General features: G+C 45.4%; 3 protein-coding genes, 1 long non-coding RNA gene and 2 other non-coding genes across 7 annotated transcripts; 5 read left to right on the top strand and 1 right to left on the bottom strand.

Moving 5' to 3' along the window:
- The first annotated feature begins 33,186 nt into the window (after positions 1 to 33,186).
- On the top strand, positions 33,187 to 38,014 carry LOC120678513 (carbon catabolite repressor protein 4 homolog 4-like). Its single transcript, XM_039959746.1, has 10 exons — positions 33,187 to 33,430; positions 33,516 to 33,601; positions 33,707 to 33,756; positions 34,439 to 34,488; positions 35,098 to 35,167; positions 35,969 to 36,090; positions 36,397 to 36,506; positions 36,807 to 36,957; positions 37,107 to 37,254; positions 37,575 to 38,014. The coding sequence occupies exons 1-10, from the start codon at positions 33,315 to 33,317 to the stop codon at positions 37,863 to 37,865; spliced, it is 1,194 nt and encodes a 397-aa protein (XP_039815680.1). The 5' UTR covers positions 33,187 to 33,314; the 3' UTR covers positions 37,866 to 38,014.
- A 767-nt stretch (positions 38,015 to 38,781) lies between these two features.
- On the bottom strand, positions 38,782 to 42,109 carry LOC120678512 (probable folate-biopterin transporter 7). Its single transcript, XM_039959745.1, has 2 exons — positions 41,553 to 42,109; positions 38,782 to 40,211 (listed from the first exon to the last, which is right to left on the bottom strand). The coding sequence occupies exons 1-2, from the start codon at positions 41,827 to 41,829 to the stop codon at positions 39,169 to 39,171; spliced, it is 1,320 nt and encodes a 439-aa protein (XP_039815679.1). The 5' UTR covers positions 41,830 to 42,109; the 3' UTR covers positions 38,782 to 39,168.
- A 9,398-nt stretch (positions 42,110 to 51,507) lies between these two features.
- On the top strand, positions 51,508 to 139,127 carry LOC120679964 (sm-like protein LSM5). 2 transcript variants are annotated; one of them, XM_039961618.1, is made up of 4 exons: positions 51,508 to 51,773; positions 51,925 to 52,048; positions 53,114 to 53,186; positions 53,282 to 53,635. In XM_039961618.1, the coding sequence occupies exons 1-4, from the start codon at positions 51,737 to 51,739 to the stop codon at positions 53,312 to 53,314; spliced, it is 267 nt and encodes an 88-aa protein (XP_039817552.1). In that variant the 5' UTR covers positions 51,508 to 51,736; the 3' UTR covers positions 53,315 to 53,635. The 2 variants fall into 2 exon arrangements, with proteins under 2 accessions (XP_039817552.1, XP_039817551.1); XM_039961617.1 differs by lacking the exons at positions 53,114 to 53,186; positions 53,282 to 53,635 and adding an exon at positions 138,733 to 139,127 and having other exon boundaries at positions 51,583 to 51,773.
- Positions 59,414 to 60,796, top strand: LOC120679965. Its single transcript, XR_005677402.1, has 2 exons — positions 59,414 to 60,236; positions 60,318 to 60,796. It is a non-coding gene; the product is annotated as an uncharacterized LOC120679965 (long non-coding RNA).
- LOC120680322 lies at positions 122,770 to 122,876 on the top strand. The gene has a single exon (XR_005677593.1). It is a non-coding gene; the product is annotated as a small nucleolar RNA R71 (small nucleolar RNA).
- LOC120680310 lies at positions 132,793 to 132,899 on the top strand. Its single transcript, XR_005677582.1, has one exon. It is a non-coding gene; the product is annotated as a small nucleolar RNA R71 (small nucleolar RNA).
- Positions 139,128 to 144,179: the final 5,052 nt, after the last annotated feature.

Raw genomic sequence — 144,179 nt, 5'->3', positions numbered from 1 at the left:
TCGACTCGGGTCGCACGAGCTTGAGGATGAGGATGGAAGGGGAGGACGGGACGGGGCAGGAAGGTTTGAGGTCGTCCGCGAGGTGAAGAGCGGCGCACAGACGCGATGGCCGACGCGTGGAAGCTCGCCGCCGGCCACAGTCGCCGGTATGGCGTCGGGGCGTCACAGTGGAGAGCACAGTGGAGTTACTGTTTCTTCGCTTAAATGATTTTGCCCGAGTTTGACCAGTTGAAACTCAAATTTTCATATGGGAACATGAAATTTGGCCAAAACAAAAGTTGTAGAGGAAAAGAAGATCTACAACTTTCGTTTTGGGCGAAAGTTGATTTGGAGCTCGGAACAAGGACAAAAACGAGATCGAACACAGCTAAGTAGCTGTTTACTACGCGAACGTGATTAGCGTTAACGACGAATTTGAGTCCACGATTAGCGAGTTAACTCACGATTAGCGAGACGATTAACACAGGGGTGTTACAGCCTTCCCCCCTTAAAAGAATCTCGTCCCGAGATTCAAGCATGAGAGAATTCAAACAGGCGGAAAGGGTTCGAAGATGTAGTACCTGGATGAGCGTTTAAAAACTCCGGATACTTGGATTTCAGAAATTCCTCCTTCTCCCAAGTCGCTTCATCTTCGGAGTGATTACTCCATTGAACTTTGTAGAATCGGTTGGTTGTGCGACGAGTAACTCGATCCTTGCGATCGATAATCTTGATAGGATGCTCAGAATAAGTGAGATCAGATTCTAATTGAATCGAGTCACTTGCCACAGCTTCAGTCGGAACTCTAAGGCACATTCTGAGTTGCGATACATGGAAGATGTTATGAACTGCAGAAAGATTCGCTGGAAGATTCAACCGATAAGCCACAGGACCGCATCGTTCCACAATTGAATATGGACCGATGTAGCGGGGAGCTAGCTTTCCCTTTATTCCAAACCTTTGCACGCCTTTCCAAGGTGATACTTTGAGATAGACGTGGTCACCGACCTTAAAGACGAGTGGATCTCTTCTTTTATCTGCATAGCTCTTCTGTCGAGATTGCGCAATCTTTAAGTTGGCTTGGATAAGGCGAACTTGTTCTTCAGCCTCTTGAACCATGTCGGGCCCAAAGATTGTTCTTTCCCCAGTTTCAGACCAATTGAGAGGTGTACGGCATCGACGACCATACAACGCTTCAAATGGTGCCATTTTGATGCTCTCTTGATAACTATTGTTATAAGAGAATTCAGCTAACGGCAAGCATTGATCCCATTTCTGTGGATAGGTCAAGACGCAAGCACGGAGCATATCTTCCAAAATTTGATTTATCCTCTCGGTTTGGCCGTCAGTTTGAGGGTGATATGCAGAGCTGCGAATAAGATGCGTTCCCAAGCAAGCATGTAATTGCTCCCAAAAACGAGCAACGAACTGAGTTCCTCGATCGGAAATGATAGTCTTTGGCACACCATGTAAACATAGTATACGATCCATGTACAATTCCGCATATTGCTTGGTCAAGTACGTCGTCTTAACTGGGAGGAAATGTGCCGATTTAGTTAGCCTGTCGACCACAACCCAAATAGAGTCATAACCCTTTTGAGTTCGAGGTAAGCCGACGATGAAATCCATACTTATATCTTCCCATTTCCATTCTGGAATATTCAAGGGCTGGAGAGTTCCAGCTGGTCTGAGATGACTAGCCTTAACTCTTCTACAGATATCACACTCGGATACATACTTGGCAATTTCCCTTTTCATCCGAGTCCACCAAAATCGTTGCTTCAGGTCTTGGTACATCTTGTTGCTACCCGGATGAATTGATAGTCGTGAAGTATGGGCTTCATTAAGGATCTGTTTTCTAAGCTCAAAATTCTTAGGCACCACTAGTCGGTGCTTGAACCATAACACATTCTCAGCATCCTGGTGGAAGCAATTCACTTTAGGGTCTCCTTCTAATAGTCTTCTCTGAATTTCCTTCACCCCCTTATCTTGCTTTTGTGCCGCTATGATGAGATCACGAAGAGTAGGAGTAAGCTCTAAATGAGCCAATGTGCCATGTGGTACAATACTTAAATTCAGCTTTTCCATTTCAAAGCAAAGAGATTCGCTTAATGGTATAGCTGAGATGCAATGACAGTGAGCTTTGCGACTTAGCGCATCGGCAACTACATTCGCCTTGCCAGGATGATAATGCACTTCGAGTTCATAATCTTTAATCAACTCAAGCCATCTTCTTTGACGCATGTTCAAATCAGCTTGAGTGAAAAGATATTTGAGACTCTTGTGATCGGTATAGATGTTGCACAATGAACCTAAGAGATAGTGTCGCCAGATCTTCAGTGAATGGACCACAGCTGCTAATTCAAGATCATGTGTGGGATAATTTTCTTCATGCCTCTTGAGTGATCGAGAAGCATAAGCAATCACTCTGTTTTCTTGCATCAGGACACAGCCGAGTCCTGTGCCTGAGGCATCACAGTACACATCAAATGGTTTTGTAGTGTCTGGTTGGGCCAAGATTGGAGCAGAAGTGAGAAGTGTTTTCAATTTCTGGAAAGCTTCCTCACATTGATTACTCCAATAGAACTTGACACCCTTTTTCAGAAGTTCAGTCATCGGCTTCGCAATTCTGGAGAATTCTGGGATAAACCGTCGATAATACCCAGCTAAACCCAAGAAACTGCGGAGTTCAGGAACTGAAGTGGGAGCTTCCCAATCGAGTACATCCTGTACTTTACTGGGATCCACAGAGATGCCCTCCGCAGATATGACATGACCGAGGAATGGCACTTCCTTCAGCCAGAAGTCACACTTACTGAATTTGGCATAAAGCTGGTGCTCTCTCAGACGCTGAAGTACTATGTGAAGATGATGAGCATGTTCTTCCTCATTCTTGGAGTAGATCAAGATATCATCAATGAAGACCACGACGAACTTGTCTAACTCCGGCATGAATACCGAATTCATGAGGTACATGAAATAAGTGGGAGCATTGGTTAATCCGAAAGACATCACCAAACACTCATATAAACCATAACGAGTAGAGAAAGCTGTTTTTGGTATATCCACCGGTCTGATTTTGATTTGATGATAACCAGATCGTAGATCTATTTTTGAGAATACCTTAGCTCCAGCTAATTGATCAAAAAGAATATCAATACGAGGAAGTGGATATTTGTTTTTGATGGTGACTGCATTCAGCGGTCGATAATCCACACATAGCCTCAGTCCGTGATCTTTCTTCTTTACGAACAGAGCCGGACAACCCCAAGGTGAGGTGCTCGGTCGGATATAGCCTTTATCCAGCAACTCTTGTAACTGGATTTTTAATTCAGCTAACTCACTGTGAGTCATTCTATATGGCCTTCGAGATATGGGGGCTGTGCCAGGCTGTAACTCAATGACAAACTCAATATCCCGATCGGGAGGCATGACTGGCAAGTCCTCAGGAAACACATCGGGGTATTCACAAACCACCGGAATTACTTCTAGAATTTTTCCCTCCAGATGGTATATGACAGTGGCTGGAATTGCATGCTGGGAAAGATGAATGTCCATAGAACCATACATGGAAGAGTTGAACTGAAGAATACGAGAAGAGGTATTGATGATAACGCCATGCTTCTTCATCCAATTCATTCCAAGTATGATATCTATCCCTTGACTTGGAAGAACAATGGGAGTGAGTGGAAAATTTTTCCCACCCAAGGTAAGGGAAACATTTCGAACTACTTGGCCAGCATTTAACCGGGTGCCAGGTGTCTGAATAATGTAGGGTCTCTCTAGGCATGTTACTTGTAAGTGAAGTCGTGCCACACATGCTTCACTAATAAAATTATGAGATGCTCCAGAATCAAATAGCACAGTAACAGGGCAGTGATTAACGGAGAACGTACCCGCCATCACTTGGGTGCCCTCCGGGACTTCCTCCAGAGTGGTGTAGTTCACACGACCAGTCTTGGCAGGTACAACCTTCTTTTTCTGATCTTTCTGGCTGGAACCTTGACTCAGTGCTGGAGTCTTGTAGATGTTCTGCCGAGGTGGCAGACGGCAGTCTCGTGCAAAGTGCCCCAGGTTACCACAATTGTAACAAGGGTAGTTGTTGGGGCGTGGAGCTTGTAGCATTAGCGGCCTCTGCTGCTGTGTTGGGAAACGAGGTACCCACGGTTGCTGTTGCTGGGGTGGCCTAGCGACCCAACGGCCCTGCTGTGGAGGACGGTTTGAAGCCTGCTGATTCCCTGTCTGAACCAGCTTGTACCTCTGGGGTGCATTGCTGGAGGATCCAGCAGGTGCTTTTCTCTTCTTATCAGCTTTGTGTGCCAGTGTGGCATCTTCCTGCGTGATGGCCTTATTAACCAGATCAGTAAAGTTGTTGCAAGTAGTGAGAGCCAGTTTGTCCTGGAGCTTTGTACTAAGTCCCCTTCTGAAGCAATCTTGTTTCTTCTCATCAGTATCCACATGAAAACCACCATACTGGGATAGCTGGTTAAAGGTCTGAGCATATTGGAGTACGGTGTTGTTCCCTTGCTTCAGGGCTAGGAACTCTGCCATCTTTCTCCTCATCAAGCTTGTAGGGATGTGGTGGGCTTTAAAAGCTGCCACAAACTCATCCCAGGTGAGACGTGTACCAGCGGGAAGTAGAGCCTTGTGATTGACCCACCATATTTTCGCAGGTCCTCGCAGCTGTTGCGCTGCAAAGGCGGCTTTGTCCATCTCTGTGCAATTGAGGATGCTGAACTTATCCTCAATGGTGCGAATCCAGGCATCAGCCTCAAGGGGATCATCGGCCTTATGGAACAGAGGTGGCTGGGTGGCCAGAAATCCGACATAGTCAGTTTCTGCTGGTGCTAGCGGGGGAGCATGTCGACATCTGCCGGCATTGACCTGGGCTTGCACCAGTTGCCTTATCAACTCCGTCTGCTCGTTGCGGTCGGCGATAAGAGCTGCAACAGCTTGAGCCAAAGAGGGAGGTTGCTGGGGCAGTGCCTCGTGATTGTCATTGTCATGATTATCACCCATCTGCAAAATAATCATTCCCCTGGTTAGCCATTTCGCTATCAGGACTAATTCATGCAATATAAAGAATGTGCATATATACTATGAACACACAGCATGAATCCTTCCCCTCACGATATGGTTCACCGAGGGAAGATAAACTAGCTTGCTTTGGTTGAAAATGTATCAATACAACAAGTTTTCGTCCAGAGTAGCTCTAACATATGCAAAACTGAACCTCGCTCAACAATGTTTCAGATTCGAAGACGATCAAAACACAACTCAAATCTGAAAATTCACACACTGACAGAAAAGATCATTACGGAAGTAAAATTTACAATAAGAAGCCACGCTGCTTCAGCTGGAACAAGATTCAGTACAACCCAAGCCGTGCTACGGCAACAAACTAACATGGGAGAAGGGTTCACAAACGACCCTACAACACACCACTACGGGGTCTTACACGACCCGGCTACACACCACACTAGGAGGGTTATCCTACATGACTCGAACTACTGAGCCACAAAAGAATTCTCAACCCAAGGTTAGCCTAAAGCTCTATGTTGGTCATCCTACCCAACTATCCTACAGTAAGGCTACACTGCAAGGGGAGAATCAACACTATCCATCCACGTCCTCACGGAGTCCCAGGTCCCGACTCGACTCCAGACACTCCCTCGATCTCCTCAGGGTCCTCTTCCTCTTCTTCTTCTTCTGGCTCCTCCTCTGCTGCATCAGCCTCCATCTCTGCTGCTGCCTGCACCTGAGCCTGGGCGTCCTCAATCCACTCCTGGGCCTGCTGAAGCTGCCCCTCAAGGTGCTGCACCATCTGAGTCCTGTTCTCTAACTCCTCCTGCAACTCCTGAATCCTGATCTTCCTTGCTCTAGACTTGGCCTTCAGGGTCTTGATCTTGTCCTGGGTACCAATCATGTGCTGCTCATGGAGGTGAGCCTCTCGAGCCTTGCTCCTGCATATCGCATTCTCCTCACGAAGCTGCTCATACATGTTGCTCAAAGCTAAGGAGTAGCTGAACGAGAGTGCTGTCCTGACGCTGTAGTCGGGCATCATGATGTTCAGGTTGCGGTTAACCCGATCTGCATAGGCCTGAGTGGTCTCATCCTTCAGAGGAAACACACTATAAGGAGTATCTATCACCTCTGCATTATGCTTCTCTGAGAACTCCTCAATAGCCTTCCTAGCTGCAATCTCCCAGGAGTCTGCCAGCTTCCTACCATAGACAGTGAGCTGCCACGAGTCCCAATCCAAGCGAGCGGGGCAAGCAGGAATCTTCACAATCATCTGATAGCGCTCGGTGCCCAGCAAGCTAGACTCGTGTCCGGAGTACTGTGGGGGCTCAGTGTAGTCAAACGCCCTGAGCATCTGCCACAGCAGACGAGGAAAGTGGCCGGTGTGGAGGGCACTGGAGTGCGCCCAACCCTCAGCGTCCACGATCACGTGCGTGAAGCTAGCCATCTGTAAGAACACATAGCGCTGACGTAAGTGACAGTTTTCAAAAGAAACAGGTTTAAACTTGGCAACGCAACACAAATAAATTTTTAAGAACACATAGTAAAAACATGGTGATCCAAATAAATTTCTGTGAAGCGCAACCGAAGGTAACAAAAACAAAAAAAATAAACAACAACTCAGGAATGCAGGATGCATGCCACGTTCTAGCGTTTCTCACCCAAACAAGTACCAAAATATGGTATACGAGAGCAATCGGTGGCATAATTACGTTCTCTCCCTATATATAGACTAGTCGTTCCTACGATCAAGGATGTTATAACGCGCTTATGTGGTTAGTTTCCTGCAGAAGAACACAGAGACAGATATAATATCCATTTCTGGACCCTTCGTGCCAGCACACACGAACGGCCCCCATGTGTCCTACGCCACACGGGTAACGCATATGCAGTTTCCCACATATTCACACATACATTACCATCCACTATAGAGATGGCACCCAGACGTTCGACGCTGAATGGGCAGCGCTGCATACGTCATAACAACGTATTCACTTCCCGTACACTCGCCTTACGGGACATCCAAGGGTAGACGTGTCCCAAGGGTCACGGTCATGGCCAACCGCATGACAGGTTTACATCTCGTAACATTGCTTTACGAAATGGCCGTGATCACAATCACACGACATGAAATCCGCACTCCATATCAGGCGGCAGATAGCGACAGGCTCGTTTGAATCGAGCCTTATCACCTCCTCGTATGCTCAACATACGGGACCCGCGCACGTATGAAACACGTGGGCTATTCTAAGGACTACCAGAATGCTTACCTTGCTTACCTCAGCGTAGGTGCGTCGTTACCGAAATAAGGTTTAACAAAAAGTAAAAGCTGGAAGTGCTGGAATAAAATAGATACTTAGTTGCCACCTAACTTATAAAACATAATTAGGGCATACAAACTATCTATTCTATTCCTTAGCGCATCTAGCGTCAATTTTTTCGAAAAACCCAAAATCGTTGCAAGGTAATCACCCCAGTGCAATTTAGAGCTCTGATGCCAGCTGTAGCAGCACCGTCCAAATTAAACCGGCTTAAATGCACTAACCATCATCTTAATACTTAATCCAGTTACTGTGCACTTAAAACGGTGTAACCTGACAGGCTGTCGGGTAAAATCCCGATTAAACTACTGTACTCCAGGATCACAATTGCACTTAGACCCGTACGAAGACGAGCACAGGTGTTACCAGCATACAGAAATCTTCAAAATAATTTACAACACCTGTTTTACATAAAAGTCTTAAATACAAACAACAGAGTTCAAACGCACAGCGGAAGTTTAAAACTGAGTCGAAATACAATACGATAGCTACGACGACGATAAAAGGTGAGCTCCACATCCTGCCCACCGATGTGACGCCAACCTGCCCAATCTTCACGGGGAAGACGGGGCCCACTCGACGGTCCAACCTGGAGGAAGCGGCTGTCCAATCCAGGACGCACAGATCTCCTCGAAGTCCGCCGGGACACAACCTGCTCAGAGGGGTTACAACAACAACCCTGAGTATACTAATACTCAGCAAGACTTACCCGACTCTGGGTATACTTAGCCCATTACCTAGACATGCAAAGCTTTTTGGCTCTGGAGTTCTTTTGCTGAAAAGCTGCTAGAGGTGAATCCTTACTTTCAATATTTTAGCTCCATTTAGTATACCAAGTATTACTAAGTTCGCCTATTCATCTAAAACACACATGGTGGAACAGATTATCTTTTAGTAACTTCCAAACCAGCCTTTTTCATTCCGTTTTCAATTCAACTTCTTACTACGATGTGACAAAGAGATCAAGGCTCTCATAACCGCGAGTCACGGCGAATCGATCCGATTTAACCTTGCAAGGTGGACCTAACTCACACGACACATGCAAGCCCCGTCGGGCCACTCGCGTCAACTGTTTCCACATTACCACGGCATCTGAACTACGCCTGCTAAAACCCAGGTGATGGGCCCCTCGCAGTGAACTCCCGGAGAACCCGGAGGCGGCATCCTATCCAACACCCGCCAACTCCCACGCCCAGCGTAGCATGGCGGAATTCAAATCACCGCTGTAAGGTGGTACACAGCTTACCGGTTTCAACTACCTCCTACTCCCGGTATGTGGTTAGTACTGTTCAATCCTCGATCAGCACTGCCAACAACGGAACGGTCCTCAATCGACACAGGCGGAGCTAACTTTCCATCCATTCCATACCAAAACCAACTCATTTCCGCCCGGTCTCCATTTCTCTTTACTCCACAATTCATTTCAAGCCAAAGCTAAGGGATCAAGATCCTAAACTCGCGAGTGACAGCAATCACTCGACTTCTACCGAAATCCTATTTAGCAAAGCATTTCTATCGACACCTGCATACTAGTATAGGCCCACGGTACCTAGGGCACATGCATACTATGGTTCCATTCAACTCCTAGAACATAAATGCACAATACTTAAATAAACGATGAATACTTTAAATTATGGTTATGCTCCGGGGCTTGCCTTGCAGGTCAGCGGGGTTAACTAGGCCTCCGGGGGTGTGCTCAACGGCGTCCTCCTGCCGCGCTCCTGCTCGTGGCTCCTGGACCGGCTCAGCAACTAGCTCGTGGACAGCGTCGGTCGTGGCGTCTACACGAATAAAATATGTCATGCAACAGATAGGACACAGAGCAATGCATGAGCACATAATGCAATGAAATGATTAACTCAAATTAGCCTGAAGTGTTTCCTTTTAAAAACAACTACTGACTTTGCTTAGAGCAGCAAGGATTAAAACCGGAGTTTGCTTTGCTGAGGTACACATACATGAAAATAACAACTAACAACACTTATATAAAGAAAAGAGTAAGGCTAGGGCACAATCTAAGCAAAACCCTCAATTGCGCATAAGCTCTAGCAACAAAAATTTGCGAGCTTAACTTGAAAGCAGGAAGCATGCCACCCAAATTTTTCTAACATTTATTGATATAGAAACACATTTCTTTTAGCCCTAGAAAAGGAAAACAAACACTAACAGATGCACAACCAAGCACATAGGCTAAGCATCTGCAACTTTTACAGTGGACTGCACATGCAAGAACTAAGCCACTGCAAAATTTTCATAATTTTTTGAGTCATAGAACAAGTGGTACAAAATAAATTAGGTTAAACACAAATTGAATTTTTCATCAGAGCAAAAGTGACAATTGCTCTGCACAGCTATTTTTCTTCTAAACATCCCAGCTTTAGAAATCTAACAAAATTTACTTTGCATTTTTAGGAATTTTCTACGAATTTCTATCAATTAAGAACACTTCAGCTGAAAATAGAAATGGAAAACATGAAAAGGGGGGGGGGGGGCTGACAGCCGGGCCCCACTTGCCAGGGAGCCCAGCCCGCCCCCTCCACCTCCTCTGTTTCGCCCGTGCCCCAACCGTGGCCGGCGAGGCGGCCTGGCACCGCGGCGGCGGCGGCGTGCTCGCCGGGCGCGGCTTGCCGGCGGCGCGGCGCGACCCGCCCGCGGCCCAAGCGGCCAGGCGAGGCCAGAGCCCGCGGCGGCGCGCTAGGGCACGCGCGCAGCGTGGCTCGCGGCGGCGCAGGGGCTGGGCGGCGGCGGCGCGCGGCCGTTCCGGCGGCGGCGGCTTGCGGCGGCCGCGGGGTGGGGCGGCGTGAGCCTCAGGGGGGCTAGGCGGCCCTAGGGCGCGCGGCAGCGGCGAAGGGCAGCGCCCAGGAAGAGCCGGCGGCGTGCGCGGGCAGTGGCGGCGCGTTCCGCGGCGGCGTGGCTCCGATTCGACGCCGGCGGCGCCGATTCGGGTGGGGAATAGGTCGGGGAGTAGGAGGAGGCCGCGATTGAGCTCACCGTGAGTCGATTTAGGGCGGAGGATGGCCGGAAGGTGGTCGTCGACGAGAGGGGCGAAGCTCGGGGCGGAGCTTCAATGGTGATGGTGGTCTGGTGTGCGATTTCGGCCGGGTAGGGGCTCGGCCGCGCTCGTGGGTGGTCGGGGTGGGTGGACGGCGAGGCTGTGCAGCTCGGGGTGCGACGAATCGAGGCGGGGCGGCGAGCCGTGGCCGACGCGACGAACGGCGGCGACTCTGCTCGACTCGGGTCGCACGAGCTTGAGGATGAGGATGGAAGGGGAGGACGGGACGGGGCAGGAAGGTTCGAGGTCGTCCGCGAGGTGAAGAGCGGCGCACAGACGCGATGGCCGACGCGTGGAAGCTCGCCGCCGGCCACAGTCGCCGGTATGGCGTCGGGGCGTCACAGTGGAGAGCACAGTGGAGTTACTGTTTCTTCGCTTAAATGATTTTGCCCGAGTTTGACCAGTTGAAACTCAAATTTTCATATGGGAACATGAAATTTGGCCAAAACAAAAGTTGTAGAGGAAAAGAAGATCTACAACTTTCGTTTTGGGCGAAAGTTGATTTGGAGCTCGGAACAAGGACAAAAACGAGATCGAACACAGCTAAGTAGCTGTTTACTACGCGAACGTGATTAGCGTTAACGACGAATTTGAGTCCACGATTAGCGAGTTAACTCACGATTAGCGAGACGATTAACACAGGGGTGTTACAGCATCCGTTCTTGGTGATCGGTTCTTACTCAAGTGAAGGCCTTAGCTTGTTACTCTTGGTGATTGGCATCACCTAGGTGAACTTGGTGATCGAGGTGTTTCTCGCGGAGCTTGTCAAGGATTGTGGGAGCCCGGAGAAGAAGTTTGTACGTGGCTTGATCTCCACCACGCCGGGATGGTGAACGGAGACTCTTAGTGAGCGCCCTCGTCTCGGTGACTTGGGAGGTAACAAGACTCTTTGTGAGTGTCACAACATGGATTAGGGGTGTGTGCCAACACATCGATACCACGGAAAAAAAAATCTGGTCGTCTCTTGTCCACTCTCTTTATTCAAGCATTTTCTTTCATTCAATTTATTCATGTGCTTGACTTAGAGATCATAACTTAGGTCTACCTTACTAGGCTTTACTTCTCGTTACCTCTTTCTTAGCTTGTGTAGGTAGCTTAGTTATCCGGTTGGTGAATTGGTGCCTTACTAGCATTGCATAGGTTAAGGTTGCTTTATTGTGTTTTAGAAATTGAAAAAGGCCCAATTCACCCTCCCTCTTGGTCCATCGATCCTTACAATTGGTATCAGAGCCTCGTTGCTCATTTGGATCATTAGGCTTCACCGCCTAGAGCTATGGCCAAGATGGGTGGTTCGCCGCCTCACTTCGAGAGCAAGAACTTTGCCTATTGGAAAGTTCGCATGGCCGCATACCTTGATGCGATTGCCCCCGAAGTGTGGTTGACAACTAAGACCGGGTTCACCGGAACTCCCACCACCGAACAATTAAAATGGAATGCAAAGGCTAGAAATACAATTTTCGAAGCCATTAGTGAGGAAGTCTTTGCTAGAGTAAATGGCATGGACTTAGCAAGTGATATATGAAAAGAGCTAATTGAAATCCATGAAGGTTCCACAAAAGTCCGCGAACAAAAATATCACTTGTTTAGAGCTAAGTATGATTCCTTTAAAATGTTAGCTCATGAAAATTGCAATGATATGTACTCTCGCTTGAATGTCATTGTCAAGGACATTAATGCACTTGAAATATCCAAAATTGACAGTGCCTCCATCAATCGCAAGATTCTCATGCTCCTCCCGAAGCCCAAGTATAACATCATCAATGCTATGCTTCAAAAGGAGAATCTTGACACAATGGAAGTGGGAGAACTTGTGGGCGAAATTCGCGCTCATGAAATGAGTATCCTTGGTATGTCCGAAGAGCCAACTTCAAGCAAATCAATTGCTATAAAGACCAAGGCAAACAAATCCCGCAAGCTCAAGATGATCAAGCAAGATTCAAGCTCAAACAATGAAGAAGATGATTATCATGAAAGCTCATCCGATGTTGAAGATGATGCAGAACTTGCTCTCATGATGAGAAAGTTCACACGCTTGAATGACAAGATCAACAAGAAGGGTTTCAACTTTGACTCTAAAAAGGGAATGTTCCGGCCAATGGATGTCAAGAACAAAATTTGCTACAATTGTGGAGAAAAAGGTCACATCCATCCAAATTGCGCCAAGCCGGATAAAAGAAACAAGGATAACAAGAGCAAGCATCGCCATGATTCAAGCGATGATGAAGAAGAAGAAAGGAAGAACAAAAACAAAAAATTTGGGAAGAAGAAGAGCCATGACAAGAAGACCAAGCTCTTCCCAAAGAAAAAAGGCCAACACCAAGAGAAGCTTCTTGGTGGAAAAGTAAGAGTGGGTGACCGATGTCTCATCAAGCGAAGATTCAAGTGATGAAGAAGACATAGTCACCATCGCCCTCACAAATGAAGAACCATCGCTACCTCCACCTCCAATGTGCCTCATGGCCAAAGGTAACTCTAAGGTATGTGAGAGTGAAGATGATAGTGATGATGAGCTTGACCCTAATGAGTTTGCTAACCTCATTAATGAGTATACATCCGTCATCAAGAGGGAAAAGGGCAAAGTCAAAGTTCTTGAGAGCACTCGTGCCAAGTTAGAGCTTGCCCACTCCGATTTGCTTGGCAAGTACAATGACTTGCTCAAAAAGCACAATGAGTCACTTGTACTTGCTAAGCAAGTTGAAAAGAGCCACAAAAAGCTTAAACAAGAGCATTGGGAGTTGGCTCACAAGTATCAAGAACTTGAATTTGCCTATGAAGCAATTGACCCAAGTCTTGAGAACTTTGCTCATGAAACTATTGAGAAGGTCAATGCTTCTACTTCATGTGATGACCTACTCATTAATGCAAATGATACTAATGCTTTGCCTGAGCTTGTACCTTCTAGGGAAAAGGGATTGATGGATCAAGTGGCAAGCCTCAAGAGTAGTGTGGAGAAGCTCTCAAGAGGAGAATACATCCACAAGGAGATTCTCTTCAACAATGCCCGTGACTATGGCAAGAGAGGTCTTGGTTCATTTCCGGAGCCAAACATAGCTACTACTCCTTCTCCGGTGATTAAGATTAGCTTCATCAAGGAAGTTGGTTCATATTGCCAACATTGCCAAGTCACCGGGCACCACACTAGGGAGTGCACTTTACCATCACGTCCTCTTCCTAATTTACCCAAGAATTACTCATCAATGTTTCAAAATAACCATTTTCTCTTGAGTAAAGTGAAGGGCAAGGTGAAGGCCAAATTCATTGGCAAACTCACTAAGTAGTCAATGAAGAAGCTCCACAAGCAACTTTGGGTCCCAAAAGCTCTTGTCACACATATGCAAGGCCCAAAGCTTGTTTGGGTTCCTAAAACTCAAAAGTGAATTCTCATGTGTGTAGGTGAACTACAAAGCCGGTGGAAAATATTGGGTACTTGATAGCGGTTGCTCTCAACACATGACCGGCAATGATAGCATGTTCACCTCTCTTGAAGACCCCGGCGATCATGAACATGTCACCTATGGTGATAACTCAAGGGGGAAAGTTTTAGGTTTGGGTAGAATAGCAATTTCTAAAGATTTATCTATTTCTAATGTTTTGTTTGTAGAAGCACTTAGTTTTAATCTCATTTCTATTGCTCAATTGTGTGATCTTGGACTAACGTGTACCTTTGACAAGAATGGTGTTGTAGTAACTCTTGAAGAAGACAAGTCAATGGTATTCACGGGGTTTAGGCATGGCAACATCTATTTAGTGGACTTCTCTTCAAAGCAAACAAGCACCATGACATACCTCTTCACCAAGTCGTCTCTTGGGTGGCTTTGGCATAGAAGAATTGCTCATATTGGCATGAGCAACCTCAAGAAAGCCCACAAGAGAGGGATGATCACCGGCTTGAAGGACGTTACTTTTGACAAGAACAAGTTATGCAAAGCATGTCAAGCCGGAAAGCAAGTTGCAACACATCATCCCATCAAGACGATGTTGTCTACCTCCAAGCCGCTCGAGCTACTTCACATGGATCTCTTTGGTCCAACTACATACAAGAGCATTGGTGGTAACCTCTATTGCCTAATAATTGTCGATGATTTTTCACGTTACACTTGGGTTATGTTTCTAGGCGATAAGGGTAAAACTCCGGAACTCTTCAAGGCATTTGCAAGAAGAGCTCAAAGGGAGTACAACTCCCCAATTGTGAAGATCCGGAGTGACAACGGCACCGAGTTCAAAAATATGAAGATTGAAGAATGGTGCGATGAAGAGGGCATCAAGCATGAGTTTTCCGCCACCTACATGCCTCAACAAAATGGAGTGGTGGAAAGAAAGAACAAGACACTCATCACCCTAGCAAGAGCAATGTTGGATGATTATGGCACATCCGAGAAGTTTTCGGCGGAAGCAATCAACACGGCATGTCATGCATCCAACCGAGTGTATCCCCACCGACTCCTCAAGAAAACTCCATATGAGCTCATCACCGGGAAGAAACCAAATATATCCTACTTTCGAGTCTTTGGTTGCAAATGCTTCATTTACAAGAAGAAAAGGCTCTGTAAGTTTGAGAGTAGATGTGATGAAGGTTTCTTTCTTGGTTATGCATCAAACTCCAAAGCATATAGAGTATTCAATCAAACCTCCGGGTTAGTTGAAGAAACATGTGATGTGGAGTTTGATGAATCTAATGGCTCCCAAGAGGAGGTTGTTGGCTATGACAATGTAGGTGATGATGAGATTGATGAAGCTTTGAAGAAGATGTCCATTGGGGATATCAAGCCAGAAGAGATGCATGAAGGCAATGATCAAGGGGGAGGACCTTCCTCATCTACACCAAGCACCTCCACGGCGCCCCAAGTGGATGAAGATCAAGAAAAAGATGATCCACTACCTCAAGAAGATGTGCCAACACCAACACCCCAAGCCCAAGAACAAGAAGAGCAAAGTGTTCCACCACAAGCACAAGTCACACAAGATCCACCCCAACAAGCATCCACGCAAATACCGCTAGCGAAGCATGGTCACATCTCCAAGGATCATCCAATTGGTCAAATCATTGGTAGTCCTTCCAAGGGAGTAAGAACTCGCTCTAAGCATGCTTCATTTTGCGAACATCACTCATTTGTTTTTTGTATTGAACCCACTAGCATAGAGGAAGCGCTTGAGGACTCGGATTGGGTGATGGCCATGTAAGAAGAATTGAACAACTTCACCCGCAATGAAGTTTGGGTCCTCGAAGCTCCTCCGAAAGACAAGAATATCATTGGCACTAAGTGGGTCTTCCGGAACAAGCAAGATGAACATGGGGTGGTGATACGCAACAAAGCAAGACTTATGGCAAATGGGTTTTCTCAAGTCGAAGGTTTGGATTTTGGTGAAACTTTTGCTCCGGTCGCAAGACTTGAAGCTATCCGCATCCTTCTTGCTTACTCTTCACATCATAACATTAAGTTGTACCAAATGGATGTGAAAAGTGCTTTCTTAAATGGCGTTATTAACGAACTTGTTTATGTTGAGCAACCTCCCGGGTTTGAAGATCCGAGGAATCCTAATCATATTTATAGGTTGCACAAGGCACTCTATGGGCTCAAACAAGCTCCAAGGGATTGGTATGAGAGGCTTCGTGACTTCCTAATCATGCAAGGCTTCAAGATCGGGAGGGTGGACACCACCTTGTTCACAAAAGACGTCAACGGGGATCTTTTCATTTGTCAAATTTATGTTGACGTTATTATCTTTGGCTCAACTAATGATTTACTAAGCCATGAGTTTGCTACCATGATGTCTAGGGAATTCGAGATGTCCATGATTGGCGAATTGACCTTCTTCCTTGGTTTTGAAGTCAAACAAATAAAGGAAGGGACATTCATCCATCAAGAAAAGTATACTAAAGATATCTTGAAGAAGTTCAAGATGGATGAGTGCAAGCCAATCAAGACACCCATGGCAACTAATGGGCATCTCGACTTGGATGTGGACGGTAAACCGATTGATCAATCCCTCCATCGTTCAATGATAGGGTCTTTGCTTTACCTTACCGCATCTAGGCCCGATATAATGTTTAGTGTGTGCTTGTGTGCCCGCTTTCAAGCAAATCCAAAGGAATCACACCTTTCGGCTGTGAATAGGATCCTTCGGTATCTCAAGCACACCCCTAGCATAGGCTTGTGGTACCCCAAAGGCACTAGCTTAGATCTCTTGGGATACTCAGATTCGGATTTTGCCGGAAGCCGTGTGGATCGCAAGAGTACCTCCGGGGGTTGCCACTTGCTTGGGTGTTCTCTAGTTTCTTGGTCAAGTAAGAAGCAAAATTCCATGGCTTTGTCCACCGCGGAAGCGGAATATATAGCGGCCGGTGCATGTTGTGCTCAAATCCTATATATGAAGCAAATCTTTTTGGACTTTGGTGTGAAACTAGATAGGATACCACTCCTTTTGTGACAATGAAAGTACCGTAAAAATTGCCAAGAATCCGGTTCAACACTCTCGCACAAAGCACATTGATATTCGCCATCATTTCTTGCGTGATCACGATGCCAAAGGAGACATATCTCTTCAAGGTGTGAGATCCGAGGAGCAATTGGCGGATATCTTCACAAAAACATTAGATGAGAGTACTTTTGTTAGGCTAAGGAATGAGCTTAATGTGTTAGATGCGGCAAACGTCATGTAAGTTGCCATGTCATATAGAAAAATGCATACATATAGGACACTTGTCTAACCATGGTAAGATAGTGATGAGCAAGGGTTTAGCTAGAGGTGGTGGTCCACTTGTTTTCCTCTAGGCTTGTAGAAAGGCTCATCATGAAGAAGCTTCCCGTGGGTTCAAACTTGACAAGTAGAATTTAAATTCTTGCTATGCATTTCTTGTCATATAGATGTGCACTTAATGTTTACCTTACTTTCGCATGTGGTTGTAGCTTGCATTATCATTGCATGCGTAAGGGTCACAAAGGAGATCACATGATGAAAATGAGACTTGTTTAATATACAAGATCTTAATTCATGAAAAGTGAAAAGAGCAAAGTGTTAGGTGTGTTATTGCCTAGTGAGTCATGTTATAATGAGTTTGAAGCTCTCTATCTTCAATATTCCTATGACATGGCTCATCCATTTTATTTGGCGCTTTGTCTCGCTTTGCGGCTTCTCCAAGTGTTTAAAAAGAAAATTATTTAAGCTAGTGTGCTATCCTATTTATTTTGAGGGGTAAAGTCGCCTATGCAAGTCCATTAACTTGAGTTTATTTGAATCTTATAAGTTTATTGGACTTAGCATAGAAGTGTGAGCTGAGTGAGGGTTTTTGGCTACACCGGTTAAACCGACGCTCAATGGATCTTTACCCATCGGTTTAACCGGCGTTATTAAGTTGTGTGTTAGCTCAGTCAGTTTCAGGCGTTCAACCGGCGTATACAAAAGTGACAGCATCGGATCAACCGGTGAACGTAACACAGTTTTGACCTGTCAATCAACCGGTGTTAGCAGCAATCAACCGGCGAGTTCAAATAGCATATCGTCGGTTCAACCGGCGTTCAGATGCAGATCTGGTGGAGTCTCGGGTAAACTAAACCGACGCAATCAACCGGCGTTCAAACCCTAAGCGTCGGATCGACTGGTGTTAAGGAAAAACGCGGGCCCACCTGTCATATATGTGTCTCGCTCGGGCCGCCTTGCACTCTTTCCTCTGTTTCGCCCGGCTCTTCCCGACTCACGCCGCCGCCGCTCCGCACCCGTCTCCGCGCCGCCACCTCTCGCCGTCGCCGCTCCGCCACAACCGCCGCACGCTACAAGCTGCACGCGCCTCGCATCACCGCGCGTTCTTCACGCCGCCGCTCATCCACGCTCGCGCCGCCCGCTTGAGCCGCCCTCCTACGCCGCCCGCGCACGCGTCTCCTCTGCCTGCGCCGCCCATACACGCGCGCCGCCGTGCACCTCAGCATCGCCGCCTCTACTACTCCACGCCACCGTGCGCCACCCTCGCACACCTACGTAGCAGCACAGCCCGTGCCTCCACGCCATCCACACCACCTCCGCAGCCACACCCAATCAGCGCTCACCAGGTGTTCGAGGATTTGACTGATAGAGATGGGTCGCGAAAAGAGGAAGGGGAAGGAAGTCGTTGTCGAGAAGTCTGTCCGCAAGCGGACTCGCGCAGAGAGAGAGGCCGAGAGGGCCGAGATGGTGGCCAAGGCCGCCGAGGAGCAGGCGTCAGGCCGTGCTCGCCCGTTCGCGATCAGGGATCCGCCAGCCAGGGGCAGGGCCAGAGGTCAAGGTATGGGCAGAGTCAGAGGTGCCAGGGCCACCAGAGCCACGACTGAGGCAGCAGCAGCAGAGTCAGATCGTTCACTTTCAGCTGCAGAGTCAGATGCAGATACAGAGGCAGAGCAGTCTGAGCAGTCGCAGGGGCAGGGTACACAGGAGTCACCAACTCTACGACGTTCTGGCCGCACTCGGCAGACGTCCCCAGTAGCAGAGACTTCGCCAGCGACCGAGCGTCGCACTGGACCGAGGACGCGAGGAGGTCACCAGCCACAAGAGCCTCGCAGGTCCGCAGCAGCAGCAGCTCGTAGAGCCGAGGCCCTAGAGGCCGAGCGCGCAGTGTTCCGTATGGACACTGTTGTGCGTCTGGAGCTAGGTGTGCTGCTCCAGAACTTGACCAAGGCCAACGCGGCGAAGGTCAAGAGGCTCAGGTGGAGTGTTCAGGAGGAGCACTGGTTCCCCGTGACCCGTGACAGCAGGGTCGACCGTAGGTTCTGGACGCTTCTTCAGGCCAGTTTCTACAAGACCTACCAGAGGCGGGGCCACAGGATCTTCCCGCACAGAGTGCTTGACTGGGTGTCACTGAGGACAGCCGCAGGGGGAGCAGATGTCAGAGAGCACTTCGCTCACTTCAGGGGCCTGCCCAGGTTACTCCAGATTGAGCAGAACAGATATATCGAGGACTGGGTCAGAGTCTTCTATGCCACGGCATGGATTGCTCCCGAGCGTCGAGTAGTACACTTTGTTTTTGGAGGCCAGGTCTTTGGTCTGTCGAGAGCGACTATAGTAGGGATTCTCGGAGTTGACTTAGTTGACATCTCCCTGCACGAGATGGTTTACGGAGATGCAGATCCACCGCGCAGAGCCATGATTGGCGGGATTGCACCTTCTCACGAGGCGATCTCTCAGTGCTTCCGCCAGCCATTCCCAGCTTCGTACGCCAGAGTCCCCAGCCTGCTGACCCCAGAGGCATACGCTATTCACATGGCACTCCGGAGGACTTTGCTACCGAGGAGTGGCTACCCAGAGGGGTTTACAGGATTGCAGCAGCTCCTGCTTCTACACATCCTCACTCACGAGCCGTTTGATATAGTTGATTTCATCTTGGCTGAGATCAAGGATGTTATCACTGACAGGATGGGTTTTGTGCGTCAGTTTCCATATGCTCACTGGATCAGCTATATCTGTTCTATGATCGTGCCAGCTGAGTCACCCGTCAGCAGTGTGTACCGTCAGGACGAGGCTCCCCGGTTCCCAGTCTACCGTCCGACAGCACCACAGGATCGGAGGAGAGGCAGACAGGCCGATAGAGCTACCATGGCACAGTTGTCACCAGTGGCACAGGCCCAAGTGGCACAGGAGGATGAGGCACTGCTAGCCGCCGAGGCACAGCTTCCCGGAGGAGAGGATGAGATACACTGGTCTGAGCTTGAGTCAGACTCCTCAGAGGACGTAGAGTACTTCCCTGCAGCAGCCCCAGCTAGTCACGACCACGAGGCAGGGGGGGTCTAGAGAGCCAGCTCCAGAGTCACCAGCACCTGCTACAGTCTCTGAGTCCCAGGTGTCTCAGCCGTCCGAGCTCACCGCACTTCTACAGCAGCTCGTGACTCAGCAGAGAGAGGACCGGCTCGCACAGGAGGAGGCCAGGAGAGCCCATGAGGCTCAGCTTGCTGCTATACAGAGGGAGGCCGCCCGAGAGCGGGCTGCGACCGAGGAGCGTTTTGTCGGGCTTATCGACAGAGTTTCACAGAGGACAGACGCTCAATTTCAGCAGATGCAGCAGGGGATGATGGCGATGTTCGGGATGATCTCACAGCTTTACTCTCACACCGGACTCACCCCGCAGCAGCCAGGACAGCCAGGCCTTCAGGGTGTTGGAGCACCACAGCTTACAGTCACTCCAGCTCCAGCCCCTACTGCAGCTCCAGCTACTACAGCGACACCGGAGACCACGTTCTCGATGTCAGCACTTCCTGGGTCTGCCGGTCGTCCGCTGTTCTCACCACTGCCAGCGACTACACTCTTCCAGGACTCACTGTCGACAGTCGCTCTCCCCGTCATTCCACAGACCCTACTTTCAGGGGGAGGTGGAGAGGGGTCCTCACTTCAGCAGTCGACACAGCCGGCAGCTTCAGCACTCACTACGTCAGATGTTGACACTTCTTCTGCTGAGCCGGTTACCACATCTACGGATCCTCTCCCAGGCAGTGCTAGCACGAGAGCCTCTACCACAGCTACACCTCCAGTCACTTCAGATCCAGTAGGCAGTTCTGACCAGCAGCTCCCGTCTATCACCGAGGGTACACCGTCCGACGACGACGACGACGACGACCCGGACCGCTTCCTTGCCGTGCCACGACAGCCGGATCAGTAGCTCGCCTTTTTGGTGCTTTGTTGCCAAAGGGGGAGAGAGTCAGGAGGAGTTGGAGTCAGGGGGAGGGTAGAGTTAGAGAGAGCTCGTAATTATCAGGACATTGTTTCTTTGTATCACATTTGGTGTTAGTTCATGGATATGTACTTTTGTCGCTTGAGTATGCCGTGCTTTGAGACATATCTATGGATTTCGTTTGAGCCGTTGAGCTCTTTGGTCCTTCTTCGAGTTTGCTTGTGTTTATCTTGTTTTATCTTTCTCGCTCTCTCGTTATTTATGTTTGTGTTGTCATCAATCACCAAAATGGGGGAGATTGTAAGCATCTAGGCCCTCAAGGTATGTTTCGGTGATTAATGACAACCATTATTGTGACTAATGAGTTTGTGCAGCTTAATAGATCATTATCGCTCAGTTGGTCATATGTCAAAAGAGGCCCCTCAATTTCGTTATCCAAAAAGGCGATCTCGGTATTCAACTTATATATATGTCAAGACTAAGGATCTTTCTAGTCCTAAGTGTCATAAGGTTGAGAAGGACACTTAGGTTAGTATAGATTTTATAGTTTTGTAGTGATCGCACTATTAAGAGGGGTTAAGGCTAAGTAACTTGAGCATGGACATGGTCATTTGAAAATGGATGCACACTATGGTCACTCAGGTTTCTAGAAGTTCAAATAAGTGGTTCTCAACTTATATCTCAAGAATATTTGGATTTCATTCAAGACTCAAATCAGAAAAGGCAAAATCAGAAAAAGTCTTTAACACCGGTTTAACCGACGCTCTCAATTTTCTATACGTCGGTTAAACGAAGTCAGCAGAGTCTGGACAAGTCAATACACCGGTTAAACCGACGTGTTTGAATTTAATGTCGGTGCTTTAGTCCAGAGTTGGTTTTTCCAGGGTATTTCAAGTTCTATACACCGGTTAAACCGACGATGTTTGAAATGGGATGTCGGTGCAATTGACCAGTGAGATGGTTTTTCCAAGGATTTCAGAAGTTGTACTCACCGGTTAAACCGACGATAGGTTTGAGTTAACGTCGGTGCAGTTGTCCAGAGACTTGGTTTTTCAGTTGATCAGTGGACAACTACACTCACCGGTTAAACCGATGATACGTCAGTTAATCTGCCCAAGTTGTAACGGCTAGTTTTCAGAAGGGGCAGTTTACATTCATCGGTTAAACCGACGATGACTATTGGAGGTAAGTCGGATTAACCGGCGCTATGCAGTTTTCTGGCAGCTTTTCTCCAACGGCTCTATTCGTGTGAGCTGCCTATATATACCCCTCCAATGGGTCATTTTGCCACTCTTGACACCAGGCAACATCCATACACTCATACTATAGTCAAGAGCCACCTTGAGCTTCATCTTCCACATATTTGTTCATTCAATCAATCAAGAAGCAAGATTAAGGACTTGAGTAGAGACAAGCTTGTGTGCATCCGTTCTTGGTGATCGGTTCTTACTCAAATGAAGGCCTTAGCTTGTTACTCTTGGTGATTGGCATCGGCATCACCTAGGCGATCTTGGTGATCGAGGTGTTTCTCGCGGAGCTTGTCAAGGATTGTGGGAGCCCGGAGAAGAAGTTTGTACGTGGCTTGATCTCCACCACGCCGGGATGGTGAACGGAGACTCTTAGTGAGCGCCCTCGTCTCGGTGACTTGGGAGGTGACAAGACTCTTTGTGAGTGTCACAACGTGGATTAGGGGTGTGTGCCAACACATCGATACCACGGGAAAAAAATCTGGTCGTCTCTTGTCCACTCTCTTTATTCAAGCATTTTCTTTCATGCAATTTATTCATGTGCTTGACTTAGAGATCATAACTTAGGTCTACCTTGCTAGGCTTTACTTCTCGTTACCTCTTTCTTAGCTTGTGTAGGTAGCTTAGTTATCCGGTTGGTGAATTGGTGCCTTACTAGCATTGCATAGGTTAAGGTTGCTTTATTGTGTTTTAGAAATTGAAAAAGGCCCAATTCACCCCCCCTCTTGGTCCATCGATCCTTACAACTTTTCTATCCACTGACCTGCTAGTATCTTGCAAATAATCTATCAGAGGCTTCCTCCAATCCTCTAATTCGGCCTCCACAGTTTGAGCAACTATGGCCGAGTTAGAATCTTCAGGTGAACCGGCGGTCAGACCAGCCGTCGGGGCAGTTAGACCGGCTGTGTCGGTCAGACCGGTTGTACCAGGCGGTCGGACCGCCTATTCCAGAGCAGACACCTCGGCTTCGCAAAACATCGGCTTCTTTTCTCGAAAGTTCTTTTTTTCGAACATCATAGTCTGATGCTTGCTGTGCCAAAGCATTAGCTCTAGGATTCTCTACTCTTGGTACATGATATATCACAAATTCATCAAAGCTAGTTATAATGTCTAGACACTTATCAAGATAAGCATTCAAAATCTCATCTAAACATTGGCATACCTTGGATACTTGCTGTACCACCAGTAGAGAATCACCATAAGCTTCAACATGTTTTACTCCCATATCATGCAAAATTTCCAACCCAAATTACAAAGCCTCATATTCGGTTTGGTTATTTGTACATTTATGATTCAATCGGTTAAGAGCTTCAAAAACAGCACCATTTGGTGATATAATGATAATACCAACACCACAACCACTTTTGCAAACCGATCCATCAAAATGTAATCTCCATGGAGTAAAAGTAATATAGCCGACATTTAAATCAAGTTGCTTATCAATTCTATGTTCAACAATAAAATTAGCTACAATTTGACCTTTCATAGCTTTTAAAGGCTCACAAACTAGATCATATTCAATAAGAGCATAAGCCCACTTGCCGATTCTACCACTTAAAATTGGCCTATGCAACATGTATTTAATTATGTCAGCTTGACAAGCAACTATGCAAATACTTGATAATAAATAATGCCTCAACTTGGTACAATCATGATATAATGACAAACACAACTTCTCAATAAAAGTGTACCTTGTTTCGGCGTCCAATAACCTTCTACTTGCATATGCAACAATATACTCCTTTCCTTTGGCTTCTTGAGTCAAAACAGCTCCAATAACACTTTCTTCGGCTGCTATATATAATTTAAAAGGAACTCCTCTCTTAGGTGCCCGAAGAACCGGAGGTGAAGACAAATAATGCCTAACCTCATCAAAAGCCTCTTGCTGTTTTGCCCCCAAGTGAATTTAGCATCATCTTTCAATCGAAGCAAAGGAGTAAAAGCATTTACCTTCCCAGACAAGTTACAAATGAACCTCCTCAAATAATTCACCTTGCCCAGGAATTTTTGCAACTCTTTCTTACAAGTAGGAGCTTCCAACTTTTCAATAGAATCTACTTTCTTGGGATCTATCTCTATGCCTGTTTCATGCACAATAAAGCCCAAAAACTTTTCAGCCGATACACCAAAAGCACATTTGAGTGGATTCATTTTCAAACCATACCGGCGCATTCTTTCAAATGCAAGTCTTAAATCAGCTATATGAGAATTCTTTCCAGCCGATTTGACCACAATATCATCAATATAAACCTCTAGAACTATTCCAAGTAAATCATGAAAGATTAAGTTCATAGCTCTTTGATAAGTAGCACCGACATTCTTTAAACCAAAAGTCATGACTACCCACTCAAATAAACCAACAAAGCCTGGACATATAAAAGCTGTTTTCGAAATATCCTCTTTGACCATGAATATTTGATTGTAACCAGCATTACCATCAAGAAAGCTAATCATTCTATGTCCAGAAGCAGCATCGATAAGCATATTGGCTATAGGCATAGGATATTCATCTTTAGGAGTAGCTCGATTAAGATTTCTAAAATCAATGCAAACTCTAATCTTGCCCGTCCTTTTCTTTTCCACGGTCACAATATTAGAAATCCAATCAGCATATCGACAAGGCCTAATAAACTTAGCCTCTAGTAACCGATTTATTTCTTCTTTAACTCAGTCATAAATAACAGGATTAAAATGCCTAGCAGGTTGTTTTTAAGGTTTAAAACCCGATTTTATAGGTAACCGATGCTCAACTAGCTCTCGGCTTAAACCAGACATTTTATGATAATTCCATGCAAAACAGTCGACATACTCCTTTAATAACTTTATTAATTCAGCCTTAAAAGCAGGATCTAAATTCTTGTTTACAAACGTCGGCCTATGTACAGAACCATCACCAATATCTACCTCCTCAAGAGGATCAGCCGACGTAAAACCACATCCTAGCTTGCTTATATCATGAAAGTCTTCAATGGCTTCACACATATCGTTCTCATGCGACCGATAGTGTTCAAGTCTCTGTTGCAACCACTCTAGATTTTTATCCATTAAATCACATGAGATGGTTTACCCGATTCTCAATCGGCTTTATGACAGCAGGAACAAAGCCATTCTTGGTACAACTGATGAACTCATACTCAGAAAGATCTAAGCCTGATAAGCATTTGACATCATCATGAATACCAACAAAAGAATTATCGGCTAGAGCAACACAAGCCGACGCATCACCATGCACAATCTCTACGTCATCATCTACCCATTGAATTAAAAATTGATGTAAGGTAGAAGGAATGCATTGATTTGCATGTATCCAATCACGACCTAGAATTAAGTTAAAGTTACCTTGGGTCTCAGCAATGAAGAAAGCGGTGGCCAACGTCTTGCTTCCAATGGTGAGCTCCATAGAAACGACACATTTGGCTCCAATAGGCTCGCCTCCTCCCACACCACTGACTGTCATGTTGGTCTTGATCAACTCCGCATCTGAACCACCAAGCTTCTTGAACAAAGAATAGGGCATTAGATTTACAATTGCCCCTCCATCAACCAACATCCTAGAAATTGGCCTCCCATTGATATGTCCCTTCAAATACAAAGCCTTCAAGTGATTCTCTTCAGCTTTGGGCTTCTGAAACACAGCCTCCTTGGGACCAAAATCTAGATGAGCAATATCCTCCTCAGGAAGCACATCACCATCCATAGACATATGCAAGACATTCACATCAAGGTTCATGTGCTCTGGCAAAGAACTATAATCAACAAGTTGTTCTTCATCCTCAGTACTGGGAACCGAAGGCAACTCATCGTCACAAGCCATAAGATCAGAAGAAACATCCTCGGGCAGCTCCTCTGTGATAGCCGGTCTAACCGACTGTACAGGTGGTCTGATCGCCTGTTCTGTCGGTCTGTAGAACCGGCGGTCTGGACCGCCTGTGCAGCCGGTCGGACCGCCTGAGAGATATCCGGTTGGGCATCTTCCTTTGGCCTCCATTCTTTCCTCTGAGGGATCATAGGCCTGTTCTGGTTGAAGAACTCATCTCTTTGCTTCTCCAACTCTTGTTCTCTTCTCTCCCGAAAGCGAAGCCTCTGAAGTTTCCTCCTATGTGTGCGAGTCAAACCTGTGGGACACCACTTGGGAAGAAAATGATGAGATTGGCTAGAACTAGCCTCATGATCATTAGCATCTTTTCCTTCCGTCACAAGTTCCTTGACCGGATTGTCTAAAACAATCGGTCTCTTTCCACCATCTTTGACAGGTACATCCATAGTGCCGACTTGAATAATATCAAGCCCAGTAGTTTTCTTTGAGTCCACCTCCATATCCTGCACATCCTCCTTCTTCTTAGGTCGATATACCTTCTTTGGAGGAAGTGGCCTTTGTCTCTGAGACAGGCGGTCTAGACCGACATTGATAGGCAGTCTGACCGCCTGGGCCCAATGCCCATGACCAGATCGGCGAGGTGCCAAACGGTCGTGAACGGGACGCGAGATTCTATCCAGCACATGTCTTCTAGGGCCTTCCCACCCAGGATGAAAAGAAGGCTGCTCCACTGAATGATATGGCACCCACATCACACCATTATTATCCCCCACATCGGACTTAGCTTTGCATCAGGAGGAGTCCAAGATGTGGCAGCAGGTCTTGCCATACTAGACGATTCACCTCTATGCCTCACTGCAGCTCTTGGAGGAGATAAGGGCCTTTCCTGTCGAGGAGATGATCTCATTCTTTTTTTAGCGGCCGATCATTTGGAACGGCCTTTTGTTTGGTGCACTTGTCAAAAAGCATATCAAATGTGACCTTAGGCTTGATCTGAGACCCCTGATCTTTAGCCACATTAAGCTTCCAAGTACCAATCTCAGGTCGCTTCGGTTTCAGCATCTTTGGGCAACCAAGGGGCAGGCCGGTCTGACCGCCTAGCCCAGCCGGTCTGACCGCCTATAGTGGGACAGACCCAGACGGCTGCGGCTCAGGTGCAATGACCGACTTTTGCCCCCCTTGTCTAGAGGACCTAACTGTGACTTTGAATGATTCTTTTCCATCAGGAGTTTTCTCATAAGTCACTTCACGAACCGACTCTTTCCCAGTCACGGTAGGTCTTTCATCTCCTACCACCACATTCTTTCCCTTGGTAGATTCGGCTTGATGCGGCCGAACCAAGACCTTGGGCTGTTGCAACTCCATTGTATTGACTGGGAAAGGAGTCTTATCAATTTGCATCTCATGAAAAGCCAAACGGCCTTCTCCTATGGCCGATTGAACCTATCGACGGAATACATTGCAATCATTAATAGCATGCGAAAAAGAATTATGAAATTTGCAATAAGCACATTTCTTTAACTCTTCCACCGGAGGTATAACATGAGAAACTTTAATGTATCCAAGCCTATGCAATTCATCAAATATGCGATCACATTTAGATACATCAAAAGTAAATTTCATTTCTTCTTGCCGACTCTTATGGGGCGGCTTAAGAGATGCACAAGAATAAGGTTTAATCTTAGAAGGCCATGTAAATTCAGCAACATAAACATCATTATCATCGTCGGTCGAGACATCAGAATCATAATCAATAGCATGAATATTAGACCGACGAGATTTAAAAGTTTCATTCTCTTTATTTGCACGGCTCTCTACAACTAAAGCTCTTACTTGAACTTGAGATATAGTAAAATAATCATTACCATCTATTTTTTCTCTAATGTAAGATCTCAAGCCTCTAAAGCATAAATCAGCAAGATCAGACTCTGAAAGTGACAGATTAAAGCAATGGTTTTTAATTTCTTTAAATCTTTTAACATAGGCACAAACAGTTTCATCTCTACCTTGTCTAACCAATGTTAAATCTGTCAACTTAAGCTGAAAAGTCCCACTATAAAAGTGATCATGAAATTTACGCTCAAGTTGCTCCCAAGAAGTAATAGAACTAGGAGCTAATGAAGAAAACCAAGCAAAAGCAGTTCCAGTGAGAGACAAAGAAAACAAACGTACTCTCAAAGCATTATATTGCCCTGCTTCGCCTAACTGAGCTATATACTGGCTAATGTGCTCCCAAGTGCTACGCTCATCATCACCACTAAATTTAACAAAATCAGGAACACGCCAACCAACAGGGTAAGGAATAGTATCAAAGTTGTCATTATAAGGTTTTTGGTATAACCTAGAAGCACCTAGATCAATCCCAAACTTATTTCTCATAGCCCCAGACAACTCTTCTTTAAATCTAGCAAGATCGGCCCAACTAGGTCCTGCATGAGGGGCCGTTGAATGCACCAAATTCATAGAATTCAGATGAGGTGCATTCCTTGCTTGTAACAATCTATGGGCATCAAACACATCATCAAGAATAAGATTAGGTGATCGTGTTGCATTCATACTCGTGCTATACAAAGCGCCAGCTGAAGACATAATTCCAGCACGGCCAGGATAAGTCGAATTTGGAATCATCTCTAAAGGAGGCGGTTGATTGGGTATAATTGACAATGTGTTTATTTGCGGAGGAACAGAGGCGGTCAGACCGGCCGTACAGGCGGTCAGACCGGCTGTGGCGGTCAGACCGGCCGTCGAGGCGGTCTGACCGGCCGTGGCAGTGGTAGCTGGACCAGCTAATGCCGAACCTCCTACATTAACCGTATTCGGTTTGGGCGTTTGGAACAGCGACGGTGACTGGCTAGCATAAAAATTTGGAGGCATGCCATACAAAACACCACCATTATTCTCGGTAAAGACAGGATTTGAACTCATCCCTAAGAATTTTTCCCTAAACATATTCTGCAATTCCTTTATTTTCGAAGCATTCTCCGTAACAAGGAAATCACAGCTTTTAACTAAAGGCTCAGAAGTAGAGGTTTGAGGTGGGGGAACTTGTGATGTAGTTGCACTTACATCGGTTATTACCTCAACCTTGTCGTTGCTCATCCTGAATGACGGCATCACAAAGTCTTGAACGCGCGAGACCGTGTTCCCACGGCCTTTCCTGAAGCCCTTCAAGAATTGTTCCTTGAGATGCTCTTCCGCCACCAGGTATCTCTGACGCTCCTCTTCGCCGATATCTTCCATCTCAGCCGCGATGATGTTGGCATCACTAACTTCAAAGTTCTTGGTTGCCATCGGGCTAGGGTTGAGTGGAACGGTTATAAAAACTAGATCTTCTTCCCCAACAGAGTCGCCAAAATGTGTTGACGCCTTTCTGGGTCAACACACGAGTGCGCTAGATCATGCGGTCGTCGAAATCTCCTCGCCAGAGCTCCTGGACGCAACCGGTCAGACTGCCTGGGAGGGCCGGTCAGACCACCTGTAGCAGAGGCGCCGCGAAAGCCTACGATCACCACCCTGGGAGGGACCTCATCAAGGATGGTGAACCTAGGGTTGTTCTAAGGTCGGCAAGGCCACTCAGAACATCCTAAAACGCCGTAGAGACGAAGAAGGAAGAAGGGGGGTTGGAAAAGCTAGGGTTTGAGAAAAAGTAAAAGGCAATTTGATTGTACGATTGGGTAGCGGTCCTCAATCGGCCACGGCCCTTTATATTTATAGGGTGTGGAGGTCTTGCCCCGCAAGGAAATTCTTTTACAGATCTTAAATCTCGAGAAAACCCTAATTCTACTTGGACTCGGGGACAGCCGGTCAGACCGCATGTCACAGGCGGTTAGACCGGCCGTCCAAGCCAGATCGGATCTTTGCCATTTTTTGCCATCAACACCATTCTTAAGAGGTGTCAAGGCTCGAATTAGTGTTTGGGTAGAGACCATCAAATTCAACATTAATGCTCATGACATGTTGTTCAGATTCCAACCTCAGCAATATGGGCCCGGCATTGTCGAACAAAGTCATCTTCTGACGAAGTGACAAAGGAAACGTCAAGCAAGAAAGGCTAGAGAACATGTTCTGCCAGTAAAGGAGGTAACCATCTATCAGGATGAACTATGGAAAGAGAAGTGGGGGACTCCAATAATCCAATGCTCAATATTGAATCTCCCGATTAAAGAAGCTCTTTGTGATTTAGGGGCAAGTGTCAACGTAATGCCCCTAACAATCTATAAAAAGCTAGAATGGTTCTTGCATTTGTCTGCAACGCCAGTACAAGCGCATTTGGCAGACTCAACTCTTCGCCCAACCAGTATAGATGGCCATTCGGGCCGCCCGGCCCGGCCCGCGCCCGGGACCGCCTTGGCCCGTTTTTTTTCGGGCCGTGCCTAGCCCGGCCTGATTGCTTCGCGGGCCGTGCCGTGCCTACCCACGGGCCCCCCTGGCGGCCCAGGCACGAGCCCACGGGCCACTTTCGTGCCGGGCCGGCCCGAAAGGCCCGGTGCAGGCACCGTGCTCGTGCCTGCCGCCACCCGCCACGCCGCGGCCGCCGCCCATCCATGCCCGCCGATGCTGCACCCACCGGCCATGCTCGTCGCCCCCGACGCCCCGCAGGCCGAGCTTGGTGGCCCCGCCTGCCGCCGGGATCTCGTGGAGCCGCCCGCCTCGCGAGATCTGGTGAGGAGCCGCCTGCCGCTCAGATCTGTGGAGGAGAGGAGTTTGGGGAGCGCCACCGGTGGTGGAGAGGAGTTGGGGGGAGCGGCGCCGGTCACAGGAAGGGGCAGAGCCGCAGAGGGAGGGGACGCCGGGGCGGAGGGAGGGAGCCGGTCAGGCGGTCACCAGTGCGAGGGAGGGATGCGGCGGCTCAGTCAAGTGGAGCGGCTAAGCGCGTCGGAGTCGGAGGTGGAGGAGAGGAGAGGGAGCGGCGCTGGTGGTAGAGATCTGGAGGAGGGGAGGGGTAGCCGGAAGCGGCACCGGCGGACGGCGGTGGAGGAGACGCAGAGGGAGTTGGGGGAGGAGGTGAGCGGGCGCTGCCGTGCTGGTGGAAAAATGAGGAGGAGAGGAGGGGGCGGAGGGAGGGAGGAGCCTGGCAGGCTGCGGGGCCATGGTAAACGGGCCGCATCGGGCCTGTCTGCTATTCTCGTCCCGTGCCTGCCCACGGGCTGGGGTGGCGGCCCAAGCCCGGGCACGGTTCACGGGCCGGGCTAGCCCGGGCACGGTGGGAAACGGGCCGTGCCGTGCTTGGGCCAGGCCAAATTGGCTGTGCTTGGGCCGGGTCAACGGGTCAACGGGTCAACGGGCCGCATGGCCATCTATACCAATCAGTACAAGACTCCTCTCAAGAGCACTTCTTGGGTTCGTGTACTCCCACGGGTCAACATACTCCAGTCTCCCAGCAAAGAAAAATATCATTAGACATATATGAAAAGTAGCAACAAAAATATAGGATGACAGAAAGAGAAACCATCTACCTTAATACACAGTTTGAGTTGCAACGGATATATATGCCAGTAGAAAAAATGAAATCATCCATAAACAGTAGCAGGTGCAAGAAAAATAATGCAACCACACTATTATAGACTGATTTTTTTTCTTGAGTTAATTGGATACACACCATTACAACTTTTGCGTTTCAGGGCCACGCCACTACTTCTCGCCTAACAGGAGGGAAGCCATTATAATTTCGTAACTATTTGAGATATGTTATTTTCTACGTCTTTGATGTCGTTGGACCCACCTGCAGGGGTATGTATACTGTTTATATTTCCATATTGACGGCACTACCCTTGCCACATCTTCTTCTCTATCTCACTGACAAACGGGCCCCACGTGTCATCAGCTTCCTCTATCCCTTCTGCTCCTCTGCCGTGGAGACCTCCCTCGCCGCGCCTCCTGCTCTCCGCCGTCCGGCCCCCGCTTGCCACGCCTCCTGCTCTCCGCCGTCGGCCCCCGCTCGCAGTGCCTCCTGCTGCTCCCCCACAGCCGTATTGTGGCGTTGTGCGCCATGTTGGCGTCGGCGCTGTCCCCGGCGAGGGCGAGCCAGGGCTCCGCTTCGGCTCCCTCCACGCGGCGCGTGGCGACGACCGCCTTGAGGGCCGCGAACGCGTCCTCTTAGGTGACGGGGAGGCGGTGCTCGAGCGCGTGGCTGTAGCTGACGGACACGACGACAGCGGGGACCGCCGCGGCGACGGAGGCTGCGTAGATGTGGTAGAGCGGGGAGGCGGCGGTGTGGACTATGAACGCGCCGTTCGGGAGGTAGAGGCGGCGAATCCCGGTGCCGTCGAACTCGATGTGGCTGCTTTTTACATGCGCATCACGTCCGGCATCTCGAACTCGAGCTCGAAATCTGGGTCATGGCAGCGTGGGGGCTTGAGGATGCGGCTATGGATTGGGAGCCGGAGGAGCAGAGCGGCGAGCACGGCGACGAGGAGAGCCAGGCAGAGCACGCGTCGCGTTAGATCGGGGCATCGGGCCAGTGGGCAGTGGTGTCGCTGGATCAATGAGGAAGAAGGGGCAGAGGAAGGGGATGACACATTGGGCCCACATGTCAGCGAGATGGAGGAGGAGATATGGGAAGGGCATTTTGGTCCGTACGGAAATACGAGTTGTATACATACCCTGCAGGTGGGTCCAACGGCATCAAAGACGTAGCCTCCCTCCTATTGGGCGAGAAGTAGTGGCGTGGCCTAGAAACGCAAAAGTTGTAATGGCGTGTATTCAATTAACCCTTTTTTCTTTGTATAAAATTGTGTTTAACATTACCTTTAGATGGATATAGATCTTTGCATCATCTATCCATCTTTATTTTGTTTGATTTTTTATAAAATGTATTTATGGTCTTTTTTTTGGTGGGAGTATGAGAATTGAGATCAACTAAAGTGCCAGCACACTAAAGGTCGACTCCTATAAAGTCGTAGAACGAGACAACAAATTGAGTTGAAATTCATATTCAGCGTTCATTAAAAGTAGCGTTCGAATTCACATCCGAAAATGCGGAGCACTACGAATCGGATTTAAGGGATTCATCATTCATGCATGCCTTTCAATCCGTTTCAATAAAACTCTCTCTTTCGCAACAAAAAAAAAAACTTCCTATTCCTTCCGTAGTATGACCTGAACACAAGACCTAAGGCTTGCGGAGGACTGACAGGTGGGACCACTTATCAGCTCAGATTCAAACATTGTCGTCGGAGACGGGCGGAGCCGTCTCATCGGCGGCGGCGGAAACAAGCCCGGGAACCTACCGACCAGGTCACCACCGATGCTAAAACCCCAGACGGCGTGGACAGCTTCCCTCCCTCTCTTCCTCCTCCGTCGCTGCTCGAGATCGGCGCCCAACCCCTTTCCTCCCGGCGGCCGCCGGCTTCCCTGTCTCCCGTGAGAGCACTCCCGTCCCTAACCCAGCTCCTTACTTCCTCTCTCGCCTCCTTCGTCCTAACGACTTGGTGGATCCGCGAATCAGGGTTTGCAAGCGGCGGATGAGCACGCAGGCGCAGCCCAGGTTCGCCCCCCTCCCCACGGAGCAATCTGAATCCCAAACCGATGCCGGTCAGTACTCGTCAGCCTGAAATCCAAAACTAAGCTAATGCTCTGCAACAGTGAAACTTCAGTGCGATCGTTGATGTTAACATTCGTTTCGGGTTTTGGTTCCAGGGGTTGCAGGGTATCAGTTCCGGCTGGTCTCCTACAACATTTTGGCCCAGGTGTGTTTGCTTTCTGAAGTTGCTTAGCTTTTGGGCATAGATGGATGCTAGCGCGTTGCCAACCGCACCTAATAATTTGCTCCGCGTTGCAGGCAGGGTTTTATTTCCCAACCGGTTTTCGGTAACCGCCGGGCTCCGGTTCCGGTTTACCGGACCGGTTTGACCGGTTACCGGTGGAAACCGGTTGAATTCAAATCCAAATTCAAATAAATTCAAATTTTCCCGTGCAACCGGTTCCGACCGGTTTACCGGCCGGTTTTACCGGTTTACCGGTCGGTTTGACCGGTTTGAATTCAAAAGCTCCCGTGCAAACGGTTTACCGGCCGGTTTTACCGGTTTACCGACCGGTTTGACCGGTTTACCGGCCGGTTTGACCGGTTTGATCAGTGGGCCTTCATGGGCCGGCCCATTTTTTTTCTTTTTCTTTTTTGATTTAACTTTAAATTCCCACAAACTATACTAAATGAATGAATTTTTGAGAAAATTTGACACCATTAGATTCATCACACCTTGAAGTATTTTTAGGAATTTTTTGGGAATTTTTCATTTTTTGAATTCAAATTTAAAATTTGAATTTTGGCCGGTTGGGTACCGGCCGGAACCGGAACCGGACCGGACCGGTTTGACCGGTAACCGGTCAAACCGGACCGGTTCCCACCGGTTAGGTTAACCATGGTTGCAGGTTTATGTTAAGAGTGCGTTTTTCCCTCATTCTCCATCTGCGTGCCTCAAGTAAGCTCTTGATTGACTAGCTGTTTACTGTCCTATTGGATTTTCCATACAACCGTGGCACTTATGATTCCATAGACCATAATACTGCTGTATAGTCATGGTACCTGACAAAGGGAGAAATGGCAAAAAATTCTGATCGAACTATTTCTATGTGGCTTACTTTGAACTTGGCTTTGTAAGTGGAAAAAATGGTGCTGAAGTATATAAATTTAGTACCATAAATGGTCCCCAGCAGACCTCAATCAAACTTGACAGTTTGTTAAGCAATACGGCATTTGGAATTTGCTCGTAAAGTAAACATTGCATTTTAATTCTCACAACAGATATAGAGTAGACAGTAACATATCTGGCTGCCCATGGGTTATCTGCCCTTCATAATTTTTGTTGTTTAGTGGTTTCACTAACAAGCTTCACACTATGATATGTATCCTTACCAGTTCCTTTATCGACATAAAAATTCTTCTTATATTTATGGATATGCATTCGTAATTTGCCTATCTTGAAGGCGTGGGCTTGGGTTGAGGGGAGGGGAAGGATACACTTGGGCATCATACCATGTTTTGTTCCCTGGCCCCGAACTTATATTTCTCTATCATGCTTGCAAAACAGGTGGAAATCTCGATCCAAAGCTGTTCTAACAGAACTCAAGAGTTTCGATGCTGACCTCATGTGCATACAGGTGGGCGCTTACTTGTTGACTTTTAACTAATAATAACACTTATTTCTGTTGTGTCACTGTGTGACCATATAAAGTACTGTCAGTTTTGTGCTCAAATTTTATTCTTATTAAGTATCTTATAAGATTTTATATCACTCAAAATTTTTGTAGTGAATGAATAGGAAGAGAACCCAACAAATTACACTGATTTCCATAGCTGACCACATATAGGGGAAGTGGGCACATCCTATGTTGTGTGTGCCATCTTATCCCAACGCCCAAGAAAGGCGAAATCCACCTCTTCTCTTCCTTTACTTCACTGACTCCTCTCTGTATTCCTGTCTTTATCCTCTGCCCACAGCCTCTCCTTGTGTTTCCTTGGCACCCAGGGACAATAACAGGTAGCATAATTTACTTCATTCGCTTATTGTGTGATTCAGTACATGTGGTTATGCTGGTAATGAGGCAAGAAGTTTCAAGACAGAGTCTTAACAGTGGTGATTTTTTTTCCATATATTTTGAGGGAATTCCACCCTCTCCTCACTGGTAGATGGCATGTGCGACATGGCCCAGAGGGGTTTGCGATGTAATTTTAAGTTGCTATATGTCTTGAATTTACATTGCTCCCCCAAACTGACTCTGATTTTGTCCCATAGATTCCAATTCTATTTCATTTAGCTTATTGTGTTCCCATTTCTGCACAAATAAAATTTTGGTATGGTGGCGTCTATACTGTTAATGGTGATTCTCTATTTTGTGGAACAATTATCGTCCTGTTCATGCTTGTAAGCAAGACAATTTAATGATTAACATGACTCACAGGAGTTGGATGAGTATGATACCTTCTACAAGAAAAACATGGAAAGTTCTGGATATTCAAGTATTTACATTCAGCGATCTGGAGACAAACGGGACGGGTGTGGTATATTTTATAAACCAAAAAGGTACTGATATTCTCTTGATTGGTATGCATATCATAACAGTTTACTGATGTCAGGAAGAAGTATGTTTGACTTCACTCATCAAAATATGTGTTCTCTTGCATCCAATTTTCTACTGCCAATTTCACATGAAAGCTGACATCATTAGCTCCAGTCTTCAATTTGGGAATACATATATTGTCACTAAATGAACACCTAGGAGGTTGGACATGGAAAAAGTTGGTCTTCTAATAGTTTGCAATTTTGTGTGCATTGCTAAAGTATTTTTTTGCTTCATCCCTTTTTGTTGACTCTCTATTGCCTTTGCAGTGCAGAACTGGTGCAGAAAGAAGGAATACATTACAATGATTTAGTGGAAAAATATGTTCCTAGTGATCACGTAAATAGTGCTTCGCCAAATAATTCTTCACCAGAAGAAGGTAATGGGAGTCTTATCTGTGTATAATAATCTCCTGTGAGTCAGAGTGGGCTGCTCTGTCAGTGGGATATCAATCTTTAAGGTTAAAAATGGGCTAAACTTATTACTTACAAGTTATATAAAAAGGGGATTTCATTTAAAAAATTTGTAGAAGGGGTTGTTCTTTTGTTTTGTCCATAAATCTATCATTGGAGATGCATTACTTATCAGTTTCTAGTAAACCTCATGTTGTAGCTAGTCACTTCCCAGGATTGATGCGTGATCTTAATTTTCCATGATATTTTTTCCTTCTCTTTTTCAGACACGAATTCAAAGCAACATAATAACAAGCGTGGAGATCCAAATGATCCACGCGTGAGACTGAAGCGTGACTGTGTTGGTTTACTTGCAGCTTTCAAGCTTAGTGACCCTTGTGATCACATTTTAATTGTGTCAAATACACATATTTATTGGCAAGTGAAGCAACCAAAAATTTCTACTCTTTGGAATATGCTTTCATAATTCACTGTACCTTTTTGTTGTTTTTTTTTATCTTAGTTGTATTGGCTGACAGCTGTTTCCAGCAAATGTATAAATTTCTGGTTGATGCATAATTCTGTAGGGACCCAGAATGGATTGATGTAAAGTTGGCTCAGGCAAAATATCTTCTTTCGAGAGTCTCTCAGTTTGAGCAACTCATCTCAAATAAATTTAACTGTAAACCTTCAGTGATCATTGCTGGTGATTTCAATTCGACCCCAGGTGACAAGGTATACCTTGCATTTATTTCATTGCTTTCTGTGTTTGACCGACTTAAGAAAGCATCATGTGGTGCTTTTGCTATTCTAGTTATAGATGTGATTTTGGGAGCTTTTTTTTTAATCCTGTCATTGAGTCTAAATATTTTTTCAAGACATGTCTTATATGAATGGACATAGTTGTAGAAATCCATGATCCACTGAATGTCATTAGAAACTTTATGCATAACAGCCATATTTTACTCCAGTAATGTGTGTGAAATATTTGGTTTTATGTTGAACATAATCTGTTAAACAGTCTCAGCTTATTTGATTAAGTACTACATTTTCAGGTATACAATTACCTTGTATCAGCCAATTTAGAATCTACAGGGGAAGCTCCTATCAAGTTACGCAGCCTTTATGCTGCGAATGGTGGGGAGCCAGAATTCACAAACTACACTCCTGGTTTTACTGGAACACTGGACTACATATTCTTGTCAGATGGTAGTTCAATAAAACCTACTAGCCTGCTTCGTTTGCCGCGAGGGGATTCTAAGGAAGTGCAAGGAGGCCTGCCCAACTTTCAACATCCTAGTGATCATCTACCAATTGGTGCTGATTTTCTTGTAGTTAGCAGCTAGTACAAAGGCTCGTTGCTTTTCCAACCACAATAACAAATGCCCTTTGCGGTGCTTTCGCAGTTCAGGTTTCAGTTTTTCTTTTCTTGTGGAGCGACAGCCAATAGTGACTAATAATACCAATTATTAATTTTCTGGTATTTATATTTTAATATGCGTGCATTTATAACCATGAATCAAAAGGGTTCAAATAACAAGACTGTAACAAAATATAAAAATATGTTATACACAAATGTAAATTCTATTATGCTTATCTGCATATTCTGCTCCAACTACTGGAGTCTTACCACAGCTCAACAAATTAGCATAGTTGAATAAATCTGTATGCAAAAAAACTCATAAAAATATGAAAAAAAACTCATAAAAATATGAAGCTTCCATCATGCTGAAATCTGAATGCACATGTTTTGGAAAACCTGAATAACGCCAGTTCAAGGTTTTACTATGAAAGATGATATTATTTCCAGGACTGGATTCTCATCTTGTTAGAGTTGAATTCCATGTAGCTCAGGCGTAGTTGAGCGCTGAGCATGCCTGTTCGATTTTTATTACTTCAGGCAAGCATCCATGCTGCCTTGTCAACTCCCTACAACCGTTTGTTGAAATCTTATCATTTCGTGCTTACAAAAGAACAGGGATGACTGATTCTGAATAATGAATACGTAGGTGATGCTATGACAAGTGACCTGTAGGAGGAAAGTCCAAGATTTCACAAGCCAGCCCATCTCATAACATTTTGCAACGGCTACAGAACACTATCAGTTTTTTTTCCCTTTTCAAGAAATAACACAACAAGCAGATGAGGTCATTGCAGCTCTGGCTTTTTTCCCCTTCACATAGCCACGATGGACAGCACACATGTCTGTGATGTTTTCTTCTTCAGGGACCAGGGCACATATATTAGACATTAACAGTGCACTGATACCAATCATCAACAAGTATGGCCACTAGATACAATTTGGGAGAGGTACAAGCATTGGTAATGACGCAACATATGCAAATTGAACTGTCCATGTAGAATACATGTAATATGCAAACCAAGGTACATTTAACAACGTATGAAAACTAGTTACAAAATTAATACTTGATATGTAGAAGAATAGTAGCACACTTGTATGTACATATCTGCTCTTTTCTACACGATAGTTCTGGGGAAGCTTCAGAGGCTTTAGCATCTGATGAGCCTAATCTTTCCTATTTTCTTCCTGCCGGCTATGATCACTTAATTGAATTGAACTGGCACCGAAAACGTTAGGGTAAAGCCCAACAGTCACCATTACACCATCTCCAGGTAATATTGTGTATTCTATTCTTCCTTCTTCTCCTTTTCTCTTCTCTCTTTGACCAATGATGAGCAACACAATGGCAACATTGTGCATGCAGCCTCAATCAACAAGCAAGCAGGCAGTGCTGAAAAATCATCTCCAGATACTCCCATGAAGGCAGCAAGAGCAACTCCAAGATAGCCACTGACAATAGTGGCAAGTGCAAGTGCAGACATAACAAAGGCCATCACTGATCCCTCACATCCAGCAGGGCAAAGTTTTGCAATATGAACACTAAAGGGCAGCACCTTGAAAAACATAAGACCCTCGAACAACCCAGAGAAGACAATTGTGTATATGGAGTCTGGTATTCCGATTTTCCTGTATATTCCCTGAACGAACAACACATCTGACAACATTATGAGGGCTGTGGCAAACTGCAGAACTGACAGGACCTTACGGGCAGATATTGTTTTGAAGTACTTGTTGTATGACATGCTCCAAGCCAAGAGAGCCACTTGCCCAAACACCTTTGACAAACCAATAACTGATGAGTCTAGTCTTAACACTTCAGTCTGATAGAAGAACATGGTCCCAAGTAGAAAAGGTATGACGGTGTACGATAATGTAAACCATATGATTGACCAAAACATTTCAGGCATACACAGGGCACATGACAGCTCTTTGACTTGCTTACGGATGCTGGTGAGTGCTGATAGGTTGGTAGCTGCCTTTGGGAGTTTGAGAGAGCTCTCAGGTATAGCTACAGTTGTGAAGAACTGGAGCACGAGAAGGATTGCAAAAAACAGAAACATGATTCTGGGAGAAAAATAACTGAGAGCAATGCCACCAAGGAGGTTTCCCAAAGCACCAGCAGAAGAGCCAAACATCCAAGCAAAGGATTGAAGTTGACCTGACCCTGAGGAAGAGGTCCCTTGCTTCCCAGCCTCTGCTACTATGGCATCATTGGCAACCTCACATATGGAAGCACCAAAGTTGCTCAAGAGGAGAAAAATGGTAAGGACTGGAAGGGAAATAGCTGGCCAAAGGGCAATCGCTAACCATGAAATTGCCTGCAAAAGAGCTGCAACCAAAACAATGAAAAGGCAGGTTAGCCTGATAATCTTTGCTCCAGTGAGAAACAGTAGCAGTGCAGAAAAGAGTATGCACTTTTGGAGTTTGGAGTCAGCTGCTAGCAATTTTATAGTTTTAAAGTTACAGAAATGTCCTTAGAAGCCTGATAGCTAGCGTCCGCTGTGCCTATTACTTTCGAATTTTTGGCCTGTCAAGATCCCCATTGGCCTCATACCATTTGGTTGAACTAATGATGCCGATTCATCCATCAAGTGATTTAGAAAGACAAAGCATAAAATAGCCCAAAGAATCTCTTGCTATGCGGCTTCAGTCTTTTGGATTCACTTGGCTTCTTCTATGGGGTATCTCTCAAGTTATGTATTTGTGTTACTTAACTGATGTAATTGACACATGAAGGCATGAAGCTAAGTAGGCTAAACTGAATTGAAATACGAAGACCGAAGTGTATGACAGAGTATGTTACCTAATTGTTCAGATAGTGTTTGTAAATCAAAACCTAAACTAAAGTTATGATCTGTGCATCTACAGCTTTATATTTTGGGACCATTAGAACAAGATGCTTCACCATCTTTGAAGAATTTCATCATGATACTTGTCGTGCAAGAAGACACTTTGAGGTGGACATTGCACAACAAGGGCTGCATCAAAAGTTGACAGCACACTCATGCAGTCATGTGCAATCTAGTTGGATTAGGAACTTTTCTTGCTTTGGTGATTTGTGAATGTGTGACGTTAACAAGAGAGCAAATTTGGTGGAGCGCTGGAAAAGTTATTGCTTTTTGAAGGCAAATCGGAAAAAGAAGAAGTAAAGACGAATGGTAATTAGAATAAAAAAAAGGGAAAGGTGAATGGGGACAAAAGGAATGGGTGAGAAGAATCAAGAGGGCAGGCGGTGCGTGAGCATATTCTTTGCGGGGACGTCATTTACCATGGGACAAACATGTGCAAACAGCATGAGAGAGGTGGTTATTCTGCCACTACGATGACAGCGCAAAAGCAAAGAGATGCTACTGCATATTCATATTCTTCCCTGATCACTAGTTCCTTCTATTGACAAAGTGGCACAGGCAGTTTAAGAGCTAGATCGAAGAGATAGATTTATGTTATAGTATAAAAAAATAAGTAAAATTCCATCTTGGTGGGATTGACCAAGGAAAAAGGGTCTAGATACATACAATTCCCAAATTCCGAGACAAGGATCGGGAGCAATTTGTTACATAAGTTCCGGAAAGTTAGAAGAATGAGAATTGGTAGCGAAAGAGGTAGGTTTGGGATCTGGGCAGGAAATGCAAGAGCAGATTAGTAAAAGCGAACGGAGGAGAGGGCGTACCGCCGATTGCGACGTAGGGCAGGCGCCGGTGCCCGCGTATGGGGACGGCATCGGAGAGGAGGCCGAGGAGCGGCTTGGCTACCATGGGCAGGTTGGCTGAGGCCTGAAGGATCTGCAGCGAGGAGGCGGCGACGCCCATGCCGTCCTTGAGGAAGAAGTTGACGCCGAGCCACGGGAACAGCCGGAACCCCTGCACCCAGAACCCGACCCCGATCACCATCCGTCGCCTCGCCTCCGCCGCGGCAGCCTCCACCGCCACCTTCTCCTCCTTCTCCATGACGGCGGCCTCCTCTTCCTCCCCTAACCGTCGGAATTCAAATCCAAATCTCAGTCGCTCGCTTTGGGGGCTCTGATCCTCCCCGATTCAAGAGGAGGAGAGAGTGTGAGCTGGTGGGTTCTCGCACCCACGCGTACGATGACACGTACAAAGGGGGAGAGATTTGATTAATTTCAACCGGAATTTGTTATTGGCGCAGCCGATCCACGATGCGAGGGGAGGTGAGCACGCGGCGCGCGGGAGCTCTCCAAGGTGTGGTGCTCCCGCGACCTAACCGCTCTCACGTGGCCACGTCACGGATGGGCTTAGCGTTCGCGGGAACCGGTTTTTCGTAATGCAGAAGGGACTCGGTGCCACTGACCTGCGGGCCCTATAATTTAGCACTACTAGAAAATTGCACACTAATACCGGGCGGGAACCCCCACTTAGTACCGGTCCCCCGCCCGGTACTAGCCCGTCGGTACTAAATACGAGCGCTTTTAGTACCGGTCGGAGCGACCGGTACCAAATAGAGTATTTAGTACCGGTCGGTAACACTACTCACCACGTCACGCGCGTAGCTTTTTTTTCTTTTTCTTTTTTTCTCACTTTCTTTTCCTTTTCTTTTCCTAAGCTTGTTACGTAATCACATCGCATTCACAATCACAAAAATTCACAATCACATGAACTTATTACAGATATCACATGAAGTAGTTATGAATTTCACTAGAATACATGAATCACAATCACAGATTTCACGAACAAGTCAAGAGTTTCAAAACATAAAAAAAAATTCACAATCACATAAACAGCCCCTTGCATGCCCCCCTCGCGCCGCCGTCGATCTGCTCCTTGCATGCCCCCCTCGCGCCACCTTCGATCTGCTCCCTCGCGCTGCCTGGAGACCGGGGAAGGCCCCCTCGCGCCGCCTGGAGGCCAGGGAAGCCCCCTCGCGCCGCCTGGAGATCGGGGAAGGGCCCCTCGCACCGCCTGGAGGCCGGGCAAGCTCCCCTTGCGCCACCGTCTGCTCCCTGGAGGCCGAGGAAGGCCCCCTTGCGCCGCCCTCTGCTCCTTGGTGGCCGCCGGCGGCCTCCGTGCCACCCACGCGCCGGCGGCGGCCGGGGAAGAAGATCCCGCTCACCGGCAGCCCCGCTCCGTTGGTGGTCCTCCGCGCCGGCGGTGGCCGGCGGCCTCCACGCCACCCGCGCGCCGCCGGCGGCCGGGGAAGGCCTCCGCGCCGGCCGCCACCCCTCGCGCCGGCCCTGTGCCCTGGCGGCCCGCGCTCGCCGGCACCCGCGCCTTCCATGGCCGGATCGAGGCCGAAAGTGGAGAGGGAAGAGAGGAGGGTGGGAGGAAGGAGCTGAGAGGGAGAGGAGGAGATGGGCGCTGGTGGATAAGGGTGGTGGGGAGAGGATCGGAGGAGATAAAAATGGGTGGACCGTCGGTGGTGGTTGATGTTTGTACCGGGTCATTTCTTGGTCCGGTACTAATTTGAGAATCTATGTACCGGCTCAAGCCACCAGCCGGTACTAAATTTTATCTATGCAATTTAGTACCGGTTGGAGTCATCAACCGGTACTAAATTGCTTCCTGGGAGTTGGAGGACCTGTGTTTCATACTTTTGCCCGGTATTAAATGCTCACTGAGGTACTGTTTTATACGACCGGTACTAAAATCATATGTTAGTACTGGCTGAAAACACAGCTGGTACAAACGCCAGGGACGAATGACCCTTTTTCTAGTAGTGTAGTGGGCCACAGGTTAGTGGGAGAGTCTTCCTGCAGTACTGCAGAGGAGACTCATCCGGGCGGTGGGCCACCACTAATAATCTCTTGCTTAAAAAAAAACTAATAATCTCTTGCTTGCTAGTCCGGGAAAAGAAATTCCGTGTCACTCTCACACAGCGCTGTTTTCACTTTTCAGCCTGCCGCAGATGATGGGTGGTGGGCTTGTATAAGGCTAGATCGTTGCGGTTTTTTTATTTTTATATTTTTTATTTTCGTTTTTTACAAAAATATATTTTCGATTTGGAAATTTACAGTAATATACCCCGGCCGCCCCGCTGCCGAGCGGCCGGGACCTGGCCACCCGGCAGCCGGGCGGCAGGGGCTTATTCGCAAAAAAAGACGATAAAAAATTGCAGACAGGTCCCTGGGGACCGGTCGCCCGGCAGCTGGGCGGCCGGCCCCCAGGCCACCCAGCAGTGGGGCGGCCGGCCTTATTTTTTGCAATTTAGCCCTTTTCGCGAAATAATTTTACATATGTGTCCTTTTTATAACTTTTTGCAGAAATAGACCCTGGGGTCGGCGCTGTAATATGTGGTGCCGAGATAACACGTCTTGGCGCCACAGATCACGGCGCCGAGGTGCCACGCACGCACAAACAATCTAGTGAATCTTCGAACTTGCCTTTAATATTTTCGGACATTTTCAGTAGACTAGAATACTATGAACCACACATCAAATATAACGGTAATAATTAAGAACTAAAAACTGTATTACACAATGTAAACCATAGGAATTACATCATAATACAACGTTAATGAAATGCACATCAGATATGCAGTGGCATGGCAGAACCCGTTACAACTACGGTAAACAGATTCTGAACTAAGCTAACATACCTTAGGTAATTTAGAAAAACACAACAAACACAACGATGCAGCATGTGACTAGCACTAGATAGTCCTAGTAGCCGTACCCCCACGTAGCAAACTGCGTGGAGCCTTCTCCGCAGTATCCACCCATTGCAGGTGGTGCAGGCGGTGGTGCCGGAGGGGCAGGGCCATTCTTCTTGTGATAAGGGCAGTTGGAGTAAGGAATAGTGCATGGTTCATCCTGTGAAGCGGCAGTATTGCTGGTATCATCATCTTCGTCGTCTTTGTTACCCTCACTCAATTCCTCGTAATGGTTTACCTTGCATTTCAGATCAAAGATCTTTATCTGGAGGTACTCGATGAACTCCTGAACTGAATCAATTGGTGCAGGATCGACCCACCTGGTAAAACCACAGTTTAACGGAGCATCTGAAGACTGCAAAATAAATTTCATATAAGGTATCTCAATGAAGATAAAGAAATAAAATAACCGAGTATTACCCATGTGTGTGGGCATTTGAAGAAACGCCGACCACCATCCATCCCGTCGGTGCACATCTGCACTAAGCAATCCTCACCATGTCTGTATTTTGGCCACGGTTCTCTACGGTTATCGTATTGTCGTAGAGGAGTTTCATTGATAAATTCACTCTTGTGCTGTGGCGGAAACTCAAACACTAGTTCCGGAAAGGAATCAGGTCCAAGAGGCCCCTCCCATATTATGGGGTCTCCCTTTCTTCTCCCTTTTCCTTTCCCAAAACCATAGTAATTCTTCCCACTAGACCCACCTCCAGACATTGGGTATACAATGAGCTTTGGTGTTTGAGTGCTGCTGGGAGTTCACAAACTTCGGAGTATTTATAGGCGCACAAAGGTCTGATACCCGGAGTATGGAGCGTAAATGGACCTGAAAATCCTACATGACAACACAGTGAAGAGGCTAGCTGACCGAACACTGAAAATGCTAGATTCAATTCTCGAACTGACTACTCGATGCATCTCTGTGCATGCAGAGCATCTAAGTGCATGCAGACTCACAGCACTGCATCGCTGCCGCTCGATCGATCGTGCCTAGATGCCGCCTTCCCCACTACACGCCACAGACCTTCATTGTAGAAGGACAGTTCCGTCGTCCTCGCCCGAGAGACTTCTTTGAAGGTGAGCTGGTGTAGTTGCCGTGTTGTCACATCTTTTTGAAATGGTGAAAGGGCACTGCTATTGGGGTGTCATCTTTTGTCACGTTTGTCTGGGCAAACAATGCGACATATGCGAAACCCGTGATCGCCGTGCTGAGCAGTGGCAACTTGTGATCTCGTACTCGCAGCTAGATACACTATGGTCCCTATTTTGAGCTATACGAGCGTGTCACGAAGTTTACTCTGTATGCGGTAGTCGTCATCATCGTCGGCGGGATCTCGGCCGCTAACTCCTCCCGCAACTAACTTGTCCTTCATTAAATCACAGAAAAAATCCGCAAGAACTTCCCTTATTTCACGAGCATTATGGAACCCACAAACATAACAAGTTCAAATAAATAATATCTATAGAAACAAATGACAAGTAAACTACCACAATCATAAACAACCATAATCCCAATAGTCGAAACAGTCCATAATACCGCCGGAGAAACAAGTGCAAACAACTAACCACCCCTACCATTCCGACCTCTCTTACGTTGTGCGTGTACGTGATCTGTAGGGTAGCTATGACGTTTCGGTGGCCTCACGTCTCTGGCAGGACGGCGTAACTAAGCCAGAGGTGTATGCAAGCTTTGATCATCGTCCTGGACAGGCGTAGCAAACAACCGTGTAAAGTACTCCAAGGAGGCCGCGGCGTTGTCTTCAGACCACCCTACAGATCACAAAAAAAAATTTTAAGCAACATTCAAAAGATGAATGTAATTCCGTACAAATTATTGTACGTACCCTGTGTTGGAGGTGGTGGTGGTGGATAGGAAGAAGCTCCTTCATATCCTCCTGGTGACGGCATAGGGTGATACGAAGACAGCCCCGCTCCGGTGAACTATTGTGATCCTGAGTATAAATAATAACGTATGAGCCTTCGACCATAAAACATAAGTAAATAAAATTATGCACCACATATTTACCTAAAGTCCCTCCAGCATGTGGCATAGAGGTAAATTGGGTTCCTTGAAATGGAGCCCCTTGCGAGGCACCTGGCCCTCCATAGTGCTGAGAACCGGGGTACCCGTACCCTGTGTGGAGTCATATTTAAATACTGCATATAAACATACGGATCGGTAAATATCACACCATACCTTCGTACTGTCGGTGGTATAAGGAAGGCTACTGCCATGTGGGACCACAAGGAACCGACGTCGACGCTTGCGACGATCCGTAGGAATCCTCGTACTCCGTTCGCGTACCAAAGGCCTGAAGGATACCTCGGGCTCTATCACATTGAGTGGTTCAGGCATCGAGTTGTGCCGGCACGCTCATCGTAGACCCGCCATGAATCCTCATTACATTCAGTGAGCAATCTAATTCAAGCAGCCTACATGACTCGAACTGCAACCAAAAAAACTTAGTATACAAATATTAAAAGATCGAAAATGTCGTCAACATTTACTCACCGCCCCAGCTAATGCCTCATCCCTGTGTCGTGCATAGCAATCCTGCGAAGTCGCAACAAGCGGCTGTGGATGCATGTCAACATACGTCAAACGGCAACGAGTCTTCGGTTCGTACCAGGTCAGGTACGCCCGAAACGAAGGCTCAGTGTGTGGACCGGTATCCTCAGCCAACTGCTCGTCTGCATCATCCCACGTAGCCACCCATGGTTGTAATCTAGTGACCCACATTGTCGAGAAAGGATGTCCAGCCCTTGATAAACTGCACGTTAAATAGAAATTAGTTTTACGTTATTAGTACATGGGTGCTCATCAATTTTTGTTACCTATGATCGTGGCGCTGAACACGATCCAACGATGAAGGCACAGGGAAAGACTGGCGTCGACCGAACTGCCTCATGACTCTATCCGGGCAGTGGGCCTCAACTGCAACGCCGTACACAAAAGCTGCAGTAGTCATCCATAGGCCCTGGTCCTGTGTGCACACCGAAGATATCCCAAGCGGTGCACGTGCGGCTATAGCCGAAGGACTGTATGGCTCCCACACAATGTCTTCTGGGGTCAATCGATCAAATTCGGCAACAAACTTAGGATAAGACCGCCGGGTTTGTACATGTGCCCATGTTTTCTGCAAAAATAAAAATTATGTGTCCATAAGAAAGGTATTGAGGGAACAATGTATGACCATAGTACGCATGGAATATAAATTTTTATCGGGTCCATACCTGTCGAGAGTACCAGAGAGTCCCCATGGTGGGTTTGTCGTCCTCCGTGTCACCGTACATATCCGGCGTGTACGGTGACTGGTCAATCATGGGACGACCGATAGTAATCCTCTCGTAAGACCAAAGCTGTAGCAGAATTGGGCACCCCATTAGGACAGCATTCCTATCATTCTGACGTGATGCCTTGCAGAGTCCACGATATGTGCATGCAAGAACCGATGAACCCCAACTATATAAGGGTATGGCATCCTCATCAGTATCGGCGATCTCCTGTGCGTAGGGCAGAAGCACCCTATCCGCACAGTGCCCGTGTGAGTTGTTGAACATGATGTACCCAAATAACCACAGCATGTATGCCTCGAGTGATCTAGTCACGCTGTAGTCATCAGCATCGGCTGCCAACAGATCCGGCTGCAATGAAGTACGAACATTGAGAATAGGAAACACATGAGTTATTTCAAAGCCATAAAATATATCAACACATCGTTTTGTACAAAATTGTATCTGAAACTGTAGGAGCCATGACTTGGAAGGGCCTTTCGACTGTGGGTGCTCATTGAAATCTTCAGGATCAATCGTGGTGGCAACACATGCAAAACGTTCCTCAAGATCCTCCAGCCACGTAGAAGGTACCACGCGGGGGCCCGACAGCATCTCCGGTGATAGAAAGACCAAGCAGCATCGCAACGTCCTGCAGGGTCGGTGACATCTCCCCATAAGGGAGGTGGAACGTGTGTGTCTCAGGTCTCCATCTGTCAACGAGAGCTAAAAGTAGAGACCTGTCTAGCTTCACCAAAGCACTCTCAGCAAGACGAGCCACAGTGAGAAGACCTGCCTCGCTCAGCCTGCATCATACAGTGCTCAAATGTTAATACATTATATAACGAAATGTATAACGGATAAAAACAGAAAATAGACGACATATCACCTGGGCACCCATCGTGGGTCTACAGCAACCAACTCTGCAGGTGGACGTGGACGCAGCACGTTTAGTTCTTGGTGCTGAACCTTCGCAAGGAAGGACCGGTGACCCGAGTCTATTGTTGGGTCCAACAACGCAGGAGTAACCCCGGCCATACCTACCACGTAAGATCAAAACAATACAATACAATCACACACATCTAAATATTTCTAATACTTCCTTATATTTCCTAAATAATTTCTAAGATTTTCTAACCATTAATAATAATTTCTAATATTTTCTAACATTTTATGATTTTTCTAATATTATCTTGCAATTTTTAAGATTAATTAATTAGATTGCTAATGTACTATATCAACGCTAATCACTACAAGTAACTACACCTAAATGTACCACTAATCAGTCCTACAATTTTCTACAATTTCTAACAATTTCTACAATTTTCTATAATTTTCTAACATTTTCTACTATTTTCTAATATTATCTTGAATTTTTTTTATTTTCTAATACTTCTCTAACAATTTTCTAGTATTTTCTAATACTAAATCTAACACTAAATGTACTATATCAACGCTAATCACTACAAGTAACTGCATCTAAATGTACCACTAATCACTCCTAATAATAATTGAACTGATTGCTAATCTACTATTTCAAAAAAATAATTACAACATAATCTATTTATAAAATTTAGAAAATTTTAGTTACCTAAAGTCGCCGGCTTGAAAATCCGACAGGGCTTCGCCGCTTTGCCTCTCCCTCACCCCTCCTCTCCCTCCCTCCCTCTCTTTTTTTTCTGAATTTTTAGTAAGGCAAATGAGGGGGTGAGGGGCAGCCAACACCTTATATAGGGGTGGGGGCCGGCCGCCCCGCAGCCGGGCGGCCTGGGGGGCCGGCCGCCCAGCTGCCGGGCGCCCGGTCCTCAGGGACCTGTCTGCAATTTTTTGTCGTCTTTTTTTTGCGGATAAGCCCCGGCCGCCCGGCTACCGGGCGGCCAGGTCCCGGCCGCCCGGCAGCGGGGCGGCGGGGGTATATTTCTGTAAATTTCCAAGTCGAAAATATATTTTTTGTAAAAAACAAAAATATAAAAATACAAAAACTGCCTAGATGGTTGGGATAAGGCCAAGCCCATATTATTTGGACCGGGCTTTTGGCTTGGCAAATGATTGGACCGGCCGAAACCAAATGAACAACGCTGCTACTTCTCGGCCCAGCTCAGATCCCGTGTGGTAACGCGGCGATATGCGCCGTCCATTGATTCATCGAACGGCTGAGAATACTCGCGTGGCTCCGCTCTGTGCACCGCCTTCTCGGCACGAATCGACAAGGGCGTCACGGGTAGGTGGGACCCACACCCATCCAATGCAAAAGCTAAGGCTGTCCGTAGTGGGCTCTGAACCCACTATGTAAAACGCGTGCTACCCCTTTTACAGTACGTTTTTACCGCGAAAACCTCCGCAGCGGGGTGCGGTAAACCGATCGGTATCTTTCCGCACCGCCGCTCAAACTGAAAATGCATCGCGGTATGGCGCGATGCGGTAAACTGACGGAGGCGGGCCCTTTCGTCCTTCCTGCGCCGTCTCCAACCGCCGCAGCTGCGCGCCTCCGCCCCGCCCCGCCCTGCGCCGCAGCCCCGCCTCACGTCGCAGCTCGAGGACGCCTCGAGCTCCGCTCCATGGATGCCGCGCTCGAGTTCCGCTCCATGGACGCCGTCTGGCGCCGCTGCTTCGGGCCCGCACGGCCCCGTGCGCTCGCCGGCGCAGCGGGGCAGGGAGGCGCGGCGGGGAAGGAGGGAGCAGGAGAGCGGGGCAGGCGAGCTGCACGGCGGAGCTCGAGCAGGCTTGCCGGCGGCGAGGCCGATGGAGTGCTGGCGATTGAGGGGCCTCCACCGTGCCGTCCTGCGCGCGCGCCGCCGCACCGTCCACCACGCGCCTCCTCGCCTCGCGCATCCGCCCCGCGTGCCGTACGGGATCCGGCCACGCGCGCCGTAGGGGAGCAGGGGAGCCCGCCGGCGGCCGCGTGAGGTCCAGGGCCGGCGCTGAGCTCCAGGGGCCCGGACGCTCGCCGGCGAGCTCCTCGCGCGGGCCTCCGCCGCGGACGCCCCTCGCGCGGCGCCCTTTGCGCGGAGCTCCGCCGGCGAGCCGCGGGAGGAGGGACGGCGAGCGTGTGCCCGGCGCGGGGACGGTGGTTACGTGGACGACGGGCAGGCTCGCCACTACCGCCGTCGTGCCAAGCTCGTGCTCGCGCAGGCCCGCCACCGGCTCGCCGCTGCAGCTCTATTCGCCATCCGAGCTCCGCCTCGCCAAGATCCCATCCGTCCGCGAAGCCGTCGTCGTCGAGGCCAAGCGGTGCTGGCCGCGCCCTCCGCCCAGGACCCGCCGTCATCGAGGCCGGGATTGGGTGCGGGAGCCGGCCCAGTGCCCCGCAGCCGCCGCACAGGGAGAGGGGGGAGGAGGGGCACCGCCGGCCGCCTCGCCGGATCTTGCGGCTGCCTCCTCGCCGGAGTACTGTTGCGGGGCCGCTACCGCGGGGCCGCGAGGAGCTCGCGGAGATGGGCCCGGCGAGCCGGATCTAGGGGGAGGGAAGGAGAGCTCCACGCGCCGCAGTGCCGCCTCGTCGTCCTCCGCCTCCGCGCTCCTGGTCGCCGTTGCCGGCCGCGCAGGCCGCGCGAGCAGAGCAGGGAGGAGGGGGACAGAGAGCAGGGAGGAGGGGGACAGGGCCGTAGGCGCCCTCCGGAGTAGGGAGAGAGGAAGGGGCGACGTGGAAGAGAAGGGAGAGAGAGGGGGAGGGAGGGGGGATAAAGAAAAGGAAAAAAATTCTGTGGTGTGGGTCCTACTTGTGGTAGTTGATATGGAGAGCGATATGAAGTATGGATGGGTGCAGAAGAATGAGATGAGTAGAGAATTTTGATGATCATGACAGAATATTTTATTTAGAGAGTGAATTTGGAGTACGACGAGTGCGGATAGGCTAAACGCCCCCAATCTCAGCGCCGCCGCCATCCCTGTCGTTCTTCGCTCTCCGCCGTTGCAGCCGCGGCCTCCTCGTCGGCTACCCACCGCAACCTTCCCCGCCGCTACACCGGAGGCGGCGCTATGTCTCAGAACAACCCCTCCCAGCTCCTCCCCTCAGGTGCGCAATGGAAGAGCTTCGCTTTGCATCGAGCGTTAGCTCGCGATTCGCTTGTTTATGCATCCTTCTTTTTTTTTGGTTCGAGTTATTGATTGAATCGTCGGTTCATTTTTCTCATGGCGTTGCGTGCGCGGATCGGTGCGGTGAGCAGAGCTGATCGACCGGTGCATCGGCTCCAAGATCTGGGTCATCATGAAGGGGGACAAGGAGCTCGTCGGCACCCTCTGCGGCTTCGATGTCTACGTCAACATGGTGCTGGAGGACGTCACCGAGTAGTATGTCGAGAATCACTCGAAACCCCTAAACCCTAGTCTCTGCTCTTTTAAGTTGTTTCGTGTTCTGAGGGTTACTCTTGTTTGGTTGAGTTTATTTTCAGTGTAGTGCAAAAATGTAGCCTGTGATCATTGCATCTAAGTGGCTGAGATTGGATTATTTCATAGATATAGCTAATCTTTTGAATTGTGCTTTGAGATCTTTGTTATGACTGAAGTTCAGACCAATGCATCACTGGGTTTGGATATGTCTTAGTTTTTAATTTAAAAGGACAGCTTGTGCTGATATCAGAAAAGCAGCAGAGCTTGGATAGTGTCTAACTGATAGTTAATCTTACAGTGTTGCTTGAGAACTTTGTAAGGGAGCTATATTCTCCTGCTCAGTTAGTATTCACTTGATGAGAGAAAAACATAACGTTCAAAAGAGCCATCTTGTCCTAGAAAGCTCCACCAGTTGGTATGCGCCAATCTTATTAGTGAAAACCAACAGAGATACAGCCAAAGATAACTTGTCTCCACCAGTAGTTATGCGCCAAGCTTATTGGTGAAAACCAACAGAAATACAGCCAAAGGTAACTTGTTGTTGCAGTCGGATCTACTGTCAAAAGATCCTTTTGGAGTTTGGTAGCTTGACAAACTAGTTAAGAGACTCAAAACTCAAGAATTAGAGAAACCAGCTCAAGTTCCACATCGAACTCCTATCCTACCAGCAAAAAGGCATAATTTGTTTACTCTGCCAGTTCTGTAAATACGCTGCAACACTCCTACAGAAGAGCATCCTGTTAAAGTCTTACTACCAGGTAGTTAATTGTCCATTTTTTCTAGACCATGTCCTGCAACTCATAGAGTCATAGTAAATTTCTCTGTAATTTTTTGTAAGTATTTGAGGAGTTTCTGTGATTCAAAATGTTGATATCATTTGTTGTCTGTTTCTTCTGGAACTTAAAGTTACTCAGCTGTAGTAGAAAAAAATGTTACAGATTTACTTGATCTGATTTCTTCTCCTGCTCAAGTAACGATTTACTGTTCAATTGCTCTTTTGAACCAGTTTAATGTCTTGCTCTGCAGTGAATACACGGCTGAAGGGCGCCGCATTACAAAACTTGACCAGATCCTCCTCAACGGCAACAACATAGCCATTGTAAGGATCCTAATCGATAATGCTTACATTAAGTACTTTCGCTATTGTCTAATGCTAGTTGCCATTGTCTAACACAATCGCGTGTCCTGTCGCAGTTGGTTCCTGGTGGTTCACCGCCTGATGTGTAATGAGCTTGCACTTCGCAGAGGAGTAACCATTTGAAGGCGAAAGCAGCTTGGTGAACTTGGCACCTTATATTGGTCTATCACTGAATGTTTTCTCAGCTCAAATGTGTTTCACCTGTTCGTGATTGTAACAAAGTTTATTAGCAACTCTGTCAACATGGAAGCTCTCATTGAACTTACTGATCTGGTGTAGAGGGCTTGCGTAGTTGTGCTTATATGATTGGCTATGCTAATTCTGATGTGTTTCTGGGCTGTAGTTGTTTAACGCTCATCATCATCATCATCGTGCTGCAACATGAATTTAAGTAATGGGTTATGCTGCAATTTGAATTAGTTATGCTGCGAATTTAGTTTGCATTTCCCTCTTGGATGTCAGTTTCATCGGTAGAACCAATATTCAAATCAATAGGAAACATGGTTTAAAATGATTATATGCTTCAATCTAATATACCAAAGTTTGGAAGTTTGAGTTTGGTCTGTTTCCCTCATTCGATGCCAATTTTATTGGCAAGATCTCTCGTATCCTAACTACTCCGCAGCTTTGGCTGATTCTAGTAGTCCAAGGTGCATGTCCTGGTTTTCCTGGCACATTTGCGTTATGCACTGGCTGATTCCTAGTAGTCCAAGGTACATGCTGTCAAAGTCTTTTTACTAGTGTTGACGGTACATGCTGTCGAAGTCTTTTTACTAGTGTTGACAGAGTGTACCCCTCTTGGCAGCAAGGTGGCAAGAAGAAATGGTCATAGGTAGGAGCTGTACGTTCATGAGTCATGAGCTACTGCATTTTAAACACACTTCTAATTCTCTTTAAACAAGACTTGGCAACAGTCTAAATGTTGCCCTGATCTCCTCGTACAGGAAGCACCATCTTGATCGATCTTCATAATTTGGCTTCTCTGGTGGAGCTAGAGTTGTTTTTAGAAAAAAAAAGTTTAGTAAAAGAGCACTTTAGTGCTTGAGAACGGAAAAGAAGCCGGTGAAACAAATTTTTTTTTGGGCTCCACTCTAGAGGGAGCTGTCTTCGTGCTTCATGTGGGTTTCTTGGGTGAGGCGGTTTTATTTTTACCCGTTTGATAGAGCTTCACTAGAAGCCGTTGGAGAAGCAGTGAATAAGCCTTTCCAAATAGGGCCTATGTTACGGAGGAATGCTAAATGCACATGTCCTCTCTCATGTCAAATCTGAATCTTGAATTGCACTCCCCCTTTGTTCTAGAAATGCATTTTATATTTAAAATTTGTTTGACAAACAATGAAATTTTAACTTTTGGACAAACTAAGTAAATTGTATGTACATTGGAAATGCATGTCCCTTTAATTGCATTATTATTTTCCTTTCGAAGATGTATGCATATTGTTTTGCTTGATTTTTTTTCTTTTCCAAGGAGATGTATGTAAATATTGACATTATTAATTAGGAGCGTAAATATCATTTCTTATACCTACTGTTATGTCATAAAAATCCTAAAGGCATTTATTTTGGGACGAAGGGATATTTACGAGTCTAGACCACTTAGTATTTGCATTTGACCAAGTCATATAGTTCGACTATGACCCATTGTGATTGTGATAAGATGTTAGAGCATCTCTATCAAGGCCCCCTACTAAAAAAAGTAGGAGCCGAGAAAAACTCTACTCCAGTGGAGTCCCTGCTCATGTCCCTAGAGTAGGAGGCACCCAAATCCTCCCGTTCAGCCCTATCTCCCATGGTGGCTAGGGGCCTACCTACTTTTCTGTTGAACAGTTGATATCCTTTACGGGCCAAATCTTCCTCGACTGAGCTCGATTAGCTCGCATCCGCCAATCGCCATCACCCGCGCGAGCCCCTGTTCCTCCGTGTGACCGCTTAGGCCGACCGTGGCGTCCCCGCTCCTCTGCGCCGCCGCTCTGGCCGTCCACGATGCCTCCACTGCTTCGTCGCACGGACCAGCTGGCCACCGCGCCCAGCTCCTCCGCATGCTCCACGGCGTCCCCGCTCCTCCGCTGCTGCTCGGGACATCCATAGCGGCCCCGTGCCGCCGCCAGGGTTCACATTATCGGTGGCGATATTCCGATATTTCCGATATATCTGTATTACCAATGGGTCTCGATAAATTTAGTTTATCACCGATAAATTTTGTGATTTTGAAATTTGGTCTGTCAGTGGGTCCTGATTTTGAAATTTGTTTCACTTAAGGACTTAATGTGGAACGACATAGCTTTTTGGTGACAAATCCAACGTGATACCTAGAATATGTGCTATGAAAGGGTGATATTAACTTATTTTCTGCATGATTATGTCTAGTTTGTTTATGTAATTTGGTTTAGAGAGAATCTGGGCTTATTTATGTAAAAAAAGAGATCTTTTGTCTAAATTTTACCCGAAAAAAATTATTTATCACAGATAGGATTCCGATATATCCGATATTTCCGTTTTTTCGTTTGTCGCGAACCACCGATAAATAAATTTTATCGATAATGTAAACCCTGGCTGCCGCGCGTGCTGATTGCGGCGGCCTCGCTCCACCGCTTCGTCGCATGGGCCAGTCGACCGCCGCGCCCCGCCCCTTCGCATGCTCCACGACATCCCCACTCCTCTGTGCTGCCGCTCGGGACGTCCACAGCGGACCTGCGCCGCTGCGCGTGCCAACTGCGGCAGCCTCGCTCCACCGCTGCATCCCCCTTCCGCTTTGAGGGACGCTACCGCCCATGCCCAATACTCCCTCCCCTCCTCCAAATCGATGGCCCGACTCCTTCCGTTGTCGATTCCTGCTCCTTCCTCGCCGATCAGACGAGAACGACGACGTTGCCTGCTGCTATGGAAGGAGGCAGAGGGGAAAAGGGCGAAGCTTGGCTCCAAGGACGGGCGAGGCCGCGGCACTTCCTTCATCCAAGGGAAGACGTAACGGCCCGGAGCTGGATGGGGACGGCGAGGGAGCGGCGCCGTTGTGCTCTTGGCCGGGGGTAGCTACGGCACCGTCGTCGTGCCCTTGTCTAGGAGGTAGAAGGCGGCGACAAGGAGAGAAAACAGAGGATCACAGAGAGAGAAGTGTGGAGAGGGAAAAAATCTGCCCACTGACAAGCAGGTTCCATATGTCATAGTTAAAGTAGGGGGCTTAAAATGCCGAAGCTATTGCTAGAGTTATACATATAATTTGAGTTATAGAAAGTTCGGTCCAACCCCTACTGAACAAAGTATGAGCTTAAGTAGGGGCCTAGGAGGCTATTGCTGGAGATGCTCTTAGATACGTGTCTTTTACATTTTGAATGTGGGTAAAGAATATTTCTATAACAGGACATGGAAATTGGTAATACAACTACACCACTAAATTGCATAGTACAACACCCAAAGAAAATACCTCGCTAGTGCAAACGCCGAATGAAAGTTTGCCAAATAAAACCAAACAGAAAACACTACTACAAAAGCCAAGCATGTTGGTATTGCACCCATCATCATTCTACTATTCAAGTTTGTACCCTTCCGCCGGTTCTTCAGGGTAGTGGCTCAGCAACTGCTTGATGGTGAGGCTATCGTCGTCGAACAACTCGTCGCCTAAACCGTCGGCTGGGCAGGAAGACTCGTTATCTCGACACACATGTAGCACCGGTAAGAATAAAACGCGTGGTGGCTCTATTTCATCGATATAATCCGCCATTATATCCGTGTCGACGGGCTCCCATCCTCATCCGTATCACTATCATCACCTCTGTAGTGTGTCAGTTAAAAGCCATGGAGGGCTCTAGTCCTCCGAACCACGTGGCGCTATTGCTAACAATTTGTAACACCCGCCGAACTCATACATACATATATACAACAGAGATTCGTTGCGCGGTTGGTTTTGAAATATACTCTATGTTTTCACGTATGGGTATGGACGCAGTCTCCTTCTCGACCACGATTACTGGATTACATCAGATACGGTACCTTCTACCGGAAGGAGCTCCACAAATCCGACGTCGACTCGAACCAGGCTCGCTTCCTGATTGCTCCTGTAAGGGCGCTCACGGCGTTCCTCACGGCGGACGAGAAGGACCGCGTGCACGAGGACTACGGGTTCCCCAAGGCCGAAGTGGACAGGTGGTCATTCTACCGCCCCAGCCGAGGCAACGGGATCGTGGTGCCGCCCGCGGTTCAACGTGGGGCTGAACCGCTGAAGAAGACTGAGGCGAACAGGGGCTATCGCTTCTTCGGCACCGAGTGGGTGAATTTTGTTAGAAATTTAGCCAATTTCGGGCACAATTTAATTCCAAAATTAAATGTATAAACTAGCAATATTTCTATGACTTTAAGGAGTAAAATAAAACATGTGAACATATTTATACTTATCACACAGATAAGCATAAACAATATAAATAACCAAAGTTTCAGGGAGTACCCTGAAGCGGGGCCGTTGCCGGAGGCATTGGCTGCGCTGTTACCAACTAGAGTAGACATCTACTCGGTTGGCCTCAGTCGATGTAGTCGAACTAAATCGGTGCAGGAAGAAGTTCGCAGTGCAGTCCCGCGAACGGTCACCAAGATGTAGTCGACGTAGTCGTTCGGCCACCAGAATATAGTCGACGTAGTCGTTCGGCTCGTCCACCAGGAAGTAGTCGTTCAATCGGGTAAATCCTTTGTATTTTTGAGCAGTCACGCTAAAGCGTTACCCAAAAACCTGATTGCCCGCCTATCCCGTGCAGGATCTCAAGGCGAGCAAGGTTTCGGAGGTCTGCTCATGCTAATTCTGTGCGCGCATAAATTAGCGTTGGGGAACTCAGTTGTTGCAACTGGAGAGGGAGAAGAGAGGAGCCGAGTTGCCTCAGTGCTCTGGTGCAGAATGGATGAGGGGAATGGCACTTCTTATATAGTGACTCAGGTGCTCAGGATCGTTGAACCTGGACACCATCAGAGTCATTTAGGTGATGCGGTTATGGCCATTAATTACATATTTAATTGCACGTTTAATCGCACGATTAATTGCTGTCAACGGCAAAATAGCCATCGCACCGCACCGGCACCTGCACGTCACGTCCGGCCGCGCCTCGGCCTCGGCCTCGGCCCGGCCCGGCGAGGCGAGCGAGCGCGCGCGCGTGTGGTTCACCATCCTCCTCTTACCGGCTTCATAAGTGGTGTACACGAAGTCCACCTTTTAAGTCGGTTGAGATCCTCCTCAATTCCCGGTACGAAATTAATCATTAATTCCCTAACATTAATAGTGGGCTTTAAATTCTTTTAATGCTTTAGAAGTAATGGGCCAAGCCCATTACTCCAACAAATTTCGTGAGAGCCAACCAGCTCCCGGAAGCCATGGCAGCGGTGGCGAAAGAGAGGTGTGGGCGTTCCGCTCGGCGGAGCTGCAGCCGGAATTCCACGCGGAGGGCGGCGACCAACACCCCGACGGTGTACTAGGTGGCGTGGCGATCCTTATCTACCATATTCTTGGTTTTTTATACCATATTCGTTCCCTCATGTGGCCACGTCGCTGTTCAATCACAGCCGCACGATCTCCTATGTGTGCAAATCCGTCCGTTGCTAGCTCTGCCATTTCGATGCTTCTAGACTTCTCCCGAGTAGTTTCTCCATCCACGCAGGGAGTGGACAAATGAAGGAATCTCCATCAGTCACGGCAGCACTCGCTCTTCGCCTCTTCCCCATCACGAATATAGCGCCTTGTTCGGCTGGCTGGCTGGATGGCTGGCTGATTTGGCGTGAGAGGAAAACACTGCTGGTTGGCTGGCTGGCTGGCTGATTTAGCGTTGAGAGGAAAATACTGTTGTGGCTGGCTGAATCTCCCAGCCGAACAAAGCGTAGGTGGGCGTGGTTCAACCGCGCAGCGAACCGTAACCGATCCATTGATCCATATAGCATGTAAAGGTGCACCTAACATATCTATTTTGATTAATACTATCCAATGGCTTTTTAGAAGAATTAGAAGATTCATAACAGAAAACTTTAATGTTTGTAGGATTTCGGTGCGTCCGAGATGCTGTAACAAAGTAGCAGATTGTCTAGCTACTTACGGAGTATGGTCGTACCGCGGTGCCTGATGGCGAGCGGGAATTCTGGTGCCAGGCACCAGGCTTTGTAACTGAGTTTGTTATGGGCGACATGCCCGAACAATCTGGTTAACGAAAGCGATTATCTCAAAAAAAAAAAAAAATTGTGCTCCATGGTTACTGTAGGTTCTCTTGCTCCCCTTTCTTCTCTCTTGCTCGGCGCCCTCCTCTTCCACTGTTTCGCGAGCAGCCACATGACACCATGGCCGCCGGCGCTGGCGCAGTCCCTGGACGTCGCCCTGCCCACGGCGCGCCTGGTCCTGCGTGGCGAGGAGGCCCAGGTGGACCTGGCGCTGCCGGGGCTCGCCGCCGTATTGCGCGTCGCGGGCGCCGGCACAAGCAGACAAGCACGGCACCTTCCTCGCCCACCTCCTCGACCTCCGGGCGCGCCCGACGCCATGGCCGCCAGCCCGACACCGTTGGCGGCGCCCCCGCCGAACGCCACGGCGGCCGCCGCAAGCCGCGAATCACTCGACCCTAAGGTTCGAGTGCTTCCGATCCGGAGAACCTAGTCTTGTTCGTGGACCTGAAGAGGGGCCCAACAGGGGCGTTTTTGTGGGCCGGGTCGACGAGCCGATGGGTGGACCCGCACCACGCCCATCTCTAATCACGAACCTCCCGCTGACAGGCGGCCGCAACCCCTCCTCGACCCAAAGATGGCGTCCATCGGAGGTCGGAGCCCCCCGTGTGGTCAGCGCGCGGTGGAGAGTGGCAGCAGTGCCGCTGGAGGTGGAACTGTATCTGCTGAATGCCATCGACATACAGCGCCTGCCGCGGCTGCCGGAGAAGAAGCCGCCCTACACGCGCGGACCCTGCTGTGCATAGGAGCCGTCGCTGCATAGCGCCCTGTCCCGCAAGCGGATGACCCTTCGAGTTCGGCACGGCTCGACCTCGCCGTCACCCACCAGAACAGGTATGCATCGGCACATCGTTGAGTGCTTTGGTCTATTGGGATTCAGTTCGTGCTCATAATATCGTGAGTTTCTTCCTGCAGCGTGCGCTAGCCGCAGCCGATTCCGTGCCTGCACAGCTATGTAGCGCAGCCACCATTCCGTCCTCAAGTGACAGACACTTCATATATTTATGCACTCCATCTCAATCATATTTAATATTTTCTTCGTAGCCATTAATTACGCCATATTTTTTCTACTATATTGTAAATTGTTCAAGCAATCGATTTGTTGAAAAAGCAATAACAACATATTCGGCTGTCTAGCGATCAGAATGGAGTGGCAAGTATTAATTGGTGAGGGTGATGTCTGGGGTCATTGTTTTATTATATGTACATTCGGTCATTTCGCGATCACGAAAATGTTGCACATGTACCTTCGTTATTTCATTACAACACAGTATCATCAGCATGCATCATTTGCAGCTTTCGTAGCTATCAGAATGCAATGGGCTTTATTTCTTTAAGTCTAAAAAACAGTGTCAACTTCTTCAGTATAAGTGTTTGTGCAACTTTTTTTGCAATATATGCAGTGAAATTACGAGATTACATTCTGAATTCCTGTTTTAACTCTTGGTATATGCAATTCCTTTCGTGTTGCCTTCAATGAACTAACATTAAGGAGATGCTGCTCTAAACTATTTAATTATTATTTCAGTGCAATAGTTTAGTCACTGCCCGCGGCAACGTGCGGGGTATCAGCTAGTAAGGAATTAAAGCTAAAAAGCTAAAAAAGGACGATGGTAGCGGTATTCAAATCTGTTTCAATGAATAGGTCTAAACATGGTTAAATTCATGGAATGATGGGATGCTTTAGTTTATAGTACTATAATTGAACTTGTGAGTTTATTTATATTTGCCTAATTGTCTTTTTATTTTTTTTCAAGATATTGCTTCAGATCTACTATAATTGAACTTGTGAGTTTGTTTATACTCTCTCCGTTCCAAAATGTAGGTCGTTTGACTTTTTTGACACCAAGTTTGACCCCTCATCTTATTTAAATTTTTTTGTGAAATGCTATATTTTTTGTTATGGCTTGCTTTAGTAATAAAATAACTTCAAGAATGACCTAAATTTGACTATGTGTACACAAATTTTTTGAATAAGACGAGCGGTCAAACTTGAACTCAAAAAAGCCAAACGACCTATATTTTGGAACGGAGGGAGTATTTGCCTAATTATTTTTTATTTTTTCTAAGATATTGCTTCACATCCAGGCTACTCCCATAATGGGAGATTTTTATGAAGTTTCAACCTCATTTATTAGTATGCAACATAGGACATCCGGATAATGTGGCATCATATTTAAGAAAAGGGATAAGAAACCAGTTTTATCTAAATGAAACTATGTATACACACATACCAACATTTCATGTGTCTTGAATTTGATAATAAACATATAAACTACAATATAAAACTATGCATTGGAGAGGCGTGGTCTCAAAAACCATTTTATCTCCTTGTTGTCTATGTGGTTATCTTGGACACCAATATGAAACTTTCCATTGACATTAGCATTGTCGTGGTGCTGCAAACCACAGCCGGGTGGCGGAAGGCACCCGCCTAAGCCCAGAGGGTGTGTACTCGGGGGTTAGCTAGTGACTAGTTCAATCTCGCTCAAGAACACGGTGAACACAGCAGGATTAGAGTGGTTCGGGCCGCCGGAGCGTAATACCCTACGTCCACTGTGTGTTGTATTGCCTTGCCTCGAGAGAGTCCGCGAGAGCTTGTTGTGTACAGCGAGCGCCTCCCTTTTATATCTCAAGGGGAAGCGTACATGGCCGTTGGGACCCCGACAGGTGGGCCCAACGATGTAGTACAAGATAACGTACTGTTCATAATTATGGCGTCGCAGGCGAAGGAGATCTTTCTCCTGGATTCCATTGCCTGCTCCCGGAATCCTCCGTCCGGCGTGTCCAGGCGCTGTCTTGTCGGAACGGCGCTAGGCATAGCTAGCGGCGTTGCCTTCCACGTAGCTGAACGGGCCGCGTAGCTTGCGGCGTAGGCGGCATGATGGAAAAGTGCCGTGCCGTCGTATCCAATTAATGCGGCAGTCGGGCCCTGCGCGGGTGCGGCACAGGCGGCTACACTGTGTACCTTGGTAATACGCGGTGCACAGTGAGGCCTGACAAAGGCTGTCCCGCGTGCCGCGGCGACAGAGCATGCCTCAACCACCTGCATTAAATGCTGCGGGTGGGCGAGTCTTCCACCGGAGGACTTGCGCACGAGCCCGCACCCGTGCCTCCGGGACACGTGGCAGCTCCGGACCCCCACGCGGTAAGGGAGGTCCGGATGGACGCAGGAGGTCCCGGACCCCTATGGGGGTCCGAGGCCTCGGCTGTCAGCTCGGAGCTTCCCTTCCTCAGGGACACGTGGCGCCTCCGGACCCGTCCCCAGGCGGGGAACGGGTCCGGGGCCGTTGGCCTGGTGAGGAAAGGGCCTGGCCTGTGGGGCCTGGCTGCTCCATCCTTTGCGCGTAGTTACGGATAACTACGCAGGTCCTGCCTTCCTGCAGTAGGAGTGGGTATCCCTGCTACAGGGTACCGACAAGCATAATAAAACTCAAGCTCTGGTCGATTCAGTGCTCTAAGTTGCATAATTAATGGCAACATAATCATTATGATTATCGTGTGTTTTGCAGCGGCAATCTTTAAGTTAGTGCAATGATGGGCTTTCATGGTATTCTTGGTCCCCATCATGGTGAAATGATTCAATCGGTTCCAAGTATATGTGCGAAGATTAAGGTAAGCTAGTTCTAAGTGTCTCTTGGATGATGATAGACACTTGAGTAGTTTAGGTCGTTGTTTTCCTTTGACCGTTCTATAAAGAGGGGCTAAGAGTAGTAGCTTGACCTAGATGAGTCTAGAGTTTAGGTGTGGTGCACACTTGCAAAATTCTAAGTACTAGGTAGCTCAGATGAAAACTTGGTGAAAGTTGGAAACTCAAAGGAATTGAATGGACAAAAGAAATGAAAACAGAGAAAACATAGAGGCATTGACTTATTCGATGGTGCCTGAGGCCAGACGCCGAACCGGTCGGTGGACTGTTCATTCACTAAGGTGAATTGACAGTCGCATTGACTGATCCAGTGGCGGCTCTCATGCACCACCGAACTAGTCGGTGCATCAGGGTGTGTACTGTCTCAGGTTAACAGTAGGCACCGATTGATTCGGTGCTCTGAGAGGAACACCACTGAATCGGTCGGTGCCACCTGGGTTCATCTAAGTGGTTTGCAAGTTCTCTGTAAAACCATCGATTGGTTCGATGGGGCATAGAATCAATCGGTGCTTGTAACGACCCGGTCATTACACTGTGTTTAGCCGACCCTAATCAACAAAAGATAATCATCTTGATGTTCATTTTCTGATCTTTGCCGCCTCATGTTCATTTGAAAGAGCATCTAGGCCCCTTAATTGGTTTTGGTGATTAATGATGACATCATGTCATCTTTGAAAGAGCATCTGGACTTTGAAAAAGCTTTTGATAAAGTGGAGCATCATGTCATCTTAGATATGTTCAGGCATAAGGGCTTTTCTAAAAAGTGGATTTCATGGATTCAAGCCATATTGTGTTCATGCTCTTCTGCTGTATTGCTTAATGTTCCTGGGGTCCCCTTCAAGTGTAAGAGAGGAGTTAGGCAAGGAGATCCCCTTTCACCACTGTTATTTGTTTTGGATGCAGACCTTCTCCAATCCATGGTAAACAAAGCTAATGTTGATGGCTTGCTCACACATCCTCTAGGTGACTCGTTTGGAGGGGATTATCCAATTGTACAATATGCTGATGATACTTTGATTATTATGCCAGCTGAAAAAGACCAATTGCTTCATCTGCAGAGTCTTCTACAAACTTTTGCTCAGTCAACAGGTCTTAAAGTAAATTTTGCCAAGTCATCACTCATTCCTATCAATGTAGATGAGATGAAGGCAGCTGATCTTGCTGCATCTGTGGGTTGTGTAGTGGGTTCTATGCCCTTTGCATATTTGGGGCTGCCTCTTGGCACTACCAGGCCATCAGTACAAGAGTACATGCCTATGATGAACCGTATAGAATGAAGAATGATGGGTATCAGTAAAATGTTGACATATGCCGACCGTCTTATCTTAGTCAACTCAGTGCTCAGTGCTCTCCCTACGTTTTATCTTTGCACTTTCAAATTTCCTTTTCCAGTGGTGGAGCAAGTTGACAAATATAGAATGCACTTTTTATGGGACAATGGTGATGTGAACAGAAAGGGTGGATGTTTGGTAGCCTGGAAAAAAGCTTGTTTGGCTAAAGATCAAGGTGGTCTTGGTATCATTGACCTTAGAACACAAAATTCTGCCCTTCTTATGAAGTTCTTACATAAGTTTTACAATAAGCTGGTTCAGTTAACATGGAAATGTATGTATAGTTGATCCAATATCCCTCATGTCAGAAAATCCATTGGTTCTTTTTGGTGGAGAGATGTCATGTCCTTCTCTGATACATATAGATCGATGGCTAGTTGTAAAGTTAATTTGGGGGATACAGTGATGTTCTGGAATGATGATTGGGATCTTGGAGTATTAAGCTCTCTTTTTCCTCAGTTACATTCCTTTGCTACGAAGGAAAACATATCTGTTGCCAAGTTTCTATCACAGACGGCTCATCAAAATTTCCAAACTCCATTATCTGTTATTGCCTCTGGGCAGCTTCAGGAATTGACCGATCTAGTGCAGGGGCTGGATATTCAATCTGGTGAGGTTGATCTTTGGACATATAAATGGAGTTCGCCTATGTATACATCCAAGCAGGCATACAAGTTTCTCAAAGGCAATATTCCAACTTCCCCCATATTTAAGTGGATGTGGCAATCTTGTGTCCTGGGTAAACACAATTTTTTCTTCTGGTTACTGTTGTTGGATCGTTTGAACACAAGAAACATGCTCAGAAGGAAAAACAGGGGTTTGGATGATTATTCCTGTGTCTTATGCCAACAGAATGTTGAAGAGACTCTGAACCACCTCATTTTTATGTGCACCTTTAGTTCTCAGTGCTGGCAAGCTACTGGAATTCTTTGGGATACCTCTCTGCCCCTGGGTGAAATGGTTATGCAGGCTCGACAAGACTTTGGTGCCATGATTTTTAGGGAGATTGCTATTGTGGCTGCATGGTGTATTTGGACTCACAGGAATTCCATTATCTTTAATGGACAGTCTCTCTCTTTCACCAGGTGGTGGCAAGCTTTCATAGCTGATTTAAGCTTAGTTCTTCATAGAGCTAAAGCATCTGTAAAAGAGGAACTTGTAAATTGGGTGAGTAGTACCTTCTAAGTGTCCTAGGCTTAGATAGGATCTTTTTTGGGCCTGCGGCCTTGTTCACTGTACATATCTTTTATAAAAGTTAATATAAAAAATCAGTAGGGGCCTCCCCTTCTGTTCGGTAAAAAAATGACGACATAATCATTGCGACTAACGTGTGTTTTGTAGAGGCAATTCTTAAGTTAGTGCAATGATGGGCTTTTGTGGTATTCTTGGACCCCATCATGGTGAAATGATTGTGTTCAGGCAAATGATATGCTCGAGGATTAAGGATAAGCTAGTTCTAAGTGCTGTTTGGATGATGAGAGGCACTTAAAGTAGTTTAGGTCTTTATTTTCCTTTGGCCGTACTATAAAGGGGGGCTAAGGTTGGTAGCTTGACCTAGGAGAGACTAGAGGCTAGGTGTGGTGCACACTTGTGAAATTCTAGTACTAGGTAGCTCAAAAGAAGCTCAGTTAGAAGTGTGAAAATCAAAGAATTTGAATTGGACGAGTTTCAACTTCACAAAGTTGAAAAAGAGAAGATGTGCAGTGGCACCGACTATTTCGGTGGTGCCTGAAGCACAACACCGAAATAATCGGCAGCTGCTGACTCAGAGGAGAATCAGCAGCTGCATCGACTATTTCGGTGGGTGTTGTCAGAGACCACTGAATTAGTCGATGCCTCCCATGACCACTGTTTAAGGTAAGCAATAGTGTCACCGACTATTTCGGTGTGGTGCATGCGTGGACCACCGAAATAGTTGGTGACCCTTGGGTGAGCCAGGTCAGTGACATGCTCTCTGTGTAAAATGCATCGACTAATTCGATGGGGTCATCGAAATAGTCGGTGGTCACTTTATGAGACGGGTCACTTGACATGCTCTCTGTGTAAAACGCGATGACTATTTCGATTGTGGCAAAAGTGGCCACCAAAATAGTCGATGGTTGTCAGTAGCCGTTGGATTTCAAAGGAAAAGAGGCCACCGACTTTTTCGATGGTGACCCAAAGGGGTCACCAAAATAGTCGGTGCCTCTGGAAAGTTTGCAACGGCTATGTGGAGTTGAGGGGGCTATTTATACCCCTTCTCCTCCCACTTTGAGGCTCTGTTTCCACCACAAATTGCTGTGCTCATAGCTGAGGCTTGACAGACTTGCAAGGCAAGAGAGACACTTGGTTTTCATTGGAGTTCTTCTCTTGGAGAAGACTAAGGACTTTCTTAAGTGCAAGGAGAGTAGCAAGTGTGCATCCATGTGGCGACCCTACCCGAAATTAAGCCAACTTAAGTACATCACGGACCATCAGAGGTGGTCATGTACTTAAATAGGGTTAAGTGGGGGTGCCGTTGAGTTCAAGCTCGATTTAACCACATATTTCCGATCGATCGTTCACACGCTCACTCGAAGGTGAGTTTCCAGAAATTACAACATTCCACAAATTCAAATGATACAACAAGTCTTAATAGTTATTACAAGCAAGTTCTGAAATAACTTAAAGAGTTTTGAAGTTCATTGCAGCAGAAATAAAAGCGACTAACGACGATACATAGTAACATCATGATGAAGCCTGCCATGATGCTACTCCACATGATCCTCAGACGAGGTCGGATCCCACATGAGTGAAAAGCCAGGAGGAAGCTGGCCGGGCCAAACAAAGCTAGCAGCTACCTCCTCGGGAGTAGGTCTTGAAAAATTAAGCCACAAGCAAGGATGAGTATACTAATACTTAGCAAGACTTACCCGTCAGGTGATAACTACTTCACCGACTCCTAGACATGCACGGCTTTTTGGCTAAAAGGGTTTGTTTTGACTAAAGAATTTAAGAGTGGATCCTTACTTTCAATATTTAGCATCAAGTTCTAGTTGATTTAACCAGTCTATGTGAGCATCCCTTGCTAAGCAATCAAGTGGAACAATACAATTATTTTCAATACATCAAGTTCATCATTCTCTTCATTCCACTTATTACTCAATGCAGCACATCGGTCAAGCAGTCTCATTAACCGCGAGAAGCGGACCGTTCGAACTGAATTTCATAACCTGGCCAGAGAAACCCACACACACGGGAAGGTTTGTAATCAAACACATCCTAGTCCGTTCCCTTCGATCCACAGTTGGTTTCCATTCCCACTTCCTCAGGGCAAAGGTTTACCACTACTCGGACTCACACATCTACCCTCATGTGCCCATGGGATAACATTTCCAAGGAAAGTGGGGAAATGTTCCTCCCTGCATCAATCAGGTACTCAGGCTTACCGATCCCATGTCCCGAGCATGTGTGTGGTACATTCAAAAACTTGACACAAAGATACCACACGTTTCGACCTTAAATCAATTCCTCAAACACAGACAGGACATCTACACAATCCGTCCCGTCCGTCCATCCTTATGATTCCAACATAATTAAAAGCAGACAACTCCTATATCTCGCGAGTGACAGGAAATCACTCGACTTGTAACGGTCATAAAGCATTGCGACTATCAAACCTGTCATACTAGTATTTCAAACATAGGAACCTAAGATTATGCAACTAGGGTTTCATTCAACTCCTTGAAACTTAAATGTACAAACATATAGAATCAAAGTTGCATAATTAAACAAAAGTTAGGTTATGCTCTGGTGCTTGCCTTCTTGCTCAAAGTTAGTCTTCGACTCCAGGTCTTGTTCAACTTGGACGACGTTCACCTCGCCTTCCGGTACTCCTTCCTCGGCAGCGGGGATGAGTTCGTAAGCACCGTCGTCGAGCGTAGTCTCTACATGATATGCATATGAAACATTTAATGTCATTTCATGGTTTAGGCAAAAGCCTGTGGTTTATTGATGGTGATTGTGTACATATACACACGTTTACGATTTTGTTTCTCTGTTAAGCAACCAAGGGTCGGGTAAACCCTAGGGTTCATGATGGTGACTATGTACACATCTATTATGTTAACAATTTATCACTCGTTGAGTAACTTGGTTTGGTTTTCAAAGATTTACTTTATTCCTTTTACAAGTGATGGTGACCTTTTATTTCTTTTTTAAAAAATAAAGGTAATAACAACCCTAAATGAAAAAGTCAAGTTAGGTTTAATATTTTTAAGTGAGACTTGACCAGTGGTTACTCAGTGAAGCAAATGAGCTTAAGGTCAAAAATTAGCTTAAACATAGCTATATTTAATTTATTAACAATGTTACAATCTTAACTAGCTAGAAACAAGATTAAATCATATGAAAATAATTAAACCGATTCTTCCTAAGATTTTTATACCAGAGATAAGTGTTACTTAAAGTGATCTCTCTGTCCAGTTTCAACTTATTTTGATTTGTCAATATTTTAAATAATTATTACTCTAAAAAGCTACTCAAATTTATTTGGCCATCTAAACAGATTAAAAAATGAACCAAACCATTTTTCGTAGGTGCTATACGACTCTAACAAGCCTCTGCAGAAATTGGGATTCATTTTACAGAGGGAATTAATTTCTATGATTTAATAGCTAAAACAATGCAGCATTTACAAACTAAATCATAACTTGAGCTAGAAAGTATATTTTTTTGCACCTTTTCTACACAGAGCTACCCTTAACTAGAGTAACAACATATCCAAAATCCAGCTATGGATCATATGTAGATTTTGAACTATGATGAAATGTGTTCAAACTAATTTGAATTTATATTTCAAAAACTACACTGCAAAAGTTAATCTTGCTGAAAAGAAGTTGAACTTCACAACTTCAGGAATCCGAAGAATTTTAGTTTGCATTTTTCTGATTTTTCTATGATTTTCTACGAATTTCTAAACTTCTTAGTGAATAGTGTTAGAATAAATAGAATCTTCTTTTACCGGGGTCCCTGGAACTTTTAAAAACCTTACAACTAGGTCCCTGCAATTTATGTTTGGCCCCCTAGGAAGACGAGGAAGACACAACCGTGCCCTCGGGCTCGCCGGCGGCCACGGCGGCGCGTGCGTCGGCCAAACGGCGGCGAGTCCGGCCTCGGGAAATAGGGGAATGTGTCGAGGAGCTCACCACGGTTCGGATGAGGTAAGCCTCGGGGTCGGGGATGGCCCGGAGAGGTGGTGGCGGCGGGTCGGTGTTGCTCCGACGAGCTTGACGGCGAGCTATGGCGGCGCTGGAAGTCGGAGAGGTGGTCGGCGAGCACCAGTGAGCCTCGGGGAAGCTCCCTGGGGGCTTGGCTTGACAGGTGGAGGCGCGGTCAAGGCTGGCCACGTGCGGCCGCGCTCGGCGGCGGAAAGAAGGTATCTGGCAAGCTCATGCGGGCGCAAGGGGCACGGGAGAGGGGTGATGGAGGAGCTCGGGCAGCGGCTCGGGATAGTCCACGGGCAGCTGGGGCAGCTAGGCGGCGGCTAGTGAGCGTCGCGGCGCCCCTGGCGGCACTGCCGCTGGCCGGCGCAGCGCTGCGCTGCGCTGCGGTAGAGGCTCGTGGGCGGGCGCGCGTGCATGCTCAAGTGCTCTGGCACACGTGCGGGGTCAAGTGGACGCCTATTGCCCGGCGGGCAACGGCGGCGGCAGCGGTTGGACCGGCGGTCAGAGGTGGTGGCGCGCGTGCGCGGTGATGGCGAGGCTGCTGGCGGTGCTGCAGCGCTCGATTCAGGATGGGGCCAGAGCAGGAGCATGCGCCATGATGGGGGACACATCGGCCGGGGCATGGCCGGCGCAGACGAGGGCAGACGGTGGCCGGCGGGCACGGCGGCACGCGCGGGTGCACGGCGGCCTGGCGGTGGGCGCGCTCACTGTTAGGGTTTTAGGTTCGGATGGCATTCAAATTTTCTCCAATTTTTGAACTGAGCACTGAAAAGTCACAACATGAAAGTTGTAGAAGGGATTGTGCAACACAACTTTACTATTGGAAGTTTCTTGAAATTGTTGATAATTTGGGCAAAATCGAAAAGGAAGTAAAACTGCTTTTTTGGAAGTTTTGGGGATTTTGGATGGGCTAAAAGGCAAAATTGGGAAAAGTGCCCAATAGTGAAGTTGCTTGAAATGCGAAGCTGCACAACATTCCTTTTTGGAGGTTTTTGAGTTTAGTTGTAAAATTTTGAGTTAAGGCCAAGATTCCAAATCAGCCTTTTGAACTTAGTTCAAATTTGAATTTCCTTCCAAGGTTTGAAATTTTGACCAACTGTTGGCGCTCCTTAGCTACACACTTTTAGTGGTGTTTTAGCGCTGATTTCAAAAACATTCATGTACTAACCTGCCACTTGGCACCCGAAATAACCCCGTTTTCGATTGTGTCTTGTATTTTGGAGCATATTGTAATTTTGCAGGAAATAAGGCATTTTCGGAGGAGTTTTGATGCGGAGTCACAATAGGACACGGCTGAGGAACGAAGAGGAGAATCAACACATGGAAGACGAAGCCGAGCCAGGCCAGAAGAAGCCCAGGCCGGCCGGCCCAGGTCCCACTAGCCGGCTGGCCTGGCCCATTCCAGAGCCCATTGGCGGCCCCCTTTCGCGTGCGCGTTGCCCTCAGCAACCCTAAGCGGCGTCCTATCGAAACGACGGACCAGAGACGCCTACAAAAGACAGAGAGCCGCCGTCATTAGAGGGGGAGCCCCCGGAATAGATTGAACACCCGTCGTTGAAGGACAACTCAAGAGCAAGACGAAGGACAACGGGTCTCATCCTTCGCCGTAGACTTCTACACCATGAACTCCATCGCCATGACTAGTTTTATGGGGTGAAAGCTTTCGTTTGTCCATGGGGTTGTAAGGTGAACTTGGTTTGTAATCGCCGACATACTTCGTGATATCAATCTATCTTGTACATAGATTTCGGTTCTCTTTACTTGATGAATGACTACCCCTAGTGCTGTGTGACGAGTGTGGGAGGGAAAGACATCGGTGATTGGAACTTGATAGATTAGATTGGTGCTTTAACTCGGCGGTTGCATGACCTAGTGATCCTAAAATCCTATGGGAAAATGCTCTCCATATCTTACTCTCTACATAGCTTGATCTTGATTTAATTCTCTTTAATTCAGATTAGGTTAGGTTTAGTTTTCATTCATAATCATCACTTAAAAGACCTTTCAATCAATGTAATTAGTGCTTAGATAAGCGTAGTGATCTTCTTGTTCCACGGATTGATAACCTTGGGGAATACTCTAAGGGAAAAGCTACATGCGACCCGTGCGCTTGCGGTTCACGAATTGACGCGTCTAAGGGCCGTCAACAAGCTTTTCTGGCGCCGTTGCCAGGGAACAAGATAGTTTTGCTGCGTTTATCTTTGTATTAATTTTGTTGGTTTCTAACCCCTAATTTTTTTCTAGAAATTTTTCTTTTTCTTTTTGTTTGACTAGATGGCTCTTCTCGTCTACAACGTGGAGGAGGAGAAATTGTTGAGGGATTATGCGAGCCCGAGAGTAGAGGACTTTGACATGCAAAGATCGGATTCAATACTCCAAGCCATCGAGTATGAGATCAAGCCTCAAATCATCAAGATGGTGGCCGCAAATCCATTTAAAGGAGAAGAGACAGACAATCCATATAGGCACATCGAGTGGTTCACTATGCTATGCAATACGGTGCAACAAGATGGAGTCCCCTTAGCTTGGTTCCGGTGGAATCTCTTCCCATATTCACTTGAGGAGAAGGCAAAGAGATGGCATGAGCTAGCATCCTTCGAGGTGAAAGGAAATTGGGATGAGTTGATGAAGAAGTTTTGCGAGAAGTTCTTTCCATTAAGCAAGGTTCATCACATCCGGAAGCAAGTAATCAACTTTGTGCAAAGAGAAGATGAAGGAATAGATCAAGCTTGGGATAGGTTCAATGACTTGATTGAGCAAGTGATGGAAGCTAGGGTTTCCGATCTTCCGAAAGGTTCAGATAAGCGACGATTTGGTGGAGTTTCGACACAAGTCGATCCGGCTTCCGAACAACACGTTCAAAACCCCGCAATCGCAGCATCACGTCTCCTCAGGTTATCGACCAGCGGATGCACGGTCGACCTCGCCAAGAAGGCTAATCCCTGCCTGTGAATCGAAGAACACAAGCAAGAACACGAAAGGATGCAACCAAATTGCAGATGTATGATTAAACTCACGAGTTGGGGTCTCACAAACCATTGAACGGTGAAACTGTTTTTGACAGATTAATCTAAGCAAAACCCAAACCCTAATGATGAGGCGGCGGCTGTTTATGAAGCCCCTAGGGTCGTGTCTTGACCCCCTGGTCGACACCCTAGTGGACCACACTTGATACATGGCCCAAAGGCCAAAATACGGCGACGCAGCGCCTGAGACAGATTCTGGACGTCCACTTGTTTCGATGATTCCCGTTGACTCAGGCCTCATTTGGACATGGGACCGGTGCCATTGGAAGCTCTATGAAATTTTGTTTCCATCCATATATAGAACGTCCAAATCCGAGCCCGTATGCGGCCTGGGCGTCCGTTTTACCGCAGACAGATCCTGGACTCCGAGGTGGACTCAAAGTTAAGTTGTATTGGGCCTCCAACTGGACTTGGCCGACCTTGCTGGCCCCTCCACGCCTCCAAGCCCCTCTCCAACATCATTCTCATCATCTCCATGGTTCCTAACAATAATTAAATTATTAGGTAGCAATTTATTCTCAAAATCATATAAAGAAGGCATTAGAAACGAGCTCACCGATAAAATTGACTGTCGTGCTTTAGCTCTCGTGATCGGAGCTTGCATGTCCAGCGGTGGAGTCTTGGTTGTATCCGAAGGAGGGATGTCCTCATCATCCTTCCCCTCTTGAATTGGAGTCGTCCTCGACTCAAGCTCATCTTCTTCTTCCATGTACGGCCTCAATTCTTGGAACATGCTCCCCTTATACTCAACTTTGATGGTTGTATTCCGAAGTTTCATGTTCTCATTATTCTCCCCTTCTTGACAGCAAACTGACCTCGGTTTAATCAAGGGTATGTGGAAATTGTCCATCTTTATGGAGGCACATGGACCGATTGTGGTGCTTGGATGTGACAACGAACAATGCTCCCCTTCTTGTGATCCATCCTGTTTCTTAAAAACAAAACTAGGAGCACTTGACATGACATGTTCAATGTTAGTAAAGCAAGCTAGTTGATTACTTTGGGGCATGACAAAAGGCTCCTTTACATCTGAAGAAATATAAACTCCACGCACCATATACATACCATTATTATCATATTTGCCCATAGCATGAAATTTGTTTCTTTTGAACAAAGAAAATTCAGTTTTGGAAAATATTCTCCTCTCTACAGTTTTTAGATCACAAAGAAAATCCAATTCAATATAACCCAAAGTATTTAGAGAAGACAACAATTTAAGTTTATCGTTTTTAGAGGTAATGGGAATCAAATGTTTAATTTCAGCACAAGTATTGTTCCCTTTCACTCGTTGTGGCAAAGGTATAAGTGAAACATCAACACACAACTCATGTTTATCACAAAGATCAGTAGAAAAATCAACTTGTGACAAAGGTAAATCAAGTGTAGGTTTCAAATCAGCCAGGTTGGTCGAACAATTAAGCACATCAAGAGAGTTTTTACCTGAAACATCAAACTCTTGTTTTTCTTTTGCGTTATCCTCTTCTTTGTGTGTTTGCAGAAAATTATTAGTTCCAACAAAAGGAAACACAAAATTCTCATCTTGTATCAATTCATATTTGGATGAATGTGTTGCAACATCTAAAATTTTCCATTCTCTTCTAAAAGGTTCAGTCTTTCTTCTCTCAAATATTTCCAAATCAGCTTCTAAAATTTCAACAGCACTCAAAGGTTTAAGAATAACATTTTTACCATTATATTTGAAAGAATAATCATTAGCATTTGTATTATGCACAACATTATTTTCAAAAATCCATGGTTCACCAAATAACAAATGGCATGCTTGCATAGGTACTATGTCAAATTCTGCACTATCCTTGTAAACACGAACAAAAAATTCTATACGTGCAATCTTATTTACCTTTATGATATCACAAGAATTTACCGATTGGATGTAGTACGGAGCTGGATGTGGCTCTATGGTTAAGCCAAGCTTCTCGACCAACTCTAGACTTGCAATGTTGCGGCTAGTCTCACCATCAATAATGATATGACAACGTTGATTCATCACAACAAAGAAAGTCTGAAACAAATTGTTGACTTGATTTTGTTCTGCCTTCTGCATTTGAGAACTGAGCACCTGTTGTGCTACAGTGCTCATATCATCCTGCAAATGGTTAGTCACAGCAAGAGGAAGAACAAGAGATTGCTCCTCGAGTTGAGGCATCTGATCATTTGAATTCAAAACAGGAGGTGGATGAACAAATTTTTTTCTCATAAGAACTTTCATGTCATCCCAATATTGTGGTTTAACTAATGGACTTAAGGACTCCCACCAAGTTAAAGCATTACCTCGCAAGACACTGGCTACATTCTCGACCTTCCTCCGTGCACACATTTGACGAGTAGCAAATATGTTACCTATTGCTATTTCCCACTCAATGTACTCATCAACACCTACACCATCATAAGTCGGTGGATATGAATGACCTGTCATTGTAGACACAAAAACAGGAACAAACAGTGAAAGTTATCCCTAATAATGTACTACGCAAGGATAGTGGTGCCTCTCAATCAATCAACACAGCAAAAGGAAACACCTTGCCAAGCTCTTACAAAGTTCTTACCAGCAAAACAAAGGATTACCTGGAATATGTGATCCAACGATTTCAAGGGTCAAAAACTGTGTTGTCCAAAAGTAATATGTGGAGATTGGGAGGCTAAATATATGTAGCAAGGAATATCAATAAATCAATTCAGAAATTGCAAAGCTGAAAATTAGTCCCAAGCTATAGTCTATGTCGCCGGCCTAAACTCGTCTTGGACCTAGCTCAAGCAAACGAAAGATACAACCAGCCAAGGACTCAAAAGGATGCAAGCACTTCTGAATTTTTTTCTTCTTTATTTTTCTTTTTTCTCTTGGTTCCTTTTTTTTTTGGTGCGGCTTTTCTACTTCTTTTTTTTTCTGCACCTTTGCCTTTTCCTTTGTTTTTTTATATATGTCAGGAAGTGCCGCAAAGATAATTACAATGCAGGAGTACAACTAAAGGTAACTCAAATCTTGCAAATTTCAATGGAACATAGAGCTCCCAGCTGCATTAAATCTCTGCCTACGTGACCAAAATAACTCTTGGATGGCTAGTTATATGGATGAATACTGCACACACTTAGGCATGTATACAAATAATATTTTAGAAAACTCAGCTGCTTAAGAAGATATATATCACCAGGGTGCCAAGCAAAACAAGGTAAGTTTCCAATAGAAAATATGGGTCTACACCAAATCTAACAACGGCAGGGCTTCCCTTTGCTTCTGTTAAAAGACAAAAGGAAACCAGACTGATAGATTTATGACTTTTCTTTCTTTCTAATTGGCGTACAGTTCACAATATTTAATTCCCTTCTTTCCTGTTTCCTTCAACATGCATATGAAGCAAGCACTCGACACCACAACTATTGGCACAAGTTCTGAATTAAAGCACGGGGCCAACCAGAAAAGAAAGATCACTCGAGCATACACTAGACCTCGACTAATTAAACCAACAATCACTGACGACTCAACAGGGGACTAAGATTCAGAGAAGCAAACTGAAAAGAAAAATTGAGGGCACAAAAGGGTTATAGGACAGCTGCACGATAAAAACATATATTTTTGTGGGGCAATTTTCTGGAGTTTTAGGACGATGACACAAACTAAACTAGGGTAAGGGCGAACCTGATGGTAAACCTGAAGCTCTGATTACCAATTGATGGAAGCTAGGGTTTCCGATCTTCCGAAAGGTTCAGATAAGCGACGATTTGGTGGAGTCGCGACACACGTCGATCCGGCTTCCGAACAACACGTTCAAAACCCCGCAATCGCAGCACCACGTCTCCTCAGGTTATCGACCGGCGGATGCATGGTCGACCTCGCCAAGAAGGCTAATCCCTGCCTATGAATCGAAGAACACAAGCAAGAACACGAAAGGATGCAACCAAATTGCAGATGTATGATTAAACTCACGAGTTGGGGTCTCACAAACCGTTGAACGGCGAAACTGTTCTTGACAGATTAATCTAAGAAAAACCCAAACCCTAATGATGAGATGGCGGCTTTTTTTGAAGCCCCTAGGGTCGTGGCTAGACCCCCTGGTCGACACCCTAATGGACAACACTTGATACACGGCCCAAAGGCCAAAATACGGCGACGCAGTGCCTGAGACAGATTCTGGACGTCCACTTGTTTCGAGGATTCCTGTTGACTCAGGCCTGATTTGTACGTGGGACCAGTGCCATTGGAAGTTCTATGAAATTCTGTTTCCATCCATATATAGAACGTCCAAATCCGAGCCCGTATGCGGCCTGGGCGTCCGTTTTACCGCAGACAGCTCTGGACTCCGAGGTGGACTCAAAGTTGAGTTGTATTGGGTCTCCAACTTGACTTGGCCGACTTTGCTGGCCCCTCCACGCCTCCAAGCCCCTCTCCAACATCATTCTCATCATCTCCATGGTTCCTAACAATAATTAAATTATTAAGTAGCAATTTATTCTTAAAATCATATAAAGAAGGCATTAGAAACGAGCTCACCGATAAAATTGACTGTCGTGCTTTAGCTCTCGTGATCGGAAATTCAGCAAAGCAAACTGAACTAAAAAAATTGTGGGGCACAAAAGGGTTATAGGACAGCGGAATAAATTTTTTTATGGGGCTTTTTGTGGACTATAGGTAATGAAAAAAAATAAATCTAAAGGCACACGATAATATACCTCTCGGCAAACCTGGAATCCTGATACCAAATGATGGAACACTGGCCCGATCTTCCGAAAGGTAAGGGTAATTTCGATTGGTGGAACATCGACGTTGGCGATCCGGCTTCAAATCAACACGATTCGAACCCTGCAACTGTTACACCGCTGCTCCGTTGGTTATCAACCAAGCACAACTTTATTGACCTCGCCGAAAATGCTTTTCCTGCAAGCAAATCGAAGAACACAAGCAAGAACAGGTAAACACGCAATCTGAAATTGCAGATGAATCTTTAAGCAAATCTGAACAAGAAGGTTCGAGTTCAAGAACACCAAAGGACTAATCGACACAGGGGTGGAGAACAAGAACAGGGGCCCTGGATCACGGTAAACGGACTTGGCGTCTCAGTTACAATGATCAAATCTATTTCTCGAAGGAAAACTGGACTCTAAACAAAACCCAAACCCTAATGTGGCAGGCGGCTACTGAATATATGAGGGTTAGGTCGTGGTTGACCCCCCTGGTCACGCCCCTATGGGCTCCCACACGATGCATGGGCCGACAGCCCAAAAGGCGGCGGCGCAGCACCCTGGCAAATTCTGAACGTCCAATTGTTTCGATGATTCCCATTGACTCAGGATGAATCTTGAGGTGGGCTTGGTGGCGTTGGAAAGCTTGTTTCCTTAGCTTTCCAACCATATATAAAACGTTGCAATCGGAGTCCGGATGCAATCTGGGCCGCCAAATCATTGTGGGCTGGTCCTGAACTCCGAGATGGACTCGAACTTGAGTTGGTTTGGGCCTCCACCTTGGTGACTCGAATTGAATTAGCCTTGGGCCTCCTTCTTTACTTGGGCTCCCTTGTTGGACTCCTCCTTGTCCATTGCATGAGTCAACCATGGTTGTATGCGTGCGGGTCCTGTCCTCATCAGCATGTCCAGCGGAGGAGTCTTGGTTGTATCCGAAGGAGTGATGTCCTCATCATCCTTCCCTCTTGAATTGGAGTCATCCTCGACTCAAGCTCATCTTCTTCTTCCATGTACGGCCTCAATTCTAGGAACATGCTCCCCTTATACTCAACTTTGATGGTTGTATCCCGAAGTTTCATGTTCTCATCAACAAGGGACCAAGCTAGGACTCTCCGGTGATGTACTCTTGCACACTTTTTTATTTTTCCCTAACCCCCGAGTGCGCAAGATATGTTCAAATGTGAGTAGGAGGAGAGCTCATGGAGAAAACGCTCATGGAGGCCGCCCAACTCCTACAAAAAATTAGCAATGGTGCGGCAATGCGTAGAGATTGGGAAACACGGGATTCGGCAAGCCGTGAGCAAGAATCTCAACCGGTGGAGCTTGCTGAAATTTCTGGAAAAGGTACTCCGGAGTTGAAGGAAGAACAACCAAAGCATCAAAAAGATGTGAGAGCAACTCAAGGTGAAGGTGCATTGATCCAAGGTTCAACCAAAGAAGACTCGGGAGAAGAAAGAAGGAGCTTGGAAAGCGCAAGGTCTTTAAGGGAATTCTAGCAAATGGATTGGATGCCAATTGATTTTGGAGATTTGTTTGACAAGAGAAGACCTTACCCAAGCCAAAGGATGTCGGCAAGAGCCATAGAGTCGGATTTCCCTTCAAATCCACACACGGGGTATATATTAGAGAAAGAATCGGCCGGAGAGATTATTCGGAAGCTCTTTGAAGAAGAAGGGAGGATCGACGACAACCACGTCGAGGAAGCAAGAAGGATCTTGGGCGTGAAGCCCGAGTCATCACCCTTCGCACACATAGCTAAAGTCTACGCTATAGGAAGCGACCACGATGAAGGTATGACATTGCCTAACCCACATTTAAGTTGCATGATAGATGGAAAAATTATTCATGTGGCTTTATGTGATGTCGGTGCCCATGTTAGTGTGATGACATCTAAGATTTATGATGAACTCTTTGTTGAAAATTCTAGTCTAGCCCCTACAAATATTAAATTGATCATGGGAGATGGTAGAAATACTAGGCTTCTAGGAGTCATTAAAAATCTAGGTGTTACTATCATGAATAAAACTATCCCAATGGACTTTTTTGTGCTTGATTCTTGTGAAGATGATCATGATGATGTTATTCTTGGCAAACCCTTCCTAAAATTAGTTAATGCAATTCTTGATGTGGGAAAGGGGATCATAACACTTGAGATAGATGGGATGAAACATGAATTTAATTTTCGCCCGGAATATTGTGAAGCTTCACCTCTACCTCTTGATAACGAAGAGGTATAGAGCGGTTGTTTTGTTGACTCTTTTAGGGACCCCCTCCAACGAGCTTTGGAGGACGATTCTTCACAAGGACTCTATGATCAAGAGTTAGCGGACGCAACCAAAAGCTTGGAAGCACACCTTGGAACTTTGAATGGGGAGAAGATTGAAGACATAGGAGATTTCCATCATCAAGAGAAGGGAGTGCCCGACGTCGATTTGAAGCCATTGCCAAAGGGATTGAAATATGAATTCTTGGGAGAAAACAAGACCTTCCCGGTGATTGTTAGCGATGAGTTGAAGCTCAAAGAAATTGATAAGTTGCTGAAATTGTTGAGAAGGCACAAGAAGGCAATAGGTTACTCCATCAATGACTTGAAAGGGATTAGTCCGGCGTTTTGCACTCACCGGATTCAACTTGAGGAGCAACACAAGCCCAAAGTGGAGCATCAAAGGAGGTTGAGCCACGCTATGCATGACGTGGTAAAGAAAGAGGTGATCAAGTTGTTGGACGCCGGAATTATTTACCCTGTGCCACATAGTGAATGGGTTAGCCCCGTGCATTGTGTGCCAAAGAAAGGAGGACTCACGGTCGTGAAGAATGACAAAGATCAATTGATCCCTCAAAGAACCATCACGGGGTGGAGGATGTGCATCGACTATAGAAAATTGAACAAGGCAACAAGGAAGGATCACTTTCCATTACCATTCATCGATGAGATGCTTGAGAGGTTAGCAAAACATTCATACTTTTGTTACCTTGATGGATATCCGGGATTCTTCCAAATACCTATTCACCCGGATGATCAACATAAGACAACCTTCACTTGCCCCTATGGAACTTTTGCATATCGGAGGATGCCTTTTGGATTATGCAATGCACCTTCTTCTTTTCAAAGGTGTATGATGGCCATATTCTCGGACTTCATTGAAGAAATTATGGAGGTGTTTATGGACGACTTCTCGGTGCATGGTACAAGCTTTGACAATTGTTTGGCAAACTTAGAGAAGGTTCTTGCAAGGTGTGAAGAGGTTGATCTAGTGCTGAATTGTGAGAAGTGTCACTTCATGGTGAGGCAAGGAATTGTTATAGGGCACGTTATCTCTGAGAGAGGAATAGAGGCAGACAAAGCAAAGATTGAGACCGTTGAAAAATTGCCGCCACCCACCGATATCAAGTCCCTAAGAAGTTTTCTTGGCCACGCCGGATTTTATAGGAGGTTCATACGAGACTTCTCGAAGATCACAAAGCCGTTGACTCAACTTCTTCAAAAAGATGTGGAATTCGACTTCAACCAAGAATGCCTTGACGCCTTTCGCTCACTCAAGAGATCTCTAGTAAGTGCACCAATCATGCAACCTCCGGATTGGAATTTACCTTTTGAGATTATGTATGATGCGAGTGACTACGCCATGGGTGCCGTCCTTGGACAAAGAAAAGAAGGGAAGGTACATGCCATTTATTATGCAAGCAAGACCCTTAATGAAGCCCAAGTAAGGTATGCCACAACAGAGAAGGAATTGCTTGCCGTGGTATTCGCCTTTGAAAAATTCAGATCTTACATAGTTAATTCAAAGGTGATTGTGTACACCGACCAAGCCGCTATCAAGTATCTTTTGTCCAAGAAAGACGCCAAGCCCCATTTGATTAGGTGGATCTTGTTACTTCATGAGTTTGATGTTGAAATCTGAGACAAGAAGGGCGCGGAGAATGTGGTAGCCGACCACCTATCAAGAATGCACCGAGAAGATGATGGGAAGGAGCCTATCGAAGACCGGATGCTAGATGATCATCTATACTGGGTATTTGACAAAGGTGGATGGATGGAAGACATTATCAGAGCTATCAAAGGGATTCCCCTAGATCATTTGGATAGGAATGAGAAGCGGCAAGTTTATTCAGAAAAGAAGAAATATTTTTGGGATGCTCCATACTTATATAGATATGGAGAAGATGGAGTTCTTCGAAGATACATTCCGGTGGAAGAAAGAGAGGAGATATTGAAGAAGTGTCACTCGTCACCTTATGGAGGACAATATGGACACGCAAGGACACAAGCTAAGGTATGGTCTTGTGGATTTTATTGGCCCGAGATGCATAATGATGCAAAGAAGTTCGATGCTACATGTCCAGAGTGCCAAAGGTCGGGAACATCTCACAAAGGAATGCCATGCCGCTAAATTATAATTTGCAAATCGATTTGTTTGATGTTTGGGGAATCGACTTCATGGGACCGTTCTTGAACTCACATGGGTATGAATACATCTTGGTGATGGTGGATTACGTCTCAAAGTGGGTGGAAGCAATACCTTGTTGCAAGGCGTCAACTGATGAGTCCATCCACATGGTGAAGACGATGATATACCCTCGCTATGGCGTTCCAAGAGTTTTGATAAGCGATGGAGGAACCCACTTCATGGGGAAAGAATTTGGGAGATACTTGTCCAAGATGGGGATTGAACATAGAGTCTCCACGGCCAATCATCCTCAAACTAATGGGCAAGCGGAGACTTCCAACAAGCAACTAAAAGGAATCCTCATGAAGACCGTGATAAAGGGAGGAAAATATTGGTCCAAGAAGCTAGACGATGCACTATGGGCGTATAGAACCGCATTCAAGACGCCGATTGGTATGACCCCCTACCAATTTGTTTATGGGAAGACATGCCACTTGCCGGTGGAGTTAGAACACAAAGCGTATTGGGCTATGAAGGAGATGAATTATGACGCTAACGCCGCGACAATCAAAAGAAGGATTCAAATAAGTGAATTGGAAGAATTGCAGTTGAAAGCCTACAATAGTGCGAGTATTTATAAAGAGAGGATGAAATGGTGGTACGACAAGAAGCTCCAAAAGAAAGATTTCAAGGAAGGAGACAAGGTCCTCTTATATAATTCAAGATTCAAGCTTTTCAGAAAAGGTAAGCTTCAAAGGAAATGCGATGGACCGTACGTCGTACAGTTGGTCTCGCCTACGGGAGCGGTAGCGATCATGGATGCCAAGGGAGACCAGTATGTGGTGAATGGGCAGCAGCTCAAGGTGTTCTTGGAGCCCGATGTCGTGCCTCTTCACTACGTGGACATCTACGACATTGAGGAAGAGCCAAAACGGTCGAGCTTGACGACGATAAAAAGGTATGTTTGTAAATACTAGAATAGATTTTATATTTTTCTCTATTGTCTATGCATTTTCTGGGAAACTCTCGAATAAAACCTGGGCTAATTTTTAGACATAGAACCCACCAGAGAAAATCGAGGACAAGATGGGCCGAAAACCCACTGGGCCGGCCGGTCCACGAAGGCCCTAGCTGGCCGGCCTAGCCCCCCTCGTGCCCGGTTCAGTCTCCTCTTTCTGGAGGTGCGAGATACGGAAATTTTGAGACCGAGTCCTACATGATTTGGGCACTTTAAACGCGAAGAGATTGGACTTCTCATCCAAGACTTTTTGGGACATAAATACAAGCCTGACCTTGAGCAAAAAACTCATCTTTTTCAATCTCAACCATAGCCACCAAGTGCAAGAGAGAAACCATGGCCGTCCCAAGGTACGAGTGGGTTGAGTGCGAACTTTGCAAGTTGAAGGAGGGTGTCGCGGTGCCGGTGCCGTCAAGAACGCCGGTGAGCCGATGCCCCTCGAGGTGAAGCGTTGTGAGGTGCTACCTACCCCTCCCAAGAAGCGCACGGCGAGGATCCAAGTAGGGGGGAAGGCGCCTTGTGGAAGGATCACGGATCGCAATGCCGCAGCCATCATTCCCTCTATTAGACGCTCCACCCGCCTCCTTGGGGGGAAGCGGAAAAGCTATGAGGAGAAGACGCCGGAGCAACAGGACTATGGGGGTGACAGCGATTGGGAGGACGATCGTAACCCTGGCTCATGGGGGTGCGGTGATGAAGACGATGGTGATTGGCCGATGTGGGAAGAAGGAGCATGGAAGGATGACAAGACTGAGGATCGCCACCAAGACAAAGGGAAGGACAAGGTCCTGGACTTCAAGGATGATCCAAAACCGCTCGATGGCCACATCCCAGGATGTTGTCCCCTTTGTCGCCGCCTCATCCGCGGCCTCTTCTATGAGTTTGGGGACGCTCGACGCTCCATTGAGTCCATTAAGATTAGGATGAAAAGCCTTGAAGACTCGACAAACCTAGATTACAAGTTCCATAACCAAAACATTAGGAAACTCTTTGGGACGGTTGGGAACTTGAAGAAGGGGATAGTGGACGACGTGCAATTATCATCCCCTTGTGATCTTCTCTAATGATGAGGGCGTCGTTTATTCTAAGCATGGGGGGGGGGTGATATATCTTTTGAGATCTATTTGAGAGAGTCCTAGTCGTCGTGAGAGTCCTAGAGTCCTTTATTTTAGTTGAGAGTTTGTGAGTCGGAGTCTTAAATTAGTGTTGTGTCAACAAAAATCAATAAAAAGAGTCCTTTATTTTTGTTTAAACTTTGTCTCGTGCAATTTATTTATGCATTCAAGTCTTTATTAATTCTTTTAAGCATTATGTTCATGAACTTTGCTTAGAATTAAATCTTTAAAGTGGAGTTATTAATTGGGGAATCATCACGAATACCCACACTTGATCTTGAATTAGTGCTTAGCTTTATTTACACTCTCAAGCAAAGCTTGATTTGGAGGAATTTAATTTTGCTAAATTTATAAAAACCCCTGCAATTATTAGTTTGATCATGTCCTTTACAAGTTGAGAGCAATATTCTATCACCCAAGAGCCCAAATTAATTGTTCCACCATAAGCATTGGACTTACAATGAGTTGTATTAGGATTGTTTTCTCTTGGAAGTTTTAATTTCAAGCAATGGTCATGTCCTTGATCTTTTACCTTTTAATTGCTAGCCTCGACAATATTCGGTAAAGAGGGTTCTTCATTGGAGCATCTCATGTGATCTACCGAATTCTAAACTCCAAAAACAAAATTATCATTGTTCATTACCTTATTCCTTGACCACAACCCAATCTCGAGGATACGACGCGCTTCTGCGAAAAATCTAAACAGAACATAACTTGGGAAGGAGACAAGGAGGGGGTAGGAGGAAGATGAGCCGAAACCGAGCCTGGAAGGTGCCAGGCCGGCTGGCCCAATAAGGCCTAGCCGGCCGGCCTACCCCACCTTGGCCTCGGCTCGGTGTCCGCAAACTCGTGGACGTTCCTCTGGTAATTTTGGATCTATCTTTTAAAGGAACAATTCGGAGAAAAGGGGTGGAGAATAATAAAAGAGAGAGAGAGAGGAAGAAAGAGGAGAGTGTTTGAGAGAAATAAAAGATGTATGCTAAAAAGGTATGCCATGTGCTAATAAAAGCATGAAGAGGAAGAAAAAAAAAGAGAGAGAAAAAAATGGGAGAGAAGAAAAGAGAAGGAATAAAAATATATGAGTATGCATGAGTATGTGAAAGGGTTGAAAGAGATGTAAAAGATTCATTCTTTAATCGTCGATTCCAACCATGTGCAATCCGACGGCGAGGACAACACTTGTGCCTTGAAGTCAATCATCTTTTGTATGCCCTTGCACGTGTCCACCATTCTAAATCTTCTCATCCATTGACCCCTAACATTATGGAGAAACTCTCATGACCATTGGCTTGAAAGGTAGACAACCATTAGAGAGTTTTCTTAACTTGACAATATGTGTATTTGTTTTGCTAAGCCTCACCTATAGCTACACCAAATCTTTGAGAGACTTGTTGAGAAAAGTGAGAATTTGCAAGAAAAATTTGGTAGGATAGCCACTTTATATTGAGAGCCCTTTTGAGAGAACTTGTACAAGGATCTTGGTCTAACTTTTGTTGTAGGAAGCTTTGTCTTTATGAAAGAAAAGAAAGAAAAAAAAACCTCCAAGGAAGGCAAGAAAGCGAGTGTCGATAATTTTCAAGACTTCTAGCGAAGGGTATCAGTTGTGGAAGTGATTTTATTTTGATGAACCCTTGAACACCCATTTTAAGATTATCTTTGCTGCTCCACTGAATTTTGCTTGAAGGAATTAACTTAGACTTGCTTATATGAGTAAATTTTGTAATGTAAGATACCTTGATCAACCCTTCGGAATTCACTTGATAATTTGATTGGCTCGAGGACGAGCAAAAGCTAAGCATGGGGGGGGGGGTTGTTGGCGCTCCTTAGCTACACACTTTAAGTGGTGTTTTAGCGCTGATTTCGGAAACATTCATGTACTAACCCGCCACTTGGCACCCGAAATAACCCCGTTTTCGATTGTGTCTTGTATTTTGGAGCATATTGTAATTTTGCAGGAAATAAGGCATTTTCGGAGGAGTTTTGATGCGGAGTCACAATAGGACACGGCTGAGGAACGAAGAGGAGAATCAACACGTGGAAGACGAAGCCGAGCCGGGCCAGAAGAAGCCCAGGCCGGTCGGCCCAGGGCCCACTAGCCGGCAATGCAGTTGCGAGAACCTCCTCTCGTGCGGCTCGTCCTTGTGCAGCAGATGTGGCACCTCCAAGGTATCCAGACGTACGGGAAGAAGCGTCGCGATCCGGACTGCTAGGTCCGCAAAGGCGACCTAGGGCTTGGGCGTGAAGGAGGGGAGGCACTGTAGCGTGATGTGGCAACTGTTCACAGAGGCGTTACTGTTCACATGAACAGTACCGAGAATTGTAAAAGGGCTAGAGTTTTTAGGCGCCCCCCTCCCACTGTTTATATAGCCCTTAGGTGGGCTGCCTTGGGCCCCACCTTAGGCGCCCCCTTTTTGGGCCGAAAAGGCCCATTAGAGCACCTAAGCCCAGTCTAATTCGTATCTCATCCTTATCAGGCTTCTTTCCCTGAAGTGTGTGACCCTATGGGCTCAAATGCGAATATACATGGCCCGAGTACTCTTACTCGGTCCAATAGTAGACAGTGGCCTCTAGCAAGACATGTCAACTCCTATATGCACATTAAGATCATATCAGATGAGCCGCCACAATATCATATACATGCTGTTCCTTTTGCCTCACGATATTTGGTCTAGTTTAAAGCCGACCACTCTTTCTCGATCCTGTGATTCGGAATACTTGGTTAACTCTTAACCCCAGCATGGCCATACATTTCCTGATCCGAATCACTTGAGGGGCCCAGAGATATCTCTCTCTTGTAGAGAGGGGCAAATCCCATCTTGACCGACTATGTCTCACAGCATGCTTCTTGACAGACCCGAAAGCCACCTTTATGACTACCCTGTTACGGTGCAGTGTTTGATGGCTCCTAAGTAAGTCGGTTCACATCTTGAGTACATACGACGATCTCATGTCCTAGGACACAGCGTACATATTGTGTAATGAGAAGTCATCATCTCGTGTTGGGTCAGTTCAGTCTCATGTCTCACATGAGCCCACATTATTAGTTTGACATCCCCATGTCCATGACTTGTGAAACGTAGTCAATCAACTAATACATGTGCTAGTCTAATATTCATGTGTGTCCTCACATGAACTCCGACTAGGAATATTTTAGAATATTCATACAAGTATAGAGTTTCACAAATACTTCACATAAGCATTAATCAATACAAGTTGTCATCCAGGAATATTCAAGGTACACTTTATTAACCATGAATACAAGGAAATATGATTGCCTCTAGGGCATATTTCCAACACGCGTTGCCCTCGACAACCCTAGGCGGCGTCCTATCGAAACGACGGACCAGAGACGCCTACAAAAGACAGAGAGCCGCCGTCATTAGAGGGGGAGCCCCCGGAAGAGATTGAACACCCGTCGTTGAAGGACAACTCAAGAGCAATACGAACGACAGCGGGTCTCATCCTTCGCTATTGACTTCTACACCATGAACTCCGTCGCCATGACTAGTTTTATGGGGTGAAAGCTTTCGTTTGTCCATGGGGTTGTAAGGTAAACTTGGTTTGTAATCGCCGACATACTTTGTGATATCAATCTATCTTGTACATAGATTTCGGTTCTCTTTGCTTGATGAATGACTACCCCTAATGCTGTGTGTTGGCGCTCAGCTACACACTTTTAGTGACATTTAGGTGGAGATTTTGGACTAATTCTTATACTAACCCGCCACCTGGCACTTGAAATAACCCCGTTTTCGCATGTGTGTTGTGTTTTGGAGTATATTGTGTATTTGCAGGAAAACAGCCCAATTAGGAGCATTTATGTCCAAAGCCCAAAACCAACTAGGAGCCCGAAGGAATCAAGCCCAATGGAGGAAGCCCAACCGACCTACTAATGGGACAAGTGGGCTTTCATAGCCCAACTCATGGTCCTAGGTGTCCACATTCAATGAACCTTGGACTCGGGAGACTTAAGCATGAAGGAATAGAAGATTTGGAAAGTTATCCACGAGATCGAGTCAAACTCGGAGACATTCGCGCAGCCCAGGACAGCATGATGTTCGGTGCAGATTCGGAGATCTAAACGGCCTTAAATGACAAAATGTTGAATACCAAAGTTGTCGGCATCGTCGAGACTTCGATTTGGACCTATGGAATGCATGATTTGGAATATGGAGCTAGGAGATATTGCGGTTCACAATTGACGCGTCTAAGGGCCGTCAACAAGCTTTTCTGGCGCCGTTGCCGGGGATCGGCAACACGAACCCTAGGGAGATCTATCTAACCTTTCGTACTAACCCTAATTTTATTATCTAACCTTTCGTACTAACTCTAATTTTATTATTGCATATACACTTATTTTCTTGTTTGTGTCCTTAAAAGCAGGTGAAGAAGAAAAAAAGACACTAAAATCGGGCTTTGATCCACTATCCGCTCCAACAAGGCGATCTAGGGGTTCTCAACATCCGAATATCAACAACCCTAGATCCGCTTTAAAGTGAAAGATGGTAAACAAAGGTATGCCACTGTGTCAATTAATTTTGAAGACTAATTTTTCTTGGAGATTTGTTTGTTCAAGCAATAGATGTGAAGTATGCAAAAAAAAAAAAATCGTGCGATCGGATCATCATCATCTCCAAAGTGCTGCTGTTGTGATGAGATTTTCGTCCATGAACAGAGAAGTACCATGAGAGAAAATTGTATATTGTAAATCTCCATCAAGTCTTCTTTCCAACGCATCAAGAATCGTGAATTTTGGAGATCGGTGTGAAGAGTTATGGTAAAATCTTTCAACGCTGCGCGTTCTGAAATGTCTCGGGACAGAGCGTAGTGCCGGAGTAAAACGACCATAAGTTCTTCATCCGGAGTCCATTTGGGATCAATGACCACTCGTTGAAAAGGTAATTTCATAAGGCTTTCCATGGAGTAGAATTTTGGTACATTTTCTATGCAGGATGATCAAGGAATTCAACAAAGAAGAGGCAGCAACAATGGAGAATGTGATGACGATGTCGCAAGATGTTTGGAGGACCTTGTGCACAAAAGTTGATGATTTGAAGTTGACCAACGCTGGAGGAAACAAGATTAGAGGAACCATGATGCCACCCATCTTCTCCATGGGATACTCAAGAAGCTTCTAGTCGAGTGCAATCAAAGAAAGAAACCGCTCTGATCATCGACACGAAGCACGGGAACCTCCTTCAATCCCGACACCTTAGGCAAAGCAAGAACCATGGAGACAGACCATTAGAGCCATGCTACTCGCTGGTGAATCAATGGTGATGACCTTGAACCCAAGGATGCACAACAAGACGCTCCGAAGTCCACAAGATCAAGATCATCGACATCTTCAGATCGATTCGTAAGAAGTCATTGTTATCATCAATATTATGCTCGACCTCAGAAGAAAATTGCAGTATATTTTTGGATATTCAAAAGCCCCATGAAGTTAAGGTTGCAACGAATCAAGAATGAAGTCAATCGAAGTTTCCTACAAGAAGTTATGGCCAAAACATCGAAGGTCGTGCACTCTGAAATTTTCTGGACAGCACGCAGCGCTAAAGTAAAACGGTCATAACTCTCTCGTTTGGACTCCGTTTAAAGCGAATGACCACTTGTTGGAAAGGTAATTTCATAAACTTTTTAATAGAGATATATTTTGGTATATGTTCTATTCTGTATTCAGGGGAAAATCCATGGCAGGAGCAACATAATGGGAGCAAGATAGAGGAGATAACGATGACGACTATGAGGAGGAGCTTGGGCAATGGTTTCATCAAGCGTACATGATCAAATTCAGAGGAGAAGAACAAAACAAAGACCCCAAGAATGTCGACAAATAAAGACACAAGCGGTGTACCTTTGATAAATGAAGATGTTGCAAGCAAACCACGATGGATTACAAGAGGCGACATCAAGCTGCATGGACACTTCGGATTCTTGCACGAAAGACCATGGCTTCGCAACAATGAGAAGATATGTGAGAAAGTCGAGCTCTATGACTTTAAATGATTTGCTTTGCGGGCGGCAACCCGATCTTTTATTCTATCTATATCATTATGACGGTCTATATTGTGCTCTTTAAACGGAACATCGAGTAACATTGTACCATTGCTCTAACTAAAACCACAACATCATGTTGTTTGTTCTAAATATTATTGAGAGAGCACTTTGTTATTTGATCTTGGAAAACTTATAGACCTTTTTCTGTGCCTAATAGTGTTTTGAGTCTTTTTTATTTGTGTCTTTTAGAGAGATTTATGAAGCATGGCACCACCCTTTGGTTCTAAACTTGTGGCTAGTTATCTTAGGCTAACTTTTGTCTTGTTTTAGGACCACCACCTTATCATGTCATATCATTTTGTTCCATCATATTTGTTCACCCACCTCATGTGCATATCATTGTTCATATTGTTCTCCACCTTGCATTGCATTGAATGTTGCATCTTATAACCCTTTTGTGAAAACCTTTGTTTCCTAAGCCTTCCCATCCAACCCTATCATAAAAAAAGAGAGCCAATAGAGGTAGGATTATTTATTCCTACCTCTATTCTAACTAAAAACTTTGACTAGCCTCCTTATACCATCAAAAACCACCTACCCATAGCCAACCTAAAACCATATGTTTTGTTTTTTTTCCAAAAATCTTACTTTTGTTTCTCATTTGTTTTCAAAACCACCTTAGATAGAATTTCTATACCTAAACCTCTCTCTTCAAAACTCTTGTTTTAAAGCCAAAATATAAGACACCCTTGAACCTGTCCTTTCAACCTAGCTAACCCTTGTTTTTGCTAACTTTGCATTTGCATTTTGCATCCACCTCATTGTCCTCATCCTCATTTAGTTGGCTTGGTTGCTTCACTTAACGATGAATGCTCTCTTATCCATGTTAATGTTCATTAGCATTTTTCTTTAGCAATCTTGTGTAAACGTGGTGTTTAAACTTGCTTGCGGACCTTCATCTTTAAGCTCCTTTAACCATGCTAGATATCCATTTTGTTTTCATGTTGCATTAGGATGGTTTATAAGCTTTGCAATGCGCTTTATTTTCTTGTGCTATAAAAGCCTATTGATCGTGGGATAGACATGATGTTTTGACCTTGGTTAAATAAGTCTTTATGGCTACGGAGAAATTCGGCAACCTAGTTGTAAACATGGTGTTTAGAACTAGGTGTAAACATTGTCTTTGTTTATATCCCTTCATTTCATTTGTATTTACACTTGCACACACATACACTCACTAGGTTTTTATTTTTCTTTTGCTAAGCTAGCTATGCCACACGTTGGGATCCTAGGATGCTTGGTTTGTTGGCAATTGTTTCTACTCCTGATCGTCACCCCGGGGGTAGTGTGTGCTTAAAATGTTTTGCAGGCATGACAGAGCACTCCCATGAGTTCAAGACCAAAAGAATTGCAACCTCAATCGTCAACATCGTCGAAACCCGAGAAGGACGCTGCTGTTTTCATCAGTTTGAGCACATATTCAGAGCTGTACAATAAGCAAAAAGTTGATATTCAAAGGATCCATCAAATTCCCGTTCCAACGCATCCAAGATCAACAAATTTGAAGACCCGTACAAGGAGATATGGCAAAAACTTTGGGCGACATACGTTCTGAAATTCGTACAGATTGCAGCGCCGAAGTAAAAAGGGCATAACTCTCTTGTTCGGAATCCGTTTTGGGTGAATGATGACTCGTTGGAAAGGAAAAATTGTGCACTTTTCAATGGAGCAATGACTCAGTACATGTTCTGATTTGGATAAAGAAGAAAAATTCGTGGAAGATGAGGCAGCATTGTGGACAACAAAAGTTGAAGGAGGCAATGACGAAGAAAGGAACGATTTGGACCAAGGCATAATGACAACAAGAAGAAGTTGAAGGAAGAACGAGGCAACAAAGGTGAACACCACAAGATGCTCATAATTCTTCTTCCATGCTAAGCACAATGCTTAAGCATGGGGAGGCCGCGCTACACTACAAGCATCGAAAGGTAGCTCTTCCTCAAACTTCTCTTGTTCATATCTTTCTATATGCTTATATATATGTATGCCTTCAACCATAGGATAGAAACCTTTGTATATCTCTCAACCAATAACATGTCTTCTAGGAGGACAACCTAGTTTTGTTTTTGTTTTGAATAAATAAAGGATCACCATCACATTGTGCTCACCACGATGATATCTTTATATACTTTTGCTTATGGAAAAATGATGAAAGTTGCCGCCTAGTCTTACTTACACCATGTTATATATGACTTGACTATTTGCTCTCAATTAAATAGAAATAAATATTAAATACCGGCTCTTTCATTTGTGGAGGTTAAATGACTAATTTTAGACCCACATACATATCATTGCTCTTTTATTTAAGTTTACCGATGACCTTATACCTTGTATTGTTTTATTGAAAATTAATTCCTACGCTATCTACATTTGTGAATCTCTTGCAAAGTTCTACCTACCAAAGCCACATACATGCATGTTCTTTCATGATGAAACCTTTAGATTAATTGCAAACTTGTATTTTGATGAGTTGGATTATGATTGATTTCTATGGTACGAGACTAAGAAGCCGCTCATCCCTTTGTGTAACATTTTTATGCTAGCCCTTTTGTCCATGCATTGTGAGTTTTCACATTGGAAATTTCACAAACTCTGCTGGGCATCCACCCAAAAACCTAAATATCTTTTTTGTGATTACCTCCTTGACCACTACCCAATTTGAGTATGGAATAAATTCTAGATAGAAAATAGATTTTATACTTACGTCGGCGGTCATATTTTTCCTCTCTTTTATGCTCGAGGACAAGCATCGTTTAAGCATGGGGGGAGGAGTCATCGCATATCTACGACTTCCGCCGAGTAAGTATCATGTTGTGAAAGTTCTAAGGAGCAAAAAGAAAAAAATATATAATAAAAGATGCATGCCCAAAGAAGGTATGCCACATGCTCACAAGGAGTGTTAAAAAATAAAAAAAGAGAAAAAGAAGGAAAAGAAAAAAAGAGAATAAAATGCTCCTTAGTTCTTTCTACTTCATTCAATTCCCATGTACCTTGAAGAGAAATCCATACTCAAATCTTCCAACCATGTGCAATCCGATAACGAGAACTTCATTTGTGTCTCGTGATCACCCATTTGCCATTTGCACATGTCCACTTATCTAAAAAGTGTGAGTTCCATCTCTTTCCCTCTCCGACATTATTTTCCATGATATTTTTGACTAGTCTCGGTAATTCCAATAGATCTCTCTCTTAGTTTGACAATATTTCAAGTATAATGTTTTGCTAGGATTGTTTTTTACCTACCAAGCTCCACATATGCCTTACACTTTCATATTTGAGTAGAATAGGTTGAAGACAAACTAGTATAGGCTTGAGTGACTTGATGAGATGAGTGTTTCTATGAACTTTTGCAAGAGAACCTCACTTTTGTTTGATATGCATCTTCTAAAAAAAAACTCTTCACGATGGAACAAGGTAAAGGTTTGAAGTTCACTTAAATTTGAGAGCATTGCATTTATTTCTTATTGTGGCTTGTTCTTTATTGCTAGTCTATCTTACATAATGTAAAGTGGCCGGTCACAACTTGAACTTTAAATGCTAAATACTTGAGAGAGCATTGTGTCTTGTCATGTATGACTAAGTGCATGGAGGACATTGAAGGGCAACGCTAATTTCCTTATTAAGCAAAGCTCTTGGAGTTACTTGAGGACGGGCAAGGTTTAAGCATGCATGGGGGGATTATTGGCGCTCCTTAGCTACACACTTTTAGTGCCATTTAGGTGGAAATTTTGGACTAATTCTTATACTAACCCGCCACTTGGCACTTGAAATAACCCCGTTTTCGCATGTGTGTTGTGTTTTGGACCATGTTGTGTATTTGCAGGAAAGGCCCAATTAGGAGCATTTATGTCCAAAGCCCAAAACCAACTAGGAGCCCGAAGGAATCAAGCCCAATGGAGGAAGCCCAACCGATCTACTAATGGGCCAAGTGGGGTTTCATAGCCCAACTCATGGTCCTAGGTGTCCACATTCAATGAACCTTGGACTTGGGAGACTTAAGCATGAAGGAATTGAAGATTTGGAAAGTTATCCACGAGATCGAGTCAATCTCGGAGACATTCGCACAGCCCAGAACAGCATGATAATTCGGAGATCTAAACGGACTCAAATGACAAAATGTTGAATACCAAAGTTGTCGGCATCGTCGAGAGTTTCGATTTGGACCTATGGAATGCATGATTTGGAATATGGAGCTAGGAGATATTGCCCCCGAAATACATGCTGCGCAGAAGAGTCCGAATTCAGAAAGATTATCTTGCAATGCTGTTTTGGGGATCTTAACTTCGTTTTCAAGGAAAGTCATGAATAAGAAAGTTTCAGATAATTTCGTGGCACACAATTTAGACTCTGAATTTTCCTTATTCGGAGTCCGGACGTGGGATATATGACCTCGACACGGAAGGGCTGCGAACCAGGAAAATCTGGGCGAGGCAATCTTATGGAAACTTAACTCCCAAGCAAGGATCTCGTGGAAGGCAAGAGGGAACTCGACCCAAGACTCCCCTAGGGTATAAATACAACCCCTAGGCACCCCAAGGGGGGGATTGATCATCCATTCACCACAAGAACTCGATGAAATCCAAAGAGCAACGCCGGAGGGAGACGACGACCGCCGCAAGTCCTCGAAGTTGTCTAGGGTTGTCTTAGGCCAACCCTAGCCGCCATGGCCTCCCTGCGTGGTTATTTCATGGTGGAGTTCACGAGCTAGTTGGAGTCGTCGATGGTATGTACTCGGTGGTGACGATCCAAACGAATCTATTATGTGAATAATGTCTTCATGTCATTCGATCTATTTAGCGATCAAGTATCTCCTGGGTTGGCGCTTGGGAGTACCTCTTTTGTTGATTTCGTTCTTTATTTGGGGCACTTGTTCTTAGATCTATTCTTAAGATAGGTCACTTAGGGTGTTCTTGACACATCTTCGTGCTCTCAAACTACTCTACCGATAGGGAGCGCCGTGACAGGGCGTGGCCTGTGTAAGATTGGGGTTTCGAGGGTCAATTTAGAGGTTGCGATTTAAAGAGGCTTTGGATGAGATGCATGTTGTGCTTACTCGTTTAGCTAGAACTACAACTAGAATGCGTGTGATAGGCTTAGTCATACCTTCGGTCATGCTTTATTCTTACCGATGTTCATGGATGCGATCAACCTTTGTACATCATTCATATCTATCAAAGTTTACCCTTTATATGCAATCAATGCTTCATGTTAAGATAGACTCGTTAGATTAGATGGAAATCCCTAGTAAGTTCATTGTCGATCCACAGATTGATAAACCTTGGAAGGAATACTCTAAGAGAAAAGCTACATGCGATCCGTACGCTTGCGGTTCACAATTGACGCGTCTAAGGGCCGTCAACACTGTGTGACGAGTGTGGGAGGGAAAGGCATCGGTGATTGGAACTTGATAGATTAGATTGGGTCTTTAACTCGGCGGTTGCATGATCTGTGATCCTAAAACCCTATGGGCAAATGCTCTCCATATCTTACTCTCTACATAGCTTGATCTTGATTTAATTCTCTTTAATTCAGATTAGGTTAGGTTTAGTTTTCATTCATAATCATCACTTAAAAGACCTCTCAATCAATGTAAATAGTGGTTAGATAAGCGTAGCGATCTTCTTGTTCCACGGATTGATAGCCTTGGGGAATACTCTAAGGGAAAAGCTACACGCGACCCGTGCGCTTGCGGTTCACGAATTGTCGCGTCTAAGGGCCGTCAACACCAACTTGCACAAGTTTTTGGACAAAGCTCATAATAGGAAAAGTGTTAGGTTTAATCTCCTCTCCAACTTTCCTTTTGGCCAAAATTTAAGTTCTTTAATGAAAATTTGAGTTCCCTGTTTCTCCCTTTTCTGAAGTGTTTGAATTGTTTTTAAATTTCCATTGGTTGTTTGATCGTTGTTGACACTTCTTAACATTATCTCTAAATTACTTGTGGGTGCCGTTGGCACAAGACTTAGAAACAACATTAAGAAGCAATCATGATAATGATATAACTTGTTAAGATTTTATTATTATGACGCCAAAAAGAATATTTTATCCGCAAGCGCACAGATACACCATTGTAGCATTTCAACCGGGAGTAAACCAGGTTATCGTTATTTATTTTATCCCATGGGAACTCAAATTTATTTTAATAAAATTGTCCTCTACATATCCTAATTATCCAATTCATAGGTCATAGTCAACTGCTCAAAATAGGGGTAAGTTTTCACGAAAATAAGGAGATAATGTTACTCAAGTAATAATCAGACAATGATTGAGATATATATAATCAAATGATAATCACACCAAAACCAAAGTTACCTCACAATAAATAAAATAAACTAGAACTGGGATTGTCATCGGAGCAAGTCTAGAATGTCCTTAATAGTTATCAAATTAGGAAAGGTCAAATCAATCATATGATTAAATCAGTGTTTAAAGCCATATTATAAAGGGAAAATATCCAGTCCATCTTCATGGCCCAAATATTCATAGAGCTCCTATACCAAATTCTAACAGGAAGGAATGCAAGGACAATCAAGTCTGTCACAACTTGTTGTCTTCCTCTCATAACTGGTAGAAAATGCATATATCTGAAGGAATTCTTATATCCATGCACCATGCCTGCATACCGGAAAACTGTTCTAATCCCACCGGTGACTCCCACCCTACAGATGGTCAAGTTCAAGACTAGAAACAAGCATAAAGCACTCCAGAGCATTATAATAGCATAGATGGCTGATCTAAACATAAAATAGATATAACTCATGATAGCATAAGGTATGAAGATAAATACTATAAATAGCACAAACTTCATATAACAACTCTAAAGAATTGATAAAGACCTGACAAAAAGGATACAAAGTTATTACCCAAGATCAATGATGATCTTGAAGAACAACTTGATCAAGTTGATGAACTAGACTTGGCCCCTCTAATATTAAAACTAGGGCTAATTAGAACTAGAGAGGTTTCTAGCTGGCTTCTAGATTGTCTGAGTTGATAATGAATGAGATAGGGGGGGGGGGGGTCTGCCTCAGCATATATAGTCCTCCAAGGTCGGTTCGGGAGCCATACAACCGCCTCGCCAAAGGGGGGCTTCAACCGCCTCAGTGGTGCGCCGGCCGAGCCCACTGGACCGGTCGGTCCTGTGGTGCCGCCTCTCGGCCACCGCCTTCGCGTGGTGGGCCGTGAGTTGGATTCTTGGGCCTTCTATGTTGACGATAGCCTCTGTTAGACTTGAATTGCGAGCCTCTCTATAGACTTGAGCATTTCTAGGATGGAATATTCTTTATTCTTTTATGCTCTTTTTCACCAATTATCACCCTAGGTTCCTGAAGTCATACAAAGACAAAATACAAGTGGAACCAAGTCATACTAAACAAAATATGATAGTAAAGTAGTATTTTTTAAGATGTTGACGGGAATATTTAGCATTTAAGAACCGTCAACAAACTCCCCAAGCTACCCTTTGCTCGTCCCGAAGCAAAGTTAACTTTTGGGTTGTTGATCAGAAATTGCTATAATGGTACTTCCAACTTATACCTTTGGCACAACAAAATACTCATACCTTTGTTTTCATAAGCCTGAAGTGATCTTTCCTTTTACCTTTTTCTGTGGGGCTTATAACTTCCCTTGCCCTCATGGTCAAGAGTTAGAACGGCTTTCAAGCACTTTTCACTTCCCTTTGTTAGCTTTTAATCCAGAGGGTTTTTATAAGTTTTTATAAGAAAATCAAGGTTCCTCTTATGATCTCTCAAATGAGTATAATTCCTCACTTAGAAACTTTTGTCTACTTCTAATAAGCTGATATGTGGAGTTTTGGGTATATGAAAGGCATACTTAAACCTCATATATTGCTAAGTCAAAGTTTGGATCCAAAGATAAACACAAGTCATATCCTTTAATCAAGTAGTGCAATGTGTGTGGGAGAACTCCTTTCTCCTAGACCAACTCCTCTTCTTTCTCTTTTGATATGGGCTATAGTTTTCTTCACTCTCTTTTTTTTAACACACCTTGTGAGTGTGTGGCATGCTTTCATAGGGTTCATGCATCTTTCTTTTTTTTAACATGCCTTGTGAGCATGTGGCATGCCTTCATAGGGTCCATGCATCTTTCCCTTTTTTTTTTAGCCATGCCTTCTTTGGGTCATGGATCTTTTCACTCATGGCATACCCTTTTTGGGTGCACATCTTTTATTCTCTCTATTTTTTATAGCCCATATTTCTACATATTTTGGAGAGAGTAGCTTTCGGATACATAGAGTTGATGGTGAATGTGTACGTGTACTTGATCATCGGAGTACAACAAGTATCTCACTAAGGGTCACAAAATTTGACAAAACTCAATGAGATAATAAGTAGCATATGTAGAAGGTTATCCTACACATGGCTCTAATAGGAATTTGTCATATCATTTGAGGAACCTTGTGTTTTTATTTATTGTTTTTTCTAAATACTCCGGATATCAAGCATTACGTAGGAGATCATAGAGCTTTTATACCATAATTAACTCCCAACAACATAGACTTTGTAATGTTTTCTGCTACCCACTAGTTTTAGGTTCAATATTTGATCAAGACTAGCAAATTTCAAACTAGGTGGAGTACTAAGCTATAACTAGGCATATGAAGGAAGTTTTATATGGAGCAATCAATCATCATCTCAACAAAGGAAATTACCATCCTTACTATGCATATAAGAAAGCAACTAATATTTTTGGTCTTTTCTTGGTTTTATGATTTTTATAGTTTTTTTTTCAAATAAGCACACATGAAAGCAGTAAATATTTATTTTGTTTTTGTGGTTTAGTGATTTTTTTGGATTATCAAATATGAAAGTAGGAATATATACATGGTACCTGACTGAGGGGGTCCTCCCCCAAGCTAGATCATCGCCTACTGCTGCTGATAGGGGTTGTACCCTGTCGAGCGGAAGTAGGCCATGGGATCATGAAAGAGCATCTAGGCCCATCAATTTGGTTTTGGTGATTAATGACGACATGATCATTGCGACTAACGTTTGTGTTGCAGAGGCAATCTTTAAGTTAGTGCAATGATGGGATTTCACGGTATTCTTGGCCCCCATCATGGTGATATGATTGTATTGGCGCAAAGGATATGCTCGAAGATTAAGGATAAGCTAGTTCTAAGTGCCGTTTGGTGTTGAGAGGCCCTTAGAGTAGTTTAGGTCTTTGTTTTCCTTTGGCCGTACTATAAAGGGGGGCTAAGGTTGGTAGCTTGACCTAGGAGAGACTAGAGTGTAGGTGTGGTGCACACTTGTGAAATTCTAGTACTAGGTAGCTCAAACGAAGCCCAGGAGGAAGTGTGAAACTCAAAGAATTTGAATTGGACGAGTTTCAACTTCACAAAGTTCAAAAGAAGAAGATGCGCAGTAGCACCGACTAAATCGGTGGTGCCTGAAGCATAGCACCGAATTAATCGGTGGCTGCTGACTCAGAGAGAGTCAGCTGTCGCACCGACTAAATCGGTGGGTGCTGTCAGAGACCATCGAATTAGACGGTGGTTCCAATGACTACTGTTTGAGGTAAGAACAGTAGCAACAACTAATTCGGTGTGGTGCATGCGTGGACCACCGAATTAGTCGGTGACCCTTGGGTGAGCCAGGTCAGTGACATGCTCTCTGTGTAAAGTGCATCGACTAATTCGATGGTAGCATCGAAATAGTCGGTGGTCACTTTTTGAGAAGGGTCACTTGACATGCTCTCTGTGTAAAACGCGTCAACTAATTTGATGGTGGCAAAAGGGGCCATCGAATTAGTCGATGGTTGTCAGTAGCTGTTGGTTTTCAAAGGAAAAGTGAGCACCGACTAATTTGGTGGTGACCCAATGTAACGTCCCGGAAAATTCACCCAGTTAAATCACGCGCTAAATATAATTTTCGAAGTCTTTCATCGTTGAGCTCAAAAATCTTATACCCTGAACCCTAATTCTCGGAATCCTTTCTCTGTCCCGCCACCCGATTTCCAATCCCCGACCCATTTCTCTGTGGCCCTCGTTCAACGTGCACACGCGACCACTGCGCGTGGCTGACCGGGGTCGCAATCGCCGCCGGAGCACGATCGCACTCTCTCTCTTTCTCTTCCTCTCTTTTTCTTTTTCTTTTCTTTTCTTTTCCCTTTTTCCCTTTTCCTTTTTTCCTTTCTTTTTCTTTCTCCTCCTCCCTTCCTTCTCTCTCCCTCCTCCCTCTCCTCCCGCACGCTCCCGAGCACCGCTCGGCCAGCGTACGCCCGGCCCCGGCTCCCCGACCTCGCCCTCCCGCGCGCAGCCGTAGCAGCTCGCCGCCGCTCACTCCCCGCGCGTGGTACGCACCTGCGCCACGCACGCCCGCGCGTGCGCACGCACACGCTCGCCGCGGACGCCGCAACACCTGCTCACTGGCGCGCGCGTCCGTGCCACGCCGCCCGCCCGCGGGCGCGCGCCTCCTCGTCCCGCTCCCAGCTGCCTCCACGTGCTCCACATGCGTGCCCGCCTTCGCCGCCGGCCGCTCCTGTGCGCGCCCACGAGCACCACGCGCGGCACTGCTCGTCGCGCCGCCCGCCGGTGAGCGCAGCAACCGCCACCAGCTATGTGCCACGCCGACCACCCCTACTCGACGCATCCCATCATCCTGTGGCCGCCTCGCCGCTCGCGCCGCCTCTCCTCTGCATGCCACTGCCCGACACGTCCCATCCTGCCTCACCGCTAGCGCCGCTCCGAACGCCATTAATGGCTGCGAGCTGCCCCGCCGGCCACCCGACGCTTTCAGCCCTCCCCACCGCCTTTCCTCGGCTATAAAGAGGCCCCCGAGCTCCACAACCACCACCACGAGCCATGCCAAACCCGTGTCCCTCCTCTCCGGCCTTGCTGCGCCGCCACCCAGAGCCGCCGTGGCCGCCGTCGCCCGCCCTCGTCGCCCCATCTTCTCGCCACGCCCCAGCTCGAGCCAAGGTAGGGATAGGACCCTCTTGGCCCCCTCTCACTTTCCCCATTCCCCTTGGCCGCCACCGAGCTCCGCAGCGGCGCCAGCACAGCCGCCGCCGCTCACCGCCGCCCACCCTCGTGGCCGGGCCGCCTCGGACCACCCCGGCCGGGATCGGATCCTCTCTCCTCCCTCTCTCTTTTCCCTCACTCCAGAGCCGCCCTCGCATCCCGAGCCGTCGGCCTAGGCCACCGCCGGCGAGCCGCCCCTCCCTCCCCTGTTCTTCGGTCGGGAGGAAAGAGAGGAGGGCAAATATGCCCAAAACCCCCTCCCCTCTATTCTATTTGTTTAAGAACCCTTCCACCCTTTGGCCTTTTGCAAATTAAGCCCTATCCTTTATTATATTTATAAATAAACCCTCCACTATATAAACTTATTTATAAATAAAACCCTAACCTTTTCCAGAATAACCCAAACATTCCCTAGAATTCTAATCAGGTCCTTTCATTATTTACAAACAGGTCCCTGACTCCTTGTTTAACCCCTAAACCTCTCTGTAACCTATCATTTCATGCGCTAAACAATCTCCAATCGACCCGAAACGTTACCACACCATTCCTATTATAGTTTTGGCCATGCCATTAGAAAACCGTCCAGAAATATTACTCCTATCTTCATATCGTAATTGTTTCCGATTCGAGCTCAACGATAAAACTTTTATTTCTTTTTCTTGATTATGTGTTTGTTTGTACGCGTCGTAGATCACGGTGTGAACGAGGGAGAACCCGTCAACGAGCAGTACTGCGAGCAAGTGAATGAGGACCAGTTCCGCGATCCCGAACCCAAAGGACAGTGCCTCGGTCAGGACTTCCCGGAAGGCTTTGAAGACGGCAAGTTCAATCCCATCCTTTGATGCATATTTTGTCCTAGTTTTTAAAAACACAACCTATTGGCCTGTTTCAAAACTGCATGTTGTTTTGTTGCTAAAACATGGTTGGATAGCCACCCCTTGATTTGTTATAACCATTCCTTGACCACCTAGATTAATGTCTGAATGCATTTGGACGTTAATCGCTGCTAGAACGCTTAGGACCTTAAACTCGGTACAATTTGTTTTATAAAAAGAAAACGTGTGAGTGTGTGTGGGAAGGAAAATGTGGAATTTTCGAAAGATGAGTTTAGACAGGATGGATGGCATTTCTGTGTGATTTGCCGATTGGTGTGCTTGTTCCTGTGTGGTTAAGCAAGGAAGGGAGATATCCATCTTGTCACAACTAAGGACCGAGTTGGTGTGTCATCTCACCTAACTCTATTACCGTGCAAACCACTCGACCGTTGAATGGGCAACGGCTTAGCAAAAACCCCACTAGTTAGTCTGATAGCCATCAGGAGAGCTGAGAGCAACGGGTGATCAAGGAGAAGGGATTAGCTCTGTGTGACTTATGCCGCGGTTAAAACCTCTGTGATAGGTCAATGACCCCTTGGTGGATCCCGTGATGGCTAGTCAGGTCTAGCTAAGGTGGGTAATGGCTTTGTTGGGATTTGCACCGACACTAAGGTGATCGAGTTGCGGTATCCCCGCTTGTGGGTAAAGTTGCACACCTCTGCAGAGTTAAAATCTATTCGAATAGCCGTGCCCACGGTACTGGGCGAGTTACGGTGTGGTCACACAACTAGTGTTTCTTTTGAGATGGGTTAGCGTGAGTTGTTCTTGGAAAAGTGTCCGGCAGTCGTGCCGTGTGGTACGGCGGATGAGGAGTCCGGTAGCAGCTTAAAACTTCGATCCTGTGTGGGTCAACATTACGTTTTACTCAGTACAAGAAAAACTTGCTTTGAAAATCCTTTCTTTCAAATGAACCCCTAAATAAAAATTAGTTTTCCGCAAAATGAACCCTAGCCTTATCGTTGGTTTATCCTGTGCATTATATTCTGCTTATATCCCCTCCGTGGGTGTGGTTGGACTTGCTGAGTATGTTTGTGCTCACCTCATTCTTAATTTTTATAGAGGAAGACCCAGACTTCGTTCCTGAAGACGTCGAGTAGAGGTTCCATCCTGCACCCAACCTTGCCTGTGGATAGGGTCACCCACAGGAAGTTCCTTATGGCGCAAGACTTTGATGACCCCCTTTTCGTAGTTAATATCGTAGTGTGGGTGTTGGTTGTTATCCTCGCGATAGTGGCGCTTCACTGCCCACTTCCGCGTAGAGTTGTACGGTGAGGTACCATCTGATATTGTATCACTTTTAAGTGTTCTCTTATGAGGAGACGCTTCACCCAAAGGGGTCATCAAATTAGTCAGTGTCTCTGGAAAGTTTCCAATGGCTAGCTCGGGTTGAGGTGGCTATTTATAGCCCTCCTCCTCCCTCTTTGGAGCTCTCTTGCCACCACGAATTGTTGTGCTCATAGCTGAGGCTTGAGAGACTTGCAAGGCAAGAGAGGCACTTGGTTTTCATTGGAGTTCTTGTCTTTGGAAGATTAAGGACTTTCTTTAGTTCAAGGAGAGTAGCAAGTGTGCATCCACCTTCCTCTTGGTCTAGCTTAGGTCAAGTGAAGATCATATCTTGTTACTCTTGGTGATTCGGCATCACCTAGACGGCTTGGTGGTGTTGATCTTGGTGAGCTCACAAGGAGATTGTGTGAAGCCCCAAGAAGGTGTTCACGGTATTGGGATCCGCCGTCCCGGAGTGGGGAATGGATATCCACTAGAGAGCACTTGGTCCTTGCACGGATCAAGGGGGAGCTAGACCCTTGCGCGGGTGCTCCAACGAGGACTAGGGGGAGTTGCCGACTCCTCGATACCTCGGGAAAAATCAGCCTTCTATCCTTTGTCTTTACTTTCGTGCAAGTTTACTTTCAAGCATTTCAATTCTTAGACTTGCCATGTTAGACTAGGATTGGAACTAGGTTGCAAAACTTCTTTTACCGACTAGATAGACACACAACCAAGTTCTAGGCACATGGGGTGAATTGGCTTTTTGCTAGGGTGTTTTTATTGCTTAAAAATTTGTAGAAGCCTAATTCACCCCCCTCTTAGGCATCTTGATCCTTTCAGCTCGTCATGTTGTTGTTGCTGGGCTTGCTGGATGTTGTGCTGCAGTTGCTCGATGGTGATGAACTGGCTGTGTGTCTCCTGAACATGTTGGTTCAAGGTCTCCTCCATGGCGTTGTGGCAGATATTCAGCTCTCTGAGCTGCTGTGCAAGGTACGTGTAGTCGCGTGTCTAGGTAGAGCGACGTACACCACCAAGTGGAGGTCCTCTGGAACTGGAACTAGCAGACACATTAGGAGTAATGACTCGATACGTACCTTGCGCCCAAGCCTGTGAGTCTCCAGCTTGCCAAGATGTGGCAGGTCGTGCGAAGTAGGCGGCTCCCTCCCAAGCGTTGTGTGGTGGAGCTACTGGGACCCAGCCTGCCTGTTGCATCTACTGTGCGATGGAGGGCTCTTGTGGTAGCTGTGTTTGGGGTGGCGTAGGTGCCTGCACCGCTGCTTTTCTGGCTCTGCTACGAGTGGTCCTGCCAGGCAAACCAGAACAAGAGCTCCTTCGAGCTTCCTCTTGTGGGGCAAGAGGGTAAGTGAGCTAAGGACAAGCATACAAATGAATCTCCGGGTTAGGTAACAAGAGTTCATTTGTATAACCTGGGAAGAAGTAAATCAAAGAATCATTGGGGCCTCTTTTCAAAATGTGGCCCTGAATCAAATAAACATCATTGATAATTGGTCGAGACTCTTGAATAAATGGTATAATGTTTCCTTCCAGAGCCTTGACCATATCAGCAATGTGGGTGTTGGCGCTCCTTAAGTACCCATTTTATTATATGATTAGGAGAGGTTTTGGTAAATTCTTCAGGATGATTCATGTACTAACCCGCCACTTGGCACCCGAACTTGACCGTTTTTTATTTTGTCCTGGATTTTGGAGCATATTGTGTTTTGGCAGGAAATTGGACATTTTCGGAGATGTTTTGACACATGGTCACAACTGGGCTAAGATGAGGAATAAGGAGAAGAGGCCGCACGCGAAAGATGGGACCGAAAGGGGCCAGAAAGGGCCCAGGCCGGCCGGCCTGGGGCGCTCTGAGCCGGCAGCCCATTCCGGGGCCCAATCGGCCTCAATTTTCTTCAGCGCGAAGTATGCGTCAATCATAATCTGTATTTTACCAAAACCGCCGACCAAAACCGCCTATATATGTGGCAGCCCGCCTAAATTAATCTGGCTTAAGTGCGCTAACCATCATCAAAACGACAATCAGGGTTAACACGCACTTAAAACAGAATAATCCGGCAGTGTTGTCGGGTAAAATCCCGATTAAACCACTTGAAACAAAATCGACAAAGCAGTCTAGAGAATGCAACATTTCACAAATTTTATAGGACAGAGTATGAAAACTGATTGTTATTATTACAGACCGAGTTTGAATTTATAAAAAGACAACAGATTTAAGTGCGGCGGAGAAATGAACGATATTCTAGCGACGAAACAAGACGTCATGATGAATCCCGTACATGACATCAATCACATCCTCAGATGTACCACCTGAAAAACAAAGCCACAAGCAAGACTGAGTATACTAATACTCAGCAAGACTTACCCGACTAAGGGTATAGTTAGCCCATTATCTAGACATGCAAGGCTTTTGGCTCGAGGGGTTTGTTTTGCCGGAAAGCAGTAAAGAGTAGATCCTTAATTTCAGGTTTTAGCTTCCAAATTCTAGTTCAATTAACCATTCTAGGTGAGCATCTATCCAATAGCATACATGGTGGGAAACAATTATCTCTCATCATCCAACCAACCATATTCATCCTCATGATCATCTTTCACTTCTTACTCTATATGGCAAAAGGGTTAAGCAGTCCCAAACCGTGAGAAGCGGACGATTCGAATCGAATTTGTTAACCTGGCCAGGCAGACCTAACACACATGCATGGGGATCGACGTCTCGCTTCGCCCACGCGACTTTTCCCTTCAATTCCCGCTGCACGGAACAGGCCCACCACCCTCGACTACAAGAATCCACGCCATGGTACGGCGCCGGTTCGTGAGCCTTCTTGCACCCGCATGTGGCCGCATGAGAACAACGTTCAAAGACGGTGGGAAGGTATGTTCCGGCCTCGGTGCAATCTAATACTTAAGCTTACCGATTACCATATTTCTCGGCATCTGGTTAGTACGTTCAAAAGTTTAACCACCACTACCACACACTGCGGCCTTATCCATTTTCACTAAACAGACGGGGTATCACAAGTACCACAACCCCGCCCGTGAGCCTTATAGTTGCAGTATGTAGAAGACAATCGACTCCTATAGTTCTCGCGAGTGACAGGAAATCACTCGACTTCTATCGAACCATTAGCCTAGCCATCTAGCGACTTACACATACTAGTGTTGAAGCATAGGTACCTAGGATTATGCAGCTAAGGTTCCAAGCAACTCCTGTAAACTTAAATGCGCAAGTAGATAGGAATAATAATAAGTTGCATAAATTTAAAATAGATAGGACATGCTCCGGGGCTTGCCTGGGATTAACACTAGGTCATTGTTAGTTAGAGAACAACTGCTCGGCGAGCATCTTCCTTCGGTCATGCACATCGGGATCCATCCATCCATCTTCTAGACGTGTCCAGCATTCACCGTCTTCTAGCTTGGTTCCAACATCACATCCTTCATGTGGTACATCTATCGTACCTAAATAAAATGCAACAATGCATATGTATGAGACGAATATAATGCATTTATTTCTTGACATAGATGGAGATCAACCAAACTCAAGTTGGAGGGTGCTACTAATTTTTTTCTCATCCTGTTGGGCAGCCATTTATAGAGTAGGAACTTTATCTATACTAACTCACAAAAGAGCTGGGTGTGTTGCTTTTCTTTTATATTAGTACAGAAAAATGCAGAAAAAGTGTCTTTCATCATATTAACACATGTAAAACAAGGGAAAACTATAACTAAATCTAAAAGCATAGAATGGTGCTGATATTGTTATGAGAGATGCTTTACTGGGTCACTAGTGTGCAGTAAAATTTTTAGGTCATTTGATGTAACAAATAAATCATACAAACTCATGAATCTATTACTACTAGTGTACAAAAACAAATCTCTAGGGTAAAGAATGCAAGTTCTGGTAATGAAATTTTACCAGTAGGTTAGATTCCTTAAGATGAGCTTGTGGTAAAGTTTTCATAATTTATTGAGCTATACAGCAAGCATAGGAATTTAGATTCCTTTCCTAGGCATTTATCTAACTACAAAAAATCTACAGAGTAAACTACTTAGTTTCAGTGGCTAAAATTTTACAGACATATTCATGTACTGAAAACCAAGCTCTAGTAAAAATTTTGAGATTTTTCTAATGAAGGAAACTAGGGCTTTCGATTTACAAAGTTTATTCATGAATAAATTAAAAGGACTAGTTATACATTACTAAAAGTTCCCAAAATTTTTCTGTAGCATCTAGAAACTAAGGTAAGGCTGCTGTAAAATTTTCAGCTCAGGAAAACTTATATAGAATCCTGTGGATTTAATTCTATTTAACATAGGCATAAACCAAGATCTAATGAAACATATAGCTAGAATTGTCAAAATGTCCTCAAAATTTTACAGTAAGCTATTCATCTTTGGTGTAGCACACTCTCTGAAAATCAGCTAAATATCGTGGGTAGAACTTGAGATACATACAAATGTGGATAAAACTAATATTTAATATAGAGATAAAACTATTGGTCAAATGCAAAAGTTAATGTAACAAAAGTTGTATATCTAGGTGCAAGGATTTCAGAACAGTTGAGATCGAATTTTTCTAATTTTTTTATGATTTTCTATGAATTTTCAAAGTTTGCTGTTTGAAGTCCATGTACATTTTGCAAACTAGCCCCTGAAATTTTCGTTTCTTTTAACTGGAGGTCCCTGGTTGGACCAGGAACAGAGGAGCGGCGGCTGGCCCTTTTCCAGCGAGCAGAGTCACCGGAGGTGGGGGCTAGGTTGGGGGAAATGGAGAGGAGGTCGAGCCGCACCTGTAGAAGGTCTCGGTGGGGGCTGGGGTGCTCGGAATTGGCGGCACCGCGGAGAGCGGCGGCCGGCGGTGGTTTGCTCCGGCGCGGCGGCGCTCCGGCGGCCATGGGTGGAGATGGCTGGGCTTGCGAGCTCCGTTGGGGCGAGGTGAAGCCGTTCCCGAGGTCGGTTGGAGCCAAGGGAGGGTGGAGGAGGGGGGCTCCGCGTGGAGGCCGTGGGCGGCAGCGGTGGCCATGGCATGCGACGTCCAGCTTGCCCGCGAGCAGCTGGGGGCAGGGGTCGGGATGCTGTGTCAAGAGAGAGGAGGAGGGCGAGATGAGGATGCAAGCAAGGAAGGGGCGAGGGCACAGAGGAGGTGGAGAAGAGGCGCACGACACGACTCGCGCATCGTCGCCGTGGCGCTTCGGGCAGCCGTCCTCGGCGTGCGCGCTGGGAGACGGCGCCGCGTGGCGAGGTCGAGAAACATCGAGGAGGAACCGAGAGTGCGAAGAGGCAGGTTTGGCCGGGGAGCTTGGCGCGTGGCCGGCAGCGAACGGCGTCGACACGGCGTCACGGCGAAAATAGAGAGGGAGATGGAGTGAGGGCAGTTTCGTAAATAAAGCAAAGTTCAAAACTCCAGTTTGTAAACTCAATTTTTCTCCTTCTACATGGCCTCAAATGAAAAACTTTTGAATACTAAACTTGCTCAAAATTTCGAGATCTACAACTTTCGTTTTAGGCAAAAGTTCAGTTGAAGCTTCGTTTGAAAGATATAATTTGAAACTTGAGTGCATCTGAAAAGGTCCTATACGCTTCGAAATTCAAATTTTTCTCCCATTTTTGTGTTGCGACTCGAAAAACTTTGAACACGGAAGTTGTTCGTCATTCAAAAACCTATAACATTGGTTTTGGGCAAAAGTCCATTTAAGCAATGGTTTGAAATTTATTTTTAAAACTTGTTGGTTACAATTTGAAAGATAATTTAAACGTTTAAAAACTGTGATTTGAAAAACTTGTCATTTCATGTGCGAAACTTCATTTTCTCACCTGTTTTCATATACACACAGACATACATACACATGCATATTCAAACGCACACATATATTATTTCCCAAAAGAAATGCATAATTTGAATTGCTCTTGCTTATTAAGCATGATTCTGTGTTTATTATTTCTTGCTTATTATTTTAAAAAAATCTAGGATGTCACAATATATACCCCAAAGCCGCCGTCAAAGAGGATCACAGGGAGATCGCAGAGAGAGAGCATCCAGAGACGAGTTTCAGAGATCCATTCGAGTTAGACACAAGAGAAAGGCAACACCGGAGGCCTCATCGTCCCTCGGCGCCGCTGCAAGTTGGAGGACATCAAGGGATCCATCCCTTGCCGGAGATTTCGTCACCATGATCGACTACGCTTTGCCTAGCTTCATGGGGTAAAGTCCTCTTTTGTTCATGGGGTTGTAAGGAGATCTTGAGTTGTAATTGCCGAATCCTTTATGAGATTGATCTATCACGATTCTTGTTGATGACACTTTGATGCCTAATAGTTCGCGACTTGGCTTTGGGTTTGCTTTGCTCTTGCATGGTTTACTTAGATTACATTAACTATCATGTTCTTGTTGATTCATTAACGATTATCCTCGTGTAGTGACAGTATGCAGGAGGGAAAGGTTTTGATCTTGGAACACACCTTTGGTAGATTAGATCCGTTCTTCGTTGTTTGGCGATTACATCTCTAGTGATCCTAGACCCTATGGACAAATGCTCTTCATATCTTGTGCACAAACCTATCATTGCTCACTAGTCTAGATTGGATTAGATTGGTTAGATTAGATCTATTTCACACTCAATCACTCAATATAGATCTTTTACCAACATCATTAGTGCTTAGTTAAGCATAGTAATACACTTGTTCCGTGGATTGATAAACCTTGGGGAATACTCTAAGGGAAAAGCTACACGATCCGTGCGCTTGCGGTACGTAAATTGGCGCTCTAAGGAGCGTCAACAGTGGGTTATCAAAGAAGTGCAAGAAATCGGACCCGACATTTTGATATAAGAAATCCATTGGCGAATCATAGCTTGCATAGGAGAAACTTTGGTTTTGTTCCAAATGGCATATAAAAGCATCAACTCATCGTTCCGCACAGAGCTAGGATCACCTCTAGAAAAGAGAGTGATAGCCATCCACTTGTGCATGAAATGAAGAGTAGGATGGTGAATGGCATTGCACTTTGATGCAAATTTGCCAAGAACAACTTGTCCCGTGATATAGCCCCAAAATTTTGGCGAAGAAAATTTGGGCAAGCTTGAGCAAGGTCAAGAACACAACGAGGATTAAAACCATGGCAATCACTTAAAACTTTCCAAGAAATATCATACTCTTGCCCAAAAAGCCGAAAAGTGATGCCCTCGAGAGTCTCACAAAGAGTGCAAAGAAATTGGATGGTGAGGGGGCGTGAACCCAACTCATCGACCGGAACAAAAGTATCCCAACTAATGTATGCCAAATAATATTAAATTCGAAATCCATACCTATTTTCGCGAGGAGGTCAGGGTTGATGTGCCACATGTGTTGAAACATGCGGTTCTTGAGCATGGCGCAGGCTTGATGTTCCCGATCGTCGCGGAGGTCGAGGTGTGGTGCATCTTGGTCGTTGATCTCCATATCTTCCGCTTGCGGTTGTGGTTGCTCCTCATGTTCTTCCTCGAAATCCATCGGTGTTGGTGGATCATCGGTGGAGTGGCGAGAGCTTTGGCTACCCTGTGAACGGGATGAGCTTCCGCTGACCACTATCCGAACAATTCTCCTTATTCCCTTCATGGTGGATGGGAAACGAGAAACTAGAACGGGTTACGTAAAACAAATGGAAATCCTTACCCGAAACTTGTTCCTCCAATTGGTGAACTTTCTTGCAGCAAAGATTTGGGAAAGAGGGACTTGTCACCACTGCAAAACAAACTCAAATTCAAAGGAAATTTGAGAGCTAGAGATTGGAGAGGAGGGAGATGAGAGTGTGAGAGAGGTGTGCCTCTCCCCCCTCTCAGCCTCTTATATAGGCCGACGACGCCCCTTGCAGCCGGAGGTGGTCGGCGGAGCGGGGAGACGACCGTTGCCGGCCAGTGAGACCCAAGAGCCGTTGGCGTGGGCTTCCAATGGTCGGAAGCGGCCTCCCCCGGTGCAGCGGCTATGTTTGATGTAATTAAGTAGCCCAAAAATATTTTCCAAGATTTTATTAATAATTTTTAGTTAATTATTTTCGAATATATATATATGTATATTTAAGTTGCTCAGAAAAATTCTAAAATGCAAGTGATGATCTTGGAAGAATTAAATATGGAATGAAAAAATTAAACTTAAATGCAAGATACATACCGATTTACCTTCGGGAAGGGCTCACCATTTATGAGTCCGACGAGCAGGACTTCCTCCGGTTGAGATTGATTATGTAGACGGAGCACCTGAGTTGGATGACTCAGGACTTTTCACCTTCCATACCAGAGGGACTCTCTTGAGTTTCCAATCAACGGGCGGCTGAGAGATAGCGGGCTTCTGCTGAATACTCTTGTGTGATCATCTTGCCCTGCACATCTCATTTTGTTCGTCTGCTTTTTGCTTCAGTCTTTCATATGTGGTATGGTAGTCTCCATTAGATGAATACCACTCGTCTTTCTCAGGTTGGAACTTGAGTGTCATATTTCTCCCATCACAGCTGAACCGGATAGTTTGTGCTGCCGTATCAATTCTAGCCTTTGTAGATCGCAAGAATGGTCATCCAGGAATGAGAGGTACCTTGAGGGTACTATACTTATCCAAAACAAAGAAATTTGTATGAATGACTACTCCTTGGATCCGAATTGGCAAAGAGTAAAGGATTCCCCAAGCTAGTCGTATTGTTGTTGTTGGTTCTTAGGCTCTAGAATTATATTATGCAAGCGCACAGAATAACCCGCTGTAGCATTTCACCATGGAGTATTCCAGGGTATCATAATTTTCCTCAGGGAAGAAAAAGGGGTAAAGAATATTGATTGAGTTGAATGATAAGCCTCTATAGTAATATCACACACTATCTCTAGCAGAGGTAAAGGGATAACCAAATAATGGTCAAGCCAAGCTATGACTGATACAGGCAAGTCTAGGAGACGAGCCGTTAGAAGGTCGCGAACGACCAGCGACACAGGATACTCTGGACCTAGGAAAAGGTAAGAATTTGGGAGCACAAGGGAAGAAAAGATTCCTAATGACACTTCTAAACTCTAGAGAAAGCCACCCTAACCTTAGCCTAGAGCACTACCTAGTTATCGGGAGACCAGAACTTACTTCGACGGCTGGAAGGGAAGGATCTCAGAAAGGCATAAGAGGGGGATCCAACGACAACCTGCACTACTGTTATGAAAACACCCGAATGTGGTGGACTACAAGGGACGGACAAGGCTGTCACCACCTACCGCCTACCACAACGGTACCGTGGGGTGGAACACACTTTCTAGCTAGAACCAAGTCAGACACCACGTCTGCACTTGATACTAGGATTTGTCCCGAGGCGTTCGAGAGAAATCCCCCTCAACCTAGAGAACTAACTTGAACTCTCTAGTCCGGGCGAGAAAACCCGTAAGGAAGAATCCCGATAAAATAGATAAACTCTAAACTAATCTAGAGGAGAGTAACACTGCTACTAAGTCACTTGGACTTGGATAAAATAAAGCGGGAAAGAACTTAAGCTTACTCAAGATATAAAGAAGATAATACTTTATTGATAATATTCGAAATAAAGGAAAAGATACAAGAGCTTTACCAAAACTCCGAGAGAACTCTGGAACCTCTGAGCTAAGCTTGACTCAACCCTACTCCCAAACTCAAATCCTACTCTAGAAAATGGAAAAGTGGAAATGTAGAGAAGAGCTCCTTCAAGTGTGTGTTGGAGAGTGAGCTGAGGGTGTCCTTTTATAGCAATGGCACATCGGTTGGGGAGTGTAACTACCTCAGCAAACCGCCTGTCAAAGATGGGCTTGGGCCGCGCAGGAGGCAAGCCGACCGGCCGGGCTTAGGGCCGGCCGGACGCCCTCGGCCATTTGATGCGCCGCCTTTCTTCTTGGACGTCCTGGATGCTGCCCTGGGGTCGGTCACTGCGTCGGTTGCATGGTTGATGGCGGTTGGAGCCGACTGGTGGGCCTCCCAATCCATGGGTGATCCTTTCGGTGTCCGTCGGATGAACCGACTGCATATTCTCGGCCAGGATGTGTTGGAGTTGTGTTTTTGGCCTCGTGGATCGTTGACGTGACAGGGTTGGTTGAGGTGGACGGCCGGCCGGCCGGGCATAGGGCCGGCCGGCTGGGTCCTGGCCCGGTTTTCTTTGGTTTTCTTCGATCTAGTCGCTGCAACACTGAATCACCCAAAACTTGTGGAAATTGTTAGCTTAAAGTAAAATATGCTTGGAACCTTATACAAGTTCTCCATTTATTCCCGAGATGTTGACGGAAAATCGACCGTCAACACACCCCCAACCTTATCTCTTTGCTCATCCTCGAGCAAAGCTAAGTGTTTAGGCTCGGTGAATCAGGAGTTGCATCAATGTCTACACCTTGCAAATACCCTATGCACAAACCATCGCTCTAGCTCATAAATATTTGAATGAGTTGGCACTCGTTCATTTCATACCTTTGGTTACCTGTGGGGCTTACCGCTCATCTTTCCTTGTCTTGGGCGGTTGAGAGTCTGAACGGTCGTCCATAGAGTTTTCCTGCAGCTGTTCAGGTTCCAACTCGGGGATATAATTTTTAAGCAAAAGATGGTTAGTTTCCCCCGATGATACTCTCGAGTCACTCAAGGTGTATAATATCCTCACCAAGGTCAGATGTGACCTTCTTCTTCCTATCTATGGCTTATGTGGAGTTTATTGGTATGGAAATAGGGAGAAGCTTACCTTGGTTACCTTTGTTGCGAAGTCGAAGAGTGGTTCACAGGAAGTAGTACTCAATCAAATTCCGGTCTTTGGAATTTAAATTTTCAGGGGAGAGGGAGAGAATGGACTCACACATGGGAATTTCTTGGTCTTTTTATGCCTCATTTGCAATACTCTTTTATGGCTGAGGTATGTATCATCTCCTTTGTTTTGAGTACTTGACTAGTACTCTCTTTCTTTCTTTCTCATCTCTCTTTTTTTTAGAAGATAAACCACCTCTATCTTTTGGAACTTAGTTTCTTGAGTATATTTTGACATATACTTTGGCATTTTTGACCAGGATGATGAATAGGTTCACTATGGAGATTTTTGGCTGGTTGGGGAGATCATCTGGCGAATGTGGATGTCTTTACCCGGAGTAGGTAATCGACAAGCCAGATGTTTATTGAGGCTAGCAAACAATGGGTACGCAAAGGAGAAAGACCGGCAGATGACAAACACTTTCTTCATGCGGACATACAATTCGACTAAGCTCAAAATAACTCAAAGTAGCAATATGGTGGCTAGAGAGTGTGTAACAATTATGGCTCTGGATGGGACATAAATCATCGGGGATAACTTACCATGATAATCATTTTCGAAATTTCCCGAGAGGTTCCCTATTAAGCATGCATTTGTTCTCTAGTTTCAACCATGTCAATACTCCCAACAACTTAGACTTGAAAATCAGAGTTCATGCCTCCACTCTGATAAACCGTGGTGAACAACAAACGCCAACAAACCCAAATACTAGAGAGAGTAACAGGTTGTGAATAAGGCATTTGCAAGGCATGAACAGAGCAACTATTCATCACTTCCACAAGGAAAACTTGCATAATTTCCCATGTACATCTTACTTCTAGAGCAATTCTCTCTTCCCATTTTATTATTACTACACATTTTTTTTAATTAATTAGGAGACGAAGTCCTAAGTATTTATTTAGAAGAAATAAATAAAATGCCTGGCATGACAACTCGAACAGTGGGACAGACAACAAACATACCTCCGCTGACGACTTTCCTTCGCATGACACCTCCCCCAAGCTTCGCTGAAGCTCAGTAGTACTGCTGATCCGGGTTATCGGGGTCGAAATAATGGTACAGGGATGACACGTCGTGCTGAGTTGACGAGCTCATCCCCCAGCTCTCCTGGGTGAGCATAGTGTTGTGGGTGATCTCTTCATTCATCCTCTGCTGCTCTCGCCCCATGGCCTCGACTCTGGCGGTAAGCTGCGAGATTTCCCGAAGGATCGGGTTCTCGTAGTCGTACCGTGCTGACGATGATGGCCCGACTTGCGGTCCCTGAGAGCTGGAACATCCCGCGTGGTAGTACCCGTACCCATAGTTGGGATCTCCTGCAAATGAACTCGGGCCACCTCGGGTGAAGTGGTCGTAGGTCTGCTCGAAGTTCATATTTGCAGTGGCTGGGACTGGTGGTGGCATCTCACTTGGCTCCTCCCTTTCGGCTTCGGCTTGCGCGGCGCGGCTCGTTTGCCCACGTGTGGCAACACTGCGACGAGCCTGCTCCTTTTGCATCTGCAGGGTTAGGCTCCTAGCAGAGTAGAGGGCGAGAGTTGGGCACGGAAGCTCAACCTCTTCCTCATACCCATGATAGCACATAAAGAGGGAACCCCCTAACCCTTTCCGCAGCATATGCCCCTGAATGAAGTGCTCTAAACCGATAACAGTCTGGTACTCCTCCGTCATAGGCAAGTATGTCAATTGTGCATTATTCAGAGCCCCGACATATGTGGCGACACGTGTCACCAAAGAAGTGATGTCGATCGGGGTCTTGGCAGTTATCATGTTCTGCCAGTGGGTTAACATGCTCAAGACAGGGGAGTACTTGATCTTTTTAGCCAAGGCGTAGAGGCACTGCAGTTCATAGGAAAAGCAAAGGCGCAAATCGGAGCGGGAATGGACCACCATAGCAATCCACTTCGCCAAAAACTGAAGTGTGGGGTTGTGAATAGAAATGATGCTATTTTTAACACTATAGGGCTCAGTGGAAATTGTGCCCCACCACGACATTCTTTCATATTGGTGATCAGCACTTAGAATATTGGGGTTTGTGAAACACTTTTTATGGAAACCAAGGGCTAGACTGAATTGACCGGCACTCAAGGTGAAGTCCTCATTAAAGAATCGAAAACTTATAGATGTTTCATTTGATTCAATACTGAAGAGGTACGAACCTTGCTCGGTGATGTGGTCGAAGTCGTTCCATCCGGCCTGCTTGAAGGCGTGCTGCATGTCACGGCCTAGCCCTATCCTAACGAGGAGAGTGGGCTCAAAGTGCTTGGCGTGGGCGTAGGTGCGCATTCGGAGTACGTCCAAGGCGTTCCTTTCATACTCGTTCCTGACCACGATCTGATCGACCCTGGTCAGGACACGGATGCGGAATGGATGCATGTGCACAATGGGGGTGGTGTCCCCTTGTGATGTGTCCTCGTGTTGGGACGAGTCCATGGACATCGCGTCCCTGGACGATCCCGTGTCACGAGAACGCCGTGAACCACTTGGACTAATCTTCTTGACCACCTTCCGTGCTGCACCGGCCATCTTGCCCAACATGGTTCCTGCAAAAGGTTAGTCGCAAGAATACCCGAAGGAATATGTCAAGTTAGCGGGTTAGTAAATTGTCAGTCGTTCTTGTGGAGAGTTACCCTCCACAAACGTTCTCGTTCACGTGCCAAACTTGTTAGGAAAATAGAAAATATTTTTGGACTAGTGATTAGGCAGAAGGGAAAATAGAAAATATTTTTGGACTAGTGATTAGGCAGAAGTGGACAGCCTACCAACTAATTATTTCCTAATTATTTGTATAAGGAGAGATTAGTTCTAAGCTTATTTACTCACATCACTTAGCAACTTTGATTAAGCAAAGAAGGGATTAAGGATGCGAGAAAATGAGTAGAGAGAGAGAGAGCGACTTCAACTCATAGGAGGATTGGTGCGAGGAGGAGACGCGCCCGGCGTTGGCTTTCATAGCCACGGCGAGGTGGGCGGCCGGCCGCAGGTGGAGCCGCCCGGACCTGTACATCCCCTGTGCACGCACGTTCCAGTGCGGTCGCTGCGTCTGCATGTTAGCGCACTGCCTGGCCTTGGGCATGGGCCCGTTGGCTGACAGGTGGGGCCGGCCGGCCATAGGCAGAGCCGGCCGGCCGGCCATAGGCAGAGCCGGCCGGCCGTGAAATTCAGCCAATTTTTTTTCGATGCACAATGAATGGAGGAAATAACACTAAGTGAAAAAGGAAAATGCTGTGGAAAATGATGGGGGAATTAAAACTTGCAATGATTTTATAGAAAGGAAATATAATAATTAAACTATCCTATATGCAAGATGCAAATGTGGATGAAAGATACATACCAGTGCCTATGGCGAGGGCTCGGGTTTCTTGTCTTGAGCTGGACTGTCCGTACCTTTCGGTAGTGTAGCGTCGCTTGAAGGCGACGCTTTCTTCCGCTAGACTTTCTTGCTCGGCGGAGTCTTTTCAACCTTCTTTTGATCGGCTTCCAGAGCTATCTTACGTTGGATTCTTCGCTTAGCGTTGATGTAGGCTTGATTCCTTCACACAGCTTTAATGCCTCGATTGCTGCGGCAAGAGCTTCGATGGTCGGGGTAGATGGACTACCTTGCTTCTTCTCGGTGTCTTTCAAACCGATGGCTTTGACTTGTGCACAGCGCTCTACCTTCGGCTTGAAGGCGAACTTCTCCTTGCACCCGTTGATGTTGAGCTGAATTTCTCCGGCTCCGACATCAATGTTCGTGTTGGCGGTACTCAAGAACGGCCTCCCTTGGATGAGAGGGGTCTTGGCATCGACCTCCATGTCAAGGACGACGAAGTCGACGGGAACGAAGAAGTTCCGGATTTTCACCGGAATATCCTCCGCAATTCCCGAAGGATAGCGAATCGATTGATCCGCTAGCTGCAAACACATAGAAGTGGGCACAAGGGAATGGTGGTTAAGTTTGTCGTACACCACCTTGGGCATGACGCTAGCGCTGGCTCCCAAGTCGCAAAGCGCCCGCTGAAAGGTCTGTGCCCCAATCGAACAAGCGATTGTGGGACACCCTGGGTCTTTCTTCTTTTCCGGGAGGGGGTTGAGTATAGCAGCGCTACACTCTTCCGTGAGCTGTACTACCTCAGTGGTTGGCAAGGCCCTCTTATTGCCAAGAATATTCTTAAGATATTTGGCGTATGTCGGTACCTGCATCACATCAAGAAGCGGTATGTTGACATATAGCTTCCTAATTACCTCGACGAACCTTTCGAATTGTTCGCCGGCCACCGGCTTCCTTTTTCCGTTCTGGGAATAGTAAGGCGGTCGTGTCATGGTAGTCTCAAGAAGCCCTTGGGACTTCATCGGCCTCCTCCTGGGCAGCTTCAGTTGGTTCGGCTGCCTCCTCTTGGTCTTCCGTCTCAGTAGTGCTAGCGGTTTCCCACCGAGTACCTGCACCCTGTGGATAAGGCGGATCCTGCGTGGACTTTCCAGCCCGCGTAGTCACCGCGCTAACATTCTCCTTGGCAGGAGCCTCCGGTTGCCCGGGCAATTTCCTGACATTGGGGTTAGGACAAGATGCAGCCAGCTGAGCTACTTGACTTTCAATCATTCTGTTGAAGCTCAGCTGGTTCTTAAGGGCAGAATTAAAGCCTTCTATTTGTGTGTCCATGTTTTCCATAAGTTTATCATTAGCAAGAAATTTCTTACTAATGCTACCATTGATCGGTTTTTGGCCGTACCAAATATCCTTTAGAGAAGGCTAAAAATTGCTGCCAAAATTCGTACCTTGCTTTTGACCGAAGGGGAGGTTGGGCTTGGAGTTCCAACCGTGCTGTGGACGGAATCCAGAATTATTGGGGTTGTTCCCAATGAAGTTCACGTCCTCTGAAGTCGTCGGGCATGTGTTGCCCAAGTGCCCGGAATCACCACATGTCTCACATGTGATCCAAGTTTCCACAATTTGGGACATCTCCTGGTTTGGAGATTCCAGCCTCTTCATAAGAAGGTCCATCTTGGCAGCGAGCATATCCACGGAGTTAATCTGGTGGACTCCCTTGGCGCGCGTCTGCCTTTCGCCCTTCCAACTCTGATTGGCGGCGATCTTTTCTACGAGTGTCCTTGCTCGTGCTACATCAAGCGAGAGGAATGCTCCTCCTGCTGCTGCATCTACATGCTCCTGGGATCTTTCATTCAGGCCATGGAAGAAATTCTGAATAATCAGCCATTCCACCATGCCGTGGTGTGGACACGCTGCAATATAATCCTGCAGACGGTCCCAAGCTTCTGGGATTGTCTCCTTGTTGAGCTGCTGGAAGCTGGAGATTTTACCTCGGAGGGCATTGGTTTTGCCCACTGGGAAGTACTTGGTGAGGAATGCACTGGAGCATGCCTCCAATCTGTTGTTGAAAGACTCCCGGCTTGCGTAGAACCACGCCTTCGCCTTCCCCAGCAGTGAGAAAGGGAATAGGTGGAGGCGAATGACATCCATCGTAGAACCTTTCGGGTTGATGGTGCTACTCACTTCCAGAAAATTCTGCAAGTCAGCATTGGCATCTTCTGATGCCTTCCCACAGAATGGACTGGCCTGAACCATGTTCACCAGTCCGATCTTCAGCTCGAACTCTCCTGCCGGCTGCTTGTCATTCAGCCCCAGGAAGCTGCTGCTGGACGGAGCAGAGTACTGACGAAGAGTCTTGGCGGGAGCAGCCATGATGAGTGGTAGTGGTGGTGGAGCTGATGAACTGCGGGGGCTGGGGATTCTCTGCGGTGGGACGACTCTGCGTCTCACAACCCTTCCGTTACGCTCTGGATTAGGACCAAAGTTTGATGGTAGGTTGAAACCGGTCATGCACTGCTCTGCAAATATCACAGGGACAAAGAGAGCAATGGTAAGCCCACTAAAGTTAGCGGCGATGAGACTATAAAGTCTACCAAATAATTCAATAATATCTTTAGCCAATTGCTTCCCTGGCAACGGCTCCAGAGATGCTTGTTGGTGGTTCTTAGGCTCTAGAATTATATTCTGCAAGCGCACAGAATAACCCGCTGTAGCATTTCACCATGGAGTATTCCAGGGTATCGTAATTTTCCTCAGGGAAGCAAAAGGGGTAAAGAATATTGATTGAGTTGAATGATAAGCCTCTATAGTAATATCACACACTATCTCTAGCAGAGGTAAAGGGATAACCAAATAATGGTCAAGCCAAGCTATGACCGATACAGGCAAGTCTAGGAGACGAGCCGTTAGAAGGTCGCGAACGACCAGCGACACAGGAGACTCTGGACCTAGGAAAAGGTAAGAATTTGGGAGCACAAGGGAAGAAAAGATTCCTAATGACACTTCTAAACTCTAGAGAAAGCCACCCTAACCTTAGCCTAGAGGACTACCTAGTTATCGGGAGACTAGAACTTACTTCGATGGCTGGAAGGGAAGGATCTCAGAAAGGGATGAGAGGGGGATCCAACGGCAACCTGCACTACTGTTGTGAAAACACCCGAACGTGGTGGACTACAAGGGACGGATAGGGCTGTCACCACCTGCCGCCTACCACAACGGTACCGTGGGGTGGAACACACTTTTTAGCTAGAACTAAGTCAGACACCACGTCTGCACTTGATACTAGGATTTCTCTCGAGCCCCCTCAACCTAGAGAACTAACTTGAGCTCTCTAGTTCGGGTGAGAAAACTCGTAAGGAAGAATCCCGATAAAATAGATAAACTCTAAACTAATCTAGAGGAGAGTAACACCGCTACTAAGTCACTTGGACTTGGATAAAATAAAGCGGGAAAGAACTTAAGCTTACTCAAGATATAAAGAAGATAATACTTTATTGATAATATTCGAAATAAAGGAAAAGATACAAGAGCTTTACCAGAACTCCGAGAGAACTCCGGAACCTCTGAGCTAAGCTCGACTCAACCCTGCTCCCAAACTCTAATCCTACTCTAGAAAATGGAAAAGTGGAAATGTAGAGAAGAGCTCCTTCAAGTGTGTGTTGGAGAGTGAGCCGAGGGTGTCGTTTTATAGCAACGGCACAACGGTTGGGGAGTGTAACCGCCTCAGCAAACCGGTTGTCGAAGATGGGCTTGGGCCGTGCAGGAGGCAGGCCGGCCGGCCGGGCCTAGAGCCAGCCGGACGCCCTCGGCCATCCGATGCGTCGCCTTTCTTCTTGGACGTCCTGGATGCTGCCCTGGGGTCGGTCACTGCGTCCGTTGCATGGTTGATGGCAGTTGGAGCCGACTGGTGGGCCTCCCAATCCGTGGGTGATCCTTTTGGTGTCCGTTGGATGAACCGACTGCAAATTCTCGGCCAGGATGTGTTGGAGTTGTGTTTTTGGCCTCGTGGATCGTTGACATGGCAGGGTCAGTTGAGGTCGATGGCCGGCCGGCCGGGCATAGGGCCGACCGGCCGGGTCCTGGCCCGGTTTTCTCTGGTTTTCTTCGATCTAGCCCCTGCAACACTGAATCACCCAAAACTTGTGGAAATTGTTAGCTTAAAGTAAAATATGCATGGAACCTTATACAAGTTCTCCATTTATTCCCGAGATGTTGACGGAAAATCGACCATCAACAATTGTTAAATCTGCAATCTGGAATCGTGCATCTATAGGAGTTAGGGGCAGAATCCATTCCAACTTGGTATAGACATCCATGGTCATAATGTTGACATCGGCCCCCAAATCACATAATGCCTCTTTTATTTGGAAATTCAGAATCGAGCACTTGATGGTTGGGGTTCCCCAGTTGTCTGACCATGTGTCATCTTGGCGCCTTGGAACCTCTGATATCGGTGAGATATACTCTTTTGCCTTTTGGGCCCTACGCCGTCTCTGCCTTTTTGTGAGGGGAAGATCTTGCCCAACTACACATGATTTTTTTTGTCTGTGGTTGAAATCTGAATAACATACCATGTGCATTGATGTTGAACTTGATGGTTTCTGCCCATATATCATTGTGGGCCTTGGCGCTCCTTAAGAATGGTCGCCCAAGAATAAGCGGCATCTCAAAGTTGCCTTCCACGTAAGTATTATGAAATCCGTGAAAACAACTTGACTGCGGATCGACACTGGTATATGGTACAACTTCCCCTTAGGTTGGCGGATGGTTGAATCTGCCAATTGCACTTGAATGTCTGTCGGGGTTAGTGGTAAGACCCAGTCTATTTTCTGATAGATTGTTGTAGGCATGATGTTGATGCTAGCCCCTAGATCACAAAGGGCTCCTTTCACCGGAATATTCAGAATTCTACAATTTATGGCAGGAATTTCGGGTGCATATTCCCATGAATTTCTCCTTCGGTGCCTTGGATTTTCTACAGAGTTAGCTGGTGGCATATTGTACGATGGGTTGCCCCATCTTACAGTAATTGCACAAAAATTTTCAGGTTGGCTTGGTATTTTACCAGATTCTTATACATGAATAGCAGCAGCAAGTTGAGCTAATTGAGTTTCTATTGTTTTATTAAGACTCAACTGACTTTTCATGGTAGAAGAAAAACCTTCTAATTTAAAGTTGATGATTTCCAAATTTTATCATTAGAAGCTAGTTTCTTAGAAAGAGCATCAGTGGCCTTGCCTTGATCAAGGACAAGGTCTCTCAAAGGAGGCTGATTAAAATTGGAATTAAAATTGTTACCTCCCTGAAATTGGGGTCGTGGTTGATTTCAATTGGGTTGCTGAGGACGATACCCGCCGAAGTTGTTGTTGTTGTTCATGAAAGCCACGTCTTCGTGAGTTTCGGGGCAATCATTTCCCGAATGTCCCACGGCTTGTAGACTTCTTGCCTTTTCTTGATCATCGATACGCTTTATAAGAGCGTCCAGTTTGGCAGCCAACATATCCGTCTCCTTGACGGTGTGCAGACGCTTGCTTCGACCCTAGGTTTGAGCGCGTTCATCATTCCATCCTTGGTTGGAAATGATCTTCTCGGTCAATCTATTAGCTGTCGTGATTGTGAGATCGAGAAAGGCTCCTCCAGCAGCAGCATCAAGGTGGCCTCTTGACGAAGGCAAGAGCCCAATGTAGAAGCCTTGGAGGACAAGCCATTCGTCCATCCCATGATGAGGACAAGTGGCAATATATTCTTGGTGCCTCTCTCAAGCTTCTGGAATTGATTCCAAAGCTGTGTGCTGAAAACTGGAAATTTTACCTCTAAGGGCGTTAGTCTTACCCAGAGGGAAGAATTTGGTGAGGAATGCCGCAGCCCATTTCTGCCATGTGTCAACAGCTTCTCCTCCCTTGTAGAACCATTGTTGTGCCTTTCCCAGAAGAGAAAAAGGAAACAGCCGAAGACAAATAGTATCCTGAGGTACGTCCTTGATGACAATGATTGTACAAAGGTTCAAAAACCACTGAAGGTGTGCGTTGGCATCCTCATGTGGCAGTCCGCAGAAAGGACTTGCCTACACCATATTAATAAGGCTGGTCTTGAGTTCAAATCCCATATTTCCAATATCTCCTTGGGGTCCAAGGACAACAGTGGAGGGAACCGAATATTCACGAAGAGACTTCTCAGCCATTAGAACGGGTGCTTGAGTTGCTGGATCTTCTTCCGGTGGCTTGAAAACTAGAGGTGGTGTGACCTTTGAAGCACGAGCTTTCCTTAAAAGCCTTTTAGGATTTGAATTGAAGTCTTCCGGCAGAAGGAAACCAGTCATACACTATCCTGCTATTCGCCAAAAATAGGAGAAAAACAGAAAGAGTAACATTAGCCAATTATTGAGCAGTTGACGCACTCCTTGGATAATTTCGTATATGTATCTAGTAATATTAAAATTTCAAATGAGCTCCCCAGCAACGGCGCCATAAATACTTGTTGGCACTTCTTAACATTATCTCTAAATTGCTTGTGGGCGCCGTAGGCACAAGACTTAGAAACAACATTAAGAAGCAATCACAGTAATGATATAACTTGCTAAGATTTTATTATGATGACGCCAAAAAGAATATTTTATCCACAAGCACACAGATACACCATTGTAGCATTTGAACCGGGAGTAAACCAGGTTATCATTATTTATTTTGTCCCATGGTAAAACTGTCCTCCACATATCCTAATTATCCAATTCATAGGTCATAGTCAACTGCTCAAAATAGGGGTAAGTTCTCACGAAAATAAGGAGATAATGTTACTCAAGTAATAATCAGACAATGATAGAGATATATATAATCAAATGATAATCACACCAAAACCAAAGTTACCTCACAATAAAATAAAATAAACTAGAACTGGGATTGTCATCGGAGCAAGTCTAGAATGTCCTTAATAGTTATCAAATTAGGAAAGGTCAAATCAATCATATGATTAAATCAGTGTTTAAAGCCATATTATAAAGGGAAAAATATCCAATCCATCTTCATGGCCCAAATATTCATAGAGCTCCTATACCAAATTCTAACAGGAAGGAATGCAAGGACAATCAAGTCTGTCACAACTTGTTATCTTCCTCTCATAACTGGTAGAAAATGCATATATCTGAAGGAATTCTTATATCCAGGCACCATGCCTGCATACCGGAAAACTGTTCTAATCCCACCGGTGACTCCCACCCTACGGATGGTCAAGTTCAAGACTAGAAACAAGCATAAAGTACACCAGAGCATTATAATAGCATAAATGGCTGATCTAAACATAGAATAGATATAACTCATGATTGCATAAGATATGAAGATAAATACTATAAATAGCACAAACTTCATATAACAACTCTAAAGAATTGATAAAGAACCGACAAAAAGGATACAAAGTTATTACCCAAGATCAATGATGATCTTGAAGAACAACTTGATCAAGTTGATGAACTAGACTTGGCTCCTCTAATCCTAGAACTAGGGCTAATTAGAACTAGAGAGGTTTCTGGCTGGCTTCTGGGTTGTCTAAGTTGATAATGATTCAGAGAGGGGGGGGGTCTGCCTCTGCTTATATAGCCCTCAAAGGTCGGTTTGGGCGCCTCCAGATATGGTAGTAGGTAGAACCGACATATGCAACCGCCATACAATCGCCTCGCTAAAGGGGGGCTTCAACCACCTCGCTAAAGGGGGGCTTCAACCACCTCGCTAAAGGGGGGCTTCAACCGCCTCAGTGGTGGGCCGGCCTGGCCCACTCGACCGGTCGGTCCCGTGGTGCCGCCTCTCGGCCACCGCCTTCGCATGGTGGGCCATGAGTTGGATTCTTGGGCCTTCTAGTTGACAAAAGCCTCTGTTGGACTTGAATTGCGAGCCTCTCTATAGACTTGAGCATTTCCAGGACGGAATATTCCTTATTCTTTTATGCTCTTTTTCACCAATTATCAACCTAGGTTCCTGAAGTCATACAAAGATAAAATACAAGTGGAACCAAGTCATACTAAACAAAATATGATAGTAAAGTAGTATTTTCCTTAAGATGTTGACGGGAATATTTAGCATTTAAGGACCGTCAACAAACTTCCTTTCTTAACTTAATCAAGGGTTAATTAGTGTTAAACACCAGAGGTGTTACAATCCACCTTCCTCTTGGTCTAGCTTAGGTCAAGTGAAGATCTTTGGCTTGTTACTCTTGGTGATTCGACATCACCTATACTACTTAGTGGTGTTGATCTTGGTGAGCTCACAAGGAGATTGTGTGAGGCCCCAAGAAGGTGTTCACGGTATTGGAATCCGCCGTCCTGGAGTGGGGAATGGATATCCAATAGAGAGCACTTGGTCCTTGTGTGGATCAAGGGAGAGCTAGACCCTTGCACGGGTGCTCCAACAAGGACTAGGGGGAGTTGCCGACTCCTCGATACATCGAGAAAAAAACCGGCCTTCTATCCTTCTCTTTACTTTTGTGTAAGTTTACTTTCAAGGATTTCAATACTTAGACTTGTGTTGGCATTCCTTAACATTACTACTAAGTATAGACATAGGATCTATCCTTAATAATAATATTAGGAATACACTTTTAGTAAATATATCAAAACCCAATTTTAAATAAGGAATCTGCAAGCGCACAGATATAAATACCATTGTAGCATTTCAACCAGGAGTAAACCAGGTTATCGTTTATTTATTTTATCCCATGGGAACTCTAATGTTTAATAAAACTTTCTTCTACATATTCTAATTATCCAACTCATAGGTCATAGTCAACTGCTCAAAGTAAAATAAGTTGTCACGAAATAAATAGGTAATGTTACTTAAATAATGATCAGACATTGATAAGGATATATATATGATAATCACACCAGAAACCATAGTTAACCTCAAATAAAATAAACTAGAACAAGGATTGTCATCGGAGCAAGTCTAGAATGTCCTTAGAAGTTATAAAATTAGGAAAGGTCAATCAATCATATGATTAAATCAGTGTTTAAAGCCATATTAAAAAGGGAAAATATCCAGTTCATATTCATGATCCAAATATTCATCAAGATCCTATACCACATCCTAGCAGGAAAGAATGCAAGGACAAACAAGTCTGTCACTACTTGTTGTCTTTCTTCCATATCTAGTAGAACATGTGTATATCTGAAGGAATTCTTATATCCAGGCACCATGCCTGCATACCGGAAAACTGTTCTAATCCCATCGGTGACTCCCACCCTGCGGATGGTCAAGTTCGAGACTAGAAACAAGCATAAAGCACTCCAGAGCATTATAATAGCATAGATGGCTGATTTAAACATAGAGTAGATGTAACTCATGATAGCACAAGATATGAAGATAAATACTATAAATAGCACAAACTTCATATAACAACTCTGAATAATTGATAAAGATCTGACAAAAAGGATACAAAGTTATTACCCAAGATCAATGATGATCTTGAAGAACAACTTGATCAAGTTAATGAACTAGACTTAGCTCCTCTAATCCTAGAACTAGGGCTAATTAGAACTAGAGAGGGTTTGGCTAGCTTCTGTCTGGATCAATGAATGAATGAATGAGACAGGGGATCTGCCTCTGCTTATATAGGCCTCCAAGGTCGGTTTAGGCGCCTCCAGATATGGTAGTAGATGAAACCGACATTGGGAACTGACATACAACCGCCACGCCAAAGCCGGGCCTCAACCGCCTCAGTGGTGGGCCGGCCGGGCCCACTGGACCGGCTGGTCCAGTGGCACCGCCATCTGGCCGCCGCCTTCGCGTGGTGGGCCTTGGGTGCAATTTGGGGGCCTTCTATGTTGACGATGGCCTTTGTTGACTTTGAATTGCGAGCCTCTCTATAGACTTGAGCATTTTCAAGACGGGATATTCTTTATTCTTTTATGCTCTTTTTCTCCAATTTTCACCCTAAGTTCCTGGAATCACATAAAGACAAAATACAAGTGGAACCAAGTCATACTAAACAAAATATGATAGTAAAGTAGTATTTTCCTTGAGATGTTGACGGTAATATTTTGCATTTAAGGACCGTCAACAAACTCCCCCAAGCTACCCTTTGCTCGTCCTGAAGCAAAGTTAACTTTTGGGTTGTTGATCAGAAATTGCTGTAATGATACTTCCAACTTATACCTTTGGCATAGCATGATACTCATACCTTTGTTTTCATAAGCCGGAAGTGACCTCTTTCTTTTACCTTTCTGTGGGGCTTATAACTTCCCTTGCCCTCACGGTCAAGAGTCAAGACGGTTTTCAAGCAATTTTCACTTCCCTTTGTTAGCTCTTAATCCGGAGGGTTTTATTAGTTTTTATGAAAAAGCAAGGTTCCTCTTATGATCTCTCAGATATCTCAAATGTGCATAATTCCTCACTTTAGAACTTTTTCCTACTTCTACAAAGCTGATATATGGAGTTTTGGGTATGTGGAAGGCATACTTAAACCTCATATATTTGCTAAGTCAAAGATTGGATCCAAAGATAAACACAAGTCATATTCTTTTGATCAAGTAGTGAAATGTGTGTGGGGGAACTCTTTTCTCCTAGACCAATTTCTCTTATTTCTCTTTGATATGGGCTATATTTTTCCTCACTCTTTTTTTAAAACATCCTTTTGAATGTGTGGCATGCCTTCATAGGGTCCATGCATCATTCTGCCATGCCTTTTTTGGGTCATGGATCTTTTCACTCATGGCACACCCTTTTTGGGTGCACATCTTTTATTCTCTCTATTTTTGTATAGCCCATATTTCTAGAGATTTTGGAGAGATTAGCTTTCGGATACATAGAGTGGATGGTGAATGTGTATGTTTACTTGATCATCGGAGTATAACAAGTATCTCACTAAGGGTCACAAAATTTGACAAAACTCAATGAGATAATAAGTAGCATATGTAGAAGGTTGTCCTACACATGGCTCTAATAGGAATTTGTCATATCATAGGAACCTTGTGTGTTTTTTTTTAAAATACTCCGGATATCAAGCATTACATAGGAGAAGATCATAAAGCTTTTATATCATAATTAACTCCCAACAGCTTAGACTTGGTAATGTTTTCTGCTACCCACTAGTTTTAGGTTTAAGATTTGATCAAGTCTAGCAAATTTCAAAATAGGTGGAGTACTAAGCTATGACTAGGCATATGAAGGAAGTTTTATGGAGCAATATATCATCATCTCAACAAAGGAAATTACCATCCTACTATGCATATAAGAAAGCAACTAAATATTTTTGGTCTTTTTCACTTTTATGATTTTTATGGATTTTCAAATAAGCACACATGAAAGCAGTAAATTTTATTTTTATGGTTTAGTGATTTTTTTGGATTTTCAAATATAAAAGCAGGAATATATACATGGTGCCTGACTGAGGGGGTCCTCCCCCAAGCTAGATGCTCGCCTACTGCTGCTGATGGGGGTTGTACCCCGTCGAGCGAAAGTAGGCCATCATCTCGTCACGCTGTTGCTGCTGGGCCTGCTGGATGTTGTACTGTAGCTGCTCGAGGGTGTCGAAGCGGCTACATGTCTCCTGAACATGTTGGTTCAGGGTCTCCTCCATGGTGTTGTGGCGAATGTTGAGCTCTCCAAGCTGCTGGGTAAGGTAGGTGAAGTCGCGGGTCGAGGTAGAGCGACGTACACCACCCACTGGAGGTCCTCTGGAGCTGGAACTAGCAGACAAATTAGGAGTTAAAATACGATACGTACCTTGTGCCCATTCCTATGAATCTCCAGTCTGCCAAGATGTGGTTGGCCTGAAGTAGGATACTCCTTCCCAAGCGCTGTAAGGTGGAGGTGTTGGAACCCATCCTGCTTGTTGCATCTGCTGCACAACAGGTGGTTCTTGTGGAAGTGGTGCTTGCTCCGCTGCTCGTCTGGCTCTGCTGCGAGTGACCTTGCCAGGCAAACCAGAACAAGTGCTCCTTCGAGCCTCCTCTTGTGGCACAAGAGGATAAAGAAGTGAAGGACAGGTATACAAATGGATCTCCTGGTTAGGTAACGAGAGTTCATTTGCAAAACCCGGGAAGAAATAAATCAAAGTATCATTGGGACCCCTTTTCAAAATGTGTCCCTGGATCAAATAAACATCATTGATGATAGGTCGCGGTTCTTGAATATATGACACTTTATTTCCTTCTAGAGCCTTGACCATATCAGCGATGCGGGTAATTAAAGAAGTGCAAGAAATAGGACCCAACATCTTGATGTAAGAAATCCATTGACTAATCAGGGCTTTCACAGGGGAAACCTTGATTTTGTTAACAGCAGCAAATAGAAGCATCAACTCATCGTTTCGCACAGAGCTAGGATCACCTCTGGAAAAGAGAGTGATAGCCATCCACTTGTGCAAGAAACGAAGAGTAGGATGATGAATGACATTGCACTTTGATGCAAACTTGCCAAGAACGACTTGTCCCGTAATATGTCCCCAAAAATTATGGCGGTGAAAACCCGGACAAGCGTGGTTAAGATCAAGAGCGCAGCGAGAGTTGAAACCAAGGCAATCACACAAAACCTTCCAAGTAATTTCATAGACTTGCCCAAAAAGCCGAAAAGTGATGCCTTCGTTGGTCTCACGGAGAGTGCAAAGAAATTAGATGGTGAGGGGACGTGAACCAACCTCATCCACCGGAACAAAAGTATCCCAACCAATGGTATGCCAAATGGTATTAAATTCAGAATCCATACCTATCTTCGCGAGGAGCTCGGGGTCAATGTGCCACGTGTGTTCGAACACATGGTTTTTGAGCATGGCGTAGGCTTGACGTTCCTGGTCGTTGCGGAGGTCGAGGTACGGCGCATCTTGGTCGTCGATCTCCATGTTGACGGCTTGCGGTTGTTGTTGTTCCTCGTGTTCTTCCTCGAAGTCCATTGGTGTTGGTGGGGTGTCGGAGTGGCGTGAGCTTTGGCTACCCTGTGAACGGGATGAGCTTCCCGTCACCACCCTCCGAAGGGTTCTCCCAAAGCTTTTCATGGTGAACAACGAACCGGGTTATGTGAGCAAAACAAATGGAAATTCTTACCCGGAACTTGCTCCTCTGATGAGAGAACTTTCTTGCGGCAAGGATTAGGGAAAGAAGGACTTGTCACCACTGCAAAACAAACTCAAAAGCGACGGAAATTCGAGAGCGAAAATTTGGAGAGGATGAAGGTGAGAATGAGAGGAAGGGGTGCTCCCCCCCTCTCGGTCCCTTTTATAGGCGGTGCAAGGAGGAGTGTCCGGGGAGCACCGGCAACGGCCACCGCCGGCTGGTGGGGCCCAGCTACTGTTGCGGTGGGCCCGGCCCGGCCAAGTGGGCCCGGTCGGTCCCCCGGCGGCCCCGCCGGCCAACGGCTATATAGCCGTTGGACTCCAACGGTCATGTGGGGTGGGCCCCACGTGCAGTGACCGTTGGGGGCGTGGTTAAATGCCCCAAAATATTTTCTTAAGTGTTTATTTATTATTTTTAATTAAGTATTTTCGAAAGAATATTTTCATATTTTTTAACCTGCTCAGAAAAATTCAAGGATGCTAGTGGTGATTTTAGAAAAATTAAATATGGAATAGAAAAATTAAAATTAAATGCAGGATACATACTGATTTACCTTCGGGAAGGGCTCACCATTTATGAGTCCGACGAGCAGGACTTCCTCCGGTTGAAATTGATCATGTAGACAGAGTACCTGAGTCAGATGACTCGGGACTTTTCACTTTCCATACCTGAGGGACTCTGCTGAGTATTTTTGCGTGATCGCCTTGCCTTGCGATTTTGTTCATCTGCCTTCCTTTGATGTGTGGTACGGTAATCTCCATTAGATGAATACCACTCGTCTTTCTCCTGCTGGAACTTGAGTGTCATATTTCTCCCATCAAAGCTGAACCGAATGGTCTCTGCTGCCATATTGATTCTAGCTTTTGTGGACCGAAGGAAAGTTCGTCCAAGAATAATGGGTACCTTAAGAGTACTATATCTGTCTAGAACAAAGAAATCTGCATGGACGACTGCTCCTTGGATCCAAATTGGCAGGGAGTAGAGGATTCCCCAAGCTGGTCCATAGTCACAAGATTCGGGGTTGAGGGTACCGTTCCTCGACCCGAAAACACCGATCCCGTCCCGGAAACACGGGGTCGTTTTCGTTCCCGTCTTGTAAAAACCTCTCACAAGAACCATATCTCGTTCCTCGACCCCGTCCCTCGACCCCATCAACTCCGAATCTTTGTGACTATGAGCTGGTCGTATTGTTAAATCTGCCAACTGGAATTGTGTGTCTGTAGGAGTCAGGGGTAGAAACCATTCCAGCTTGGTGTAGACATCCATGGTCATAATGTTGACATCGGATCCCAAATCACATAGTGCTTCCTTTATTTGGAAGTTTAGGATCGAGCACTTGATGGTTGGGGTCCCCCAGTTATCTGACCATGTGTCATCTTGACGTTTTGGAACCTCTGATATAGGTGAGATGTATTCCTTTGCCTTTTGGGCCCTACGGCGTCTTTGTCTCTTGGTGAGGAAATGATCCTGCCCAATTACACATGGTTTTTGTATCTGTGGTTGGAATCTGAATAACATACCATGTGCATTGATGTTGAATCTGATGGTCTCCTCCCATATATCAATGCGGGCCTTGGCGCTTCTCAAGAATGGACGCCCAAGAATAAGTGGCATCTCAAAGTCGCCTTCCGCGTCAAGTATTATGAAATCCGTGAAGACGACTTGACTGCGGATCCACACCGGTATATAGTACAGCTTCCCCTTAGGTTGGCGGATGGTTGAATCTGCCAGTTGTACTTGAATATCTGTCGGGGGTAATGGCAAAACCCAATCTATCTTCTCATAGATTGTTGTTGGCATGATGTTGATGCTAGCCCCCAGGTCACAAAGGGCTCCTTTTACCGGAATGTTCTGAATTCTGCAATTTATGGCAGGGATTCCGGGTGTATCTTCCTAGGAATTTCTTCTTCGGTGCTTGAGCTTTCCTGCGGGGTTAGTCGGTGGCATATTGTTTGATGGGTTGCCCCATCTCACAGTAATTGCACTAACATTTTCAGGTTGACTAGGTATTTTACCAGATTCAGAAACAGGAATAGCAGCAGCAAGTTGGGCTAATTGAGTTTCTATCATTTTGTTAAGACTCAACTGACTTTTCATTGTAGAAGAAAAACCTTCCAATTTAAAGTTGATGCTTTCCAAAGTTTTATCATTAGCAGCAAGTTTCTTAGAAAGAGCATCAATGGCCTTGCCTTGGTTAAGGACAAGGTCTCTCAAAGGAGGTTGATTAAAATTGGAATTGAAATTGTTACCTCCCTAAATTTGGGGTCGTGGCTGATTCCAATTGGGTTGCTGTGGACGATACCCGCCGAAGTTGTTATTGTTCATGAAAGCCACTTCTTCACGAGTTTCGGGGCAGTCATTCCCCGAATGTCCCATGTTGCCGCAAACTTCGCACGTGAAGTGCGATCCAATAGAGTGGACGGCTTGTAGACTTCTTGCCTTTTCTTGATCATCAATACGCTTTATAAGCGCGTCCAATTTGGCAGCTATCATATACGTCTCCTTGACGGTGTGCATACCCTTACTTTGACCCTGGGTTTGAGCGTGTTCATCATTCCATCCTTGATTGGAAACCATCTTCTCGATCAAGGTATTAGCTGTAGTGATTGTAAGATCGAGGAAGGCTCCTCCAGCAGCAGCATCTAGATGACCTCTTGATGAAGGCAAGAGCCCATTATAGAAGCATTGGAGAACAAGCCATTGGTCCATCCCATGATGAGGACAAGCCGCAATATACTCTTGATGTCTCTCCCAAGCTTCTGGAATTGTTTCCATAGCTGTCTGCTGAAAACTAGAAATTTTACCTCTAAGGGCATTGGTCTTACCCAGAGGAAAGAATTTGGCAAGGAATGCCAAAGCGCATTTCGGCCAAGTATCAACAGCTTCTCCTCCCTTGTAGAACCATTGCTGTGCCTTTTGTAAGGATCACCGGGGTGTCCGACCCTAGAGGGGGAGGGAGTGAATAGGGTCGCTAATCGCTTTCTATCCTAGGGCTCAATCTATTTGCATGAGATAAACCTAACACGTCCTACACATGATAGTTATGACTAAGGTTTATCTATACTACTCTCTACTTACCCCTAAAAGACTTGCAACCTATAACCAATCCTAATCAATCTAACTAGGAAAGAAAAGGTACGCAAGATAGAGTAAATGCGGAAACATAATACGGTAAGTAAAGAGGTAAGGGAGAGAATATGCAAACTCCCGTGAAGACACCAAGACACATAATTTAACGTGGTTCGGTTAGGACACCAAGTCCCTCCCTACATCCATGGCCACTTGTCCAATACAAACAAGTGTGATGCCGAGTCTCTTCGCTTGATCACCGTCTTGCATTCGCCACCAAGGCTCCTGGCAAGCAAAGGTTAAGTGACCCCAAGTCACCAAGACAAGGCCACTGCCACCGTCTCTCTCGAAGCGTCACCAACGGCACCGTCTTCACTATCAGAGCTTCTCACCAAGAGGGGTCTCCTTCCCCGCACAAAGTGTCGTTGCCGCTCCACACTAAGTCGGAGGGTCACACGATGAATACAATGAATGCTTGCCGCAGCAAGACTTTGCTCAAGGTTGATCTTGCAAGATCAAGTCCTCCCAAGCACTAAGCTTTTCAAGCTCACACTTGCACTAAGCTATTCTAAGCTTGAATGTGACACTAAGCTCAATATGGTGGATGGAGTTGATGTTGATCTTCAATAGAACTTCCAGAGTCTCCAACCCCCTCAAATGACCCGGCCTTGGGGGTATATATAGGCAGCACAAGCAAATATAGCCGTTGGAGAAAAGCTGCCAGAAAAATACTTAACGCCGGTTAATCCGATGCACCTCCAATAGCCATCATCGGTTCAACTGGTGATACTAAACTGTCCGCCTCAAAAACTAGCCATTACGTGTACGGGCAATCAACCAATGCTGCGTCGGTTTAACCGGTGAGTGTAGTTGTCCTGTGAACTCTGAAAACAAACTCTCCGGACAACTGCACCGACGTTCACCAAGACCCAATCGTCGATTTCATCCGATGTATAGACCTTGCCTCAGCTTCTGGGTCCATTGCACCGACGTATTCAACTTCCCTAACGTCGGTTCAACCGGTGAAACCAAAATTCCTGGTGTGCTCCAAGTCAGTGCACCGACGTATGTGATTTTCTCAGCGTCGGTTCAACCGGTGATACTAAAGTATCTCTGTCTTGATTTCTTTGACTTGGTTTTCTTCACGGTCTCTTCAATTCTTGTCCTTTGGACCGAAGAGGTTTCAGGGTGCTGCCCTGAGATCCGCGAGGGGTGGCTCCCCCTCGACCCCCGTCCGCTAATCGGTTAGCGGAACCACCTTCAGGCCTAGCTACGCCTATCTTCTCTTTGTCATCACTTGAACCTAAAAGTCTGAGAATGGTCATCTTAACAATCATATTAGTCCAAGTGTTGTGTTGTCTATATCAATCACCAAAACATTATATTGAAATATGGCATGAGAGGCCATTTTCGCTACACCTTTCCCAGAAGAGAAAAAGGAAACAGCCTGAGACGGATAGTATCTTGAGGGACGTCCTTGATGACGATGGTTGCACAAAGGTTAAGAAACCGCTGAAGGTGTGCATTGGCATCCTCATGTGGCAGTCCGCAGAAAGGACTTGCTTGCACCATATTAATAAGGCTGGTCTTGAGTTTGAATCGCACATTTCCAATGTCTCCTTGAGGTCCAAGGGCAACATTGTCCGTGGTGGGAACAGAATAATCACGAAGAGATTTCTCGTCGCCCATTTGATTAGGTGCTTGAATAGCTGGTTCTTCTCCCAATGGCTTGAAAGCTAGAGGTGGTGGATTCTTTGGAGCACAAACTTTCCTTAAAAGCCTTTCGGGATTTGAATTGAAGTCTTCCGGCAGAGGGAAACCAGTCATACACTGTCCTGTTTATTCACCAAAAATAGGAGAAAAATAGAAAGAGTAACATTAACCATATTTTGAGCAGTTGACTCACTCCTTGGATAATTTCGTATATGTATCTAGTAATATTAAATTCAAATTGAGTTCCCCGGCAACGGCGGCAGAAATGCTTGTTGGCATTCCTTAACATTACTACTAAGTATAGACATAGGATCTATCCTTAATAATAATATTAGGAATACACTTTTAGTAAATATATCAAAACCCAATTTTAAATAAGGAATCTGCAAGCGCACAGATATAAATACCATTGTAGCATTTCAACCAGAAGTAAACCAGGTTATCGTTTATTTATTTTATCCCATGGGAACTCTAATGTTTAATAAAACTTTCTTCTACATATTCTAATTATCCAACTCATAGGTCATAGTCAACTGCTCAAAGTAAAATAAGTTGTCACAAAATAAATAGGTAATGTTACTTAAATAATGATCAGACATTGATAAGGATATATATATATGATAATCACACCAGAAACCATAGTTAACCTCAAATAAAATAAACTAGAACAAGGTTTGTCATCGGAGCAAGTCTAGAATGTCCTTAGAAGTTATCAAATTAGGAAAGGTCAATCAATCATATGATTAAATCAGTGTTTAAAGCCATATTAAAAAGGGAAAATATCCAGTTCATATTCATGATCCAAATATTTATCAAGATCCTATACCACATCCTAGCAGGAAAGAATGCAAGGACAAACAAGTCTGTCACTACTTGTTGTCTTTCTTCCATATCTAGTAGACCATGTGCATATCTGAAGGAATACTTATATCCAGGCACCTTGCCTACATACCGGAAAACTGTTCTAATCCCACCGGTGACTCCCACCCTACGAATGGTCAAGTTTAAGACTAGAAACAAGCACAAAGCACTCCAGAGCATTATAATAGGATAGATGGCTGATTTAAACATAGAGTAGATGTAACTCATGATAGCACAAGATATGAAGATAAATACTATAAATAGCACAAACTTCATATAACAACTCTGAATAATTGATAAAGATCTGACAAAAAGGATACAAAGTTATTACCCAAGATCAATGATGATCTTGAAGAACAACTTGATCAAGTTGATGAACTAGACTTAGCTCCTCTAATCCTAGAACTAGGGCTAATTAGAACTAGAGAGGGTTTGGCTGGCTTCTGTCTAGATCAATGAATGAATGAATGAATGAGACAGGAGGGTCTGCCTCTGCTTATATAGGCCTCCAAGGTCAGTTCGGGCGCCTCCAGATATGGTAGTAAATGAAACCGACATTGGGAACCGACATACAACCGCCACACCAAAGCCGGGCCTCAACCGCCTCAGTGGTGGGCCTGCCGGGCCCACTGGATCGGCCGGTCCAGTGGCACCGCCATCTGGCCGCCGCCTTCGCGTGGTGGGCCTTGGGTGCAATTTGTGGGCCTTCTATGTTGACGATGGCCTTTGTTGACTTTGAATTGCGAGCCTCTCTATAGACTTGAGCATTTTCAAGACGGGGTATTCTTTATTCTTTTATGCTCTTTTTCTCAAATTTTCACCCTAAGTTCCTGGAATCACATAAAGACAAAATACAAGTGGAACCAAGTCATACTAAACAAAATATGATAGTAAAGTAGTATTTTCTTTGAGCTGTTAACGGTAATATTTTGCATATAAGGACCGTCCACAACTTGCCATGCTAGAGTAGGATTGGACTTAGGTTGCAAAACTCTTTTTCGACTAGATAGTCACACTCAATCAAAGTTCTAGGCACATGGGGTGAATTGGCTTGTTGCTAGGATTGTTTTTATTGCTTTAAAATTTGTAGAAGACTAATTCACCCCCCCCCCCCCTCTTAGGCTTTTTTATCCTTTCATCATTTTTCTCCCATCCGATTTGTTGCTGACCTCTCTTAGACTTGGGACGAGATGATGAAGAGAGATATTAAGTAGTGGAATATTTTCAAGAAAAAAGTTCAAATTACTCCCCTTAAGTATAACAAAAGTTTGGATAACCCCTTGAATTATTTCTTAGTTTAATTAACACCCTAAACTATACGATTTGGTTCATTTACCGCCTTATACAATGTCTTTTTTATATCTTCATACATAAGTTGAAGTTTAATTCAAATTTTGCAGGATGGTAGGGGACATCATAATGCATGCCGAAAAATTATATTATGATTTTTGTATAATTTTATCCTAAGCATTAGTTTATTTTTCTAGCATGTGTTATGATGTTAGTATCATCTTGCAAAATTTTAACTAAAGACTCCACTTGTGCATAGAGAAATAAAAAAGATAAAATGTATTAAGGTGTCAATTAAACAAATGATATAGTTTAGAGGTTACATTGAACCAAGGCATAGTTTAGGGGGTCATCAAACTTTGTCTATACTGGGGGTAATTTGGACGTTTTCCTATTTCCAAAGAAGTAGTAGTTTTTTTATAAGAGCGCTTGGAGATTAGTTATCAACGTGACTGAACCTTGACCTTTGTTTCTTGGTTCTCATCTCTATCCTACTTCAACGTGCTTGAGACTAAATGCTATGTTGTTGTAGATGTTTTTTTAAAAATATTTTTGTTAATAAAGGAATAGTATTGATTATTTGGATATTGGAAATGGGAATTCCTCCCGATTTATTTATCCCATTCTTTTATTATGGGCTATCAGCAAACCTAGGCCCAGTTGGGCCTCGCACAATCTGGCCCGCCCAAATGACTGAGTAGCCTTTGCATCCATGTATAAATAAATCGGCCAAACCCTAACCCCCAGAGATCCCAACAACTTCCAAGCGCCGTCGCTCCGAGCAGTGAGGCGCTGCCGCACTGGTCGCTTCGATTTCTGCTCCGCCTGCGCAGCGGCGCCAGTCCTCGCCGTCGCGGCGCTTGCTCGGCGCTCTCTCGGCTGCGGTGACGGCTGTAGGTCGATTTTCCCGTTTCCTTACTTCCACCCTTCGCCGATCTAGTTCAGGGGTCCATGTCCGGACCTTCTCCAAGCTCACCGATGTTGCCGATTTGCTTCTGCCACCTGATCCGGAGTGCTGCTATATCGTGTACGTGTACTTCAATCCATTTCTGTATTCATGTTCCATAGCTGCTTATGAGATTGTCCCTAAAATAATCTGTTCACATGCTTCGGTCTGTTTAAATGAATCGCTGCTTATGAGATTGTCCCTATAATAATCTGTATCTGGAAACATGTTTACATACTTAGGTCTTTTAGTGAAACAATGTTCACATGCTTTGGTCTTTTAGTGAAACATGTTAGTTTGCCTTGTCTCTTAGTGATTTGTCTTCGTAGTATACCTTAGATAAATTTAACTTGGTCTTGATTTCTTGGGAAGGCCTGGCTTGCAAGTACCAGCACACATATATTTTTATGTGCAGTTTGATATATAATTTTGTTTTAGCTTGTGGTCCTTCAGATGTAGTACATTGTTTGAAATTACAATGTGTCATTCATTGTGTTAGAGCAAGGATTTAGCCAAGGATTACTTAATTATACGCAGATATGCTACTTTTGTGATACAAAATTATAAGTTTCTTGTAATATGAATATAGTAACATTCAGTTTGTGAAGAATGATGTATTAATGGAGTTATTGTTGGTCAAAACCTTATCAAAATGACACAAAATTCGCTTAATTTTAAATGGAGTAACTTTCATGTTTCTTTCTTTTTTGTGCTTTTCCCTATGATTTCATTTGTACTAAATACTAATAACTCTATTAAATCTTTCAATGGGAATCATGGACCCTTGAAGCTATCCTCTGCGCGGGTTATCACTATTGCTGAGTATTTTCAGGAGGTGTCTTTGTTGGACAAGGCCTCAAGGAACTGTCTTATTGAAGATATTGATGATAGCTTCCCTTTTCTGACTCATGATCGGGTTCGCAAGTTAATGAGATCATCATTGCTTCCTCTATATTTCAGCAAGATGTGTGGCATCTCAATTCCTGACTCTGATTTTACTGAAGAAAACCTAGGGGTGGTGCCTGGTTTAGATCTTCTGGTATTCAGATCATTGAATATGAGTTGCTCTGAAACTGAAGTAGGTAATTGCTACAAGCCATTTGTCAACCTATTCAAGGCACTTGTGGGCAAATCAGTGTTTAAAATAGCGGGCTAAGACTTTTTGCAGTTGGTGTTTGTAGATGCTAAGAAAGATTATAGCGGGCTATAGCCTAGCTAACTCATTTAACGGTTCTGTAAATATCATGTGTTGAGAAATCAGCACCGCTACCACTTTCACACAGGCACTAATACGAGAGACCAACTCTATACGGGAAATCAACTCTTTATTCACCATAACTTAGTACAACACAATACTCTTGCACTATTTATATCGCTACCCTACCATGACACAACTACACTATATGACAACCTTGCCATCTTCTTCTTGAGACATGTTATGCCATGGTATGACAAGAGGGGGAGGGGAGCACCCCTATTTATAGAATTCTATGGCTCATATGTTTTGCCATGTGTCCATCTTCTACACAATGCTTTACAAAATATCTAACTTTAGAATTTTCTCCATGCTTATCTAGTCATACAAATATCTAATTTCTAGAGTATTCCATATTTCACCATGAAACATGGTAATCATGATTCATGCATGCTCTCTAATCTTCTAGAAACTTCTCACAATTATGCATTTCTATTTCAATACCATGCATAAATCTATGAGTAATTTTGCATATAAATATAAAATCAAAAAAATTCATTGACTGATGTACGTCTTGGGCTTCATTTCCCTCGTTACATCGTTGATAAAATACTAAGTTTTGTAAATGATAAAGTTCATTACTAAACTAATAACAAATAAAAACTAATTATATGATTTAGCTGGCTAAATAATTCATAATTTAGCGGTTATAGCCGGCTATTAGCGGATTTAACCATTTAGAGCTAAGAGATGGATATCCTAGTTTTCTCCTCTCTCAAAGGCTATAGCAGGCTATAGCAGTGGCTATAGCTGGCTATTTAGAACCTTGGGGCAAATATGCTAGATCAGATGCTATATTTCATTTGCCGAAAGGACTTGATCTGCTATTGAAGTACCTGGAGTTGCCAATGGTTAAGTACTACCTTTGTCATTTATGATCCAGCACTCTTCCCAAAAGTTCTTATCTCTGTAATGTACTGCGAAGTACATCGGCTTTTGAGAGAGCAATGTCTAGCACGTGATCAAGGTGTTCAAGCCAACCGCATAATGCAGAAGATCAATGAAAAGATATTTAACTTCATGCGTTCATGCAGTACGAATAAACTCCTCATTAGCTACTTTGGTGCTCATGGTGAAAAGGCTGGACTGTCAAACCAGCGCACTGTTGTCAGCAAAGATGGAGGAGATATGACACAGACTCCTGAAGTAAGTGGTAACATAGGAGATGGCAAAGCGACGCTGGATTTCCCACTGAAAGTTAGAAACCTCATGGGTAACAAAGACCTCAGTGTTGAGGGCAAAAGAATTACTGCCAAAGGAAAGGTGGAGATTGTTCCGGCAGAGGAGCTGACAACTACTTGGGCACTGTGAATGCAATTCCGCACACTGCTACTGGATATGAACAGATCCGTTCATTGAAGAAAGGTGTGATGTCACATGTTAAACAGTTGAGGGTTTGTCAGATTCGGCTTCTTCAGCTGCTCCAAGACAAAGGTATGCACAAAGATTTGGAGATTGATCTGGAGGGTCCAAAGAATACCTCTATGAAGTTAAAGGCAATACACGCTTCTGCTATTGTTGACACACACAGGCATGGGATGGCTCATGCTGTGCAGACTAATAATAAAGATCTTGTGAAGCATCTGCCTGCTGCCAACCAAGAGTGCCTGGCCGAGGAACCATACGGCGTGAATGATGTCGTAGATCTATTCCAGTACAAGTGTTCTGAGTACCTATCCATTGCTGTTGTCGAGTTTGATGATCAGGAGTTATGGTATCTACTGGATTTGCCTAACCGGTTCCCAATACCAGATGTCTACCAGCTGTAGTCATTTGGACATCCTGTAGTGACCATATAAGTTCAGTTCATGAGTAAGTTCTTGGTCCTCCGGACATCCTGTGACGACAACATTTCAGTTCATAGCATGAATAGTTCTTTTGACATTGCTGCTGGTAACCACCACACGAGTTGGTATACAGTTCCTTGTTCATACCACATTTGGTGCTGTCGGTAAATGCTTCATATGGTTAATGTAATGTGTTTGATTATGCGTTGGTAATGGTAGCATGCAATTTACTGGGAAATGTGCTGTGTTGGTGATGACTAAGCTGTTCAGAAATGTGGTGCTTCGTGTTTGGTTCACTGGTGATAGGAGTGCATTTGTACTTGTTGATGTGCCGTGTTGGTGAGCTTATTTGCAGCTCCTGCTGCCCTAACGGAAGAGCTGCCTCTGGCTACTTCGGCTTGGTGGTGCGTATGAACTTGTCTCGTGAAACGCATTGTACTCCTGTGATAGTCGCGACCAGCATACGCAGCAACAGTAGGTGAGAATACTCACAACAGTTGCAGGTCAGTGTGAATCGCGCGAGCCATGGGCAGAGGCGAAGAGCAGGCCCGTAGGGGGTGGGCATTCGGGCCTGTTTGCTTGGAGTCCTGCGTTGGTTGTGCGGCTCCCGCCCCGTTTTGCCACTGCGCTGGTCAGGTGCGCCGCGGGATCCTTAGCCCTCCTCGTCATGCGCCGTCGATGTCGGTCAGATACCCGGATCGGATGAGCCGATGCGGGTAAGGTTACGCGATAGTTCGAAAAGAGGAAGGCGTGTGGGGTGGGCGTGGGCCGGTAACGCTGCGTGTGTGATGTGTCTAACATTGGGCCGGTAATGCTAGAGTGGCCGCCTAGTGAGGTGCGACGGAGGGCCAGATGCGAGGATGGAGCCCAAGGCCAGCCGGCCAGGTGCACAGCTGCTAACTTTCTTACCTTTTCATGTTTGACCAAAATTGGCCTTCTTTACAAAACATGGTATATTAACCACCGGCACACCAAATTTTAGAGTCAAACCGTGGGAGGGTTAGTGTACCATGTTTAGTGAAATGCCTCTTAGCAAATGCTTCTGTGAATGTTGCAATACATAAAGATCATTTATATTTAGAAATTTGGATCCATGTACAGATCAAAACACACTATTTACATTAAATCAGCCAGGATACTATCTATAAGCTATTTATACCTTTGCTAAGGCTCTTTCCTCATGTGGATGCAAAATGATTAGAAATTTTATCCGATCAGTATCTTACGGCATTCATTTTTTTTCTTTTTAAACTCTCACAAAAGTTATAAATACCTACTACCAGCATCAGCAAATAACAAATGGACCTTAACATTTCCAACTATCCCGGTGCAAGTAGTGAAAACAATGGATGCCTGAGATTCCATCAACTATTCTTTTATGCCTCATGCCCTCATGTGGTGAGTGGTGACTAGCAACTCTAAACAAACTTCTGAAAAATGATCATATTGGCATCTGAAGGTGTTCTAAGCTCTATTATTTTTTCTTTTGCTAAAAGTCACCAAAGACAATGAAGCAACTCTATATGACATCATTCCCTGTCATATCTGGGATAATCATTTTTGGAGGCTTGGTAGCCCCAGTAGTTACCTAAAAAAGGCCCAATAGTAAGTGACATAATTCTTTAAAGCACCTCAATTCTTTATATTTGTACCCCGCCCTTTTTTTTCAAGAATGTCTTCGCTAAGAATTAGAGCTTGGATTATTAGTGATATAGCAAGTTATCAATCTTTCTTTGGGTGCAGCTTGAACTGTAAAGAATTAGAGCTTGGATATTATTTAGTGATATAGCAAGTTATCAATCTTTCTTTGGGTGCAGCTTGAACTGAAATTAGAGCTTGGTGGTGCATCTTATGAAGATTGTATATGGACCTTTGCACTTGCCTCTTCAATTGAGGTGCTTTGAAGAACATATATCTCGATAGTGAATTCTGTGTCTCTGTTTAGAAAAGTGATTCGATACATTTTTATTGGCTTCTGTTTTGTCAGGTAGACCCCATAGTGGTATCCTTTTCAGGTGGCATGGTTGGTGTTATCTCAGCTTTAATGTGAGAAACGTCCGGCAACAAGAGAATAAAAGATGCACATAGTTCATTTCGACCTATCTGACCCAAGAATGGACTCAGCCATGCCTAATGCATGATTTATCGTCCTAAATGCAAACTTGGATATATCTGAAAAGATATTTTTCCTGTGTACCTAATGCAGTAACACTAATTCTGTACTCACATGTTTGATCTTGCTCCAGTAAATGTAATGCAGGATAGTTGCCATGTGTTCACTGTTCTACTAGCGAGATGTTATTGAGGAAAAAAACTTTTTTTCACTATCATGGAATAATATGTGGTCAACCGATGGAAGGCATCAGATTTGTTCAGGAGCTGGAAAGGTATGCTGTCTATCGCCACTGTGTTTCGCTATTATCAGTTTGATGCCGTATAGAATATCTAACTGGGAACAATGGAACGGTTATTATTCTTTAGGTATTTGTCTTAAGGTTAAATAACAAGGTGATAGTGCAGATTAAACAAATTGTTAGTGATTAAATTCAGTTTTGCACAAAAAAATGTTCCTGGTTTCGGAAGAGAACAGATGGGGACTTCATATCATCTGTACCAATAACATGAGTGCCTCCATAATTGTATTGATTCTTGGGTCTCCATTCTTTCCAGGTGATGTGCCCAACATTCTTGCACAGGAATGCAGATTTTTTTAGATTAAGGAAATAAATCCAGTCTTGAACATTCACTTGTTAATGTCTACGACCACAACTGTACAAATCCGGCCACAAGATACAAGAGTTCTTAGACTCTAAATCTCAAACTAAAGACCATAAAAAACAACAAAGAAAGAGGCTAAGAAACAAAGCTAGAATGACTAAGCTTCAGCCTTCGTCAAAGTTCCTGCTTCAACCTTGTTTTGATCCTTATGCAGCAACACCGTATATCCATAGTCTTCTTCTTAGAAACCATGATGTTGAGTCAACCTGCCTGACGGTCTTATATTTCCTGATGATCTCCGTCGCTTTGAGACTGCACTGAGTCAATCTCCAACAAGCTCAAACAACCTCGCTGCAACTTAAGCTTGAAGGAGTGGCTTCCCGTGCAGCGCTTCTAGGGATGATGTGTCGTTGCATCTGCTCATCCGATTATTGGATTAGGCTTTCACCATGGGA

Source organism: Panicum virgatum, chromosome 6N (assembly GCF_016808335.1).
Source record: "Panicum virgatum strain AP13 chromosome 6N, P.virgatum_v5, whole genome shotgun sequence".
Taxonomy (NCBI): Eukaryota; Viridiplantae; Streptophyta; class Magnoliopsida; order Poales; family Poaceae; genus Panicum; species Panicum virgatum.
This window is presented reverse-complemented; position numbering and strand designations above follow the sequence as displayed.

Bases quoted from the DNA above. Each gene is read 5' to 3' on its own strand.
- LOC120679964 (XM_039961617.1), top strand. From the start codon at position 51,737: ATGTCTCAGAACAACCCCTCCCAGCTCCTCCCCTCAG. The intron at 51,774-51,924 runs GTGCGCAATGGA...TGCGGTGAGCAG, and splicing joins CTCCCAGCTCCTCCCCTCAG to AGCTGATCGACCGGTGCATC. The intron at 52,049-138,732 runs GTATGTCGAGAA...TAAATCTTTCAA, and splicing joins CTGGAGGACGTCACCGAGTA to TGGGAATCATGGACCCTTGA.
- LOC120678513 (XM_039959746.1), top strand. From the start codon at position 33,315: ATGCTAAAACCCCAGACGGCGTGGACAGCTTCCCTCCCTCTCTTCCTC. The intron at 36,958-37,106 runs GCAAGTGAAGCA...ATAATTCTGTAG, and splicing joins TCAAATACACATATTTATTG to GGACCCAGAATGGATTGATG. The intron at 37,255-37,574 runs GTATACCTTGCA...CTACATTTTCAG, and splicing joins ATTCGACCCCAGGTGACAAG to GTATACAATTACCTTGTATC.
- LOC120678512 (XM_039959745.1), bottom strand. From the start codon at position 41,829: ATGGAGAAGGAGGAGAAGGTGGCGGTGGAGGCTGCCGCGGCGGAGGCG. The intron at 40,212-41,552 runs GTACGCCCTCTC...TTTTGGTTGCAG, and splicing joins GCCCTACGTCGCAATCGGCG to CTCTTTTGCAGGCAATTTCA.